Here is a 121,896-nt window from a genome sequence, read left to right as displayed (position 1 = left end):
ATAGGGGTCTTTCTTGTTCTTAGGCACTCTTCTTTGGCCTCTGGGTAACACTGAAATGTGTTTGTGTGTGTGACAAGACTTTCATTGGGGAGACACAACACACACGTCTCCTCACCCCAAATAGCCAACTGACAACAGACCACAGTATAGAAAACCACTGAAGTCCAACTTGATAAACCAATGATTTTATTAGGGTTACATACAGGGATATTGGTGAGGAGTTACTTGGAGGAACAGAAACGACTCAAAATCAGAAAGCTGCGTCACCAAAGCTCATTCCAGCATGGATGACGGTAACCTGGATCACACTCCACAGCCTACCGGCAGCACAAATGAGGCTGCCATTTCCAGGTGCCTCACTCAATTGCTCTCCCAGGTCTGCTCTCCCAGGCAGCTAGGCTGGTCTTCTTGCATCTCGGCTTCTCTGAACATAACTGGACTTTGTTTATTCTGGCAGGGAGGAGCTTAGTAATCTTTCCCATTTCAGAGATGGTGGCTTCAAATGTTTTCTGGATGAGACTCTTTAGTCACGCTTACAAACACAGGTGTATTTTATTCACTTTTCAGGGAGAAGGGCTGTTGGGGAACATTATTTTCAGGTGTGTTACTTTTGTTTACGTTGCATTTGTTTAACGCTTGCTGGGCCTCTCTGAAGCATCTGATGGTCCTAATAAAGAGCTGGATGGCCAATAGCAAGGCAGGAGCAAGGATGGGCAGGGCTGGCAGGCAGAGAAGTATAAAGAAGAGGACAGAGGAAGGAGCAAACTGGAGAAGGAGGAGAGGAAGGCATCAGGGGGTCAGCCACCCAGCTACACACAGCAAGCCATGGAGGAAGAAGTAAAGAAAGGTATACGGAAATGGAGAAAGATAAAAGCCCAAAGGCAAAAGGTAGTCAGGATAACATAAGATAAGAAAAGCTGGCTAGAAATAAGCCAAGTGGAGGCTAGGCATCCATAACTAGGAATAAGCCAAAAAGCATTGAGTAAAAAAAGAAAATCACACAGCAAAGGACCCTGGCATCTCAGAGACATGCAAGTTGACATTGCTAGCGGGGACCAGCAATGCAGCTGGTGTTGGGTGATTCGTACTTTCTTTCATGTGGTTCTTTTATTCTAGTTATTGTTTTACAATTTCTCATATGTAATTCATACTATAAACATACATGTTTTTAATCAAAATGGCCCATTATTCTCTCATCTCATCACCCCCCCACTAAATCTCTTCTTCCAAAGTCTGCCCCCTACTTTAATTGTGCGTGTGTATGTGTGTGTGGTGGTGGTGGTGGGGTGTCCAGTTGCATCAGCTCGGAAAAGCGCAAATGTCCAAGGGGTTGGTTTTTAATAGGTTTCTTTTTCTCCAAAGATCTTTCTAGGTCAGGTGGACAGAGGGTCCTCTAGGACGTGGCGCCTTCTTTCCGACCAGCCAGGACACAGGAGAACTTGGCAGAAACACAATGCTAAGCAAACATAGGATGAAGCCACTCCCCTCAGAGGCTTGAGTGGGCAGCCAAGCCGGAGCAGAGTCCCTTTATATGGTGGGTGGCCAAATCTAGAAAACTAATCAAGATTCACATCTCAGAAGTTAAAGACTGCAAAGAACGCACCCAACTGTGCACATCCCGCTTCCTCAGCTGAGAAAGGAAAAATGGTCAGGTTGTAAAACTATTTATTTTCCCATTTCCTAAGGGGAATCTATCATGAAAGGTGTAAACTTGTCTATGGGAGGCCTGTGTGGCAAACAGCTTTTCCCAGCAAAGCCTGGCAGTGCCCTGATCCCATGACTTCAGCTCAGCCATGCTGGGTAACTTGTAGACCCCTATGCACTATGATGTAGTCCCCCTGGGGTGTCCTGCTTAACAAAGTTAGGGGTTCAGAAAAAAACTGTCTAAGACGAAGAAAACAAAGGCTTAGAAAGTGGATGTGACCCATTTGGGGTCTTCCGTTTCATCTGAAATGGCTTCATTATAATCCTCCCTCCTTAAGAAATGCAGCAGGTCCGGGGGTTTATTTGTCTTTATAGGGCTAAATTCTTACTCTTAGTTATCTGCTCCACATAGACGTGTGTGAAGAGAGAAATCTCCCATTCTCAAGGCCCAGATTTGATGAAAAAGCACTCCAGTCTCTCTATGCATCTTATAGTTCTGAGGACGTTCAGCGTCCTGAAGAGTAGCAGCCTTGGACTCGGGAGGGCACCTGAGGAGAGGCCTGGGTATTTATGGTAGATCCCACAGCATGCTGCTGAATGCCTGATTTCATCTTTGCCACTTCAGCTGCAGAACGAGAGCCCTTGGAGCTGCGGCAGTCACACTGGCGGTGATAGGAGCTGGAATTTTCTTCCCTTTCATCCTGAGAAGCAGAGAAGTCTTGTGGGGTAAGCAACAAATAAGATATGATCTTTTAGCCTTGCAAAGTTGTTTCTCACACTCAACAAATGGAGCGTGCTGCGCCAGTTGTTGAGAACTGGTTAAGATCCTTTTGTGCTTGTCAAGGAGAAAATGGAAGTCTTCAGTTTAGAGGGATGAAACTGTAATTCGTTCTTTAAAAGAACTGATTTTTTTTTCATGATTTCATGATTGCAGGATAAATCATTTCTATTTTACCTATACATATATCTGGAAGAAAAGTTCTGAGTATTTTGTTTCCTTTGTTATAAAATCATCGTTCATTAAATGTCTCTGGTACAGTTTCTGAAATTAGTCAGTTGTATGGGAAATTTCGATAAGAAAGCTACTGAGATGCCATGATTAACATAATGACTCTTTGATCTAAAGAAGGAAGGAAGTGAGGAGGGAAGGGAGGGAAGAGAGGAAGAGCAGGACATGGGGGAGGAAGGACATCCATCAGTCACCCTGGAGGAAGTTTCCTGGTGACGGAATGTTGACGATTCACTCCCACCCACCACCAACCCCCGCCCCGTGCCCAGTCTCTCAGACACTGCCCATCCCTTGGACTTCAGCATCCTCATTCACACTCAACCCTGCCTCCAGTTAGGAGCCATGCTCTGCCTGTTGCTTTCTGAATGTCTGGACATCATGTCTGTACTGAAGTCACCCTGCTGCCTTCCCAGGCTAGGGAACTCCTGAGAAAAGCCTCCCTCCTCCCTTCCTTCTGGGTCTCCACACTGGTTACACTGGGAACCACAAAGCTCTCCTTCTGGTGGCCAAGCCTTTCCCCTCCCAAGTCTGGGTCTTCAACTGCCCACCACAGGCATTCCTGGTCAGCCTTAACTGAGGAAGTATGTTGGCATCGGCAGCTAGGGAAAACAAAAGAAATACTCATTTTTAATCTTACTCCTCCATACCAACCCTTCCAACTTCTGGAACAAAGTGGGTTTTCAGCGTGCAGGCAGGGAGTAGACCACTTCATCCTTCTGCTTCGCCGTTTTCAAGGCGCTAGAGCACTAAAGCAAGACTGGGAAGGTGGAGGGCAAGAGGAAGCCAGGAATAGCTGCCACCCCCATGAGCTGTCCATAAAAACATCTGCGCGCCATGGCTTTAAATTTTGGAAATTATTTTATTTTCAGAAATCAGCATGTGTGTGTGTGGGGGGGGTTATCTATAACTCCACACACATATTGTTTGTCTTGTTTCTTGAGGATAAGGTCTCAGTATGTAGCCCCCATCAGCCCAAAACTCACTATGTAGAACACATACAGAGATCTGCCTGCCTCTGCTTCTGCCTCCAGAATGCTGGGATGAAAAGCATGATTTACGAATCGACGAATCTAATATATTTAACTCTTTTGCCTACATTTTAAATAACATAATAACGTACAAAGCAACTTTTATCATCGTCGTGCACTTTAAAGTGCATTTTACCATTCTTTCTGATGCTTTGAAGCTGGCTTATTATCTATCCTATAAATTTCTCATTTAGAAGATATGCCAGCAGTGGTGCCAAGTGTCAATAGGCCAGCACTAAAGACGATGAGGGGAGACTCACGAGGTTACGGATCACTTTGGCTATGCCTTTGGTCTGGTATAGGTATAAGAGCTAGTTCCAGGACAGGAACCAAAGGCTACTGAGAAACCCTGTCTCAAAAAAAAAAAAAAAAAAGAAAAAGAAAAGAAAGAAAAAAAGAATTCAAGGCTAGCATTGGATATATAGCAAGTTTAAGTGAACCCAGCCTGGACTTCATGGTGAAACCCTGTAGCAGACAAACAGAAAAGCAAAGCAAGAGTGCATGCTTCACAGTGGTTGATCTCACATCCTTTAACGTCTGAACATTATTCAGTCAGCTGGAAGGAAAAGAGCAGCGCCTTTGAAACAATAAATATTCACTGGTAAAACGTAACTGAAACATAGCTTTCATTTGCTGTATCTCACCACAGCCAGAATTAAATGCATGTGGAAGATGACAGCGCAGAGATGGGTTTGTGCATTTGGGTGACATCAGTGGCACTTTGGGAAGCAAAGCTATAGGGCACACAAACACACACACGCATACACACACACACGCATACACATATCCATACCCATTCACACATACACACACATACATACACACACACATATCCATACCCATTCACACACATACACATACCATTCACACATACACACAAATACACACACCCATACACAAATACATACACATACATGTACACACACGTATACACACGCATACACACACGCGCGATACACACATGCACACACATACACACTTGCACATACACGTATGCACACATGTTGGGAGCAGTGAGACCCCAGATCCTGAATTTCTTGTAATCCCCTGATCTGAGTGCCTACAGCTGCTCTGAGCACGAGATCCTCAGGAATTCCTGATGGCAGGAGAGTGGTTTCTGGTGGGTTTGGCTGGGGCGTGGCTATCTCTATATAATCTGCCCCTGAACACAATAAAGGGGGCATTCTTGGGGAATTCAAGGATGACCCGTGTCGCTGTCTGCTGTCTCGCTGTCTGTGTGTGTCTGTGTATTTTAACCTCCAGCTTGCTTTCCCGAAGCTCGCGAACTGGGTGCCAGCGCACAGAGTGCAGGCACAGGGGCACAGTGTGCGTCAATTGGAGGTCTCCACCGAGATTTCGGCACATACCCATATGCACATGTACATACGCACACACACCCACAATACAGACACCACTGTGTAGAGCCAGATGGCTCAAAACACAGAGAAAAAACCCTCAACACCTGGAAATTCAGTAATAAAGTTCTGAAAATGAAAACAGGTTTCATCTTCCCCTAAGGTATATCCACGGCCACTCTCCTCAGAGCATGTCTTGACAACCAAGGTAGCACACGCTTCATGAAGACCTGTGTATTGCTCTCCACAGACTGGGACAGGCTTCCAGTGTTGGCGCCAAATTGAGATCCATGCGTAATAATCTTTATGGTGAACTCAGAGCTCCCTGCAACTGTGAAAAGAAAATAGGATGCAAATGAACAGCGCGAGCAGGAAAAGCTGCCTGCGAATCCTGAGATTGGGAAGCCAGCCCAGTGGGGAGTTTGTTTAAAAGGGGAGCTGCTGAGCTCTGTTCCAGTTCTCCAGATGTCTGAAAACAGAGATCGTCAAAACAGGATCCACACGTGGCTCTGAGCAAAAGCCAAGGGATCTGAGTTAGCCAGAGACAGCACCTGGAAGCCGAGAGGGCATCTGTGGCTTTAGAGAGGGAGACGTTAGTTCTCTTTGCTGTTTCGTTTCATACCGTTTTGCTTTGTGTTAGTGAACATGTTTGGAGCTAAGGAGCCTGTTTCTTTGTCTTGACACACAGGACCTTTCTTGTATAATGGCTTCTTGCATCCCTGTTATAAATAAGCAAATGGTGGGATTCTAGAGGCCAGTGTGCCTCCCAGAGCAGATGGCACTTTCAGGAGGTACACATGGAAAACCAGGTGACAAATGATATTTCCCAGACAGGGAATGAGTCAAGTTATTCTCTAGAATTTGGATTTCTCTTCTAGAAAAACAGAAGAAGCCGAATTGAAATTTTCAGGGTCATTGGCCTAGCCTCAACCACAAGTAGGAGGTAGTTGTGCAGGTACCTGATGGGTGGATCTTGAGATGCTACAAATGACTTGGGTCGTAGAGAAGCACTCTGTCTCCCCCTGCTGGCCAGAAAATCCATCTGCAAAGTGTCTCCAGGTCTCCAGCCAGGCACAGACATCCAGGAACACACATCACAAACCCAGCTGCCAGCTGCCTTAGCAGCCTTCTCCACTTATCTTCCTCCTCACAGCTTGTTCCCTAACCACCTGCTCCCTCCTCCCTCCTTCCCTTTCTTTTTCCTTTTTTCTTTTCTTCCTTTCCCTGAGAATGCCATCTAGCCAGCTTTCCAGCTCGGCTTTGTCAGTTAGCTCTAGCAGCTCTCACGGGATGTCGGTACACAGACCAAGACTTGCATCTGCCAATTTTTTCACTTGTTTATCCTTTCTTTGTCTAATTTATGCGGCCCCAGAAAGTTAACCTAAGATGGGCAGAGGGGAAGATTCTCTCCTCTGTTGTAGATAAATGAGACATCTCTGTTCATCCAAAACATAATTAATTCAAAATCCGTCCAGTTCCATGGAGATTTTTAGATGATCATAGATGAGAGGTGTTCCTGCAGCAAAATTTGAAATAATAAATCTTTCTTTAAATTTTGGTAAAATATTTTATAGTATAGCAAATTAAGTATAAGCAATACATAACCAGTTTTATTTAAATATCATCTTAATAGGGGTAAATAACAAGAAATTCTGTCATTGGCAGCTACTATTCCCCCAAAATAGCAAACACACACACACACACCAATTTTTTTTTCATAGTTAATTCTTCTATTCAATCACTTAGGTCATACACACGACAAGCCTCTAACCTGGTAGAGGCCATGCGTTCTAGTCCGGTTACAGTGCACAGGAAACACAGTGAGGAAGTGATCATTTTCTTCTACTGCATCCACTCAGAGGGTCATGACTTTGTTAAGGAAGAGAAAATGAGTTGTATATTTTAAGTAATGACTTTGGAGGGGGGCTATATACAGAGGTATGTAACGGGGTTGGTGCCCATGTGTATGTGTATAGAGACCAGCAGAGGGCATCAGGAGTCTATCACTCTCTACTACCCAAAGACAGGTTCTCTCACTGAACCTGCAGCTGGACTGGCAACCAGCAAGCCTCAGCAACCCTCCTAAGCCTGCTTTGGGCAGTGTTTCAGTAAAAGGTGCATGAAGGCATGCCAAGCTTTTCACAGATATTGGAATCTGAACTGAGGTCCTAATGCTAGGAAGCAAATGTTCTCATTCACTATGCCATTTCTGTGGTACCAGAGGCTGATACTTTTTAAAGTGAGGAGGAAATCAAGCTACCATACCCAGAGCTATGAAATATCAAACCTTGTCCCTTTCAATTGTTGGGTCTTGAAGTTTTTAGAGAGGAGCCTGGATTACTCTGTGGGCAGTGGGGTCTTTGTGTTGGGAGGGGAGGTGCAGTCCAGCAGTTCTGTGTTTTCAAAGGCACCTGACTTGACAGCAGGAAGGAGGGAAAAGAGAGATGTCTCTGCTGTGACTGTCTCCTCTCAGTGATGGGGAGTCAGTTTGGGGCACAGAGCTTCCCTTACAAGGCATTGATGAACTGAGAAGAGACTCATTTTCAAGCCTCTGCAACTGCACTTGACCCCAGACAAACCGTCAGATGCTGCCTTATCGTTCTATTGCTGTGAGGAGACACCATCAACAAGGGAATGCTCATAAAAAAGAAAGCGTTAAGTTGGGGGCTTGCTGACAGGTTTTAGGGGGTTAGTCCAGGATCATCACGGTGAGAAGCAGACAGGTGTGGCACTGTCTTGAGGATGAGTGCTTTCCCCAGCTAGGAAATTCCGTGCCATAGCTGACTTCAGGAATGGAAATGAGAACTGGGGATAGCCGGCTAGCTTTTGAAGGAAAGTGAGTAAACACTGTGCCCCACCTGAGGGCTGGTGTGCTCTGGGGGACTTGGAATCACAAGCATCTGAGACTCTCCAACAGCTTCCCATCACACTGCTGCCTCTTACATCAGATGTCAAAGCAGATGCTGCCAGGTGCTGATGCTACAAGGTACTCCCACTGATATAGTGTCTGAAATGCTCACTTAGTTTACCTTTTCACAATTTGTTTCATTTTGATGTAAATGTTAATGCCCAAGAACAGTTCAGTAATCCATTCATCTCTAGAGACCGTGGCACCATCGCTGTGTCTGTCTGCACTTGAGGGAGGACATCAAACCTGGGAGAGTCGCTGCACTATGCGTGTTTTATATCCTAGGGAAGACGATGCAGTCCCATGTTATCAGTGTCGTGGAAGCAAGCCAGCTCATGGTGGACAATGCAGTCTACAACACCATCAAAAGGTAAGGGACAATGTTCCCGATTACCCCCTTGCAAATGACGCACTGAAGCTCAGGTGAGAGGATTCATGGTTCCAACTTTGGGGACAGCAATGATTAAACAATGCTCTCCCCAATGCTTCTCTCAGAGAAACACGGATCAAAAGCCTGGTCTACTTGTAGATCAAGGTGCCGTGATGACAAAGTCTGACTCCTGGTCAGAAATAACATTAAGGCATAATAAGGAAGAAGGGTGCTGTATGCCTCAGGCTTGGTGGCTAGCCACCATTGTACCACCTCAGGCATAGAACCAAAGCTGACCGTCATTTTTTTCCTGACATCATATACTCATTTTTAATTTTTTAAGCAAAATTTTATAATCTTACCGTATGTTTGTACATGTTTATTCACATGCATATCTCTGTTCCATGTGCATGCCTTATGCCTGCAGTGGCCAGATGTGGGCATCAGGTCTACTGGAACTGGATTTACAGACAATTGTGAACCACAGTGTGGGTGATAGGAATCTACCGTGGGCCCTCTAGAAAAGAAGTCAGTGCCCTGAACTCTGAGCTGTCTCTCCGGGCCCTGACATCATGCTTTTAAATATGTGGCAGACACCAGTGCTAATGGTATCATGGTGCCTCTTTAGATATTCAGAAAGCATCAAAAAACATGCTAGGTTTTGTCTTCACAAGCTTAGAGTTTTATTGAAAATTGGTAGAAAGTTATGTCTCTTAAGGCCAGATTATTACCTGACATATTCTGATTTTACTTCAAATTTCTATTATTCCAGGTAGGAAATGGTTTCAATATTTTACATTGGTTACAGACATATTGTTACTTGACTGTTAAAAAAGATTGAAGTTGAAAAAGAGAGGGAACACTGGCAGATGAACTGATAGGAATCATGAGGGAAGACAGAGAGGTTTTCAGTAGTACAGCATGCCCCTGGGAATCTTAGAGCTGGATAGCTCCCACTGGAGGCGGGAGACGTGGGAGAGAGTTCATAAACCTGAAAGGGTTTCATGGTGGCGACCTTGGTGTGGGAACTGCAGCTGATGGCATAGGGGGACCCCATGACTGCACCGTTTGGGACAGAAGGAGCATGAGGTTGTATTGGCTGTATGGCCGCTTCAGCTGTGATTGGCAGCCTATGCTTCTGCAGCAGGGAGTAGAGCCAGGTCTAAAAGCTGGTAAGGGTGGGTAGGGCCTGCTGCCGGTCCTGGCTGAGCCTCCTAGGTCAGATATGCTGTAGGAAATAGCTCCAAGGATACCTGTATGGGGGACCAGGCATGCTCAGCAGCCCTTTCTGAATGTAGGAGTAAAGCTACCAACCCCTCCATTCTCTTGGACCAAGAGTCCTCATCAGACCAAGCAGATAAACTTTCCTGGCTCAGACTTGCACATCTGTAGAACAAAATCTATACCTGTATATTCACCAGATGGTCCTCTCTCTCCCTCTCTCTCTTTTTCCATTCCCTTCTCCCTCTCCCCCTTACCCTTCCTACCTCCCATCTTCTCTCCCACCCAGAACGTGGATAAGATTACTTTTCCTTTTTTTTCTCTTCTGAGAGATAGTGGGTCTGAGGAAACAGAAAGCTCTAGACAGCACAAAGTGCCAGGATCGCATCCTTACCCACGAGGCCCACTCCTGGGGCAAAAAATAGGTTCCCTTTCAGTGCTCAGAGTGAGTTCTGGTTCACAGATGCCCACAGGCTCCAAGCTGGACTCAGCTACATTATCAATGCTCAGACCTGTGACATCATCTTAGTCTGCTGACACAGAAATGTTCCAGGTTCTGTCTGGCAGCAGATTGAGAAGCAAAGGGCACAAGATGGCTTTAATGAGGATGATGTGCTGGGCAGTGGTCTCCACTTCTCAAACACCCAGGGGACTGAAGAGAACATACATCTGACACATGACTTTTCCTCGGCGTTTTACATAAGGAACCCTGAGCCAACTAAATACAGAGTTCCCACAATGCAAGTGTAAAATCAATATACTCCTGCAAATATGAGGACACACACCCGTCATTTAACACAATCCCAGCCTCTGCCATGTCGTGTTAGCCCTGCACAATGGCTGGAGACCTGCACTGTGATTGGAGGGCTAACACGCGAAACTGCCTCGTCTGCCCCTCCCCGGGGCGCAGCAGATAGACAGCTGACTAGGCAATTGATACAAACACTTCATCTAGTCCCTAAGATCTGAGCACAGAGCAGGCTGATTATGGGAGAGAGGTCATCCGCCAGGGAGGACCAGTTCTTTTGAAGGACCATGTGATAGCTAAGGGGACAAGCCAGGAGAATATATAGGCACTGGTCCTTGGTAATGGCCACTATTGTCAGCAAGCTGTGAGGACTAGAATGCCCAGCCTAGGGGTCAAGATACCAGGGAAGACTGTTCCAGTGGCTGTCCACCTCGGAACAGGACAGGGTACCGGCATCACCAACCAGTCATCCGGAAATTCTTTTGCTCTGCCCAGATGGGAATCCTGGACAAGCAAGGAGAAGCTCTTCCAATGCTCCTCTCCAGTGGCTTTCCTTTCTCTGTGTGGCAGCAGTGAGCAACAGCAGTAGGCATGAAGAGGCATCAGCAAGTGGCACCCTGCAGTGCCAGTCCCTGCCAGTCTCCGGTATAAGGGCCCTTAGCCATACAAATGTAACAGGACTTACCAGGCCTGGGGTTTTAGAAATTTAGCCCTTGGCAGTGACTAGTATCATAGCTCTTGGAACTAGGGTCTAAGAGCCTTGACTCTAAGGAACGGACAGCTCTCTGAGAATACTCCATCAACCATGGTCTGCACGTTCTCTTCTCTGGCTTCTTATGTTTCTGTCCTTCCTTTGTCTCTGCCCTCCACTCCCTCATCATCTTTCCTTCTGCTTCATTCTTCCTGCCCTAGCTGCTCTCAACCTGATCAGCTGCTTCCTCGGCAGTCAGGTAGCTGGATGTTAACCCCTCCCTCCATCCTGCCTCCTAGCACCGATCACAGCCATCAAGGCTTCTGTTTTGGACCCGCTGTGGTCTTGCCCAGCTCCAGTCTCACCAGTTCTTCTGCTAGAACCTCAGAGAGCTCCTCTAAGGAGGCAAAAATGGTTCATTAAGGATCATGATGGCCAAAGACCTGGGGCTGACCGCTGGGGTCTTTGGTAAGATGTCCATGGTGTATTCAATGGTTAGTTCTGGCATAGCGATAGTCAGCTGTTAGATGAGCAGGGTTTTTTTTTTTTTTTTTTTTTTTTTTTTGCCTCAAAGCAGCTAGAGCAGTAAGGGAAAGTTCATCAACCACTAAACAGAAAGACACAACACCCAAAATATTTGCCTGTTTACAAAGGCAAACATCAGAAGGGTATTCAAAATACAAACATTAAAACATACCATTTTCCCTCTTAGCAATGTTTTTTGCTCAAATAAGCTTCAGGGAAATGTCTCTGTCTTTAGGGGCCTTGCTTCTGTCTACCATTAACATCTCAGGAAGGTAAAGCCCTGCTAGTGGTGAGTGACAATGGCCTCCACCTATGAACTGAGGCCTCCTGACCTCTGTCCATTCCCTTGGAGCTTTGGTCAATTCGTGTTCTAGATTGCAAATTAAATAACCTGTCTTCTCAAGACTCACAACTTCATTAGATCGTTTACAAATATGTGAACATGTAAAAAATGTAAGTATTTAATATGTCATATTTTATACCATGGACATTGGCAGTCACTCATTGCCAGTGTATTGAGGTATGTGTATGTATGTATGTGTGTGTATGTGTGTGTATGTGTGTATCTCAACACTGCTACTGTCACACATATCTACCTTGCAAAAGCTACTCACCTTAAATGAGTTTAAATTCCTCACCTACAAAACTGTCATAATCATAGTATTTATGCCCTGAGGTTTTAAGTCTTATTTGTATTGCATATTTTGGGATCTGCAGCATGCTGTTTTTGGATATATACAGAGATGTGGAAATTATTACAAAAGACACTGTCATCTGAAGTCACTGGTCTTGTTCTGTGATAAGAACAGGTGCGCTAAAGTAGTCCCACACTAGCTCAGCAGGGAATATAATGAAGGGTTCTTTATTTAGGGGTAGACTCACAGCTCAACAGTCCTCTGCACTAGAGGGGAACAGGAACTATATCCAGCATCTGAGACAGACAGAGAGAGAGAGAGAGAGAGAGAGAGAGAGAGAGAGAGAACACATTTCTACATCTGTTTTTATAGTATTCAAGAGTACACCCAAAGTGGTCCAACATCTCAAAGGAATTCCCCCAGTACCTCCTGCTTTTTTCTAAATACGAAATATAAAACTAAATACAACAAGAACAGATATCAAGTATAAAAAAAAATTACAACCAGCATAAATAATATTAAGCAAGAAACATATGCTAAATGTTTCAATAATTATCCTATCATAAGGAGTCTAAGTCTTGTGTTAGAAATGACTTGCCTAAGTAACTATGACTATTGAGTCTTCAACCCCATCAAAGACCTGAGTAGGGAAATAACATTACTTGAGTAAATAGGAAGTACAATCAAACAACTTCCAAAATGTGCAATAAATGACAGAAACAACTGACTACCTGGGCAATCACCCAAAGTCTCACTTGCAACGTTGGAGAACCAAATTTGGCAAAGTCCTAGAGTAACTGACAGACCACTTTCAGAGGCAGGAAAAATTTCAAAACCATCTTACTCTGTCTTAGTAAGGTTTGGCAGTCTTTTTTTCTTGTATCCTACTTGTCCAGTTCGGACACCATGCATTTTGTCAGTGGTAGAAACATGGGCAGTTCTTTGCTCAAAGGCCAGTTTTGCCAAGAAGAAAACAAGCTCCAAGTAGAGTGTCTTCGATGCCCAACATTCTCTCAGGAATAGATTGGTGCTGCCAGGAACAATTGTGTCTCACATCAACAGAACCCTAAGATATTTAAATGCCACATTCTACAGTTCTTTGAAGTGGCTCACGACTGCCTGCAAGCTTTGGGTTCCTTGATATTCTGGCCAACTCAATTCTCCATATATGAACATGTTGCTCTTAATTAACTAAATTTAGAATTAAGTCCCAGACAATTCAGGACTCTCCCAACAAAGTTTGTCCTCAGGGTTAGGGACATCAATTAGGGGTTGATTATAATTGGTATAGGGTTGGGGGTTGGGATGGAAATTTTGTAGACTCAGGGATCTCCTTTTTAAAAAAGGAGAGAAAATTGAATGAGATAATAAATTAGTGTGAGCTTACTCTAATAATAATAGTAATAGAGTGAATACTTATGAGCTATTGTTTATAGACAATATACATTGGTATAGAGCCTTGTATATTGATACAAATTCAAATTATATTTGTTATGTTTAATATGCTCCTATTTCTGTTTACAGTATTTGTACACCTATGCAAAATTATTTTGTCGTATTGTATGCATGCATGTTTCTACCTCTGCTTAAGACATTTTGTATATTGATACAATTTTAGGATATATTTATCACATTGCACTGTACATTTCTACCTCTGATCAAAATACTTATATATTGTTTACATTTTGAGGTCATTATCCTCACTTGCTACCCAGTTGTTTAAAGATTCTTTAATATTTTAATATTAAATTTTAGTCTTTAAGCTATAATGGTATTAAGAATTTTAGGTCAATAGTCATTCATGTTTGTGATACTTAGAGTTAGACTAATCAGGTTCTTTAGATACATAGTGGTTGTATTTCACATAAATAGATAATCTTCAACCACTTCACAGACCACTATGCTCAGATTTTTCTATAGGTTCTGGAGATCAAATTTTAGTACTTATATGCTTGTTCATCAAGTACTCTTGCCAGCTGAACTGCCTTTCCAGCTCCAACCAACTTATGTCTCCATATGCTCTAGAAACCTCAAGAAAAGAGAGGTCCTTTCCCCCGCCCAGCTTCTCTCTCTCTCCAAGCTGCCAGAGTTCACCAGCAGAGCCATTTCCCGAGCAGCAGAGATCATGGAAACATCAATACAAACCTTGAAACAGGAACCATCACAGTTCTTCACAGGTAAGTGGCCAGGTTCCTCTACACACAATCACAGTTCTTCACAGGTAAGCAGCCACGTGTCTCTGCCTCTGCTTCAACCTATACACAACCTCTCATTTGTATTATCCTGAGAAATACAGTTTCTCTGGTATTTGAATCCTATTTAGAAAAACATGCCTTTTAGGGTCTAAAATAAATTGGAGGCGTTCTTATAATCTTCCCACCTAGTGGAACTTGGTGAACACCTTCCCTCATAGGAGTTCTTTGAGGAAACATTCATCCAGGGTGTGTCTTGTCACGGCAAGCCGGGGGCTGCAGATGCAGCTTCCCAGTTTGTAGCCAGGGCCTCTGACTTAGTCAGTTACTCAAGGAATGTGACAGCCGCATAGGCTTTCCCAAGAATGAGGTGAGTCTGCGGTCTCTGGGCTCACGTGGTGGCTGCCTGGAGCACATTGGAAGAAAATATAAACCGCCTCGGATCAAAACTTCTGTGGAGCTGAGATGCTGAAGCCAGCATGGGCACCACCTAGAGAGCATCATCATTTCTGTGGTGACATGCTTGAAAATGAGCTTTCTTTAACAAACTCCGTGAGATCTATTTCCAATGCAGTGTTGTGAGCTGCTTGAGCGTTAGTGCTGCCTTGCCTGATTAGGTGAATGTGTTTTAAACCAGGATTAACCACAATTCTCAGACTCAGATCCTACACTGAACAGTTAAATTATTTTTTTGTTTGTTTGTTTTTAGAGACAGTGTTTCTGTATAGTTTTGGAACCTGTCCTGGAAGTTGCTTTGTATATCAGGCTGGCCTCAGACTCACAGAGATCCACCTGCCTCTGCCTCCTGAATGCTGGGATTAAAGGCATAAGCCACCACCGCCCAGCAAGTTTAATTGACTTTTATAGCAATCAAAATGTCATTCCTAAAAGAGGTTTGCTTCAGACCACATGGTTGAAAGACCTTCCTAGGATCTTTGGTCCCTATCTAGTAATGACATCAGCTCAGACAGTAGTAGAAGTGATGTGGGGTGAGGTGACCTGCCCCAAGGATGAGAGCCTCCTTTCATTTTACAAGGCTCTCAGCCAGGGCCCTAGGGAGAGCACACTGGGAAGGCAGGCCATACTATGAAACTGGAGAATTCTACCCTAAAGAATGTTGTAAAGTTATTTGGCTATAGACTCTGCCACTCCAGAACATTTAAGATATCATAAGGGAGGTGACAGAATTGGCAAGAAAAAACAGTAAACATAAACAAAAGAGACTTCATTCACAGGCTCTAATCTAGAAAAGTTTATAAGAGAAACGAATCAATAGGAGAAAAGAATAAAGGCTTTTGTAGATGAAGGAATGAATGCTATTAGCCAGCTAAACCAAATCAGGTTCCTACAGGAAGATACATATTCTGTTTTAGGGCTCCCCTGAAGCACTAGATAATTGTGAGATGGGAACGTCTTGTTGCACAGATGTAATGAGTTGGCCCCAGCGATGTGTCCTGTGAGATGAGTGACATCTCTAAGAAGTGGACACTGGCCTGTCCTCCTGGATCCTCGTGGTTCTTAGGTTGTTTTCCTGAATCTTCATGAAGCAAAAGGATAGACAAAACCCCCACACTCCTATCAAGGAAGATGCTTGAGGGGGTTAAATGAAGGTGTGTATGACTGGGAAGGAGATGACAGGTTTTCTCAGAATGGTGGCGGAGACTACACAGGAAGCCCCAGTGCAGATGTTGAGGCTATGGCTGATACATTGTTGGCAAGGGACTTTATCTGGTACTGGTGTTATCTGGTACTGACGTTGTCACACACATTCTGGTCTATCTTATGTAGATGCCCTGTCAGCAGACCTTCTGGGCACCATCGCCAACCTGTCAGGATGCTTGCCTTTCATGCTGCCACCGAGATGTCCTGATACCTGCCTGGCAAATAAGTACCGGCCAATCACCGGGGCGTGCAACAACAGGTACTGTGTGCAGACCCTCTGCCAGTCGTGGGCCTCTCATGACTTAATCTGGATTACAAGCCATTGTGAAGTAGCCTCTAGATCCATGAACTGACCGTCTACCCTCTGTGCCACATTCTCCCATACTCTAGCTCCTTGGCCTTGCCACCCTCAGGCTGCCCTGCACTACAGATACAGACAGCAGAGGGGAGCTTTCTTGCTCTGTCTCACCCCTAGCTTCTAAAATCACAGATAGAGTATCCTCACCTAATGTCTCAAGTCCAGAACTTAGGCAACATCCTTGACTTCTCCATATCTCCTGCCTGTCTCTAGTGTGTTACCAGGACTTTCCACTTCTCCTGCCAAATGTAACTGAAAGATGAGTCTGGCCATCTGCCACAAGGTATCAGCTCCTGTGGCGTGTAGCTCCTGATTTCTTCCACGTGTGTGCCCAATGTCAGAAACATTGGCCCCCTCACAATGTCCCCCCTCTTCTTGACCTCATTTGGCTTCAGAACAAGAGCCCAGCTCAGTATTTTCTGGGGCACCCCACCTAGTCCAGCCAGCCACTAATTCACATCAAAACTTTGCTTGCTTTCTTCATGTGTATCCAATAAGTGTGTGTAGTTAATATGGGTTAACTATCTGCAGGAAACCCCTTGAGGGGGCATTCTAATAAATCTTTGGGGTTATTTCTGCTCAGCTGCGAGTAGATGTCAGGCCTTGATTGGGCACTGCCAACCCTCATATGTGCTGATGTTAGGTAGTTTCGCCTGGTATTAGAGATGGTGTTACTTCCCCAACTTGAGTTACAACAGCCAAGGTATTAATGTGACCACACCCCCCACACTATTGCTTAACTCTTCAGCTGGGCAGGCTCCTCTCACCAGGATTCTAGCCACCTCTGTCAGACTCTGTTTCTGCAGACACCGTGAAGTTTCATATCGAGTTGGTTCTGTCTCGACTGTGGAACACCTACCCCAAGTTCAGCAGTGGACTTCTTAGTGCCCAGATGACCACTTGCCCAGGAAATAGCAGGATGTTTCCCTCTTGAACTGCTCCCTTAGATTTCCAGCGAATCTCTGCTTTGGGCACACTTTAGCCTCTGTCTCCAGAGCCTGCGCTGGTCTTGGGTCTCTCTGTTGTGCATTCAGCCCTGGTCACATGTCTACAGCCTGTCCTTTTTCCAGCTCAGAGTTCTGCCATGTAACCACAGGGTCCCTTGGGAAATTATCCCTAGCCTTGGCCCAAACTTCATGGTCCAGCCTCATTTTTCAGCTCCTGTTAGAATAGCCGCTACTGCTTACTATCCTGTATCTTACAGTGGGTCCCACTGAGGATATCTTAGTTTTCTGCTTCTGTTGATATGATAAAGCACCCAGACAAATACAGTTGAAGGAGGGAATGGTTTATTCTGATTTACTGTTCTGGGATACATCATTGTGGGGAAAGAAAATGTGTCATCTTGAAGCGCTCACACCATAACCACAGTTGTGAAAGGAACCCTGAATGTCTGCTGCTTGGCCGGCGTCCTCTACTCTATTTACTCCAGGCTCCTAAGTAATGGCCACACACACAGTTAATATGGGTCTTCTCATATCAATATAGTCTCCCACAGGCTTGCTCAGAGAATTTACCAGATGATGCTAAATTCTGTCAGGTTGATGATCAATACTAACCATCAGAGGGGGCTTCTAATCCATCATCTTACCTGTAAGTTCCTCATTTGGTACATTATGTGATATGTGTAGTAGGGACTGAGGAAGGTTTTGTGTGTATCTGCTTTGTGTATAAATGACGTTCGCTGTATTACAAACATTATTGCTTACATGCTGAATTCCATTCATGCTTTATCATGAACCAAGCAACCTCAGATATGTGCGAGCTTATTGCTGGCCTCCGGTAATTAGGGGAAGGAGGGTGCACAATTGATCTCAGAGGCCTTACCCCTCTTAGAAAAACAGCCAGTATCAAACAGAAACAAAGACCTCAGTTGCATGCAAGAAGCCAGTAAGCCTCTTTCCACAAAGAATAGCCAATGGTTGCTTTTCAGAGTTGTTTCTCAGACCTGGGTGTGTCCTGCCTCACGGGTAGGCTCTTCTTTTCTCCCTCCCTTGCTGTCATCTTATTCTTGAGCCTTTTCCTCTGCGGGGTGTATTAGCAGGAGCCTTCAGCTTTATTCATGAAGCCCTAAGGAACTGGTGACTATTCTTGACCCCTAGGACTCAGAGAACCATATCTGCTTCCTATCCTCAACCTCGTACTGCTCAGAACCCCCAGAAACACGGGTGGTTTATTTTTTTCTTTTTAAAGCAGTCTCTAAGAGAGAATCTAGAAAAAGGAAAGCAAGCTTCCTAAAATGCAGCCACATACAGAAGCCTTTGCTATGCTTCAGTAGGCAAAGAGATCTCCATGAAGGGTAGAGAGAAGGGAGCATCCTTCCAGACAGTAGTAGACCTGGAAGATAAAGTTGCTGAGCAGCCATTATTAAACATACCCTGTTCATACATGCTGGATGCTGTTCGCTGCTGAGGGATCGCAAGAATGATCTAGTTCAGAACCATGCCTCTGTCCTCAAGACCTAAACATACAGTTCTGATGAAACAGATACCATGTTACAAGTTTTGTTTTAAGCAAGTGCCTCCTGGGACATAGAGGAGCCCCCCAGAGAGTTGAAGGGAGGCCAGCCCTTCCAGCAGAAATAGATCACACAACAATCCATGTTCATGAGAGCTTGCTGCTGTTTGGATGGCTGTTTGGATTATCTGCTTTGATAATCCATGTTACCCTACCTAGAGAATGGTAGTTCCTCCTGAGTAGTTCCTGGGAATAGAGATGTCTACCTACCTCGGGAAGCAGCCTTCTCCTTAAACTAACTTGGAAAGAAGAGGCAATGTGGAACTCTAATAGAAGCGAAGGAAACGCCAAGAGTCCTCTCCTGAAGGGGGATGCAGATATATGTAGCCCTTTTTAGAGCACAGCCTGAGCTGCAAAGCTTGGCCCTTGAGGTAGTTGGACCTATCCAAAAAGGATGGTAGCAGATGAGGACAGGACAGGGGCAGAGCGTGAATCCCACCCTGTGATATCAAGCCCAAGACTTGACCTCTGGAACAGAGCGCAGATAAGAATTGCCCCAATCTGCCAATCATACACGTCCTCTGGAACCCAGTAATAACTATGAGTGCCACCATGAAGTGAGTTCTTTAGCATCTACCTTCCTCGTGCTCTCCCCAGACTCGAGCCTCAAGAATTCTCCATTGTAACTCAGCATGCTTTACCAAGGAGAGCTGTCCTGAAGAGCAGGAAGCATAAGTGGCGGCCATCACTGATCTCAGGGTGCCACGGCATCTCAGGATCAAAACAGGCCTTTCAACCTCTGGAAAGCATGTGGTGAGCCCTGATGGCCTGGCCCCTCATGGTCTTATCCATCTCTCACCAGAGTTGACTTGAGGGAGCCTAACCTTTGCCTGCTAATCAAGATTGCCAACTGTGCTTCCTATACAACGACAGTCACATGCCATGGTCAGAAGAACCCTACTCAGGGCCAGCTTGTCCGTTTCCCTACAGTGCTGATCCATGCTCCTCTTTGTGAGGGACATTTTCGTTTGATACAGTCTAAAGACTCAGAAATAATTCCTAGGGAAAATGACAAACTCAAAAGAAAATCTGATGGGTGTGTCTGCTACCAGAAGAACTCCCACATCATCTGTGTGCAGAACATAATTTGCTGTACAGCTTTCTATAGTCGTTCCCTAACAGTTAAACTTTGAGTTTGTCTTCCAAGCACATTGTGAAATAACTTAATTCCTGGTAGCTGACAGTTTCAATTAGGGCCATTCCAGAAGCACGAGCTAGCAGCAGGTGTGATGCTCTAAGGAGGCCTGCTGACTTCTGTGTGTCTGCATGCATGGGGAGTGCTTATCCTAGACGTGTGTCTGTGGGCACACATTCACAGGCACCTTTCATGCCCCCTTTCCATCTGTGTTTTAATGTAACTCATGGAATTGTGATATTTTGGAGTTTCCCTCTGGGGAAAGTCTGTGTATTGATAGTTAAGCTACTTTAAACAACAGTTGTTACAAACATGAGCCCGTGCAGAGTCTAAATCATACTTTAAAATTAAAAAGGAAGTTATCACTTAATAATGTGGAACTAGATATTATAAATCAAAACAACTCCTCTTGAGGAGGTGGGTGATGCGGGTGTCCTGAGGCCTCTCAGACCATCACATGGGTACAGTGACTCCAGAAGATAGGTGTCCAAAACTCTTGAAAAAGTCCACATCATACCAGTTACAGAAAAGCACATTCCTCGACAAGTCAACCTCTTAGATGGTTTAATTTTCTTCGGGAGAGCAGCTCTTGCCAAAGATCCCCCTAATCGGGATCAGAGCACCCTCCCTCCCTCCCCCAGACAAGCTTTCGAAGTGTAGTGAACTCCTTGGATCACTGTATGGCTGTTCAGACATGCTGAGTTCTCTGTGTGCCTACCCCATGCAAAGCGGCCATCATCCTCATTCACTCCAATTCCACTTCCTGCTGAGAACGAAGCATGTTTGTATAAGTGAAAAGAAAGCTAATCTCATCCATGACCCAGGGCCATTCTGCTTTTCCCTGCATGTTTGGGCTGGGGAGACATCCAGAAAACCAAACCGAATGGCATTTCCCAGCATGCTCCCTTCTCAGCTGGAGATCTAGGGCTTCTTTCTTGTTAGAATGTGGAACATTGAGATCTTGGTCCTGGTGCCTGTGCCTAAGTCCTGGTCACTAGAGCTATGAAGGAAATGAGGTACCACTCTCCTGAAAAACACGCTGAGAAATGTTTCTGCTCACTGCTGCTGTCAATAAGTTTGCATGGCCATCACGAATCCAAGCCTAATAAAAGAACTACAGAGATATGCAGAATGAGACATCGAAGCCACTGGGGATGGAGGCTCTTTCAGCACCTGCTCACAGGTGTCTCTGTGCCCCCCCTCTCCCAGCCCAAGGGCTCCAGGGCAGTGAAAGGCACTCAGAACTGCCCATCTGGGGTCCTTGTAAACAGCTGACCCTAACTATATGGATCCAGTGATGGACTGTGTGTCCACAGCAGCACCCCGGTGTTCCTGAGCACCGCAGGCCTCCTAGTGAACTGTTGAAATAGGAAAGCCAACCAGGAAAGAAAGAAAGCACAGTGAGGCTCTGTAAACATAATGTTAGTTTTGTCTGCGTGCAATAGGGCCTCTCTGGGAGCTGTATTTTATGGTGCACCAGAAAGAAGCAGCTGACTGTAACAAATCTGTGTGGAAGGCTGACTGGCTTCCTGTTACTAATTAAAAGCACTACTCCAATGCCTACCTTTGCAAATTGAGCTAGCTAGTTGGGCGAGATGTCAATGAAGTATTAATAATAGAATTGTTTGCTACTCGCTGTCTCTCGAGACACACAAGTCATCAAGCCTCCTTGGAGTATCATGGCTGGTTGCTAACTAGTCCTTCTGGAACGCTGTAGGGAAAGCAACAGACATGTAAAGGATGAAGGCTTTCCCCTCTGGGGACATTTCAGGCAGTTCTTTGTAACTGCTAGCCCCTCTGCAGCAAATCTTAGTCACACAGAAAATGGGTTGCAATGGTAACAATGTCTAGGTAAATAAGGAAAATGAATATGGAAGACTTGAAAAGATCTTAAAAATCACTTTTGCCTGGGTTAGGGATAAGGCTCAGCTTGTACGTTGCTTGCCACTCAGGATGAAGACTTGAATCCCTTGAGTCCTTGTAAATGCCAAATAAGTATGTCAGCTTGTCTGTAACCCCAAACTCAAGGGGGCAGAGACAAAGGAATATCTAGAGGAGACTGGCAAACTGAGTAATTTGCCACACTACCTGAAATGGTGGGGCATTGGTTCAACAAGAGACCCTGCTCAACATGGAAGATGGAGAGGAATGGAACTGGATACGTGACATAAACCTCTGTCTACACAGGCAACTGCATAAGCATGTGCATGCACACACATGAATACATACACACATGCAAAAAAGTCACTTACCTCACTACAATTCTGTATTCTGAGGGTGTGTGTGTGTGTGTGTGTGTATATATATATATATATATATATATATATATATATATATATATAATCTCCAGATAGCAATTTTCCTTTGATCCCCATTTATTGAAAATAGATTCTTTTCTCATATGATTACAGTTACAGTTTCCCCTCTGCCTGCTCCTCCAAGTTCCTCTCCACCTCCCATCCCATCTGGATCCACCCCCTTTCTGTCTCTCATTGGAAAAAGAACTGGCCTCTAAGAGATAACAACAAAACATAACAAAATGTAATAAGATAAAACAAAAACCACCACATCAAAGTTAGACAAGGCAAATCAACAAAAATAAAAGAGTACCAAGAGAAGGTACTAGAATCCAGAGACCTACATTTTCACACACTCTAAATCCAATAAAATGCTAAACTGAAAGCTATAAAACAGAGAGAGAGAGAGAGAGAGAGAGAGAGAGAGAGAGAAAACCTGGTACACACCCATGCAGGCCCTGTATTGCTGTGTCTGCCTTCGTGAGCTCATTTTCTCTTTGCTCAGATGATTTAGAGGGCCTTGTTCTCCTGGTGCCTTCCATCCCTTCTGGTTCTTGCATGCACACTTTCCCTTTCCTCTTCTGTGGGGTTCCCTGAGCTCTGATGGGAGTGATGTGGTGGAGACATCCCAGTTAGTGTTCCAAGGTCTCTTTCTCTCTGCATTGTGTCTGACTGTGGGTCTCTGTATTTGTTCCCATCTATTGCAGGAGGAAAGCTCTCTGGTGATGGCTCAGTAAGGAATTGATCTATGAGTATAGCAGAATATCATTAGGAGTCCTTTGCAGCTACTTTTTTCTGTAAGACCGGTACTATTTGGTTTTACCCTAAGGCTCTGGGCTATTTAGCCTCTGGTTCTTGGTTACTCAAACAGTGTCAGGTAGGGGTTCCCTCTCTTGGAGCAGGCCTTAAGTCAAATCAAACATTGGTTCGTTCCTCTCAAAAGCTTTGTGCCACCGTTGTCCTGGTATATTTTGCAGACAGGACAGATTGTAGACCAAGGGATTTGTGTCTTGGTTGGTGTTTACTTTTCTCCTTTGATAGCCTTACAGAGTGCCTTTCCACAGGAAAGACACAAGAATGTTGGGGTGAAGGTTCTAAATAGTCACCAGTTTGACCTCTCCATGTTCAATGAGTTGTGTGTTGTCTTCAGCAATAGGGTCTTGCTCTCAGTTTGTGGAGATGAACCTATTGTTTTGGCAACAGCATGGGTGTTTGGGGATTTCCATGGAACCCCTTTGGCGAACAACTCAATTGGATGTAACCTAGCCACTATACTGGAAACTTTGTTTGAAGACCAGAGATAGCCAGTGAAATTCCATCCTCCTGATCATGTATCTTAGGAAGTTTCCATTCCACTATGCTTCCATACCACCCCTCAAACGACCCTCAATCATAGCTGTGTCTGCCTGCATTTCCTCCCTCAACCCAATCTCGCCTCTCTTTCCCTGTCTGATTCTTCTGTTCCCATCCTCCTCACTCTCATTCCATCTACAAAACTCTTTTCATTTCCCCCTCCCAGGAAGAAACAAATATCCCCCCAAGTCCCTTTCTTGTACCTAACCTCTGTGAGTCTACAGATTTTAGCTTATTTATCATTTATTTAATAACTAATACCCACTTAAAAGTGAATAGATATAATTATCTTTTTGGGTCCAGATTACCTCACTCAAGATGACATTTTTCTAGTTCCATCCATTTGCCTGCACATTGCATGATTTAATTTTTAACAGCTGACTAATACTCCATTGCATAAATGTACCACATTTTCTTTATCCATTCTTCTGTTGGTTGACATTTAGATAGTTACCAATTTCTGGCTATTGTAAATAGAGCAGCAATGAACAGGACTGAACAAGCATCATTTGGGCAGAGAGGTTATAGCTGTATCTTGAAATAGATTCCCGTCTTTCTGAAGAACTGCCATACAGTGTATTTCCATCAGCAATGAGTGAGTGTTCCCCTTGCTCTACATCCTTGCTAGGATAAGCTGTTATTTGTGTTATTTTAGACATTCTGACAGGTGTAAGATGGAATCTCAAAGCAGTTTTTATTTGTATCTCCCTGATGCCTAAGGATGTTTTTCTCAGCAATTTGAGTTTCCTCTATTAAGAATTCTCTGTTTAGGTATATTTTTACTTGGATTATGCAGGGCTTTTGTATAGCATTTTCATTTTTTATTTTCTTTTATAAAAAGAAAACAGACTATCTTTTTTCATTTTACATACCAATCCAAGTTCCCACTCCCCCCCCATTCCCTCCCCCTCTCCCCCATCCACTCCTCAGACAGGATAAGGCACATTGCTTTGGGGAAGATCCAAGGCCCTCCCTACTATATCTAGGCTGATCAAGGTATCCATCCAAAGACAATAGGTTCCCCAAACGCCAGAACAAGCAGTAGGGATAAATCCTGGTGCCACTGCCAGTGGCCTGCAGTCTGCCCCCAGCCACACAACTCTCACCCACATTCAGAGGACCTAGTTTGGTTCTATGCTGGTTCCTTCCCAGTCCAGCTGGTGTTGGTGAGCTCCCATTAGCTCAGGCAGACTGTTTCAGTGGGTGTTCCCATCATGGTCTTGACTTCTTGGTCGTATTTTCACTAGTTTGGTTCTATGCTGGTTCCTTCCCAGTCCAGCTGGAGTTGGTTAGCTCCCATTAGCTCAGGTAGACTGTTTCAGTGGGTGTCCCCATCATGGTCTTGACCTCTTGGTCGTATTCTCACTCCTTCCACTCTTCAACTGGACTTTGGGAGATCAACCAAGTGCTTCACTGCGGGTTTCTGCCTCTGTTCCCATAAGGTGACATTTAAGATATTCATTAATCTGACTTCAGGGGAAGGCCAGTTCAGGTGCTCTCTCCTCTGTTGCTTGGGGTCTAATCTGGGGTTATCCCAGGATTGCTTGGAATTTCTGTAGTGTCAGGTTTCTTGCTAGCCCCATAATGGTTCCCTCAATCAAAATATCTCTTTCCTTGCTCTCTATCTCTGTCCTTCCTCCATCTCAACTATCCTATTCCCTCAAGTTCTCCTCACCCGTCCCTTCTTCTTCTCCTTCCACCCTAATTTTGCCCCCCACCCCTATGCTCCCAATCTTGTCAGGCAATCTTGGATATTTCTGCTTTCCAGGTGGATCTATATATGTTTTTCTTAGGGTTCACCTTGCTACGTAGCTTCTCTAGGGTCATAAACTATAAACTTGTTATCCTTTGCTTTACAGCTAGTATTTATGAATGAGTGAATACATACCATGTTCATCTTTCTGGGTCTGGGTTACCTCACTCAGGATGGGCTTTTATAGTTCCATCCATTTGCATGCAAATTCCAAGATGTCATTGTTTTTTAGTGCTGAGTAGTACTTCACTGTGTAAATATACCACATTTTCTTTATCCATTCTTCAGTTGAGGGGCGTCTAGGTTGTTTCCAGGTTCAGGCTATTACAAATAATGCTGCTACGAACATATTTGAACAAATGTCCTTGTAGCATGATTGAGCCTCCTTAGGGTATATGCTCAATAGTGGTATTTCTGGGTCCTGAGGCAGGTTGATTTCCAATTTTCTGAGAAACCATCATACTCATTTCCAGAGTGGCTGTACAAGTTTACATTCCCACCATCAATGGAAGAGTGTTCCCCTTATTGCACATCCTCTCCAGTATAAGTTATCATTGGTGTTTTTTATCTTAGCCATTCTGACTAGTGTAAGATGGTATCTCAGAGTCATTCTTCTATATGTTGACATCCAGTTGTTGAAGATGCTTTCTTTTCTCCATTGTATAATTTTAGCTTCTTTATCAAAAATCAGGATTAATTTCTGGGTCTTCAATTCCATTCCATTGATCAATCTCTCTGTTTTTATACCAGTACCAAGCTGTTTTCATTACTGTAGTTCTGTAATAGAGTTTGATGTCAGGGATCATGGTGATACCTCCAGAAGTTCCTTTATTGTACAGGATTGTTTTGGCTGTCCTGGGATTTTTGTTTTTCCATATAAAGTTGACCATTTTTTCTTTCAAGATCTTTGAAGAATTGTTGGTGTTTTCATGGGGATTGTATTGAATCTATAGATTGATTTTGGTAGGATTGCCATTTTTATTATGTTGACACTATCTATCCAAGAGCTTTTGAGATCTTTCCATTTTCTGGTATCTTCTTCATTTTCTTTCTTCAAAGATGTAAAGTTCTTATTCAACAGGTCTTTCACTTCTTTGGTTAGTTCTACTCCAAGATATTTTATGTTATTTGTGACTATTGAGTTTCTCTCCATTTAATTTGTTGTTGTCTGTCAGCTTGCTTTTACTATGTTTAGATATATTGCTTGTATCCCTGATCTCTCTAAGACCTTTATTATGAAAGGGTTTTGGATTTTGTCAAATGCTTTTGCAGCATCTAATGAGATTATCATATGTTTTTTTATTTCAGTTTATTTGTGTGGTGGATCACATTGATAAATTTTTGTATGTTGAACCATCCCTGCATCTCTGGGATGAAGTCAACTTGATCATGAAAGATGATTCCTTTGATGTGTTGTATTTGGTTTGCCAGTATTTTATTGAGTACTTTTGCATCTATGATCATGAGTGAAATTGGTCTGTAATTCTCTTTCTTGAGTCTTTATGTGGTTTTAGTTTCAGGGTAATTGTAGCCTCATAAAAAGAGTTTGAAGATGTTCATTCTGTTTCTATTATGTTGAACACTTTGAGGAGTATAGGTATTAGCTCTTCTTTGAAGTTCTGGTAGGATTCTGCATTGAAACCATTCAGCCCTACACCTTTTTGGTCGGGAGACTTTTGATGACTGCTTCTATTTCTTTGCAGATTATAGCTCTATTTTAATTGTCCCTTTCCTTTAAGTTTTCCAATTTTCTGAAATACAGTTTTTTGTAGTATAACATAATGATTCTCTAGATTACCTCGGTGTCTGTTGTTCTGTCCCCCTTTCCATTTCTGATTCTGTTAATTTGCACATTCTCTCTCGGTCCTTTGATTAGTTTGAATAAGGGTTTGTCTATCTTGTTGATTTTCTCAAAGAGACAGCTCTTTGTTTCATTGATTCTTTGTATTATTTTCTTTGTTTATTTTTACTGATTTCAGCCTTCAATTTGATTATTTCCTGTTGTCTACTTCTCCTGGGTAAGTCTGCTTCTTTTTGTTCAAGAGCTTTCAGGTGTGCTATTAAATCACTAGTGTAAGATTTTCCACTTTTTTTTTTATGTAGGCAGTTAGTGCTGTGAACTTTCCTCTTAGCCACACTGCTTTTATAGTGACCCATAGTTTTGGGACGCTTTGTTTTTATTGAATTCTAGGAAGTCTTTTTTAATTTCTTTATTTTTTTCTTGACTCAAGGGTGGCTTGATTGTGCACTGTTCAATTTTCATGAGTTTGTAGGCTTTCTGCAATTAGTGTTGTTGAATTCTAACTTTAAACCACAGTGATCTAGGGGGTTACTTTCTGTTGTCTGAGTTTCTGTTCTGCCCAGTTCCCACAGTCTTTAAGTCCCAAAGAAATCACACAGAGAGTCTACATGATAAACTGATTGACCTATTAGTTTAGGCTTCTTATTAACTCTTATAACTTATATTAACCCATTATTCTTATCTATGTTAGCCACATAGCTCGGTACCTATTTCAGCGGGGCAGGTCATATCTTCCTTCTCCTGTCTCTGGGCAGGACTGCAGAAGGACCTTCCTGCTTCCCAGAGTTCTCCTGTTCTCATTGCCCTGCCTCTACTTCCTGTCTGGTTGTCCCACCTATACTTCTTGCCTGGCTACTGGCCAATCAGCGTTTATTTGAAACATAATTTACAGAATACAGAATTACCCCATACCACTTCCCCCTCTTTTTTAAAAAAAAAAAAGGAAAAATATCTATAGTTCATTTTTTGGGAAAGTTGGCATAGTATTTCAGGCTACTTTCTGCTGGTTGGGGGCACTGTAATTTTATGGGGACCTAAAGAAAATTTTAAATTATTATCAAGTCCTGATATTATCAAGTATCCTCTGAGTCTTGATCATCTCAGGCAGAAGTCTTGAAGCTGTTCTGGATGTAGAACTCTGAAATCTGGGCCATCTGTTCCTACTAGAGATTTCTCAGGTGGTCTTCCTTGATCAAACCTGATTTTTCTTCACTCAGAATGAATCCACAACTTCTCATTTCCTGTGGAAACAAAAGCAAAATCTCTTCTCCAAAGTACATACCTTTTGACTTCAATTTTGAAGTTAAGGTGTTTTCAATATACCCATGTTGGATTAATTTAGCAGCATTTATAAACAAATATCTTTTAGCAGCTCTTGCTCCCTCCTCAGCATTCAAACAATTCAAAGAGAACATAATAACATACAGTATCTAGATTTTCTGTGTATTTCCCATCTTTATGTGACTTTACTTTAACTTCTATTTCTTTTATTTTTACTTTTAACTTTTGGCTTTTTGAGACAGGTTCTCTGTGTATCTTTGTCCTGCAACTCCCTCAGTAGACCAGGCTCTCCTTGAACTCACAGAGGTCCATCTGCCTCTGTCTTCCAAATGTTGGGATTAAAGATGTGTACCATCACACCACACCCAACTACTCTCTTTCTTTACTTTTTCTTTTAAGGAGTTTAACCTTTACCCTGAACATATTTTTTAGCACAATGTAAACCACTTAAAGGCTTTCTTCATCTTTGAATCTCTATTTATTGTATATATCTCTTTTTCTGACTACATGAGTCTTTAATTTGCTAAGCAATATGGAGAGGGTTAAAGCTGTGGCTTTGACGGCTAGATCCAGCCCATTCCTTAGTTTTCTGAGATCCCAGGCTCATGGCAGAGGTACCGGCTGTAGCCACATTTACTGCCACAACTCTATGGCATTTCAAGGTCCCTGCCAGCAAGCAAACTGCAACAATGTGCTCACAAACCACACTCAAATGCTCTGCAGTCAGACCACCTACCTGAAAGAGTCAGAGTTTGCCCTGGCAGGACGGCCCAGAAGGCCAGCATTTTAAAACAGTGTGGCGTTTTTCCTGCTATGGCTTAAAACAAAAAAGCATGTGGTCTGCTTTTATCAACACCATTTTAATGTCTTGTGATAAGACCTCTTTAAGAACTGCAAGGTTTTGCAACTAAAGCTGAGTCATGAAGCCTCTCTTAAATGAGAGTGCTTGCTTGCCTCTAGCAAGCAGAGCAGACCCAAGAAATTGCTGCTACCAAGAACCCATGCTTTATTCTTTTCTGTCTCGAATTACTTCTCTAGCTCTCTTCAGGCTTTAAGTGGATGCAGTTGTCCACACGGGTACCATTCTGTTGTCTGAGTTTTCTGTCCTGCCTGGATTCTGTCCTCCCACCAGGTCCCACAGCCAGTTAGCCCCAAAGAAAATCACACAGAGTGTCTGCATTAGTTAAGAACTGATTGGCTCATTAGCACAGGCTTCTTATTAACTCTTATAACTTATATTAGCCCATTATTCTAGAATATGTTAGCCATATGGCTTGGTACCTTTTTCAGGGTGGCAGGTCACATCTTCCTTCTTCCGTGTCTGGAAAGGACTCAGGAGGAATGGGCTTCCTTCTTCCCAGACTTATCCTGTTCTCATTGCCCTGCCTCTACTTCCTGTCTGGTTGTCCCACCTATACTTCTGGCCTGGCTACTGGCCAATCAGCATTTATTTAAAACATAATTGACAGAATACAGAATTGTTTCACACCAGTTACTCCTATTTTTTGTATCTGTTGAGGTTTGCTTTGTTACTGAGTATGTGGTTAATTTTAGAGAAGGTTCCCTGAGGTGCTGAGAAGTTATATTCTTTTGTGTTTGAGTAGAATCTTCTGTAGATGTCTGTTAAGTTCATTTGAGTCATGATATCTGTTAGTTCTCTTATTTCTCTGTTAAGCTTCTGTCTGGTTGACCTGTCCAGTGGTGAGAGTGAGATGTTGAAATCCTCTACTATCAGTGTGTGGAGTTTGATGTGTGATTTAAACTTTAGTAATGTTTCTTTTACATATGTGGGTGCTTTTGTATTTGAAGCATAGATGATCAGGATTTAGACTTCAACCTGATGGATTATTCCTCTTTTTTTTTCCAGCAGTACATTTACTTTATTTCTTTTTAAAATTTCTATTTATTTTTTTCACACAATATATCCCAATCACATTTTCCCCTTCCTCCACTGCTCCCAGAACTCCCCTTCATCAAGGCTGGGCAAGGCAACCCAGTAGGAGGAAAAGGATTTCAAGAGAAGCTCTTCAGTTTCATGAGGTCCCATTTATTAATTGTTGGTCTTAATGTCTGTACTATTGGTGTTCAGGAAGTTGTTCCCTGTGCCAATGCTTTTAACTCTATTTCCCACTCTTTCTTCTGTCATATTCAAGTGTGTCTGGTTTTATGTTGAGGCTTTTGATCCAGCTGGACTTGAGTTTTGTGCAGGGTGATAGATATGGATCTGTTTGCATTCTTCTACATGCAAATAGGTGTAGAAGATCAGTTAGACCAGTTGAAGGTGTTTTCTTTTTTCCATTGTATAATTCTGGCTACTTTATTAAAAATTGGGTGTCCATAGGTCTGTGAGTTTATATCTGGCTCTTCAGTTCTATCCCATTGATCAACTTGTTTGTTTTTTATGGCAATACCATGCAGTTTTTATTAATACCACTCTGGAGCACAGCTTGAAATCAGAGATGGTGATACCTTTGGGTATTCTACTATTGTTCGGGATTGTTTTAGCTATCCTTGGTTTTTTGTTTTCCTATATGAAGTCTAATATTGTCATTTCAATGTCTGTAAAGAATTGTGTTGGAATTTTGATGAGGATTGCATTGAATCTTTAGACTGCTTTTGGTATGATGGCCATTTTTACTAAGTTAAATCTACTGATCCGTGAACATGAGAGATCTTCCCATTTTTTGATGTCTTTTTCAATTTCTTTCTTTAAATTATTGATTTTTTGCCATATAAATTTTTCACTTAGCAATACATTTTCTATGCACACATTTTCCAGGAAAATCTCCGTTGAGCTTTGGTCCCTTCTTTACACAGTATTGACAGTCGGTACTTTCTTTTAAACACCCTAACGTCTCTAACATATATCTCACCCTGCTTCACAATAGGAAAGTTGGTTTCAGCTTCTTGTTGAGATGACCAAAAATTTCCCAGAAGCTAGGTTTCTTTCTTCAGAATATCCATAGTCATCCTTTGGGATTATTCCTCTTATGTAAATAAAGTGTCCTTCTTCATACCTTCTGATTGATTTTAGTTTGGATATTAGGATAGCTTACAGCTACTTGGTTTTTGGGTTCATTTGCTTGAAAATTTGTTTCCTTACCCTTTATTCTGAGGTAGTAACTGTCTTTGAGGTTGAGGTGTGTTTCTTTTATACAGCAGAATGATGGATCCTGCTTACGTATCCATTCTCTTAGTTTGTGTGTTTTTATAGGTGAGTTGAGTTCATTGATTTTTAAGAGATATTAATGATTGTTAATTCCTGTGATTTTTCACTGGTAGTGTTTGTGTGTTTCCCTTATTTGGGGTTTGTTGGTATGAGGTTATCTGTTGTCTGTGTTTTTGTGGGTACAGTTAGCTTCCTTTGGGTTAGAGTTTTCCTTTCTGTAGGGATGATTTGTGGATAGGTCTTCTTTAAATCTGGTTTTGTCATGAACTATCTTGTTTTCTCCATCGATGGCAATTGAAAGCTTTGCTGGGTAGAGTAGTCTGGGCTTCCATCTGTGGTCTCTTAGTGTCTATAGCACATCTGTCCAGCACCTTCTGGCTTTCATGGTTTCCATTGAGAAGTCAGGTGTAACTCTGATAGGTCTGCCTTTATATGTTACTTGACCTTTTTCCTTTGCAGCTCTTAATATTCTTTCTTTCTTCTTATGTTTTGTGTTTTGATTATTTTATGGTGAGGGGAATTTTTTTGGCCAGTATATTTGGTGTTCCGTGGGCTTCTTGTACCTTCATAGGGATATCCTTCTTTAGGTTGGGAAAGTTTTCTTCTATGATTTTGTTGAATATATTTTCTCAGCCTTTGAGCTGGAGCTCTCCCTCTTCTACCCCTATTATTCTTAGGTTTGGTCTTTTCATGGTGTCCCAGATTTCCTAGGGTTTTTGTTAAGAATTTGTTGGATTTGATTTTTCTTTAACCGATGAATCTATTTATTCTATAGTATCTTGAACACCTGAGATTATTTCTTCCACCTCTTGTATTCTGTTGATTATGCTTGCCTCTGTAGTTCCTGTTCATTTACTCAGATTTTCCATATCCAAAATTACCTTGGTTTGTGTTTTCTTTATTTTCTCTATTTCAGTCTTCAAGTCTTGAACTGTTTGAACTGTCTGATTCACCTGTTTGGTTGTTTTTTCTTGGTTTTCTTTGAGAGATTTATTGATTTCTCCAATTTTTTTTGTCTTTTTCTTTATTTCTTTAAGGGAGTTTTTCATTTCCTCTTTAAAGGTTTCCATTATCCTCATGAAGTTACATTTAAATCATTTTCTTCTACTTCTTCTTGGCTAGGATGTTCAAGTCTTCGTGTTGTATGACCACTGGGTTTTGATGTTTCCATGTTGCTTTTTAGGTTGTTAAGTGAATTCTTGGCATTGATGCCTACCAATCTCTTCCTTTACTTGGTTCTGGCAGTATCTTTGCCACTTTATCCAATTCCTGCAGTGGCTATCTGTGTCTTTGGGAGCTGTTCTTGGTCTGCTGTGTACTGTTGCTGTCTGTGTCTCAGGGAGCCACTGGACTCTCTCTTGGTTCACTCTGCTGTCACAACCTGTGCTTCAGAGTTTTACCCTGTGTAGTTGCAGCATCTTGGTCCTCTTGTGTACTAGCAGGCTATGTTTCAGAGTTCCACTGAGGTTGTGGGGGATAGGAGAGTTGGGGGCAGAGTGGGACTTGTAGCTTGCAGGGTCTGATCAGTGGGGTCAGGGTGTTGGAGCAGCCTACCTGCAGCTGTATATCATTTTCTTATGTTCTTTATATGTTTTGGATATTAGTCCCACATTGGTTGTGAAGTTGGTAAAAGACCTTCCCCATTCTGTATGCTTATGCTTTGTCTCACAGAAGTTTTTCAGTTTCATGAGTTTCTATTTATTTACCTGTTTCCTTTGAGGTCTTTAATCTTTTTGGAGTTGAGTCTCATGCAGGGTGATAAGTACAGATCTATTTGCATTTTCCCACATGTAGACATCCAGTTTGACCAACACCATTTATTTATTCTGTTGGTGAAGCTTGCCACTCGAATTCCTATTCAAATTCTTCATTTTTTTATTTCCAGAATTCCCCCAATTTGGGGAATTTTCTGTTTACTTACACTGATTTTATTTCCTTTTTCACATTTTGAACAGTTTCATTCTTTTTCTTCCACTATATATCTGTGTTTTCCTGGATTTCTTTAAAGGATCTATTCATTTCCTCTTTAAGACTGTCTATCATCTTTATACAGGCTGTGTAAGTCCCTCCTATCTTGTGTTTCAGCCATGTTGGAATTTTCAGGGCCTGTTGTAGTATGGTTTCTGGGCTCTAGAAAAGATGCATTGTCTTGCCTGTTATTGATTGTGTTTTTAAACCCTGGTGTGTAGACACCTGAGACTAAAATGATTATAGATCTAGGTACTGGTATCTGATTTTCAGGGGTTTTTTCATTTTGTTTTCTTAGGTTGGTGTTCCTTGTTTTATGTTTCCTCTCTGGGTTTTAGGAGAGTGTGGCAGTTATGTGCTGCCTGGTAGAAAATTTTCTGCAGACCTACAGATGTGGCCACTGGGGCTCCAGATGAAATGTGTTGCTGAGTATTGGGAGCTGACACTTAGGAGTGGGGATAAGGCATGAGCCTGAGAAGGTTCACAAGAGGGAGGAAAGCAGAGTGTTCAGCCAGAATCTGCTTAGTCTCCTTGGAATAAAGTCAGAGAGTGAAGAGAGGTTACCCCAGAAGGTCTGCTGCAGAGCTAGGCCTGAGACGGGAGGGAATGTACCTGAGGAAATGAAAAGAGAGGAGACCTGCAGTCAACATGCCTGCTTCTCTAACTGCTCAGCTGGTGTGTGTAGTCATAATTAATGAGGTTGGGGGTCAAAATGTAGTCATAATCAATGAGAGGTCCATGATAGCCTTGGATAAAGGATAACAAGTATTTATTTGGGGGAAAACTCACATTAAGATTAGAGGGCTGCTGTTATCTGTGGGCATTGGAAGCTGCTAACAGAACTCAAACCACGCACGCAAACGAGCATCCTTCCTGTCTGTGCTTATCAGTCCACATGGAGTACCTCAGACCATGCTCTAATGGGCCAGTACCCAGAAGTCTACTGGTTGAATGAATTCCCACAACAGGTGTGTTCCCAGGGAATGCCTGCTAGTGTTAGATGCTGGGGTGATGGAATGAACGGGATAAAAGAACATTGGAAGAGAAGATCTTCCTGAGCTATTGGGTCAGGGGTCAGAGAGTAAAGGAAGATTGCATCTGGTGTTTGGCTACAGAGCTGGAGAGGGGCGGGATGGTGAGACTAGGGGACTGAATCTGGGGGACCAAAAGGAAAGGTGAAGTTCTGTAGTCAGCCTCCCCGCTTCCCTGGAAGAAGTGCACATAACAATTTTCAAAGTCAAAAATCTCAGGCATTTTTATTTCAAATTCCATTCTCCATGACCTCCCAGGCCCTGAACAATAGTTACCCACCCATCTCTAATGGTGAAACTTGCCTCTTCCACACCTTTCTATGCCTCCCTCCCCAAATGACTCTGATTGAGTCACTAATCACAGTCCCCTCTTATGGGGCATGAGATTGGCACACAGTGACCACCTTTCCCCTCTTCAGTAAAGAGAACTGGAGAACCTTGTACATGTGATGTGAACTTGTAGTCACCAACAGAAGTTTATCATGAAAATTGAGTCTGGGTGTCAAAATTCTTTCTGAGATATACAAGAAAACAAACATGCCAATGAACTCTCGTTAAAATCACTTCTTGAGCCTGGAGAAGTCGAACAGTTTACAGAGAGCTTGCCTGGCATGCAGATGTCCTCACTCCAGTACCAACACCACATACGTTGCACACTGACATGGTAATACATGTTTGTAATCCTAGCACTGGAGAAGTAGAGTAAAGAGGATCAGAAGTTCAAAGTCAGCAAAGCCACTCTGGGCCACGTGAGACCATCTCAAAACAAAAATACAACAAAGTATATATTGCTCTATCATAAATCAACAAAAACCAGCTTGTTGTTCTACTTAAACAAACTTGGAAGACATCTGCTTTTCAGTAGGGTTAGTAACCAATCATTAATAGTTCCGTTTCTTAACTTCTGAAGAAGGCACCAAAAGTGTCAGTGTTTAATTCTGCCCTTTCCCCTTTGGATTTGAGGCACTGTCCCTGACATACTCAGAAGCAGCTTGGGAAATCAGTAAAGTATTGGTCAACACACCTTTGCCTTAACATGGACCTTAAATATGTTTTCTTCTAAGTTATGCCTTAACCAAAGAATAAAATCACAGATTAGTTTGGGTGTAGAAAACATCCCCCTTTAGCCTGGCTGATGGGGTTCATTCTTATGTCAAAGCAATTAATTCAGAAAAGTGCTGAATTTAATTTTTTAATCCAAATGTGAATTTTAACATGGGTTCCTTTGGCAGTCCTCTCATTTCTGAATTTAGAACCCTTTGGTAATTTCCTAAATACTTATTTCTATTTGAAATATCATCCCGGTCAGCACAAGGATCTTGTATGGATCTTGTATGTGTCTTTTTTTTTCCTTTTTTTTTTATTGAGAAAAGGAAAAAAAAAGTATCCGCCTCCTCCCAGCCTCCCATTTCCCCCACTCCTCCCACCCTTCTCCCCCTCCCCCAAACTCCTCTCCCCCTCCCTCTCCAGTCCATAGAGCAGTCAGGGTTCCCTGCCCTGTGGAAAGTCCAAGGTCCGCCCCCTTCCGTCCATGTCTAGGAAGGTGAACATCCAAACTGGCTAGGCTCCCACAAAGCCAGAACATGAAGTAGGATCAAAACCCCGTGCCATTGTCCTTGGCTTCTCATCAGCCCTCATTGTTCACCATGTTCAGAGAGTCCGGTTTTATCCCATGCTTTTTCAGTCACAGTCCAGCTGGCCTTGGTGAACTCCCAATAGATCAGCTCCACTGTCTTAGTGGGTGGGTGCACCCCTCGTGGTCCTGACTTCCTTGCTCATCTTCTCCCTCCTTCTGCTCCTCATTGGGACCTTGGGAGATCAGACCAGTGCTCCAGTGTGGGTCTCTGTCTCTATCTCCATCCATCACCAGATGAATGTTCTATGGTGGTATGCAAGATATTCGTCAGTATTGCTATAGGATAGGGTCATTTCAGGTTCCCTATCCTCAGCTGCCCAAGGGACTAACAAGGGACATCACCATGGGCTCCTGGGTGCCACTCTAGGGTCAAGTCTCTTGCCAACCCTAAAGTGGCTCCCTTAACTAAGATTTGTGCTTCCGTGCTCCCCTGTCCAACCTTCCTTTATCCCAATCCTCCTGTTTCCCAAAGTTCCCCCCCTCCTTCCCTTCTAACCTTTCTGTCCCCATCTCTCCTTACCCCCATCCCACCCCACTCCCAAGATCCCAACTTTCTCCCCGGCAATTTTGTCTACTTCCCATAGCCAAGAGGATAACTATATGTATTTCCTTGAGTACACCTTCTTATTTAGTTTCTTTAGGTTCACCAATTGTAGTCTCCGCAACCCTTATTTATGGCTAGAAACCAATTATGAGTGAGTACATCCCATGTTCATCTTTTTGGGTCTGGGATACCTCACTCAGGATAGTGTTTTCTATTTCCATCCATTTGCATGCAAAATTCGAGAAGTCATTGTTTTTTACCGCAGCATAGTACTCTAATGTGTATATATTCCATACTTTCTTCATCCATTCTTCCATTGAAGGGCATCTAGGTTGTTTCCAGGTTCTGGCTATTACAAATAAAACTGCTGTGAACATAGTTGAACAAATGCTTCTGTCATATGATAGGGCATCTCTTGGGTATATTCCCAAGAGTGGTATTGCTGGGTCCAGGGGTAGGTTGATCCCGAATTTCCTGAGAAACCGAAACACTGATTTCCACAGTGGTTGCACAAGATTGCATTCCCACCAGCAATGGATGAGGGTACCCCTTCCTCCACAGCCTCTCCAGCACAGGATATCATTGGTGTTTTTGACTTTAGCCATTCTGACAGGTGTAAGATATCTCAAAGTGGTTTTGATTTGCATTTCCCTGATTGCTAAGGAAGTTGAGCATGACCTTAAGTGTCTTTTGGCCATTTGAACTTCTTCTGTTGAGAATTCTCTGTTCAGTTCAGTGCCCCATTTTTTAATTGGGTTAATTAGCCTTTTAAAGTCTAGTTTCTTGAGTTCTCTATATATTTTGGAGATCAGACCTTTGTTGCGGGGTTGGTGAAGATCTTCTCCCAGTCAGTAGGTTGCCTTTTTGTCTTGGTGACAGTGTCCTTTGCTTTACAGAAGCTTCTCAGTTTTAGTAGGTCCCATTTATTCAATGTTGCCCTTAATATCTGTGCTGCTAGGGTTATACATAGGAAGCGATCTCCTGTGCGAGTCTGTTTTAGGGTACTTCCCACTTTCTCTTCTATCAGGTTCAGTGTGTTCGGGCTGATATTGAGGTCTTCAATCCATTTGGACTTGAGTTTTGTGCATGGTGATAGATATGGGTCAATTTTCATTCTTCTACAGGTTGACATCCAGTTGTGCCAGCACCATTTGTTGAAGATGCTTTCTTTCTTCCATTGTATACTTTTAGCTCCTTTATCAAAAATGAGGTGTTAATAGGTTTGTGGGTTAAAATCCGGGTCTTCTATTCAATTCCATTGGTCGACTTCTCTGTTTTTATGCTAGTACCACACTGTTTTCATTACTGTAGCTCTATAATAGAGTTTGAAGTCAGGGATGGTAATGCCTCCAGAAGATCCTTTATTGTATAGGATTGTTTTGGCTATCCTGGGTTTTTTGTTTTTCCATATAAAGTTGATTATTGTCCTCTCCAGATCTGTGAAGAATTTTGATGGGATCTTGATGGGGATTGCATTGAATCTATAAATTGCCTTAGGTAGAATTGCCATTTTTACTATGTTGATCCTCCCAATCCAAGAGCAAGGGAGGTTCATCCATTTTCTGGTATCTTCTTCAATTTCTTTCTTCAATGCCTTAAAGTTCTTGTCAAATAGATCTTTCACTTCCTTGGTTAGATTTACCCCAAGATATTTTATGCTGTTTGTGGCTATCGTGAATGGTGAAGCTTCTCTGATTTCCCTCTCTGCTTCCATATCCTTTGTGTATAAGAGGGCGACTGATTTTTTGGAGTTGATCTTGTATCCTGCCACATTACTAAAGCTGTTTATCAGCTGTAAAAGTTCTTTGGTGGAGTTTTGGGGGTCGCTTAAGTACACTATCATATCATCTGCAAATAACGAAAGTTTAACTTCTTCCTTTCCAATTCGAATCCCCTTGATCCCATTATGTTGTCTTATTGCTATTGCTAGAACTTCAAGCACTATATTGAAGAGGTATGGCGAGAGTGGACAGCTTTGTCGTGTTCCTGAGTTTAGTGGGATGTCTTTGAGTTTCTCTCCGTTTAATTTGATGTTAGCTGTTGGCTTGCTGTATATAGATTTTATTATATTTAGGTATCCCTAATCTCTCCAATACTTTTATTATAAATGGATGTTGAATTTTATCAAATGCCTTTTCAGCATCTAATGAGATGATCATATGGTTTTTTTCTTTCAGTTTATTTATATGCTGAATTACATTGATAGATTTTCGTATGTTGAACCATCCCTGCATCTCTGGAATGAAGCCTACTTGATCATAATAGATAATTTTTCTAATGTGTTCTTGGATTCGATTTGCCAGTATTTTGTTGAGGATTTTTGCGTCGATGTTCATGAGTGAGATTGGCCTGTAGTTCTCTTTCCTGGTTGGGTCTTTGTGTGGTTTTGGTATCAGAGTAACTGTAGCTTCATAAAAGGTATTAGGTAATGACCCTTCTGTTTCTATATTGTGGAATACATTAAGGAGTATAGGTATTAGGTCTTCTTGGAAGTTCTGGTAGAATTCTGCATTGAAACCATCTGGTCCTGGGCCTTTTTTGGTAGGGAGGTTTTTGATAACAGCTTCTAATTCTTCGCGACTAACAGGTCTGTTTAGATTGTTCACCTGGTCCTGGTTTAACTTTGGTATATGGTATTTATCTAAAAAAGTGTCCATTTCTTTTACATTTTCCAGTTTTGTGGCATACAGGCTTTTGTAGTAAGATCTAATGACTCTCTGAATTTCCTCTGTGTCTGTGGTTATGTCCCACTTTTCATTTCTGACCTTATTAATTTGCGTATTCTCTCTCTGCCATTTGATTAGTTTGGATAGGGGTTTTATCAATCTTGTTGATTTTCTCCAGGAACCAGCTTTTTGTTTCATTGATTCTTTGGATTGTTTTCTGTGTTTCTATTTTGTTGATTTCAGCTCTCAGTTTGATTATTTCCAGTCTCCTACTCCTCCTAGGTGAGTCTGCTTCTTTTTTTTTCAAGAGCTTTCAGGTGGGCTGTTAAGTCTCCAATATGTGCTTTCTCTGTTTTCTTTAAGTGGGCACTTAGTGCTATGAACTTTCCTCTTAGGACTGCTTTCATAGTGTCCCATAAGTTCGAGTATGTTGTTTCTTTATTTTCATTGAATTCAAGGAAGACTTTAATTTCTTTCTTTATTTCTTCCTTAATCCAGGTATGGTTCAGTAGTTGACTGTTCAGTTTCCATGAGTTTGTAGACTTTCTGAGGGTAGCATTGTTGTTGAATTCTAACTTTAATCCATGGTGATCTGATAAGACACAGGTGCTTACTAATATTTTTTTGTAACTGTGTAAGTTAGCTCTGCTACCGAGTATGTGGTCAATTTTCGAGAAGGTTCCATGAGCTGCAGAGAAGAAGGTATATTCTTTCCTCTTTGGGTGGAATAATCTATTGATGTCTGTTAAGTCCATTTGTTTCATTACCTCCATTAATTCTCTTATTTCTCTGTTAGGTTTCTGATTGATTGACCTGTCCATTGGTGAGAGAGGAGTGTTGAAGTCTCCTACTATTAGTGTGTGTGGTTTGATGGCTGCCTTCAGTTTTAGTAATGTTTCTTTTACGTACGTGGGTGCTTTTATATTAGGGGCGTAGATATTCAGGATTGAGACTTCATCCTGATGAATTGTTCCTGTTATGAGTATAAAATGTTCCTCTCCATCTCTTCTGATTGATTTAAGTTTGAAGTCAACTTTGTTAGAAATTAGTGTGGCCACACCTGCTTGTTTCTTAGGTCCATTTGCTTGATAAGCCTTTTTCCCAGCCCTTTACTCTGAGTAGGTGCCTGTCTTTGTGGTTGAGGTGTGTTTCTTGTAAACAGCAGAATGTTGGATCCTGTTTTCTTATCCAATCTCTTAGCCTGTGCCTTTTTATAGGTGAGTTGAGCCCATTGACATTAAGTGATATTAATGACCAGTGGTTGTTAACTCCGGTCACTTTTTTAGTCATAGGGTTTGTGTGTTTCCCTTCTTTGAGTTGCGCTGGTGAAGGGTCTCTAGATGTCTGAGTTATTGTGGTCATCGTTGGACTCCTTGGTTAGTGATTTTCCCTCTATTATTTTCTGTAAGGCGGGATTTGTGGCTACGTATTGTTTAAATTTGTTTTTATCCTGGAAAACTTTGTTTTCTCCATTTATAGTGAACGAAAGCATGGCTGGGTACAGTAGTCTGGGCTTGCATCCATGGTCTCTTAGTTTTTGCAGTACATCCATCCAGGACCTTCTGGCTTTCATGGTTTCCATAGAGAAGTCAGGTGTAAGTCTGATAGGTTTACCTTTATAAGTAACTTGGCCTTTTTCCTTTGCGGCTCTTAATATTCTTTCTTTATTCTGTATGCTTTGTGTTTGATTATTATATGGCGAGGGGATGTTTTTCTTTGATCCAGCCTATTCGGTGTTCTGTATGCTTCTTGAACCTTCATAGTTACATCTTTCTTCAGGTTGGGAAAGTTTTCTTCTATAATTTTATTAAGTATATTTTCCGGACCGTTGAGCTGCACTTCTTCTCCTCCTTCTACTCCAATTATTCTTAGGTTTGGTCTTTTTATTGTGTCCCATATTTCCTGAATGTTTTGTGATAAGAGTTTGTTGGACTTGCTGTTTTCTTTGATCAGTGCGTTTATTTTCTCTATGTTATCTTCAGAATCTGAAATTCTTTTTCTATCTCTTATATTCTGCTGGTTATGCTTGTTTCTGTAGTCTCTATTCGTTTACCTAGTTTTCCATGTCCAGCCGGCCCTCTGTTTGTGTTTTCTTCTTTGCCTCCATTTCAGTTTTCAAGTCATGAATTGTTTCCATTATCTGCTTGATTGTTTTTCCTTGGTTTCCTAGGGTATCATTCACTGATTTACTCAATTCCTCAAACTTTCTGTTATACTTCTCATCCATTTCTATAAGGGCGTTTTTTTGTATGCTGTTTAAGGGCCTCTATCACTTTCATAAAGTCAGTTTTTTCTACTTCTTCTTGATTAAGGTGTTCATGTCCTCCTGTTGTGAGGTCGCTGGGTTCTGGTGGTTTCATGTTGTTTTTCAGATTGTTGGGTGAATTCTTGCATTGTCGCCTGCCCATCTTTTCCTCCGAATGCTCCCCTATGGATCTTCTCTTACAGGATCAGTTCTTCTTGCCCACTGATGTACCTTCCCACTGATGTCACTCCCCAGTGATGTTTCTCCTGGTGTCCAGATTGGATCTCTGTGCTGCTTGGGTAGCTCGCAAACAAAGGGCCCATCCTGCTTGCTGCAGGCAGGCTATGGAGACAAAGGAACTACCGCCCTCCCCTTTGCCCTCCCGATTCGGGTTCGGTCCCAGCGCCCAAGCAGGCTGAGCTGGGAGGTGCTATGCTGCCAAAGAGGGGAGGGAGGAAGGGAGACAGGGGGTGGGGGGAATCTGGATGTAAGCTGGATGGGATAGGAAGAAAGAGGAGGTATTGGGCAGTATAGCCCCTGCAGGATGACCAGAAGGTGTAGGAGGGAAGAGGAACATCTGAATTCCCTGTTCCCGGCTGCTGCCACACTCACTCACCCCAATGATGTCTCTCCCGGTGCCCAGATCGAAACTCCGTGCTGCTTGGGTAGCTCGCAAACAAAGGGCTTGTATGTGTCTTGATTAAAGGTGCTTAAATATGACAATATTTTCAGAAAGTAACCTTGAATACCCCAAATTCCTGTCCTCTGGGTGGGAACCCATAGTAATTTCTAGAAAGATGAGTGTCCTGCTTTGGAGAGAAGCCTCAGGATGGCACCTGGGAAGGGGCACCGTAAGGAGGCTACCAGCAGAAAGACGTCCTCAAGGAAGGGGTACCACTCAAGAAGGTTATAGACTGAGGTCCTAGGAATCAGTTCCCTCCACAAACCCCAGGGAAGCCCATCCAGAGGATCAGCTGAGAGGACCAACCTGGAGCCTTAGAGCCAGAGTGCATCATCTTGAGTGAGCTATGCTGTATTGAGATCCTGAGGTTTCCTTATTCTCTTCTGTCTCAGACACATCCCCTCATTTGTTTCCACAGAGATCACCCCAGATGGGGCGCCTCCAACACAGCCCTAGCAAGATGGCTGCCTCCTGCCTACGAAGATGGCTTCAGTCAGCCCAGAGGCTGGAACCCTGACTTCTTATACCATGGCTTCCCACTACCCCCAGTTGGTACTCATTTAGAACTTATCAGTGGGACAGGGACAGATTTTCCATGATGCTGACATACTCCCTACAGCCTTGGAAAGCAAGGGCAACTACTGGGATGATTTTGCATCCTTAGGAACTCATATAACACCTTGTGTTCCCAAACTTTCTCAGAAGCTGGAACCCTGAGGTGTAAGACCTATTTGTGCAGCTGAAGGTTAGCCACAGCCAGCTAGCAAGGAGAGCAACTGAGATTTAACGTTACTGTCATCTAATTTGACACCTTCCCCTGGATAAGCACTTTAATATTCTCAAATCAATTCTTCTACTCATTGGTAGAAGACAAGATGCAGCCAGAGACGCATTCACTAATGAATTCACTCCTGTACACTACATATATACAGATGCTGGCTACCATTTTACTATCAGAGGCATATTTATTTGGGACACACATTTATTTCCTACTGGTCCTTTGGTCCAACATGGACCACTGGATCCATTGTTCTACTTCATCAAAGCATGGTTCATTTTGTCTCTAGTTTGACTCCTCATGTCAATGGATAGGTCAACATTTGTTTTTAAGCTACATTCCACAACAGAATTATGGGAGTCCCCTCTGTATGCAGTGATTACCATTAATGAATAAAGAAACTGCTTTGGGCCTATAGCAGAGCTATAGAGGAATAGAGCTAGGCAGGAAAAACTAAGCTGAATGCTGGGAGGAAGGAGGCAGAGTCAGGGAGAAGCTATGTAGCCCCACAGGAGCCAGATGGAACTTTACCAGGTAAGCCACAGCCACGTGGCAATACACAGATTAATAGAAATGGGTTAAATTAATATGTAAGAGTCAGCCAATAAGAAGCAAGAGCTAATGGGCCAAGCAGTGATTTAATTAATATGGTTTCTGTGTGATTATTTTGGTTTTGGGCAGCTGGGACGAACAAGTGGCCTCCTCCTACAAGAGAATTCTCAAAATGTATTCCATCTGGTACTCAGCTCAGCATAGAGAAAATCAGGACCAGGAGGGAGAGGCTGACCCAGTTAGCTGTGGGCTGACACCTTTACCATCACAAAGCTCTCCAGTAGTTTTTCAGTTTTTTTTCAGGTGTCTTTTTATTGAGAGGACCAAGTTTTCCTAGCAGTTAGTGGGGGCCATCAGATGGAGTTGGGTACCAAGGTTCACTGAGAAAGCATGCTATTCCTGTCTACGCGTAAACAAGATGTTTCTCTTGCCTCTCATGTGTTTGCCATTGGACCAGTTCAAATCCTAAAGTCTCCTGAGTCCTGTGCTGATACTAAGATTCTACAAATTCTTGTCTGTTTACATATAATATTATTTATAAGAATCAGCACCCAAGTATGTTTATGTGTAGCCTGTTCATTTGTTAAGCTTATTCTAACAGTAATCCAAGTTTACAGGCTCATAGTAATAAAAATTTTTTAACTCCAGTTCTGTAAGCCAAAAGCAAGGCCTCTCAGAACCATGCCCTTTTAAAGGTCCTTGGGGGGAAAACCCATCTCTTTGACTTTTCTGGATCCTTTGTGGATGGGATACTGAGGGCCAAAGCCCAGTGCTTTGCACATGCAAGGCAGGTGCTTTTACCACAGAAACATCTCTTGAGCCTCATCTTTTCTAAGTACTAAAGGCTGCTCACACTCTTGCTTTTATGGCTCTCCGGCCACATAGCAATGTGGTATCTCTCCAAGTCTTCCACCCCAAGCCCCAACTCTTGACCACAGTCAAGAAGGCTCTCAAAACATAAAGACTCATGTGGTGAGGATATTCTTGAAAACCTGTAACAATCTCTGTATCCCAAGGTCTTTGATCTAACCACACATGCAGGTTATATATTTTAAAGCAGACATATTTGGAGGTGTTCTTTTACCCATCACAATCTACTTTCTGATCCCCAGAGGCTCACATCTATCCATCCATGGGTGCCCACACCATAGGTCCCACTTCTGTCCCAGCACTCAAGGTCTAGTGTCCAACCCAGATCTTACCATTGGAGGTCACTGAAGTCACACAGGGGGAGGTTCTGGGTGGGACTCACCTAGGAACAAATTCTCTTCCATACCTGTGGCTGGCAAAATGGCTCACCTGGTAAAAGTGCTTGTCATGCAAGTTTGAGTTTAGCTCCCAGGACCCCATAGTGGAAAGAGAGAATCGACCTATGAATTAAGCAAAGCTTCTTCCTGTTCCCAAAATCCATCTTCCTTACAGTCCTGGTAATAGTCAGCACTGTCCTGGGGCAGGGAGGAAGGAAAGGAACAGAAAAGAATGGCTGCTCCTCAATGGTGGGGAGATCAGGGACTAAGACCTTGGTCAGAACCCTGTAGTTGAGGGCTGAGTCATGGGCTATCTGTGCTCTTCACACACCTTCCCACAAAGGCCTGGGAACTGATGGCTTTCTGTCTACTTACATATTTTATATGTACTTCCTAAGGCTCTGAGAACTGGCCTAACAGGCCTCAGACATCACAAATCAGGGCAGGTTTCCAAGTCCAGATGTGTCTATCTTCCATCTTGGCTCTTCCCATCATGTCTACAATGACAGGTCTTCCCGGGGGCTCTCTGGAGCTGTGAACAAGACCCTTCCTGTGCATTTAAAACCCCAAGGTCTCCATTATTGACTACAGTGCAATCTGTCTACGTCATTGCTATCTGTTCTCTCCCTCCAGGTACGGGAGGTGACAAGGCACCTCATCCAAGTTTCAAATGAGGCTGTGACGGAAGATGACCAGTACTCTGATTTCCTGACAGCCTGGGGACAGTACATCGATCATGACATTGCCCTCACACCACAGAGCACCAGCACAGCAGCCTTCTGGGGAGGTGCCGACTGCCAGCTGACCTGTGAGAACCAAAATCCCTGCTTCCCCATACAGGTAATTCCCCTACACTCTTCCTTGATTATGAAACAATGTGTCTTTCTAAAAATTACACACACACACACACAAAAAAAAACAAAAAAACTTGAAATGAAATACAAAGTCTCCTTCTCTTGTCCTGTCCCCAGAAGCTTCCTTGGATATTCAATGCACTCCTGTGTAAAACATTATTTTGTATGTGAAAACTACCCTACAATTCCCAGGCATGCAGCGTGCATACTCTGAATCAGCAATAATTATTACCCCGCACTCCATATCATAATCAACACACATTTATTTTATGATTTAAGATTATAAAAGGGCCCAAGATTCCGAGGTGATATCTAGTCTCCCTTTTGCTACAGCTTCTCTCAAACTCCTCGGGGACCACGGCATGCTTGCCTTTCTACCGTTCCTCAGCAGCCTGCGGCACTGGGGACCAGGGAGCTCTCTTCGGCAACTTGTCTGCGGCCAATCCCAGGCAGCAGATGAATGGTTTGACCTCCTTTCTCGATGCATCCACTGTATACGGCAGCTCCCCTGGCACCGAGAAGCAGCTGCGCAACTGGAGCAGCTCCGCGGGCCTGTTGCGTGTCAACACACGCCACCTAGACTCAGGCCGCACCTACCTGCCCTTCGCATCTGTTGCCTGTGCCTCAGAGCCCGGTGCCCCACGTACCACCCGTACTCCCTGCTTCCTGGCTGGCGACGGCCGCGCAAGCGAGGTCCCTGCCCTGGCAGCAGTGCATACCCTGTGGCTGCGTGAGCACAACCGCTTGGCTGCTACATTCAAGGCCATCAACGCACACTGGAGTGCTGAGACCTCCTATCAGGAGGCTCGCAAGGTGGTGGGCGCGCTGCACCAGGTGCGTACCGTGCATGGCATGGGGGTAGGAGGCAGTACAGACAGGAACTAGTGCATACCCCTAAGGCGTGTCTGTGAGGCCACTGTGAGAGCCCTAAGGGTGTTGAGCAGGGTCACTGCTGGCTTACCAGTGGCTTCCAGTAGGACTAGCATGGTCTCTCTGAGTTTCTGGCAGAATCACCTTGGGATAGTCAAGTGGGGACATTTAAGGCACAAGTGTTTGTGAGCAAAATACTCCTGGTACCAGGGGCCTCCTCTTGGCTCCGTCCTCCCAGCACTGGATCACCCAGAGTAACCACAGAGCCACAGACCTTCTGCAGCCACAACTGTGTCTAGCAGCAACAGGTCCGTTCACTGGCTGCTACCTGGCAACCATAACTCTCGGAGCCTCATAGAGGCAGCTTGCATACTCCTTGGAGCAGCCCTATGAAGTGGGCACAGAGCTGGATTCTGGCATATTTGTGTGTTGGTAATAATGGAGATCCTAATTCTGTCAAGTTAAATTAAGAGTCAGTTTTTCTTTATTTCTATTAGAAACTGGTATTTTATTAAGCTAGCCAAATGATCATTTATGGCGCCCTTAAGATGTTACTTGTAGCTCTTTCATGAATGATAGATACTGATGTCCTCTTAGACCATCCTTGCCTACTTTATATACAAATGATGTATTGGGAGCTTTTCAGTTTAAGAACATGGTTCTTCTTTAGAAAGAACTACTGCATAATCATATCTATGAAACTGTAAGTTATTATTAGTCAACAAGCAGTCATAAATCCAAAAACTCAGGTTAAAAAAAAATAAAAATGATTAGAGCTGACAGAAAGTTCTGGCAACACAGCCCTGATTAACTACATGCTAATTTTTTCATTGTTAGATAATAACTATCATGTGCTTATTCTTTAAATCTTGACAGTTTTTAGGGTGAAAATAAATCTTCGTTGTGCATTTGCTACCCTGTAATTACTTAGAGTAAGGATAAGAAAGCTTTGGTGTGACTGAGGAGCTGCCCATGGCCAAGAACTGATTTCTGGGCTCCTTATCTGTGTGTGGTCTGATTTACCCTCTGGCCCTGTGTATGCTCCAGGGCTGTCTTCAGGAAACGCTGCTGGTCCTGTCTGTGGTTTACTGGAGTTTGACTCCATAGCCGTCCTCTATGGGCAGTGGCAGGTGACTCATTCCCGGAGGTCTGGTCCACAGAGGAGACCATCTTCCCTTCTCTTGTTAGCCGAGCTCACCAGCTGTCTGGAAACACGCAGCGACAACAGGATACTGAGTTGCGTTACTTCTCCCAGGCAAAGGTTGTCAGCTCAACACCTTGGGATCTTAAGCAGGGAAGCAGATGGTGGGTGGGTTTCTCCCTTTAAGCAAAAATGAGCCAGGAGCATGGAAATGTCATACAAAGCATTATGCAGACTGTTACCCACTGTGACTGAGTTATCAGCTCCTTGGGGTCGGGTTGTTCTTCAGTTTAGGAGGTTTGCTGTGGCTCCATCTTAGAAGATGATGTCTTTTTGTTTGTAGAGAGCTCAGGCACCGGGCAAGCAGAGCCATGACTGCTTACCTCAAATAACGTCTTAAGGTTTGGCAACTGAGACTAGGCGAACTCATTCAGATTAAGGAAAGGCATTTAAGAATCCTTAACATCTTGATTTCCACGCTTGCCAGAATTGTAGCAACAGCATCAGCAACATAGCTAAGCAAGCACTGGGCACTTGCTTAATACTAGGACAAGGTCGTGTTTAATTCTGTCAATAACAGAGTAAAAAGTCGCTATGCTTCATGTCCGAGACATGCAGTTTCTAAGAAGCGTTTTTCCCAAGGTTCCCAGCTACTGCGGAGCAGAGTTGCCCAGACACCCAAGACTGCAGTAAAAGAACCAGGTTGTCAGGGACGACACCCATCTATCCATCCATGCTCAGACTTGTTTTAAGATTTTTCTAGTTAACATTTATACTCCCTATTTACTTATATGTGAAATACTGACACACTTTGCAATCAATGGCATCTCAAGCGTTTTCTCAAAATGGATTATGGGAATAATTGAATGCATAGCTACATTAGAAGGTGGGTTTTTTAAAACTGAGTCTATAAGGTAGAAGGTTTAATTTTATGGTGGCTAAATATATAATCTGCAAAGTATAAATCTGGTTGGGACTTCCTTTGTGGCCCATTAATTACAATATTTGTAAATAGTTCCATATGTCACTGAAAATAATGTGGCTCTTTGATTTGGTTTTATTTGTTTGGATTTCTTTGTGAGCATAACATTTCACCTCCTTCTTAAAATAGGTTTTTTTTTTACTATAGAAATTCAAATCTGAAGTCATAACTCCTTCAACTTAACTTTCTGAATAAAAAGTATTAGATTTCTCAAAAAAAAAAACTGAGTCTATATAGCCCAGGCTTGCCTTGATCTCCTCATTGTCTGCTTTCTTTTTTTTATTTGATTGTTTTTATTGAGCTGTATGTTTTTCTCCACTCCCCTGCCTTCCTCCCCTCTCCCCTTCTACCCTCTCCAGTGACCCCCATACTCCCAGTTTACTCAGGAGCTCTTGTCTCTTTCTCCTTCCTATGTAGATCCCTGTGTGTCTCTTTCTCCTTCCTATGGAGATCCCTGTGTGTCTCTTTCTCCTTCCTATGTAGATCCCTGTGTGTCTCTTTCTCCTTCCTATGGAGATCCCTGTACGTCTCTTTCTCCTTCCTATGTAGATCCCTGTGTGTCTCTTTCTCCTTCCTATGTAGATCCCTGTACGTCTCTTTCTCCTTCCTATGTAGATCCCTGTGTGTCTCTTTCTCCTTCCTATGTAGATCCCTGTGTATCTCTTTCTCCTTCCTATGTAGATCCCTGTGTCTCTTTCTCCTCCCTATGTAGATCCCTGTGTGTCTCTTTCTCCTTCCTATGTAGATCCCTGTGTGTCTCTTTCTCCTCCCTATGTAGATCACTGTGTGTCTCTTTCTCCTTCCTATGTAGATCCCTGTACGTCTTTTTCTCCTTCCTATGTAGATCCCTGTGTGTCTCTTTCTCCTCCCTATGTAGATCCCGGTGTGTCTCTTTCTTCTTCCTATGTAGATCCCTGTACGTCTTTTTCTCCTTCCTATGTAGATCCCTGTGTGTATCTTTCTCCTTCCTATGTAGATCCCTGTGTGTCTCTTTCTCCTCCCTATGTAGATCCCTGTGTGTCTCTTTCTCCTTCCTATGTAGATCCCTGTGTGTCTCTTTCTCCTTCCTATGGAGATCCCTGTGTGTCTCTTTCTCCTCCCTATGTAGATCCCTGTGTGTCTCTTTCTCCTCCCTATGTAGATCCCTGTGTGTCTCTCTGAGGGCACCCTTTGTTGTCTAGGTTAAGAGCCAGTTTTAGAAACTCTATTTTAGGATTCTTTTTAAAAAACCAGAGGATCTTAAATAAAGATTCCTGTGAGTCATTTCTATGTCATTTGTGACATAGAAAACCATACAAGAAAGGAAGGAAGGCAGGGGAGGGGAGGGAAGTGAAGGAAGGCAGGCAGGCAGGCAGGCAGGCAGGCAGGCAGACAGACACAGCATTTACTCCACAGTCTCACTGGGTTGTTATGGAGAGATGAGTTATTTTACTCTATTCCAGTGGTTCTCAACCTGTGGGTCTCAGGGGCTGTTTATCAGCTATTAATATTATTATTCATAACAAAATTACAGCTATAAAGCAGCAATGAAATAATTTTAGTGGCTGGGGTCCCCACAACATGAGGAATTGTATTAAAGGGTCACAGCATCGGGCATGTTGAGAACCACTGCTCTATATTAACCTTCCTTCATTGTCAGGTTAGAACAAGCTCTGTGTTGGGCACTTGGCATAGCCCCTGTGTTGTCATAGAAACACCATGGGGAAGTATACTAGGTGGTTTGTGTGTCAACTTGACACAAGTTAAAATCACGGGAGGAAGGAGCCTCAGCTGAGGAAATGCCTCCTTGAGATCCAACTGTGTTGGGGGAGGCTGCTTGTTTGTTCCCAGATGCCCAGAGCTGAATCAACAGAAATTATATTAATTGCAATACTGTTTGACCAAAAGCTTAAGCGTATTTCTGGCTAACTTATATCCTAAGCTAACCCATCTCCGTTAATCTGTGTATCACCACATGGCTGCGTCTTACCGGGTAAAGTTTGTTCCCTGTGTCTACCTTCAGCAGGACAAATGACATCTCCCTGACTCCACCTCCCTCCCTCCCTCCCTCCCTCCCTCCCTCCCTCCCTCCCTCCCTATCTATCTATCTATATATCTTCCAGCCTGGCTATATTCTGTTAAGCCATTGGCCAAAAGCAGCTTCTTTATTAACCAATGGCAATAAAACCTATTCACAGCATACATCACCTCCCATATCACAGTTGTAGGATATTTTCTCCTTTAGTGATCAATGGGGGAGGGCACAGCCCATATTGGAAGGTGCCTGAGCTGCTAGCACTGGGTTCTATAAAAAGGTACGCTGAGCAAACCATAGGAAGTGAGCCACTAAGCAACACCCTTCCAAGGCCTCTGTGCTAACTTTTGCTCCAGGATCCTTCCCTGTCCGGACTTCTTCAGTGATGAACAGCAATGCTGAAATGTAAGCCTAATAAATTATTTCATCCCCAGCTTCCTTTTTGGTCATGGTGTTTCACCACAGAAACAGAAACCCTAAATCAGACAGGAAGATGACCTCAGTCTCATCTAACAAATAAGGAAGGAAGTTTGTTCTCCTGTGCATAGTTGTAAGGGGCAGCCCAGGAGTGCCTGCCCTACCATGGCCTCAGGCACCTAAAGACCAGGCATTAGCCAATGGGTTGCTGGGAGTAAGGAGGACATGAAGACAGGGAACATCAGGGGCTAAAAATCTTTACCAGCCCCATAGAAATGTCCAAATATCCCAGAACCTGTGTGTACACAGAGGTACACATTGGGTGTCTATCAGCTCTGGTTAGGAAATCATGTGCACTGTGTATACTGTATCTGGGCTCAGTATTTTGTGTGTTGTATGTCTGAGTGTTTGTCTCTGAGTTTGAACTGTGTTGTGCACCTGTTCTGTGTGTATGTTTCTGTAGTGGATTGTGTTTTATGTGTCTATTTCTAGTCATAGGTCTGTGCCTATGTTAAACTGGGTTAGATAAGAGAGTGGACATGAGAGAAGTTGGTCCATGAGTTGCACTGTGGGCTCTGCTGTCTGGGGAGTTTGGGCAAGTGTGGCAGCCGCACTGTGAATGCAGTGACCTATGATGATGTTTGTATCGACTTCCCTTGGAAAGAGTGGGCTTTGGTGGATCCTTTTCAGAAGAATCTCTGCAAAGATGTGATGCTGGAAACCTTCAGGAACCTCACTGCTATAGGCTACACCTGGGAAGAGCATATGGAAGAACACTGTAAAAGTTATAGAAGATGTGGAAGGTATTCCAGATGTCACAATGGATAGAGGTCTTGTGAGAACAGGAGTGTGTAAAGAAGCAGTGTACTTCTCTTTCCTTGAAAAATGAGAAGATATATCGCATCCCCCACTTTAAGTAGACTTGATTAATATGATACAACCTTGCAGTTAATTGGTTTTCCAACTTCATTGAGAATACATCAAAAACTCACGGATGAAGAGTCTTTTGAGCCCGAGGAATGTGGAAATTCTTCTGTTTGTCCTGACTCAGCAAGCAAATGTAGTATGACTCACAGTCTAGAAAAATAATTCATGACTGAAAGCAGTGGTAAAACTCTGAGTTTTTCCAGTTCTCTTCAAGCATGTGAAAAACTCACATGAAAAGAAGGTACTGCACATGTGAGTCATGGAATAAAGGCTCTTCCCATCACAGGTATCTTCAAAGACAAAAAGGAACCCACAACAAAGAAGAATATGGATATAAAGAAAGCCATCAAACCTTGAGGTCTGATGCCGCTTTACAATCAGACAAAGTCAAAAAATAATTCATCCCAGTGAAAAGATTCATCAGTGTAATGAATGTGATAGATCTTTCACATGAGCCAATTTATCTTCATGAATGTGTGAGATGTCATACCGGAAAGAAACCCTGTGAATATATTCAATATGGTAAAGCCTTTGCATGCCACAGTCATCTTCCAAGTCATGAAATAAGTCATACTAGGGAGAAACCTGTAAACGTAAGCAATGTGTTAAATCCTTCATGTGGTCTCCAAAGGCATAAAATACACACACTGGAGAGAAACCCTACAAATGTAATGAATGTGATAAAACCTTCTCTACACAGTGTACTCTACAAATACATAGAGGAACACATACTGGAGAGAAATCTATGAATGTAGTCAGTGTGGTACTTTTCATGTCATAGACATCTTCGAATACATACAAGAATACATACTGGAGAAACCCTAAAAATGCAATGAACGTGGGAAAGACTTTGTATAGCCCAGTCATCTTCATCCTCAAAGTCATGAAAGAATTCATACTGGAGAGAAACCCTAGGAACGAAATGTATGTGGTGAAGTCTGCATTTCTCTAGTCTCTGAATACATGTATGTATGCTGGTTCCCAAGAAGGTTAGACCATGTGATCTTGTAGCAAGTGTTACAAGTTGTCAAAATCCTGACCTTGGTTTTAGGAATGAGCTTGTCTTAACTGCTTGGCCATGTGTCTATCCCTGTAAACATTTTAAAGCATTAATATATAAACTTGACATCAGGAAAGAGATGAGAACTCATAGAAAGAAAAAGTCCTGTTTATGTAAACAATTCAATAAAGACTTTGGACATGACAGTTATCTTCAGTTTCAAGGAGACAAAAAGCTTGTTTCATCTCTTTTTTCATCACGTTCTTGAAGTAAGTAAATTAATACCAAGTTCACTAAGCACCAATGGTGAGATCACAGCATTGCAGCTTCCATTTTGCAACATATGAGTTATATATTAAAGTGTGTCGCGTGGCAAATCTACTTAACCAAGTTCATTTTGTGTTCCTTATAGTCCTTCAGTGACTTTAGTGTATATTTGATTGTACTTTTACTTACTGGCATATATATTTTTTGCTGCTATCTATAGAATTGGATGCCCATCATCTAAGTGGTCCATTGTTTAATTAAATATGGGCCAATGTGTGATCATACTTTTCAAGTCAAGGTGTCTGTGAGAGAGGGGTAGTCAGTTGTCTACTGGTTTTATGTTCATGTATTCACAAATCCCCTTGAAATGTTGTTATCCAGCCTGGCTTGTTTGTCAGTGATTAATCAAGACTCCATTTGAACTCATAATTCTCATGTGTCGGCCTCCTGAGTACAAGTACTTGGGAAGACGAGTACCCCCGGCATGTCTCACTTTGTGAACATGTTTTAATGATGCTAATGTTAAAATACTTGATAGAAGAGACTATAAGAAACATTAAGCACCTCGTGTGAGTATCCAAAGCAGCATTTCCATCTAAATGGAAGAGATGTAATAAAGTAGGAAAATCAGCCATCAACTGTGTATCTCATAACAAACCTTGATGTGTGTGGTGGTTTTAAAGAAAAAGGCCCTCAAAGGGAGTGGTACTATTAGTAGGCGTGGCCTTGTCAGAGTAGGTGTGGTCTTGTTTGAGGAAGTTTGTCAATGTATAAGTGAGCTTCGAGTTCTCACATATGCTCAAGTCATGCCCAGAGACAGACAGCATCCTGCTGCCTTTGGATCATGATGTAAGGACTCTCAGCTCCAGCGCCGTATCTGCCTGCATGGTGCCTCCCTTTCTTCCATGATTATGAAGGACTAAACTGAACTGTAAGTGAGCCACGCCATTAAATGTTTTCCTTTATATGATTTGCCATGGTCATGGTGTCTCTCCACTCCAATAGAAACTCTAAGACAATGTGCTATGGAAATATGTATATACTTTTGACATTCCATGCTGCTTCTTGTCTCCATTACTTATAGTTGGTATTTCTTCTTGAAGAGCCATTGCCTTCTCGGAGAATTATCTAGAGATGACAAATAAAATGTATTGATGATGTAATTTATTTTTTTAATTTTTCTGTATTGATATCTATTTTTAGCTCATGGCAGATATATGAAAACTAGAAGACAAATTCATAGGGTATACTTTTGGCCATCTTTATATGGTGATGAAGGTCACCAGCCTTGCCCTCCACAAACAAGCCCCACTGAGCCATCTCCCTAATGCTCAGATAAGATTAGCTGATGCATTACATTAGTGAGCTATTGTGTTTTCAGAGGATAAACATGTTGTCAACTAAAGACAGAACAAAATTGCACCATTTGAATAATAAATCCTATTTGCAAATGAAAAAAAAGTAGAAATAGGATATACAAAACTTTGAAACTGGAGCTTATAATTAACACTGAGTGAAAGTACTTCACCGAGTAGCTCTAACCTTGCCTGATGGGCGTGTGTAAACAGACGGTTTGCTGTTAATCGCTGTGTGCTCCCACAAAGAACCTCACATCAGTACCTGTGAGGGCAGAGCCAAAGCGATTTTGGATAGTTTTAGGACAAGACCAGGAGCCCCAAAGTCCTGCTGTTTTCAAGGAGGTGGCCCAAAGTTAGGATTTATTTGTACTGGTGGGGGGGCATTAAATGGCAGTAAGAGCTCCCACTCCCAGAGCTGGCTGCATTCTCCTTGTCCTAGGAGAAGAATCTATGATGATTCTGTCCCTGGCTGACTTCCAGGCCTGGCCAATGGTGGATATCAGTTTGTCAGCTCCATAGGGAGAGGGGTGTAGGCCTAGTACTTTTCGTTCTTCTTTCCAAGCAGCTAGAATGTCCTGGCAAGTGTAGGTATCTTGTGAATATGTACGGAGTTTCTACAGAGGTTAAAGTCCCAGGAATAATCCCAGGAGGAGTCTCTTTCCCTACTGCTTCTTCCAGAGTCTAGACTAAGTGAGAGTTGGCCAGTCACCCAAGGAAGGCACAGGGAACCACAAGTGACCATTCACGTGATACAAAAGTAATGTGATGAGTGAGGGCCATGGTTGCATGTTTCTTCTGAGTAAATCTCTGCAATATTGGTGGTGAGGCTCCTCTGGGATGCCCTGACACAAGCCCAATAATTGTAAAATAGAGGGTGTGGTTCTGCATATCTGAGGATCTCTGCTGACCTGAACATTAATCATCCAGCGGCCTATTTTTGATAGGAAAGTGATAACTGTCTCAATGAACAGGAAAGATGCTCTCAGATTTCTGTATTCTTTGCTACTTGTATTTATTTTAATGTTCCTATGGGTTGTGCCTTACCTGATGGGCATGTCCCCCCACACCTCTGCCTGCATCTGTGGACTGTGTCCTTCTCTTGGAAGCTCACCAATCCTATGATGTTCTATCACAAGAATGCCCAGGCAGACTTTCTCCCTATTGCTTTATCTTTGATCTCCAATTGGCCTGCAGGCATCCTTGAGCTTTGCTGAAAACCTTCCCTGCTCAGAGAACACCTGTCTCCTTCTCTATAGATCATCACCATGAGGGATTATATCCCCAAGATCCTGGGTCCCGATGCCTTCAGGCAGTACGTGGGCCCCTATGAAGGCTACGACCCCACTGTGAACCCTACCGTTTCCAATGTCTTCTCTACTGCTGCTTTCCGCTTTGGCCACGCCGCAGTCCATCCACTGGTGAGACGGCTAGATACTGACTTCCAGGACCACACAGACCTCCCCAGGCTGCAGCTGCATGATGTCTTCTTCAGGCCCTGGAGGCTGATCCAGGAAGGTATGCCCGTACTCCTGACATGAGCCTATAGCTAAGCACACCCAGGGTGGCCCTGCATGAGACTTTACCTTCTATGCTGGCTGGTTAAGCTAATGCTATCTACTTTTTCAGTGTTATTTAGAGGGCATAAATATATTCAAAGCCTTTTTCACATATGTACCTATGTGGCATGTTTTTTTGTGCTCTGGGGCATGTGTGTGCAAATACAGGCTGGAGGACAGTCTCCCGTGTCATCCTTAGAAAAGCAATCTACTTCCTTTGAGAAAGGTCTCTCATTGACCGGAAGTTCACCAATTAATCTAGACTGACCGAACAGCAAGCCACAAGAATCGCTGACTCTGCCTCCACAAGATCAGAATTACAAGCTCTCACCATTACACCCTACAATTATTGCCCTGGGTTCTGAGGAGCAAATTCAGATTTTTGGGCCTGCTTTGCATTGTACTTTACTGATTGAACCATTCCCCAGGGCAGTGCTCAAAGGTTTTTAGAAGGTGAAGTTTCCTGAGAAATGCCTTGACTCACATCTGGAGCTCTTCAGTACTCAGAATAAATGATCTAGATATAGAGTGCGCGCTCTCTCCCTTTCTCTCTCACCTCTTTCAGACTCTTCTTCTCCTTCTCCCTCTTTTCTTCCTCTCTCACCTCTCTTACACTCTTTTCTCCCGCTATCTCTTCTCTCTTTCTCTCTCTTTCCTTTTCCCTCTCTCTCCTTCTCCCCTCTCTCCCTCCCTCTCCTCCTCCCCTACCTCCTCCCCCCTCCCCATTCCCTCTCAGCAGACAGACAGGTAGTAGTGTCCTGGTAGTCATGCCTTATAGAGGGGTGCTGTCAATTTCTTCATCACCAAGAACTATACCTGTTCTCTGATGAGACCAGCACTGTGAGCTGCAGGATGCATGCATTTTGTAAAAATGAAAGAAAAAAAACCCTGTAGTTCTCTGGGGGATTGTTTTCATGCTACTCCACAGTTTTACTTTCTATTCTTATTCCCATGTTCTTTCTCTCCCTCTGATAATTTCTAAACGGTCTCAAGAGTACGTTCGGGGATGGTGGAGGATAGAGATGATGGCAGCTGACAGTATGTTCTCTCACCACTGATAATAAAATTGCTACCATGCAGAACATGAGGAGAGATGCTTGGGATCTTCCAAGTCACCTTACCCAATTCAAAATACATTGTACATTTGCCTTTGGTGTGCACCTAAGGTAACTGGCCTCTCTTAGTTGATGCTATTGCATGTAATTCTGAATTCAGACAGCTAAGGGTAGGCAAGACCTGGGAGCTTGGTGGTTTGCTTCCTTTGAGGCCTTCTATGAGGTGACCCAGACTTCAGTTGGTAACAGAGCAAGGTCCGTGAGAAACAGTTTACCAGAACCAGGCCGCATCTTACTGTTCCACACAGTGGAGTCCAGAGAATATTTCTCTGGGCTCTAAACCAGCAGTTCTCAATCTGTAAACTGATGCCGCCTTTGGGGGTCAAAAGACCATTTCCCTGGGGTCTCACCTGAAACCACTGTTATGATTCATAACAGTAGCAAAATCACAATTTTGAAGTAATGTTAAAAATAAATTATGGTTGGGGGTCACCACAACTTGAGGAACTGTATTATTAAAGGATTGCAGCATTAGGAATGTTGAGAACTACTTCTCTAAACATTTTGCTGCTGAAAAATAAATGATGAATCTCAGTAATGTGGCCCTGCCTGTGTCTAGGCCCCAAGGTGTTGAAGGTGCATCCTCAGCACTAAGTTGCCAATAACCACAGTGTCCTAAAGAACCTGGAACACTTTCAAAACTGTGAAAGGTGATTTGGTGAAGCTGCACAGACAATGGTTAAGAATAAACCTGCTTTATAACTGAGAATCTATCCATTGTCCCCAAAACTCAGCAGGGACCTAGGGACCTCACTGACCTGTGTATTATTTTTTCAGGTGGCTTGGACCCAATCGTGAGAGGCCTCCTGGCAAGACCAGCCAAGCTGCAGGTACAGGAGCAGCTGATGAATGAGGAGCTGACTGAGAAGCTCTTCGTGTTGTCTAATGCTGGCACCTTGGATCTGGCATCGCTTAACTTGCAGAGGGGCCGTGACCATGGCTTACCAGGTCTGTCTGGTCTCTAGACTGTATGCCTCAGTATGTTTTGGGGGAAGGACTCTCTGGTTCATTGTCTGGGGTAAAGTGAAACACACCCACAAGTCTATTGCACTGCCAGCTTCAGAGGAATAGATTGGTGTTTTATTGTTCAGTTGCTTGGCTGGCTTTTGTGTTTTTATATGAGTTTTTACTACGTTGCTCAGGCTAGATTCAAACTCATGATCCTTCTGCTTCAGCCTTCCTGGTAACTTGGATAAGAGGTATGTGCCAGGCCTATAACTATATATCTACCTGTAAACCGACTGCCCTGCACCCTGTGAGAACCACACAAGAGTCTGTGTGCCTTTCTATGATTTGTGTCCAAGATGCCTCTTCTGGTGTGTTTCCTTGTATGGCCTGGGGACAAATCCCAGTCTTAGAAGGGCATCCAACTACAGAACTCACCCAGGACCCTGTTGGAGTCCCTACCACAGAAGTCTGTGGAGTCCCTGGGTTCCCTAGGAAATGCTACACTGATGCTTTGTCTAACCCAGTGGCCCACTCAGAGGACCAGTGGCCAGTATCCTAAATACATGCAGCAGAAAAAGCCCCCAAGTTCAGCGGCTATTACTATGATTGTAGGGTGTAGTTGGTGCTGTCCTGTGTCATTCTTCCCTCACCACAGCCACCAAAAAGATGAGAGTAACTTGGGTTTGAAGAGCAAATCCATACAGGAAAGATACAGAAAAGGGACCCTTTGCTTGTATTGGAAGACCACACACCTTCTGTACACCACCCTGAACTCTAGGTGCACCTGCTTATCTGAGCTGTGGAAGTATACAGCTGCTACATGTGGCCCTTGAAAAATCTCTCTCCCAATTTTTGAGTGTAATTCAATTGCTTTTCATTCTTCAATGATCCTGAAAGATATTTAATGAAGTAACTGAAATATTCTCCAACCTCTGTGGCAAGCAGTGGGAATATATGTTTCTGGATAAATCAAATCCACCGATTTTATTTTGCTTGTCATAAGATTGTGGGATCTGGGAGGTCTGCCCTAAAACAGACTGTGATGAAGTAGAAATGCTATGGAATTCATCAAAACTAGGTAGACAGGAAAGGAGGAGCCTGTTACCTTGCTATATAGCTCCTGAGAAAGATAACTGAGGTGACCCATCTGGAATGAGAGAAAAAATAGGGGGATGACCAGAGAGTTGTCCCTCACCAGGTCCAGCATGTACAACAGACCTTGAGTTGAGATAGAACAGACTCGTTGGCCAGGAAGTTCAGGAGCTATGACTCTGAAAAAGGTGGTACGGTGATTAGCTGTATCAAATATAAATATACACTCTCTCTCTCTCTCTCTCTCTCTCTCTCTCTCTCTTTCACACACACACACACACACACACACACACACACACACCCCACCACCACCACCATCATTAAATAGATACCAGCTTCTCCTAAATCAGAATGGAGGGAGCTGCTATCATTGAGGATTGACTCAATACCTTCGGATGGCAGCATTCACAAACCAGTTTTTAAATTCCCACTGCTGATTTTTCTTCACTTTGTGTGTATAAGAGAGTGCCTATGCTTGTGAATGTGTGTGTGTGCGCGCGCGTGTGTGCTCTTGTTCTCCATAAGCTCTCAGTGTCCTCCTGGAGCATCAACAGGTCTGAAGAGGGTGGGGCTGTCACCACAGTTCAGTAGGAGAAGACTGGTCCAATTATAGTATGAACTCACTAAAGTATCTTGACTTGGCACCCTTTCTATCCTAACTCACCCCCAAAATACACTCTTTATAAGACCCCTAAGTCTGTGCTGCATGGCCTGTTTTGTTAAACCCCATAGGTTTGAAAGTCATACCACAATAACACAATGGTCACTCTGCATCAGGGAATGGCAGACAGGGCTATGTCTCTGCAACTCTAGCTTCCAGGGATCAACCCTGGGTAGACTAGTGAACTCTAAGTCCCTGTAAAAACAAACTAGCCCCTCTTTCTTGTACAGGCTACAACGAATGGAGAGAGTTCTGTGGCTTGTCACGCCTGAAAACACCAGCTGAGCTGAGCAGGGCCATTACCAACCAAACTGTGGTCAACAAGATCATGGAGCTGTACAAGCACACAGACAACATCGACGTCTGGATGGGAGGCCTGGCTGAAACCTTCCCGCCGGGGGCCCGCACTGGCCCTCTGTTTGCATGTATCATTGGGAAACAGATGAAAGCCCTGAGGGATGGAGACAGGTGATTACCTGTGGAAAGCCTCTCCATTCGGGGCAAAGCATGCTGGATATAACAGAGTGTTCTACATAAGGCTCATGTAAAGCAGCTAGATCTGGGATCAAGCGCTTATATGTGACCTTGGGAAGGTTTTCTCTCAAACAAACCATTCCCAACCCTAAAACAATGTTGACACCAAACAAAAGGACCACAAGACGTATAGAATATCCTGTTCACTTAGAAATATTGCTGTTGTAGCCGGGCGGTGGTGGTGCACGCCTTTAATCCCAGCAGTCTGGAGGCAGAGGCAGGCGGATCTTTGTGAGTTAGAGGCCAGTCTGGTCTATACGAGCTTGTCCCAGGATAGGCTCCGAAGCTACAGAAAAAAAAACCTATCTCGGAAAAAAAGAAAAGAAAAAGAAATATTACTGTTGTTTTCCCATATTACTAGTCATGTGTATGAGAAGGCACATAACAAAATTCAAACTGTGACAATCTATCGTGTCCATCTTGGCCATTCGCTGGCACTGCTGACACTGGACAGGTAGCCCTGCCTTAATGTAGATGTGGATCCCAGCTGGTACCCAGGAGCAGAATGTGGCTGAAAAGAGTCCGGCCCACTCCCCACCACGCCTCCCGCTCCATCCCCACACAGCTGGCTGAGGCTCCTGCCTGTCTTGCACTTGCTTCTTCCTCCATTTCAGTCTAGAATTTTGAGCTCCCCCAGAGGGGGCGAGAGAAAGCAGGTGTGTTACACCTGTGCACCTCATGAGCTGACACCAGATGGTGATTAAGGGTATGCGGTGAAACATTAGAATCATAGAAGCACGAGGGAAGAACAAAGGAAGCATTTCTTTCTTTCTTTTAGATAGTTACCCCTATACTAGATTCTGTCTTCTTGCCTGCCTGCCTCCATCCATCCCTCTCTCCCTATAAGACTGCTTTTCATAAGTGTCTCAGCTTTTAGACACAGCCTTAGGATTCTTTCCTTACCTTTGCTATGAATGTTGCCGTAAATTTCTGGGACACAGCATCTCACAGAGATGAGACACCTGGAAGAAATCCTGGGGGAGTTTATCTCCTTTGAAACTATATCTTTAGAAAAATCATATAGCTTGACATAATTAGGGAATGAGAAGACACAAACTTTGGAGGCAGGTCATTTCCTGGACTCCCTTGAGTATGACATGGTCTTTGGGTCAAGTCCAGTGGCAAAGTCCAAGAGGCTCTGGTAGCTGCTGTGGTGATATGGTGATTCCTAACTCTTGTGTTTATGACTGAGTGTCCCCAAAAGGCAACTCTTCCATCAGGCAACTGATAGAAGATTCCTTCCCATGCTGTCCAAGCCCTTTTGCAGATTTCAGTTCCTTCCCACAAGCCAAGAATGTGTTCCCAACTAGGAATGGAGATGGTCTTTATACAGTAAACAGCTATGGGAAACTGGAGCTTTGTCCATGCTATTCACATTCATAGGAAGAACTGACATTATTGCCTTTCTTTGTCAGTCCTGGCCTGGAGGGAAGGACAAGAACAACACTTGGACCTTGGGCTGAATGGCCGGCACCTCTTCCTGTGGCTGACTTTTCTGTTATCCCACTTGTTTCTGAGGCAGGGATGCACCCAAACAGGCACAGTGGAGCTGGTCAGCTTATGCTGCCCTGCAGACAGCCCCCACTCCACAGACTGGCCCATACCCTTCTTTTCTCCACTCTCTAATGCCCAATTCTCACAGCCCCTGGATGCTGTGCTCACCCCCTGACCATCTTCTCCATGGGAATAGTGAGTGCAGGAAGAAACAGAGGTAGCACTATATCCTACTGCCCACCCACGTGCCCTCTCCTGTGCAGGTTTTGGTGGGAGAACAGCCATGTTTTCACAGACACTCAGAGGCAGGAACTGGAGAAGCATTCTCTATCGCGGGTTATCTGTGACAACACCGGCCTCACCAGGGTACCTGTGGATGCCTTCCGGACTGGAAAATTCCCCCAGGACTTTGAGTCCTGTGAAGACATCCCTAGGATGAACCTTGAAGCATGGAGGGAGACCTTTCCACAAGGTGACTCTGGACTACTTGTTACTTCATGGTGCCGCTATAGTCAGTGTAACCTCTCGAAGAGAGGCTCCTAAGAAAGTACTGGTGAGACCGAGCCTTGCCTTCTCCTGTGGTATGGGAGTACCCAGTGAGAACTCGGAATCAGACCAGAAGTTTGCAACAGTTGATGGATCTGTACCCTGTCCAGGTTCACACACTACTTGATAGCTGCCAAGCGTTGGCTCTGGCAATCCCAGATTCTCCTTATCTGTCATGGGCTCTGTACCCATGAGATTCCAACAGCACTAGGGAGCTCTGGCCACAGAGTCTCCTGGGATTCTGCTGGCTCAGTCCTCCCAGCTGAGAAGCAGTGGATGAGCTCTTATTGACAAGCCAGCAGTAGTTGACACTTGGCTATAGAAAAGATGGAAGATTGAGCAGGGACCTACAGATTCCTGAGACTATTAGCAAAGTCAATGTTCTCACCTTGATTTTAGTTCTATCCTTAGGACAGACTAAATTATATCTCATGAATTACCACTGTCACAAAACATTTGTTCCTTTTGCATGTGTGTGCATGGTATATTATGCTGTGCGTATTCACATGTGTATGGATTTGGGCACACATTTGTACACATTTGTGTCTGGAGGCCTGACGTTGACATTGAGTGTCCTTGATCTCTTTGTCTTATATTACCTCCCGCTGACTCTAGAACTAGTTGGTCTGCTTAGCCAGCTTGCTCTAGGAACTCCTTGTCTTTGCCTCTGTGTGCTGGGATTGTGGTCAGAGCACCATGGCGCCAGGCCCGTCCAGCTGTTTGTTATGTGGGTTCTGGGTATCTAAATTCTGATCCTCACAAATGCACAACAAGCACTTGAGCAACCGAGGAATTTTCTCAACCACACCAAATGCTAACTCTTTTGTTAACTATATGACCTCAGTTCTGTACCATGTCAGTCTTGAATTCAAGCAAGAGCTAAAGAATTAGCTATGTGGCAGGCACTTCTCCATGGCTTGGAACCCATTTCCCAACAGAGACACAGAGAGGCGTGCTGTATATGCCCATAGAGAGACATGCATACAAACATACTAACCACTTCCATTCCAGACCAAGAGCCAAGGAAACCTCCTCTCTGCAGCCTCTATCTCCCAACCTAATGCTTTGTAGATACAAGGCATTGGGAAATAAAGCTTAATTGAGGGCTGCAGCTCAACACACAGCAGGGCTGGCAGTCAAGAATCTTTCTTGTGGTTTCACTGAATTCTAACCTTCAACATCCCATAGATGACAAGTGCATCTTCCCAGACAAGGTGGACAATGGGAACTTTGTGCACTGTGAAGAGTCTGGGAAGCTGGTCCTGGTTTATTCCTGTCTCCATGGATACAAGCTGCAAGGCCAGGAGCAGGTCACATGCACCCAGAATGGCTGGGACTCGGAGCCTCCTGTCTGTAAAGGTCAGTGGAGTCACACGGTGTGGAGTTTAACAGCAATTACAGAACAACAGTCTGTGTTTCCCCAGAGGAGAGCATCAGATCGTTCACCAGGACATTTTCTGAGCACAGGTGTATCCCTAGAGTTTTTCTGACACTGGAAGAGAAGACTCTCCCTCTATTCGTCACACTCCATTGCTTTCTTTAGATGGCAAAACATGCAGACAGTCACTTCGAATCTGGACTTGTGGTGATTTAGGCAGAGAGAGACGAAAAAGAGCCAGTTAGTTCTTGACAAGGCTGTGGAAAGAACTGAGGGTGTACATTCCCCAAATTAAATAACAGAGAAGATTCTCACTCCAGGCACCCATAGAAAGATCTAGAACTATCTCCCCCTTTTGAGCATCGCCTTCCCAGCTATATTCTTGGACTCCTCATGCTCAGGCAGTCACTTCCCAGTCCTTCTCACAGCCAGTAATAGGAGAGCAGAAAGAAACGGGCACTTCCGGGCCCTTCTGGCTTCCACCATCCACTTTCCTGTAATGAGTTTGCAAAGTAGGGACTGCCCCAAGATAACTGGGAAGTTGGCAAGAGTGTCAACCTCTGTTGGAAGAGCCTGGGTCCTGGGTTCGACATGTAAAGAGACAAGTTTGTAAAGAGAGAGAGAATAAGTTTTTTCCAGAAAGCACCCACCTGGCCTGGAAACTTGGATATGAACATGCAGTCCCATTCTCCCCGTCTTGCACCAAACGAAAGTGAGCTGTGAAGGCTCGGAATGGACAGACTCCCCAATTCTCTTTTGAGTCTAATCATGAGCAACAGTGGGCCAGGGGACAAGGTAAAGGACTTTATCACTGAGAACACCATCAGAGATCCTCTGCCAGAAGACAGAATGCCCACAGAACGAGTGACAGAAGCCCAGCTGTTCTATGAAGTGCCAACATCTGTGTGCAGGTGTTGTTTTTGACAACCGCTACTTAGATCGCTCGCTCTGAATTATCACCTTCTGTAGTTAATCTTCATTATGACAATCCTGAATGCCTCCGTGTTGTTTCGGCTTAGCAACCAAACAAACAAGAACTGCTCACTTGGCCAGGATTCCTTGTTCTTCCCAGTGGCAGTGTCTTGTTAGGGTGTGACCCTTAGGGTTTGGCACAGTGATGCTTTATGAATAACCATGCTCTCTTATATACCTCATTTCATTTAGTCTAAAAATCTGAATTTCTGTAAGCTCACTGGGTCGATTTGTTTTAGGATTTTCAACTGCAAAGGAAAGCTTAGCTGAGGGAAATTCTCCGTCCTCAGACTACTTGAGCTGACCACTGACTGTACTGGATGTGAGCGGATGTGACAGTTCACAGGGCTCCCCTCTGCTGAGCTCTTAAGAGAAGCACACCCCTTCTGCTTCCACTAGACAGTTTTCTGTCCTAGAAATCATTTTTCTGTCCCCAGCCCACACCCTTTGGCTGTTTTTTATCCTGATTTTTCACTTTAGCAGTCTCTGGCTCCCCAAAGTTAGGGAAGTGTGGGTACCATGGTCAGCAGGTCCCAAGGACTTAGTAGACATCGACTTAATTTCTGAGCTGCCCAGGTGTTCCTGTTGGTAGAAAACTCCAGTGGCATGGCCTCCACGTGCAACAAGTGAGCTCACAATGTAGACCCTGTGACAAGAAGAAATGACATCCTCTTTTCAGACCAGCAGCCTTTCAGGGCCAAGCACTCTGAGATCAGATTGGCATGGTTTATACGTCACTGCAAAGGCCCAGCATGTGAAGGGTGAGACACCCATTGAGCACCACTGACCATGGCCTCATTCCTCCGCAGAGCAACAGGATAGCTTTCAGAAACTAATTACTCTGCCCTTTGAGGTCACTCAGCTTGTGCCTGCCTCCAACCCTACCAGTGGACAGTGAGAATGGTCACGGAGTCCAACTCCTGTGTTGCCTATTTAAATGAATTGATGTACCACATTAAACACAAGGCCTAGTGCCCCCACAATGTATGCACACATGAAATACCATGCTGAACATATGAAGGAGGGTCGACTAGGACTGTAGAGCCAAGCTCACCTAAGATACACCACTGAACAAAAACACAGCCGTCAGAGTGGCATGTTGGATGAGAATCCATTCTGATCCATCTGGAAGGAAGGGCACCTGTTTGCGTGTGTTGAACAGAGAAAGGTCTTTGTGAGCTTGCAAAGAGCATTGCATGGCTGAGACCTTAGAACTAGAGGTGTGTGTCTGCAGAGCAAGATGGGAAGAAGGGAGGGAGTCCTCGTTTTATGAGCCGTGTTTTCTGGCTTATTGGTTTTTTTTAGAATGTTCTTATATGCAATTGATGAAGGTGCATTGAGGAAACATTCTAAGTGCAGACGTGTTTACATGTACAGGAGTTCTCACTAAATCTTACCTCTAACTACATGGACCCAAAGAAGGACTCACAAGGAAACAAAACATATCTTTAAAAAGAAAGACTAAATATTTTTGTTGTACATTGACATGAAGATGTATCTCACTGATCTCCAGTGTGCCTAGCCATGTGACTCACTAGAGAAGGGAGAGCAGCAAGCTGAATACTGACCATAGGAAATCCGGAGGGATTATTTTATCTTCTCTGCTCAAATCCCATCTAGGCACTAAAATGCAGCCATGATGCTCAGAATGAGTTAAACCTAGAGTCTGGGGCATTTGAATGCTTGGTCCCCAGCTGGTTGTATTGTTTGGGGAGAGTTAGGATGATGTGGCTTTGGTGGAGGATGTGTATCACTATGGACAAACTCGCAGTTTTCTCTCTGTTTGGTGCTTAAGGCTCAAGATGTGAGCTCTCAGCTGTTCCAGCTGCCACGCCTACCTGTGGCTATGCTTCCCTACATGATGGAGTATTAACCCTCTAGAATCAGTCCAAACAGACCCTTCTGTAGCTGCGTTGATTATAATGTTTTATTACAATAGCATAAAGTAGTGAATACATATGCTAGAACTAGAGAGTGGGCTATTGCTGTGTCGGACATAATCACACTGGTGTTGGGAGAAATGTGGAAGGTTTTGGAGCTGTGAACTAGAAAAGTGGTGGACACTGCAGTGGAGCTTTAATGATGTCCCTGGTGGGAGCTTGGGAGGCAGTAGTGGTGGAAGCTATGTGGATCAGGGCCCGTCTCAATAGATGCTAGGTGACAATGATACTATTGTGAGATTTTGGCAACATCCTGACTGTGTTCTGCCTTTGTCTTAAAACTTGCCTGGGGCTGAATTGAAAAGCAATGGCATTTGTTGAAGATTTTAGGAAAGCCTGATATTGATGCTATTAAATGGTGATGAGTAATCACCGTTAGGTATGTCCTCAATGAAAATGAGAAAGTAAGACAAAAGTTTGAAGAGATTAATACTTTGCAAAATAGTTTGGAGAGATAAAGAGAATCAGGAAACTTAATACTGCAATCCAGGCTTGTCACGGAAGGGACGGAAAGATGAGGCGAGGCCTTGTCTGCATTAGAACAAAGGGAAGGCTTGTGGAAGTGAGAGGCCGAGGAAGGAATAACCACAAAAACTGCTCCGTATGTGGCTCAAGAGTTCGAGGGTTTATCCCAGACTGCTGGCTGAACGTGGCGATACCACCTACATGATGCTGGCTTCAGAGTAATGTAAGATATGGGGAGTAAATAGGCCATGGGCTCTTCCTCCACAGTCTCTGAGGGCTGCTGAGGTCAGGCAGTTTGTGGCAGGGGAATCCCTGCACAAAGGTCCTTGAGAAAGCAAGATTCCCTGAGAGACCATTGCATGAAACTGTAAAAATAAAGCATGTGTTTCAGTAAAGACACCGAGATATTTCAGATGTCAGAGCCATGAGTGTCTGCCAAAGAGAACTGCACACAGGGCATGGAAATAGCCTGAGATTGGGCAGATCTTGTGGGCAGCAAAGTTGCAAGGGCCTTTTGACATCAAACACGGAGCTATGGGATTTGGTATTTTCCATGTTGGGTTTTAGTCTCACTCTGGTCTATTATTTTCTCACTCCACTGCCATTCCTCCCTTTTGGAAGGACAATGTATGTTCTGTGTCATCACATGTTGGAAGCATGCAATTTGTGTTTGAGTTTACAGTGGCTACAGTCTCTTACAGGTAAGAGATTGCCTTGAGTCTCAGAAGAGACACAGACTTTTGACTTCTAAATCATGTTAAGACTCAAAGACTGTGGAGACTTTTGGAGCTAGATGAAACACAATCTGCATTAAGATTTGGCCGTGACCCTATGGCAGCCAGGGAGTGGAATGTAGTAGTTTGAATGAGATGCCTCCCATAGTCTTAGGCTTTTGAGAATTTGGTCCCCAGTCATAGTTTGGGGAGGTTCATGAGGTGTGGTCTTGTTGGAATGTGTTACTGTGGGTGAGCTTTGAGAGTTCAAAGCTCTACACCATTCCAAGTTGTCCTCTGGTGGCTTGTTACAGCCCCCATGACTGCCTACTGGCAGGCTTCCCTGCCATGATGGTGATAGACTGTTATCCCTCTAGAATGATAACCAGCCCCAAACCTTCCTTCTGTAAGTTACCTTGGTTACAGTGTTTCATCATAGTATTAAAAAAGTAACTAATACACCACCCATGTAAAACTGAGAGGAAAATCCATTTGGTGTGTATAATGAGGCCTGTTCAAGCTGTGGGTTCCAGTAGATAGAAGCTGCTTGTCTATAGCTTTTGATAGTTGTTACACAACATGTGTGGAAGAGATGGGTGCAGATATTTCTGTCTGCTTCCAGGGTCAAACAGATCAGTGGAGATATCTCCATGGTGACCTGAGAGCCCAACCTGCTGCCCTTGAGAAATATCACCATCTTATCAGACACACAACAACACCTTGGTCCTCCACGCAGGTGGCACTAGAGTTCTAATAATGTGGTCCACCTCCACATGTTTTCTCTTCTCCTTTGTGGAGAATACCAGTCTCCTCTCAGGGTAGATTTGCAGCACACTTCTCGGAGTTAACCCTTTGCAAGGAAGCTCAGAGTGTGCATGGTCCCAAACTCAGTGGAGTGACTTTTGCTTAGAACCAATTGACCATGTTGAGTCTGAGGTTGACTGTTGTCCCAAAGAAAGCTAAGTTCAAGTCCTAAGCCTCAGTATCTCTGAATGTGGCCCTGTTTGAAAATAGAATCTTTACAGATGCTCCTGGCTGGTCCTCACCCAGGGTCCTGGGTCCTTACAAGGAAAGACACCGAGGCAGGAAAGTGAGGAGAGACTTGGGGACTAAAATGAGTCTAAAAGACATGACACCTGGAGATGTTCGGGGAGAGGCAAAGGAAGAGCTGTAGAGGGCTCCACTCATTAAGCTTCTGGTTTGCAGAACAGAAAGGAAACCAGATTCTATTCTTAGACTATCAGCTTGTGGTGATTCCTGTGGCAGCCACGAAAAAAACTGCATATGGGAAAAGTAAGAATAAGATCCCCCAATTCATTGAGAAATAGAGAAGGGCATAAGGTCTGTCATCCATTACCTTCCACAAGCACAGTTTGCCCTGCACATTGTGTCAGAGTAACAGTCACAGTCTTCACACAGCAAGACACGAAAGGCAAGTTTAGCTCTGACAGTCGGTGGCTCATGCTCGTGTGGAAAAGGCAGTAGAGGCATAAATGACAGAATCGTCAGGGACATAGACTAAGAGCCAAAGGGACACAGCTGGACCACAAGCAACAGGAACTGGTGAGACAGGCCTGGTCACAGACCCAGTCTGAAGGTGCTTTGCAGCAGACTCACAAGCATAGGGAGCATGGCTGTAACACTGACATTCTTGATGCCAAGGATGAACCTAGGTGGTAAGTGCCTGGAAAGGAAGGGTCTGCCACATGGGGCTAGGGGCATTGGGTCTTCCCCCCACACACACACTAGTGCCTGTGCTTTATTCCTGTAGATGTGAATGAGTGCGCAGATTTGACACACCCACCTTGCCACCCCTCTGCAAAGTGCAAGAACACCAAGGGAAGCTTCCAGTGTGTGTGCACAGACCCCTACGTGCTGGGTGAAGATGAGAAGACCTGCATAGGTGAGTGGCTTCCTTGCAATGTCTCTTGGCCAGTTTCTTTGAAATAAGAAAAATACTGTGTTTGAGCTCATCAAATGCCAAGCTGATGTTCACCCTGCCTAGCAGAGAGTAGACAAGGAGAACCTGGAGGAATTCAGGGAATGGCACCCCGTCAGCTTTCAGTAGTATATATGAAACACCGTTTAGATGCAAATTGAGCTGCGAGATACGTACAGCAGAATCTGAGGCGGCTTCTGCCTGCATTTACAAGATAGCTAATTCAGAAAGAAACCTCCCAAAGTGAAGCGTGAGACCCTGAAGTTGGCATCCCAATTCCCTATAGGCCCAGAAACATGCTAACCTTGTTTACCCCATGAGATACCTTCAAGGGCCCAGAATAAAATTCCTGATGCTGTCAGTCAGCTAAAGGGCACCTGTCTGCAATGTAGATGTTTGGCTCAGGATGTCTTCAGCATTCCCTTCTGAATGCTTAGCACTCAAGCCAGAAAACTGTTGAGGATGGAATTTTTTCATTTAATGTCTTATCACCAAAAAGCACATGTTCCAGAAACATGCACTATGGACAATGGCCCTTGCAAGGGTGGCACCGAGGTCCTAACCAGGCCTCAAATTGATCTTCAAGTCATTCTGAGTGGAAAACATGTGGAGGGTTTCCCACCCTGCACCATGGATTCATAGAGCTGAGCAGGGTGCACAAGCCAAAGCCCGGAGACTCTACAGTCATGCACGGGCAGAGGCACAGTAAGAGGCCAGTTCCATGTTGGGAGAGGATAGTGAGGTCTTCATACGGCAATTCCTAGGGAAGAGACACAGGGGCCATCTGAAGAATTTTTACATGACAGATTGCCAAATGTTAACCTCAGGGGTCAGCTGTAAGAAATATCAATGTCCCCAGGTTTCAAGGAGGTCAGACCCTGAGAGATTTTCACATTCTCCATAGAGAGAGCAGCTGAAAAGCCGGTCTAATCACACCAGGCTGCCAAGGCCTCAGTGCTTCCTCTCTCGCTCAGCACCATTCCTAGCCAGCACTGACCCAGTCCCCTTGTAGCCTCTTGCTGGGACTAGTCCTCCTAGATTTAGGGGCGTGACACCTTTTCCAGTGATGGAGATAGTGTAGTATGTGACATTGTGGCATTTAAAAACCAGTTCTCTGCCGGAGGAGTTCTAACAAATTCAGGGAGCTAGCGATGAACAGTGGGCAGAGGAGTCAATAACAAGGTTGTGATAGCAGGGACTTTGAGCAAAGGTCACTGGCCACAGACTGACAGCCTTTTGCAGAAGTTAGTGGGCTCAGAACTTGGTAGGAACACAGAAGGCGTGAGAACAGCACCTGCTCAGACTCCAGTGTTTCAGGGTCCTGGCTAAACTGGCCCTTTGCTTTCTAATTCTCAGTGAGTGGCTCAGTTTATCTGTTGGAAAGATCACTGGGAAATTAGCCATTTGTCCCTAGATCTCCCTAAAGTTGTAACTGCACAGGGGCTTCAGGCTGCCTTCCTGGACCCCAGCTGAATCTCACAGTCTTTGCAAATTCCAAGTGCAAATGACTAGTTCCAGGGCTGTGTCATGGTCTTCATACAGCTGCTGGGTGCCCACTGTCTGTCCCATTTGATTCCTTTAGCTTACATAGCTTCCTCAGCAAACTCACTGTCTGCCCTCCAAGATGAGAAAGGAAGGGCATCCTCATCCCCATCCCAGCCTGACTGTGGCAGTCACTAGACCTGATCCTCTCTCTCAGTTAAAGGGCCAGACCCTCTGCCTATACCCAATTCACTCAGGGAAGAACACAGTATCTAAAAGTCTTTTCCTCCACGAGTTCTGCTAAGAGCCAGTCAAGTGAAAACCTGTAGCCATGCTGGCTGGATCTGCTGACTCATGTCCTCTTGTACAGATTCTGGCAGGCTCTCTCGGGCATCCTGGGTCTCCATTGCACTGGGTGCACTCCTCGTGGGTGGTTTGGCCAGTCTCACTTGGACTGTGATTTGCAGGTGGTAAGTTCCTTCTTCTGCTTATTTCCTATACAGGGCATTTCCTTTCTTCTGGGTATGGCTCTTCCCAAAGATTCTTTATTACTAGGGCGGTTGAAACCCCAATTCTACTTATCACAGACCACTGTACAGCAGACAAGACTGCCAGATGTAAATTAGATAATAAAGGTGGGGCGGGTGATGATGGCCAGAAAAGAGCTGGCCTGATTTAGTGGGAAGGACCCAGGCCACACACATAATGGTGTGTGAAGAGACGGCCAGCTAAGCAGTTACTACCCACCAACCATTGTGGTAGAGCCCTACAGAGTGCCATGGGAACCAGTCAGGATGCAGTTGTGGTGTCTGAGTAAGCAACATTAGTCCCCCCCCGACACACACACACTCAAATAATGGCACAAGGTGAGGGTCAGGAACACATCTATACTGTGTAGAGCATCATGTAGGTGTTCCCAGGAAACTTAGGCATTATGGGAGGATCTTTGACTAAGCAGCTCATAAGTATCCCAAGTCTCTGGCCATGGTGACTTCAAGGTCCACCCTTCATTAGGTCGAGTGTCAAGTTTTCTCCTCCCCTCTCCCAATCCCCACTCTCCTCCTCCCCTACTCTCTACCCCACAGTCATCTTTCCCTTTTTCTCCCCTTCCCTCCCATATCTTGTCTCTAGAAGAAGACTTCCCTTCCATATTCATAGCACACACACAGTTAACCACAGTTTACACACCCTTCTTACCTCAGGGAAAGATATTTACATATTAAGTGGTACTTGATAGCCTGTTTGAAAGCCCCAGAGTCCATAACTACTTCCCACTTTATTTTCATGGAAAGGCATTTCTTTCAACCACAGTCCCCAGTCTCACAGAAACCTGTTATTGTGTTGTAAGAGAGCTAGAGGGATTGTGCCCATGACAAAATCTCCACTGGAGAGAAATGTATGGACAGAGGCAGCCCACGGTCCGTGGGTAGAAGAAAACATGACTCTCCTTCAAGTATCACATGACCACTTGCATGCACATGGGAGAGGATAGGCTGTGCGATGTGACAGTAATGTAATTTTGTGTGTCTGCAGGACAGCTTAGAAGCCTGCACCTGCAGCAAACCTGGCAGGCCCTTAAAAAGAATGAGCAGTGAGTAGCAAATGTCTGCTTTACAATTCGATTCCTCCTTATAGACACTGCAATTTGATTAACACTGTTTGTAATAATTAAAAAACCATGAATCAGGCAGTGGTGGAGCATGACTTCCAGCCCAGTCTGGTTACAAAGTCAATTCTAGGACAATCGGAGCTACATGGTGAAATCCTGCCTTAAAAAAACAAAAACCATGATAAAGAGGCAGGGTCAGGCTTCGATGCAGATTTGACGGGATATGAAGAATGGCTTTTCTAGCCACTGTGCCCTGGGGCTCCTCCTGACAGTGCAAAAACCACAGGCCCCTCTCCACTCCTCTGGAGTCATAGGCTACCAATTAGTGACCTGCAAGAGGCCATAGAGGAAGACATTCTTTGTGGTCCCTTGAGTGACTATCCTGACTTTAAATCCAGAGAGGTGGTGACTGTTTCCATGACTGTGCAGCTACCATGGAGCAGGATGGATACAGGCCCTGGAGTGGTCTTCTAAGTTCTGATAACAATGACTGGATATGTATTTATCCACAGGACATATTCTGATAGGAAATCCACATTGCTGATCACAGAGGGAAATGCAAGAGTGGCCACCCAGTCAGGATTAAAGAACAGTCAGGAGAGAGGAATTTTGCCCCACAAGGCTGCAACTCAAGACACCGGACAGGTAGTGTATGTCTCCCCAGTCCCAGAAATGTAACTCTGACTATCAGCTGTTTCTGTGCACTGCACAGGTACCCTCCATAAAGCTATTTAATATGGACCTCTGTTCTATTCTGCACTTCCCTCATGCTGGGTCTCTTTCTCACAGTAATTATAAAAGACTGATAATTTGTCAGAAGCAGAACCTACTTTTTAAAAAGTACATGTGAGTTACAATTAGTAACTACCAGATCCAAAAGAAACTCCGAGATAAAGGGCTAACTATGTTGCCTTTTAGCACATTAAAGTGCCTGCAGGCTCTCTCAGTGTAGCGAGTACCCTCTACAGAGTCCCTGCTTGCATCCTAGCTCTTCTCACTCCATCCCCTAAACTCCTTCCAGTTTCTCATTCCTATATAACCCTGCCATTGCAGCCAGGTGTTCTCTTGGTTCTGTCTTCCTTCTTGGTCCTCCTCTTTCTCCATTCATACCACAGTTTAGTCTACTAACCGTGTTCAGTCCACAACTTTCTATGTTCTGGACTCTCCCAGACACCTCTGTCTGTCCTCTCCCTCAACTACACTTTGGCATGGCCATGTCCTCACTTTATACATCTGGTGCTGAAACCCAGGAGGGACAAGCATGAGCCCCCTTCCAAGTGGCGCAGCCACTCCTAACCAAACCAAGATCCTGAATATACGTGGATCATTTGTTTCTGCTGGTTTCTATCACACACCATATTTGACTCCAAATTCTAGAGTCTGCCTCTTCAGCTGTTTCTTCCTTCCATCTGCTCTAACCATTGTCTCTACTTGCCCATTCAATAAGTGTCTTCTCATTCCCTCTGGCTCCTGGAGACTTCCATGCCCTCCTAAGTTCCCACCATGTTGGCATCTCTCTACTAAGACAATTTACCCTTCTTTATCTATTGCAATGGTTCTCAACCTTCCTAATGCTGTGACCCTTTAATACAGTCCCACAGATGTAGTGACCCCCAACCATAAAATTATTTCATTGCTACTTCATGGCTGTAATTTTGCTACTGTTATGAGTTGTAAATATCTGATATATGACCTCCAAAGGGTCACAATCCATAGGTTGAGAATGGCTGCTCTCCTAGAATCCTCACTTTTCCTAATCACACATCTCCCTTCTGCTGGATAAGCACCACTCCAGAGCTGCCTGCGTTGTCTACTATGACTGTAAAAGTCACACTGATGTGCCAGGATGCTCCTCTCGCCTCACACTGCAAAGGACAAACTTACAAATCAGGTTTCCATGTAACTTTTTATCATTTCTTTATGTAAAGAAACTAACTTTGCAGTGACAGTTCTTAGCAACCAACCACCTGTGTCTCATGGTAAATGATTGGATGGGAAGAACGAGGTTTGAAATTTGTGTAAGTCGTGCAGGTCTAGGAAGGTGATCTAATTGGAAAGGTACCAGGCTTTGAAAGCTTAAGTAAGGTGTACAGGTTTAAGAAAGTGATTTTAGGGTACGTGAAAAATGAGAGTGTTTCAAATCCCACTCCCTCACACTATGCTATTGTTATGTGGAGACTTTTTCAGAGTTAAAACATTAATCGATTTAGTTCTAATAACCTCTTAATCTAGCTCTGGTAAGGCACTGACTACTATTATCAGAGTTATAGCTCAAAATTTAAATTTCCTTTGGTTATAAAGACTTGAAAATGCTTCTTACCGTGCTGAAAACACCTTTTTTCCATCCATATGTCCAGCCCTCTTGACAGAGGAAAGTGTTCATTCTTCAAACCAAGATGGTCTATTCCAGCTGTTTACAGTGTGGATTTCTGTGTAGATTACAAACAATGGTAATGATAATGTATCTAAAATTGTCACTCCTTTTGTAAAGTTAAAATTCACGTAAGCTTCAGGGAGTTATGTCTTGGTCTAGTTTCGGTAGAGAATGTGGAGGTGACCACTGTACCCCTAAAACCCTCCAGACTGACTGACTTTAGAAATGAATGCTAGGCCATTAATTATCTGATTGTATGGATCTAGTAAGTCCAATTATGGCTAAGGTACCATTTATGAGGTGGGAACCACTTCTACGGTCTCAGATATAGTAGGGAAAGCTTCGACCCCCTCCTGAGAAACTGTCTACTATAATAAGATATTTGTGTGTTTTTGAGTCTTCCAATCCTCCCCAAGAAGACTGCCCCTCACCCCCGTGGTTGGGTTGAAAGGAAAGGGTTGGGAGATTTGAGTGCAGGTGGAGCATCCTGGGGTGGTAGCCTTAAGAAGGGGTAGAAGAAGAGTTGGAGGAATCAGAAGTGGAGACCCAGTGTGAAAAGAGTTAATATCTGTCAGAAAGGACTTTGCTTGAGGTTCAGAAAACAGAACCTGTCCTGTAGAAGAAGCCAATCCTGAGGACTCATGACTACTTCATAACTTGGGGGGGGGGGGGTGCTGTCATTGGGACTCACAGTAGGTAGAAAATAAGTTTGAGAAAATAGGAATGTTGGCTGGCCTCTTTAGCAGTCTTGTTAGCAAAGCATTTCCCAAGGCTATATCATTAGAAGGGACCTTGTGCCCCCAGCAGGGAATAACTGCTGTCTTCTTGGAAAAATAAGATGCTTCTGGCAGTTTTAGGATTAATGTCCCATTGGCAATATATGTGCCTCTTTGTTGTGAGATAACCTTTTTCCTCCGGAATGGAAGCATAGGAATGTAGAATAAGGAAATCATTCTTAGAATCTCTATATATATTGATGGTTTTGTCTTGTGCAAGTTGAGGTCTCTAGTGATGACTCTGTCTTCTGAGAAGTAATGCCTGGGGTAAAGAGGAAGGTACTACAAACCAGGTCAGAGGAGACTATGGCCTAACCTGCTTGGTAGAAAACAGTGGAGCTGAGAGATGAGCTTCTGTCTATAAACCAAGTACAGTCAGGATGTGACAGAGGGGAAACAGGAAGTTGTGAATTTCTTTAAGTAAGGGTATCAAGTGGCTCTAGGCAGGAATGGGTGAGGGTAGGAACCAAATGAAGTATTAGGACTTTCTAGGAAGGTGACATGAAAAGTCTGAAGCTTAGAAGGGGACAGAGTGGAGCGACCCCTGTGTGACAGGAGATCCTTGAGCTGGTGTGGGAAGAGACAGAGAGGGCAGCCAAAGGTGAGCTTAGAAGCCTCCTGGTCCAGTAGGGAAGCTGCTGCTAGTGCCTGCAAGCAAGGCAGCCATCCACTAACTGTTGTATCCAGCTCTTTAGAAAAGCAGATAATAGGGCCAAAGCTGGGTCCTCTGATTTGTTCCAAAACTCACAGGCCATTCCCTATTTCAGTAGAACATAGGATAAAGGGTTTGCCAAGGTCAGGGAGAGGCATGAGAGGTTTAACAGGATCCAGAGACTCTGTTGATGTCCCTAGCTGCTTCATTGAGGGGAGAACAAGAAGAGCAAAGTTAGGAATCAGGTTCTAATGTTCCTGTCAGGCCAAAGGATCTCTCAAAGCTCCTCCTCGTTGGTTGGAGTGTCTGCAGGTACTGTCTGGGATCAAGAGTAAGTTCATGCCTGTTAGGGGATAGTGAAAAGCCTAGATGCTTGACCTGAGAGACAGAAAGTTGAGCGTTAGAGGGGAGACTCCGTATCCTTTTTTCCTAGAACATTAAAAAGATGGACAAAATGTGACACGTGAGAGTGAGGGGCTGCATAGTAAAAGGTCATCAACATACTGAACCTATTAGGTGGCTTGGGCAGGTCTAGGGAGAGATTAGTGGCTAGAGCCTGGTTGAAACCATATGGTCTGTCTTAGAACTCCTAGGAAAGGACTGTCCAAGAAATCTGGAATGCTGTACTGGTGTCAGGATCCTACCAGGTAAAAGCAAAGAGATTGTGGAAATCTGGGGTCGGCAGGGGGGAGGGGGGAATGGTGAAGAAAGCGTCCTCAAGGTCTTGAACTATAATATGGGAGATAGAGGAGGGAATCTGAGAGAGTAGGATATAAGAGTTATAGAAACCATTACTATATTAATAATCCTGAGATCCTGGACTAAGTGGTAGTTGAAAGAACCATTAGGTTTTAGTATAAGCAGGATGGGGTGCGTGGGTGTTCTTTGAGAACATCTTTATCAAGAAAGAGCTGTATGATATGTTTTAAGCCCTAAAACCTGTCTATGTTTGAGAGAACTATGGTACTAAGAGTGATGGGGTAGGAAGTAGGGTCCAGGAGGAGGATGGGAGGCCATTGAGGAAGAGGAAGATTCCCATACTCTTGGGTGAATGAGTCTGATAAGGAGTAGGGAGAAGTATCAGTGTCAGTCAGTGAATAAGGGGGCTGGAAGGAGGGGGAAATTCCAGAGAGAGTTGTTTGTAAAGGGAAAGTATGACTGAACCATGATATCTCTGCCCAATAATGTGATGAGGAAGGAGTGAGCTATCAGGTGGCCCCAGAAAGGACCCGTAGCTCTAGGCATGTAGGGATGAGTATCAACATCCACCACGGAGATCTGAGAAGAATAGGTGTCACCAGAGTAACAAGAAGTATAGACCAACTAGCTCCTGAATTGATTAAGAATGGCACAGACTTACCTACTACCTGGACAATTATCCTAGGCTCCTCCATGGTCATCTTGATGATTTTGCTGGAATGGAGGTCCCAGGGCAGTGTTAGTCTTCAGCCATTAGGTCCAGAAGATCCAAGGTATGTTCCTCTGTAGAAGAAACTTGGGAGACTGGCCTACCTTAATGAGGCAAATAGGTGCAGTCAACTCTCCAGTGTCCAAAGTTTAGGCAGGGTCCTTGAGACAAGTGAAGTGCAGTTTTTTACCCAGGGGTCAACTTGGCTTCTTTAAAGCAAGCTCCAGGTGGAGTTCATTAGTCCCTTCATCTGCTGTGGGATAATAGCTCTTATACACTATAAAGATTTGTCGCTGATATTGGTTTAATAAAATACTGATTGGACAGTAGCCAGGCAGGTTCTATAGATGGGGTGACCAGACTAGGAGAATTCTGGAGGGAGGAAAGGCAGAGATGCAGTCACTGGTCAGATGCAGAGGAATCAGGATGAGAATGCCTCACTGAGAAAAGGTACCAAGCCACATGGCTAAACATAGGACTTAAATTAACCCATAATACTTGTCTAAGAGCTAGTTAATAATAAGCCTGAGTTAACAGGACAAGCAGTTTATAATTAATATAAGCCTCTGTGTTTGGGACTGAACAGCAGGAGAACAGAAACTTCTATCTACACCCATCCTCTTCTTTGGAGGAGACCTGAGGGCTGCCTCTAGAAGCTGGTACTTCTATCACAGGAAGTTTTTCTGTCTTTTCCTGCTCCCCACATCTATTAAACATCCTAAATGTTATATTCAACAGATCTCTGTAGAGGGTTGAAGGACAATATCCAGCTTTTTAACTTTTTTTCTAATATCAGGAGCTAACTAGGAGATGAAGTCAAGCATGCCCTCTTGAGAATTAGGATCTAGCTTTGTGTGCTATGAGCAGGGTGAGGATTTTCAACCAGCCTCTGGCTGCCCTCTCTCTGTTTATCAAAATGAATTACCTCATGGGAGACCATCCAGGAAGCAAATAATCATTTCATCTCAAGCTATCCTGCTAGGGGTCTCATTCTCAGCATTAACCTGGTGATCCCAGTGTGAGTCCATCCGGGGAACTACCTCTGCCCCAACTAGATATGGATCATCTGTGTGATGGACATCACCTTAGAGAAGCAACAGGAAAAACTCTTCAGGGATATAAAGGAATGGATATCTGAGGGAAAGGGAACCAATAAGGCTTGAACAAGTACTTGTGAGCAGGGACTGAGGCAGCCTGGAGGTTAGCAAGGATGAAGATATACTGATAGGCACTGTAGGTATATGTTAATGGAGAGCCATATGTCCCTTTTGCCAGGGATAAAAAGTGGGAACTAGCTCCTCAAGTTCCTGAGAGAATGCTGGCTTTTGTCTAAATGCCAGACTTTGGGAAAAGGAATTTCTTGGGACCTGACACTTCCACACCGACTATCAGGACCATAGGCCTAGAAGTTTTCAGTGCACACCCAAGATAAAGATTTCCCCCTAAGATCCTTAACTTTACCTTCTGTCTGTCCCTAATCTATATCTGTCCCAGCAGATTTCCAGTCAACTGAAGATTGCACACTCCTCCATATCGGAACCAGCAAACTCCAGACTTGCTGAAAGCAATATAAACTAGATGCATCTGAGGAATTCTAAATCAGCACTTTGCTAGCCTCAGGGGGTCCTACAGAACCTGGGTAGCTAGCAAAATAGATGTCCCCCAGCCTGTACTCTCCTCTTCCTTCCTGATCTTTGAGCCTTCCTGGGCCCTTAATTTGAGCTAAGAAGCACTTACAGAAGAGATTACCTCACTCTTTATCATCAACAAAAAAAGCTAGAATGTCAAGTCCAACAGAAACCCCAGGACAAATGGCTCACTGTGGTGCCTATTAGCAAACCTAAGTGTGTGCTGGCCTCCAGGTTTTCTCAGCATAGCAAATACCTATTACAGCATCCATGCTGGAGTCCTAGCTCTTCTTTTCCCACCTCTCCTAAACTTCTCCAGCTCCTATACAACCCTGCCATTAGTGCCCTCTTGGTCATCCTCTTTCACCCCAACCCCATGGCCTGGTTCCTTCTACTGCCCATGTTAGTCTACTACGTTCTCTTCCTGCTCTGGACTCTTCCAGATGTCCCTGGCTGTGCTCTCCCTCATATCTACAATAAAAACCTCCTCTCAACCATACCTTGGAGCAGCTAGGTCCTCGCTTTATACATCTGGTGTTAAAACCCCTAATTTATACAGAAACCCAGAGGAAAAGACTACAGAAAGACATTTTAGCATCTGCTTCAATATTGCCTGAGTTAGGACTTGGAAGAAATAAAGAAAAAAAAAACAACTTTTAAAATAAAATGGCTGCTGGGCTGGAGAGGCAGCTTGGTGGCTAAGAGTACTTGCTCTCCCAGAGCAGCGAGTGCAATCCCACTCGTGTATGTGAAGCTGCTCACAAACGCCTGCCACTCTAGCTCCAGGAGATCTGATGCTTTCTTACAGCCTCTGCAGCCACCCAGACATAGACACACTGGAATAAAAAGGAATCAAAGTAAGGTTGTAACCAGCATGGGAAAGTCCGTATAAATTTGGTTTCTTACCTTAGGTGCACCCCAGGTGATGTATTTAATGTTCATGTATGACATAGGTTTGACTTGAGTTCCTAGACACAGAGCAAATGATGGGACCCAGCATCTGAGATGGGTGGATCTCAGGAGATGCAGGATGGAAGGGTAAAGCTTCTGTTGAACAGGAGGGCTGCTCCCCAGATTGTGACTACAGCACTGTTTGTCTCAGAGTTGTTGAAAAACTGGTGTACACAATGTTCTTACTACGAGAAAACTTATAGTATGGAGTGGCGGGTTAGTTAATTGACATACTTATTCCACAATTCTAGCACATATGAAAGGCACATCAAAGCTTACACACACAAATATACTGTGTTATCCTCCAATTAAAAGTAAAATGTAGGGCCAGAGACATGGCTCAACAGGTAAAGGTACTTGCTACCATGTCGAAAGACCCAGGTTTGATGGCCAGGACTCACACAGTAGCAGGCAAGAGCCAGCTCCCACGTTTTAATTGAAAGTCACCTATCACGTGAGGGGCCTGCCAGGAATGACCATATTCACCCTAATCACTACTGGGTGGAGCCACAACACCCCATCCCTTAAGGTGAGTAGGGTCACTGCAAACCTGAATGTGGCTGAGCCTGCCTCCTGGGGCTCACCCTGCTTGAAATGAGGACTTTGCTTAGCTAAATGCAATGGTACCTTTGAGTTTAAATTCACAAGTCCGTGGCTTGATTGGCACCTGAAATGTCAGAGGCAATGGTAATGGGGACATTACTCACCACGCCTTCTCTCCAGCAGGAACCTGCCTATGGATCCCAGGTCCTCCTGTGTGAGTAGAAGTCCTCACCACTTTGGAGCCAGGCACCGGCAAATGTGGGTCTCGAGCTGATTGGAAAAGACATGACACATGTTGGAGTCATAGGCTTGAGGAAGAGGATGGTTAATCTCATGGACAGCCCTAGGCTGTGATAACTTCTAGCTCACATTTTTTCCATGGAAGCAGGCCAGGCCTTGCTAATGACTCTTAGGCATGGGGGCTAAAGGATGAGTCGGGGAAAGGCTGAGAGTATCACGCTTGGCTGAAAGGCTGGACTGGGAGAAGCTGGCACAGTCTCCAGATCCTTCAAGGCAGTTTTATGTTCATTCAGAACCACCAAGACTCTCCTCCAAATACACTCAGTTTTCTGGTTACGTTCTAGTCAACACAAAGCACAAATAAATAAATGCCACAACCTTATCCTGGTCTGGCCAAATATCTTTCCCCTCTAGGCTTGCATGAGAAACATTTCCATATTCCATGTAATACTATGTTTATACGCCATGGAAACATGCTTTCACTGTAAGCACCTTAGCTTTCTCATTACCACCATTCTCCATCGTTAATTCCTCCTTGTCCTCTTGCTCTCTGTTACTCCCTCTGCACTACTGTTACAGATATGTGGCCTGGTAAAGTTATAGAGAAAAAAGCTTCATTTTTGCTCCTGATTCTGGAGGTTTTGGTCCATGACTGCTGGGTCACATAGCTTTGGCCATGGTAAGACAGAACATGGTGGGTGGTGGGGTCGCATAGTGCAGCAAAGCTGCTCATCTCAAGACTGAAACACAAAATGTAAAAACAAGGGGAAAGGCAGGAGACCCACAGTCTGCTTTCGGGGCCTGTGTCCGATGTCCTTCCCATTAGGCCTAGCTTGTAAGAGTTCCACCACTTAACTGTAAAGTGGGTACAGCCACTGTTGATGATACTGGGGCGGGTTCTCAGAAAACCACAACTAGAATTACCTTGTGACACAACCATACACTCCTGAGCATGTATATGAAGGATGTTAAGTCGGTAGACCACAAGGTTACCTGCACAGCTATATTTATCATTGTCCCATTCACAAGAGCCCAGAAATGCAACCGGCCTAAGTATCCATTAGCAGACAAAGACTTGATCCAGCCTTAAAGAAAACTGACATCCTGATCTCTGTATAGGAAAAGAGACAGAAATTATTACGTTAACCAAAATAAGTCAGATCTGAGGCAGCACATTTTTTTCTCTTATAACTGTGTGTGTATGTGGAAAGGGTTTAGGTCCTGAAACTAGAAAGGGGGTCATGAGAGGGAAAAAAAAAATTCTAGAAGAAGAAAAAAGAGGGGACAGGAAGGCAGTAGAGAGATCAGAAAACCTATGAAGCAAGCTGGTGAAGCCATTTAATATCTAATGAAATAGACTTCAAACAAAAACTAATCAGAAGAGTCAGGGAACAATACTATATCTACATACTCAAAGGAAAAAATCCACCAAGATGGCATTTCAATTGTTAACACCTTTGTCCCAAACACAGGGGCGTGCAATTTCACAAAAGAAACACTCTTTCTGCTTAAATCATATATTGTCCCTCACACACTGATAATGAGGGCCTTCAGTACTCCAATCTCATAAATAGATAGGTCACCCAGACAAAAACTAGACAAGTGCTTGAGCTAACTGGCGTTCTAGACCAAATGGATCTAATGGAAATTTACACAACATTCCACCCACACTTGAAATAACTTATCTTCCTCTCTGATCATATGCTCATATGCAAGAAAATTGAAATAACTCCTACATCCTACCAGACAAGCACAAATTAAAGCTGGAGATCAACAACAGAAAGCTTACAAACTCATGCGAACTGAACACCTCTCTTCCGAGTGGGAAAAATAGGTCAAGAGAGAAATTAAGAAATTAAAACCTTTTTAAAATTGAAGAAAATAAATATACATCATATATAAACTTCTGGGATACCCTGAAAGCTGTTCCAAGAGGCAAGCTCACAGCACTAAATGCCAACATAAAATCTGGAGAGAGTCACTAGCAACTTTACAGCACGTCTAAAAAGCTCTAGAACAAAAAGAAATCGCACCCCAGAGGAATAGATGGCCATAAATAAACTCAGGGCTGAAATCAATAAAATAGAAACAAAGAACAATTTGAAGAGCCAATGAAACAAAAAGTTGATTCTTTGAGAAAATCAACAAGATAGGCAAACCCTTATCCAAACTTACCAAAAGACACAGAGAATATCCAAATTAACAAAATCAGAAATAAAAAGGAACATAACAGACACAGAGGAAATAAAGAGAATTGTAAGGATATACTTTAAAAATATGTACTCCATCAAACTGGAAAATCTAAAATGGATAATTATCTTGATAGTTAAATCAAGATCAGATAAGCAATTTAAACACACTTATAACCCCTAGTACATAGAAGCCATTAAAATTCTCCTATCCAAAAAGGTCCAGGGCCAGATGGTTTTAGCATACAATTCTATCGGACTTTCAAAGAAAAGTTAATACCAATATTCCTCAAATTATCCCACAAGAGGGGGAAAAATGCCTCCTTACCCCTTTCCCCTTATTGCCTGCAACAGATGAGAGCTGGCCACCCTCTTACAAGCTGCAGTACTCAGGAAGGCTCTGCCCTTAGCCTAGGCAGCACAGCAGAGCTGGCCTGGTGGTCGGAGGTGAGGGTGACCCGATGTAAGCAAGCGAGAGCTGTCCCTATCTGACATGTGGAGGAGAGATGCCCTTCCCCCCACCCCCTGCCCATCACTGCCTGAGACAGGTGGAGGAGCCAGCTCCAGGGTCATTAGATCCGAAGGGCTGTTTCTGCCCCTCACTAGCTGCAGCACGCTGGAGAGTGGTCCCTGTACCTCACCTGGGCAACACAGCAGAACTGGCCCTGATGGTGCAGGTATGGGGGCGTCGACCCTAAGGACACTAAAGCATGCGAACTAGTCCCAGCCCTTGTTCAGTTCTGCAGGAGGTGTAGGAGGCAGCAAGGCTGGGGAGTTCACCCTGATGGTGATGACAGGGAGAACTGGCAGGGACCAACCTTGCAACTGCCCAGGCCCAGAACCAGGGTTGTGATTTGGCCTGCCCCTAGCATTCACCCCATTTATGAGCTGCTGACCACAACACAGGGCAACAACAGGATATCCAAGGAGAGGCCCAGTGAGGGCCCAGTATTGATTGTGTAGTAGAAACCAGAGGCCTCCAACCAAACCAATGACTTTTCAACAAGCATTCACAAAACCCATATATGGACAAGAGGGTTTACTGCGGGGCTCACTGTGTCATGTTTCACATTGCAGCTTCTAATATGAGAGTTTTAATTTTTTTCCCCTTTTTTCTCAAATTTTGTTTTATTTTGGGAGGGAATGCAAGGGTAGAGGGTGGATGCTAAGAAAAGGGAAACAAATGGGATCAAGATACAAGACGTAAAAGGCGCATAGGAAAAATAAAGTGGAAAAAGTTATCCCATAAAATAGAAGCAGAAGGAACATTGCCCAACTCATTTTACGAGACCAAAGTTGCATTGATACCCAAACTACACAAAGATTTAACAAAGAAAATTACAATTTCCCTCATTGACATTGACACAAAAACACACAATAAAACTCTTGAAAACTGAATCCAAAACATGTCAGAAAGTCATCCACTAAGATCAAGTAGGCTTCATCCCAGAGAAACAACGATGATTCAATATACAAAAATCAATAAATGTAATCCACTATATAAACAAACCAAAAGGAAAGAAACCCACATAATCATCTCATTAGATACAGAAAAGACCTTTGACAAAAATCCAACACTTCTCCAGATAAAAGTCCTGGAGAGCTTAGGGATACAAGGGACGTACTTCAGTATAATAAAAGCTGTTTACAGCAAGCCCATAGCCAACATTGACTTAGAGAGAAAATAATAATTCCACTAAAATCAGGAACAAGGCAAGGTGTTCACTCTCTCCATGCCTGTTCAATATACTTCTTGAGGTCTTAGCTAGAGCAATAAGACAGCTGAAGGGGGGGGGGGCACATGTATTTCCCTGGGAGGGGGAATAGAATAGATTGGACTAGACTAATGCAGCGAGCACAGGCTTGACACGGGTCTGCGGTGAGTCCTCCATCTGTATATTACAGTTTCCAATGTAGTACGCTTAAGGGACTCATGGGTGTGTGAACAAGTGGGTCCCTAATTCTGATGCCTTCTCTTGGGGCTCTTTGCCTTCTGTTAACTTGCCTTCTCTAACTTTGAGATAATGGCTTTTGTTTTATTTTGTTGTGTTTTGTTTTTATCTCTCAGAAGCCTGTTCTTTTCTAATGAGACAGGGAAAGGGAGTTGATCAGGATGGGAGGGGAGGTGGGTATGAACTGGGGGGACAAGGAGGGGAAACTATAATCAGGACATATAGTGTATGAGAAAATAATCTATTTTTAATAAGAGGGGAGGAAAAGAATTGGGAATGCACTTACTTTGTAAGCTAATTTTAAAAAGCTAAGATGAAGCCCCATCTCTCGCAACCAGGCACTGCCTCCATTTAACCTGGTCTTTGGACACACCTACATTTCAACCTCTAACACCAGTAGTCCCAAGGTGGCAGGTGGCTTTTAATCCCATCACTTCAAAGCAATGACACAGCTGGGCACCCACCTGGTTGCTCCTATCCCCTGAAGTGGGAATAGAACTCCCAGTGTCCTGCAGGGCTGATTCTGGGGGAAAGGAACAAAGGGCAAAGAGACCCCATCAACCAGGGTTTCTGTGAAGTGGCTTTTGCTCTGTCCATTGTCCCACAGTGCCACCTGCTGGCACATATAGGGAACTCCACGGTTGCTGAATTTCCTAGTCATTTTATTTACTTGGTCTGTTAAATTGGAAGGTGTTGTTGGAGATTCACATGCAGAAGCCTTTCCATTTCATCTGCTGTGGTGTGTGTGTGTGTGTGTGTGTGTGTGCGTGCGTGCGTGCGTGCGTGCGTGTGTGTGTGTGTGTGTGTGTGGTGTTCTTAGAGTTATATACACATGGGCACTTTGAGAAACTGAAGACGTTGGTTATCAGCTGACTCTTGAGTGTGGTATGCGCAGCCTACTCTTACCTGTCCTGGTGGCTTCCCCAGAGCCATATCATTGATGCTGAGAGCACACACCTGCTCATTCCTTCTTACTACATCACCTGCAATCCTGTAGGGGCAGACAGGCTGTAGGAATGACAGAGACGTCCTCCTGTCATGGATGACAGCTTCTGCCTCGCACTCCAGAAATATCCTAAAGTGTTTCAAGCCTGACACTAAACTGAGCTTCCTTCCCTTGATTCCAGCAGGGATTTCCCATCTCATTGTCCAAAGCACAGAACTCAGTGGTGACCTCAGGACTCCAAACAGGCCTCATGCCTTAGAATAGGTGAAGCCATTGATAAATGCATTGCCTTCCCGTGCATGGTAGAGGCTCAGGAACACTGAGTGGGTTTCTACTGTCCAATCAGATGGATGGGAATGAACTACCAAGAACTACAGGAAGGAAACTCTGCATGGAGTCAGAAGCGCATCGGCGTGGTTCAGGAAAATACAAAGAAATTACATGATAGCAGGAAGAGCCACGTGGACTTTGTGACCAAGAGGAAGGGAGGAAGTATCATAATGAGGCCCAAGAACCCAACAGTAAAGCCATTCTAATACACAGGAAGTAGGAAGCAGCCACCTCAAAAGCATTGTCATTGCCATCTGTTCCTGTGGGCTCTGTGCAGACCTCCAGTGTGCCGCCTTCGGCCGATGAGTGCCGTGAGCTGCAGGGGCCCAAGAGCACAGCTCCTCCCTCTTGTTACTCTCAGAGAAACTTGGGGCAGTCATAGTAACTTGAATCCTCAGTCCAACCCATCTTCAGTCCTAGGAAAATTGGCACTAACCCCCTCCCTTAAGACTGCCCTGATGGGGAAACTCTATCAACCAATCACATTGTAGTTAGGGTGTGGCCACCTGGAGCCCAGGTAGAAAAACCTGAGGATGCAGGTGCACACCAGACCTATCGGATTTCGGAACTCCCATTCTTATAAGTTTCCCTCTTTAACCATTAAAGTATTCCTGTTACTCTTGAGCTAGCCTGATTACTTATCATATCGACCTAATTCACTACATTGCCCTGTGACAAGCATGCCCTCCCTGTGTCTAATCCACCAGTCTGGCCCATGCAGGTTCATCGCCAGGGGTGTGCCATGGGCCTTCAGTCCTGCTTCTCCACAGCAATTCGTCTCCTTTCTCAGGCTCAGCACAAAAGCACAACACTCCTGAATCCTCTTTGCTCATGTTTAACCATCTCATCTCTCCTCCCCCACCTTTCCCACCTAAATGATTATACTATGCTTTTCTTTTACTAACAAGTCTCTAAGGATAAAAGTGGCAGTCATGAGCCTGGCACCGTGGGAGTGAGAGGAAGAGACAAACTCCTGCTTCCCACATGTCCAAACCTGGGGTAGAGGAGGTTTCTTCTCCCTCTATGGGCATCCCTCGCCCCTTTGTCCTTCCTCTCTTCCCCACAGATGCAGCACAGGACTCAAAAGAGGTTGAACTGGAGATGACCCCACTCCTCCCCCTCCTGGTACCAACACCAGTAGCCAGTGCTGCCTTTGCTCCGGAACTAGAGCCTACAAGTGCCATTAGACTCAGTTCAGTTAGGCCAGGTAGAGTAAATCTTCCCTTAGGAGCTGGAGGGTATCCCACACTGGAGCATAAAGGAACTAAGAAAGAAGTTTGATCTGAGGGGCAGTGCTTGATCTGTCCCTTCTGGAAAACACTAGCCACAGGTCCTTGGTCAGGAGTGGGACTGGGTAGGCAAACCTAGGCAGAGTGGGATCCCTGACATTTCCAGGAGTGGGATTCTCAAGAAGGGACAGGGATGTCTTAGTCCCAGATGCCTTGTTTTCCTAAATGGTAATTCCAGTCAGGACAGGGTTGTCACATCAACCTTGAGGTCTACAGAGAAGGGAGGACAAAGAGGTGCTACACCTTCCTTTGGATGACCCAGCAGAGGAGGACACACCCTTCTCAGACCTCAGAAGTCCTTAGATGTTTGACTCCTGCAAGCTTAGCTCAGCAACCCAAAGAAGAGCTGTAGCCTCATAGGGTAGAAAGGAAGCTCAGTGCCCAGGTGGGTGGGACAGTCAAGGCGCCAAAGGCTGCCATTCATCCCAAGATACTGCAGAAGGCTCACCGTGTGACACAGGATGACCGCCCTTCCTAGATGGAAAGCTGAGGCCAAGAGCCAGCAGCGTTTCCATCAGGCAAGCTCAGAGCAACCTTGGAATAGGCAATCCCTTACCTAGAAAGAACAAATCCTGGGTAATTGATGGGCTGGCTGGGGCTGAGTAGCCATCCATGAGGAAGGAGGATCCTTCCTGCACAAGCAGCTCCAATCAACAAGACATTTTAGCACTAGGAAAACAGAAAAGTCTCTGCTGTTTCTTAGCTTTAGGAAATTGTTGCAATGTCTTACTTGCTCTATAAATTTTTTTGAGATGTCACTTAGACACTAGCTGTTGGGCATTGCCATAAATATTTAATTATATTTCCTAGTGCAAAGTCTAATTGGTCTTAACAATAAAAACCCGGATTCAGATATATCAGGGTAAATGCTAAAAGATCAGAGAAGCAGACCAGCCAGCCACTGGTTCTTACCTCTACTGAATCCTCAGACCGAACAGTCAATCCTGTCTCCACGGATCCTCATACTGAAAGCTGTATCTGTGAAACCTCAGGCTGAATCTGGAGGAGACAGAAGTGCAGAGCATTCAGCCTGAGGATTCACAGGGACGGATCGCCCCTCGGGTCTGAGGATTCAGTAGAGGTAAGAACTAACGGCCGGCTCCTTTAGCTCTCTGATATTTCAGCACTTACCCCGATGTCTGACTCTGGGTTTTTATTAACAAGACTGACTAGAATTTGTGCTACGTCATTTAAATATTTTTGCTTTTAACTTAGAGAAAGAATATTCTGTATCTGTCTACACAGTGACAAAAATATCAAAAACAAGGCCTCTATTAAAGTAATTGTATAATTTATCATAACTGAATATATCTGAGTATTTTCTGTAAAGCATGGGAAAGAGAAAAAAGCACACACTTCTGAGATGACAGAGATGCGTCTCTATAGGGCAAGTGTTTCAACTGATTGTTGTTGGAGTTATGCAAATGTCAGGGAAAACCATTTAGGTGGATCCTGTGTCCATTTAGGTGCCACCTGAGCAGACGTCATGTAAGAAACAACAGGCAATACCGCCCCTCCTCTGACTAGCATCCTGCAAAATACAAGCTCCCTGCCCACCTAGCCCTTAAACATATCAAAATCAAATCTGAAACATTGCCAGATGCCTGTGTGACTCAGGAATCTCAGGATATGACTGTTCTGTCCCTGCCACCAGGATGAGGAGGCCTAGGGCCAGGAAGGGGCTGCGGTTCAGATGGGGGCTGACGGCACATGACTAAATAAAGAGCACGGAACAGCTAGAAGCTATAAACAGGAAGCGGTAAAACTCAGAATTCAATTCTCACCTGTATGATTGATGCCTGTGGGAGAAACTAAACGCTGCGGCCAACGGGAGAGTGACACACGGGCCGGGAAGCATTTATCCGCTTACAGTCAGTGATTGTGCTGGGTGACCTGGGCTGCCACATGGGCCACGGGGACATCCAGGCCCGGGCTGCAGCTGAGGTCATGTCTCGGTCCATGGCCCTACCACAGCCAGGGTCTGTGTGGATCCTGGCACAATCAGAGAGCATCCTCCCAGAGTCGGGCCACTTCAACAGTGACTTGCTCTCTTGGTCCTTACAGATTTATCTGTTTGCTGAGGGAGCAAAGCCCTAAGGGACATCTTACATTCAAAGTCAGAACTCTGTGGTTCTAGAGTAAGCCTGGGGGCTCAACTCTTCAGTGTCGTCATCCTTACCAACCGCTCCACTCCTAGCAATGTCATAAACATTAACAATGCTGCAAATATTTGGAGAGAGCCTTTCCCTGCCACCTCATCCATCTGTGCCCCTAGTTCCCATGGGGCCAGTGCAGGCATCTGTTAAGGATCCCTAAATGCCCGTGGTTGGGCCTGAAGGGCTCAAACCCAGCAGCTATCGGGCTCCCTTGCCACCATCCGCGGAGTCATTAGCTTGCACGAATGAACACATCTGCTCTGGGAGTTTCAGAGACACTAACTCTTGTTAACAGGGGAGTCCAGTGGTCCCCACTGTAAGAGGAATGGACTTTGGATGTGGTCATGGTCTGATCTGACCTTTCATGATAAACAAGTTTTACTTGTGAATGGGGTGTTTTCAGGATTAGCTATGATTCTGCATTTCTTTTTCTTTTATTGATTTTTTTGCGACAGTGTTAACTGTCCTAGCTATCCTGGAACTAGCTCTTGCAGACCAGGCTGGCCTTGAACTCACAGAGATCCACCTACCTCTGCCTCCCAAGTTCTGGGACTAAAGGCATGCACTACCATACCTCTGCATTTCTCTAGTGCCTCTGTGAAAACATTTTCTGCCTGGTCTTTTCCGCTTGATCCTATTTAGCATTTCTTCTCCTCTCCAAAGTTGCCTTCTGCCCCTCCATCTTTCCTCCCTGCCATACCCCTTTTGCTTTAATTACTGACACAGGATCTGTCACTTACTAACTGTGAGGGGCTGAGCACAGGCCTCTGACCATATACTGTGGTGAGTGGAGAAAACGGCATCTGCCTGAAGTCACCCAACTCGTGGGTCTTGTGCAGAGTGAAGCCTGACAGGACAGAGGCGAGGCTGCTTGTTCCTGCCGTCTGCAGCAGGGCCCCGGGACATGAGGCACAGCAAGGTGCATAAAGTGAAGGACTTGCAATGGCACTGGGGGCTCTGTAAGCAGGGCATCCTTCAGGTGTGCAAGAGGAAATGTGGTTCTCCAGAGGACAGCAAGGTGGTGATGGGTCAGAGCATAACTCAACACCGTGCCTTAGTCTGACCTGCTACCCCTCCTCAAGTGATTTCTTCCCAGCTCAGAAAGTCAGCTCTTCCCCAAGGAATAGGAAAAGGTGATTTGCTGAGTAACCACCACATGTGACAACTGCCCTTGCAAGTGACACCTCACTGAACTTCCCTGATCTGTGACATTCAAGAAACACCTTGAATTAACTCAAAAAATCAGTAGCCCTCCAGTACACAGATGATAAAGGGGCTGAGAAAGAAATAAGAGAACTATCACCCTTTACAATATCCACAAATAGCATGAGATATCTTAGAGCAACTCTAACCAAACAAGCGGAAGACTTGTATGACAAAAACTTTAAATCTTTGAAGAGAAAAATTGAAGAAGACACCAGAAAGTGGAAAGATCTCCCATGCTCTTGGGTTGGTAGAATTAACATAGTAAAAATGACAATCTTACCAAAAGCAATCTATAGATTCAATGCAATGCCCATCAAAATCCCAGCAAAATTCTTCACAGACCTTGAGAAAATGGTACTCAAATTCATATTGAAAAGCAAAAAATCCAGGATAGCCAAAACAATCCGGTATAATAATAGAACTTCTGGAGGCATCACAATCTCTGACTTCAAACTCTACCACAGAGCTACAGTACTGAAAACAGCCTGGTATTGGCATAAAAACAGACTGGAGGACCAATGGAACCGAATAGAAGACCTGGATATTAATCCACACACCTTCGAACACCTAATTTTTGACAGAGAAGCCAAGAATATCAAATGGAAAAAAGAAAGCATATTTAACAAATGGTGCTAGCAAAACTGGATATCAACATGTAGAAGAATGAAAATAGGCCCATATCTATCACCATGCACAAAACTCTAGTCCAAATGGATCAAAGACCTCAACATAAAGCCAACCACACTGAACCTTATAGAAGAGAAAGTGGGAAGTACACTTGAACATATTGGCACTGGAGACCACTTCCTAAATATAACCCAGCAGCACAGACACTGAGAGAAACAATTAATAAATGGGACCTCCTGAAACTGAAAAGCTTCTGTAAAGCAAAGGACACGGTCAACAAGACAAAATGGCAGCCTACAGAATGGGAAAAGATCTTCACTAACTTCACATAAGGCAGAGGTCTGATCTTCAAAATATACAAAGAACTCAAGAAATTGGTCATCAAAAGAACAAATAATCCAATAAAAAAAAAAACAGAGTACTGACCTAACCAGAGAATTCTCAACAGAGGAACCTAAAATGGCTGAAAGACACTTAAGGAAATGTTCAACATCCTTCAACATCAGAGAAATTCAAATCAAAACAACTCTGTGATTCCATCTTACACCTATAAGAATGGCAAAGATCAAAATCACTGATGACAACTTATGCTGGAGAGGTTGTAGGGAAAAGGGAATACTTCTGCATTGCTGGTAAGAATGCACGCTGGTATAGCCCCTTTGTATGAGAGTATGGCAATTTCTCATAAAATTAGAAAACAACCTTCCTCAAGACCCAGTAATACCACTTTTGGGTATATATCCAAAGGATGCTCAATCATCCCACAAGGACATGTGTTCAACTATGCTCATAGCAACTTTGTTTATCACAGCCAGAACCTGGGAACAACCTAAATACCCCTTGATCAAAGAATGAATAGGGAAAATGTGGTACATTTACAAAATGGAGTACTACACACCAAAAAAAAAATGACATCTTGAATTTTGCAGGCAAATGAATGGAGCTAGGAAACATTATTTTGAGTGAGGTAACCTAGACACAGAAAGAAAATTATCATATGTGCTCACTCATAAGTGGTTTTTAAACATAAAGCAAAGAAAACCAGCCTACAAATCACAATCCCAGAGAACCTAGAAAACAATGAGGACCCTAAGAGAGACATACATAGATCTAATCTACATGGGAAATAGAAAAAGACACGATCTCCTGAGCAAACTGGGAGCATTGGGGATCTTGGGAGAGGGTTGAAGGGGTGGGGGGAGCAGAGAAAATGTTGAGCTCAATAAAAATCAATTAAAAAAAAGAAAAGAAAAAAGAAAGCCCTTGAGCTGTAGCTTCAATCTGCCGAGTCTTCAGGTACGACATGGACACACACGCACACATGCATGCACATCAGGCTTGTATCATGATGAGCAAGTAAGGATCCATGATCATACAGCTGTGAGCGCGAAAGAAATAGCTTTCTGGGGGACAGTTTCAGTGTCCTGGTCAGCTTAATTCTAGAGTGAGGAGAAATATACAGGATGGAGACAGCGGCTGGAGCATTGCCTCATTTGTGTTTGGCAGCACAGTCCTACCATACAGCTGGAGCACAATGCCTATCAGGTGGGCAGCGGCAGGGAGAGCAGCGGCAGGAATCTGTGTCAAAGGCCACACTTAAGATAGGCCAGGCATCCACGCTCAGAGGCAGCTTCCACATAAAGTCAGGCAGAGAGCCGGAGGCCCTGCTTGGGGGAGAGAGTCCTCCATCTTGCCCCCAGTGCTGGACAGATGTGACGGACTACACAGCCTTAAGCAATGGGCCCTTCCAACAGAGGGAGAAGGGTCGCTGGTTTAGGGGCTTTCCCCCAGACAAGACATGGAAGGCTGGGTGGGTTTGTTCTTCAGAGGTCCCATGACCAGGTGCAGTGATTTTCACTGCCTCCCCCTGAACCCCAAGTCTGCTTTGCAAATGGCCATTGTGAGACTCTGGTCCATGGATGAAGAGACCTTGTTTCTTGAAAGTGTAAAGGAACCCTCCTATTTTCTCACTTTTGTATGATCTAAATCTTCTAAGATTTAGTTTGATTTTCAAAGAAGGGACATTGTCTCAGTTATCCAGATAACCCTCTTCAATGGCTGATGGAATCAGGTCTTCTATCTTCAGAGTCTGAGATGTAAGATTCTGGGCTTTCTTCAGCCAGGGTTACTAAATACCACTATGTAGTGTCACCCACTGGCCCCCTACCTCTTCTCAGAGGATCTCAGTCTACAACCACACAGCATGAGCTGTGGTCAGCTTGGAGCGAGCAAGGCAGGGCTTCCATGACAGTGATGCTACCCAGAAAATGCTGAGAACTCCTGGGGCTGCCAGTGGCAGGTGATGATGTGCACAGGACAGGCAAGTCTCCCAGGACAAGAGAGCATTTATGGAAAGAACCCATCTTCTGGAGAGGCTTAAGCAATTCAATGGCAGAAATATTTCCTGGAACCTCCAGAGTCAGGTAGAAAGTTGGGCCAGCACCCTGGATACAGACTCCTGGATTCCAAAGAACAACATAGGCCTCACTGGTTGGACTCATCCGGGGCCTGATCATTTCTGTAAGGCCTTTTCAGTCCCTTCTTCTAGATGAGGGCTCCGACATCCCAGGGTGACCCCTACCTCTGCAAGGCTGGGCAGGGATGGTCACAGACAGGCATCTGGTCAGTTGTCTGAGTAGCTACTGCACCAGTCTTGGAAGTTGAGTGACCCAACCCAAAGAGCTGGGTCCATTTCTAAAGCAAAGGAAGGTTGGGTAGAGCCCTTGAAGTCAGGTCTAGAAAAGGGGACCCTCAGCCTCCTAGAGACATCATGGGAACAGCTCATATCTGCTCTATCATAGTAAATACTCTGCTGGACTCTCTGGGGGCGAGAGTGAGGGATATTGGAAAGTCTAAGACCTTCCCAGGGCCCCAGCTCCCTCTAAGTGCAATTTCATCCTTGTGTTGACTGGGCTTCCCTAGCACAATAGATGGTCTGCATAAACCAGGCAGAAGCCGTCCTGCCACATGGTTTGATTTAGAAGTTGGGTCAATGACCCTCTGAGATCCGGAGTTCATTAGAGATGTTTTGTCCTTTTGGGACTCAGTACTAGGAAAGCTGTTTGGTGGAGGAGATGGGACCATACTGCCTCTGTGTGAATTGGAGACCCACCACACACAGGGGTGACTCAAACCAGTTTTCCCAGCATGAGATCCAGAGGGTGAAACACATCACACAGAATGTAGCTCAGCCTGACAGGTATATGCCCAAGTAAGCTACAGCTGGCACAGCCATCATTGCCACAGAAGCACCACCGAGAAGGCTGGTGGATGAGAGATCTTTCTAGAAATTCAGCTGTGATGTTCAAACAAGCATATGCTAGAGCCATTTTTCCTTGAGGATGGAGAAAATACCACAGTATTTTCCAATAAGCTCAAGGAAATCCATTCCTTCCCATGTCTGGAAGTCATCCCAGGGCACGCCAGAGAGCAGTTAGGTTTTGCTCAGCAGCTCACTCTCTGGAGATACAATCTGGATCATCTCAAGATGTGGTTGTGGGTAGCCGCCATTCCAGAGGAAAAGGCTGGATGCCGCATCCAGGCTGGATAGCAGGGAAGGGCTGCCTCACATTGGGGAAGCTAGTCAGAGCCAATGGGCTACTCTACTTCAAACCCAGCTGAGTCACAGAGAAGTGAGGAACTCTCCAATCACTGGGGACAAGAGCCCTCCAAACTCCACCTGAGGCAGGCAAGGGGCTTTGGGAATCACTGTCCCTGCCTGTGAAGTCCTCCAGACCGGTTCCTTCTGAACCCCACAGGGGGCCACCTTCCTATCACAAGCCAGGAGCTCACAGGGGCTCTATCATAAACCTACCTCCATGTTGTTCCTTCCTGCCTTCAGCCATCTTCTCCCACAGCAGCTTTTCCTTCTCTATGTTAGCCCATCTTGGGAGTGAGGTGGCACCTCCTTCCACAGGTGGTCTTGGCTAGGCAGCATGCTCAAGTCATGAGTAGATGAGTAGCCAATCATCAGGAAAATAACTGTGGAGGGAAAATGTCTCTTAAAGTCAGTTTCTAGTGCAGAAATCAAGAGGGAGAGCATGACTAAGTTGTACGTGGACAGCCAAACTACAACAACAAACCGTTCGGGTAAACTCTAGGGGACAACATTGTTTATTGACAGTTCATGACTGTGACAGGCACAAGAAAAGCAACTGACGAAAAGGTTTCCTCGTATGTTCCAGCCAGAATGCATTTTAACATCTTCCGAAATGACCTTTGTCTTGTTTTATACATGCATTAGGGTTGAGTGGGTCACTTAAATTTTTTCAGCTTTGTTACTGAATTTTATAAGAACGACTCTGAATTACAGAGTTCTAGAATACTTCCCTGGACACCACTGTTCAACAAACTCTCTTTAATTAGCTGGGGACCTGCGCTGCCCCACAGACACAGCCACCTGGTGCCCGCAAGTGTCATTGGAGCACCTGGGGTGTGCTGTCCTGTTACATATGCTCTGTGGGTCTAGTTGGCAGTGATGCAAAAGGAAGGGACTCAGAGAACTCTAAGTCACTCAGGGTGATATATGACCCTGTGTAGCTCCAAGAGGGTGCTTCAAACCCGCACTATGCCAGGAGAGGCCCTGTGATTCTGTTGTCTAAGTTTCCTGAGTCTGTGTGTTGGTGTCCTGCTCCTATTGTCTTGGATTCGATAATCCACAGGTTCTGTAAGAACACCTACAAACAGAGGTCCCCGTCTGTGACCCACAACTAGCCCCAGTTGGTTTCTCAAGAGCTTCCTCTAGTTCTCTTCCACAACGCCCCCTCCCTGATCCCTAGGTGCCACACCAAAGAAGGCATGTCAGTAAGAACCTGGTTACAAACACACCAAAGAAACCCATCATCTTCCACAGCCTTTTCCTCCGAGTGAAAACACAAGGGGGCAGGAGCAGGGGGAAGGAGGGGGAGGCAGCTACCGAGATCCTGAGACAGGTAGCATCCTCAGTGCCGACATGGTTCTGTGGCTTCCTCCCTCCAACCTAAATGGATCTGTAAGACAATCCTTGAACTCTTCAGGGTGACAGCTGTAAGCCATGCTTTCCTTCTGACGCAATAATAGGTGTGTCCTCTGGTTGAGTGATTATGTGGCGTTATAATAGGTGCATTCTCTGTTTAAACGAGGATGTGATTTCATGGTAGGTACCCCCTCTGTTAAAGTGAGTATGACATCATGATAGGTATCATAACATATGGATGATATGATAGGCATATCTGCTCGCTAATGGGGTATGTGACATTATGATATGATGACAGACACACCCACTGGTTAATGGAGTATGTGGCATTATGATAGATACACCCTCTGGTTAAGTGAGTATGCACAGTACAACACATTTTTCTCATCACTGTGGGCTAAAGGGGACCCCATTTCATGCCAAGGCCATGTGATATAGGCTAGCAGCTCCCCAACTCATATATCCTCCCACATCTCTTCTACAGGGGTCACATAAGTCCACATGTTCTGGTTGGGCATAACATGTGCTAACACCAGAATCAGTTCCCTCCATGGGACCTGGAAGGGGTCACGGTTTCAGACATATTGCAATGGTAAAGAAAAAAATCTAAAATTTCAGGTAAAGGGATAGAAGTAAAAGAGATTATATTGAGTGGATTAACCCAGACCCAGAAAGACAAACCTAACTTTCTCATTCATGGTTCCTGCTTCACGTCTTTAGTTATGAATGCATAACCTGGAGTAACTGCAGAGACCAGGAGAGTAGAGGGGAATAGTAGTGGTGGAGAGGAGGAATTGAGAGTGGACTAGCAGGGTACAGTGATTTGAAGGAGGAAGTAGAAAATCGGGTGATTTTCTCTAATTCGGGGGGGGAACAGATAAATGCAGAAAGAGGAAGGAGGATAAAATGACAGTAAAGATGTCTATAAAACTGTTTACAATACAATTATGAATTATTATTAGTAGTAGTTATCATTATCATCCACATCTGGGTTGACAATTTTCCCTGCAAAGAGCCCCAGACTATGAAACACTAGGCATCTTTGGGACAATCCTTGTCTAATGCTCTGCAGGGTCACAGCTGTAAACCCTGCCTTCATTCTGGAACTGCTCAAGGTTTTTCCATAGTTAATTCATCCAACAAACAAGAACACTTTTATTGGCTAAAAAAAAAAAAGTGTATGGGGGGAGTAAAACACAAAATTAAAACCAGCCCACGTGTCTTCAGAAAGTCTAGTTTTGGCCCAGAGTGTGGCCAGCTGTTCACAGAGTCTGTGATGAGACTGTCTTGTTTCCATTCCACTGTTCCGTTCTGTTCTGACTTCTCAGTGGAAAACAGTGACCACAGCTGGAACTGCAGCAAAGAGTGTGTCTCCTGTGTGAAGAACAGGTTTGGAGGTGAGACTTTAAGAGGACAAGCTGTGGCTCTGAGGGCCGCCTTCCTGCCTCCGGGCTAGTCTGAGAGCTCTCGCCTCAGACAAATGGAAGATTTGGAAAGAGACTGGGCTTCTCAGCTTCACGGTCAGGAGCTACTCCATCAGCTTTCTTGAGACACCATCCAGGTATTGTCTCCATGCTGAGGCTCCTCCCTCCTTCCGATATAACACCCTTGTCCCAAAGCTGAGTGTCTCAGCTTGTGTGTAAGTTGACAGGGGTGTCAACTTGACATGAGCACGTAAGAGTATTCCCAACAAAAACACCCCTCTTCATACTGTCCTCCTCTGGGCCTCGATATAAAGAAGCAAATTCCAGCACAATGTCGGTGGTCCCTCATAAGGACCAGGTATGGCCAGGCAGGAAGTCTGACATTGTGGCATTAAGTCACTCAATAAAGAAGAGCCTCTGCCCAGCAGGAACAGTCAGATAGCTTCCTCGGTCCCTTGTGGCACAGCATAAGATGCTCTGCTTGCAAAGGGCTCCTTGCTTTCGACCAGCTATCTGCTCTATTCACTATTGTGTACCCATCTGGCAAAAAAAACCAGGTACTCACTTAGGGTCTGCAAACAGCCCAGGTCCTTTTCCCCAGAATTTAGCGGCTCAGGTCCAAGGGACCAAATAGCCAACTGGAGGGAAAGGGGAACCCTGGCATCTACAATGGAACCTGTAGACATCTGGTGCTTAGTATGGTACTGACCTGAGCCATGAACAATAGATAACGTCCCATACATAACTATACACATATCTTATACATACCTATACACACATACATATACAATCTATACTTGCTTGGATATTTTTGCATGTATGTATGTCTGTGCACCATGTGCATGCCTGTTCAAAAGAGAGAGTCGGATTCCCTAGGACAGGAGTGACAGATGGTTGTGAGTCCTCATGTAAGTGCTGAGAATAGAACCTGGGACCTCAGCAAGAGCAGCCAGTGCTTTTAAGCACCAAGTCATCTAGCCAGCTCCCCAAAATGGATGCAACTGGAAACGATAATATTAAATGAATTAAGTCAGTCTCCAAAAGACAAATATTACACCTATTCTCTCATTTGTAGGCTTTAGGCTTTATAAATTCATAAAATCATATATACACAGATAATGTTAAAAAATATAGGGGATCAGAGAGAATGAGGTAGGCTGATAAAATGGGGATAGAAGAGGATCAGGTGGATTTGCTCAAAGTTCATTATATCTTTGTATGAAAATAGCCTTCTGTAACCCAGCAACATAATAAAAATTAAGGGAACTATTAGCAACTACGTAGGGTATGCTCGGCATCTAACATACCCTCTTCCTTGCAATGCCCTCCCACAAAGCCAAGAGCTCAGAGCCAATCACAGGGAGCCAGGCTCCTAGCGGATCACACTGGTATATCCAAGAGGAGCTCCCACGTCCCTGCTGCAGGCCACAAGCGGGCTCCAGAGGCCTTCATGCTGCGTTGAAGGCAAATTGTTTTATAAATTGGATTTGTCACAAGAAGATTCCCCTGACATGTGAGAGGGGCAGGGCTCCCCCTCTGCTTTACAGGAACTAATTTGGGGAGGCCATGCCCTCCAGGGGTCCTGCCTGCAACACTAAACTAGCTTGAGATACTATGGAAACCTCAAAGGCTCACAAGAGGCAAATTATATCAAAGACCACCTGTATCCAAGAGACCCTTATTTTCTTCCATCCGTAACCTTAAGAGAGGGGTAGAATACTATACTAAACCCACACCAGGTGGCCTCACCCCGGTGATGTGAATGACACTCCTACCTGGCTTGTTCGTTTCTCATTTGTCTGCAAAGAAAGAGAGACAACAGTCTGAGTCCTTGTAGGACATTGCCAGCTCCAGACTCTGACCACAGCCACCTAGTCCTACTGTGTGCTGAGCATGCCTGTGTTGGATTCTTCAGGAGTTTTGTCAAAGACCCAGTGAGATCCCTAGAGGGGTTCTGAACCAGTTGTGGACTTAGGTACATCAGACATACAGAAGCAAAGACATGGTTGTGTTTAACCTGGCCTCTCCAAATGCCCAGTTTATATGCTTAGCTGCTTCTCAAGTCCCAATTTCTTCAATCTGACCCTTCTACTTCGTATCTCTCGTTAAAAACAAAAAAACAAAACGCAAGTTCTCCCAAGTCAATCTGAGTTCCCAGTAAGTGGGATAGGATAGCCCTACCACTTCCCAAGGGACCACTCCCCGGCTTAGCCTTATTCAAATGCTATAAATCAAAAAGTCCATTTCTTTAGCCAAAATGTTTTGCAGCTCATTGGGACCCATTGAAAGACCAGTAGTCCTACAAACTCAGCTCTTCTGTTAAATGGGCCCTGGCCTGCTGCCCCAGTTTGGTGGATCCAGATTTTTCTAAAGAGTCGTATATTCTTCTATTCCTGTTTACAAGGCTAGGCAGAACAGAATGCCTTCTGTCACAGGATGCTCAGTTCTGGTAGACTTTCTCTCACTTTTAAGAGAATGTTGGCCTACACATCAGAAATTTCATGCAGAGGACGGCTTTTGTGAGACTTCAACTCTCCAGACACAGGAAGCATCACATTCCGGCCCAGTTTTCAGTTCAGCTTCCCTCCCAGGCCTGACTGCTGAAACACAGCTGTAAAGGATCAGGGTTTCCTCCCACTGGTAGTGAGAATGCCAGGATCCCCTTCATCAGGGGCCAGTCTTCTGAGTCCCTTCTGCAAAGACAAAGCATGCTAAGACAGCAGGTAGGACCCTGGGCATACTCTGCCATCTTGTGGAAGACCAAAGGTAGAGCAGGCTCCATTCCCAGTATCCAAGAAGCAGGGCTACCCTGCAGTCTGTCTGGGATGGAAAGGATCTGCCTCCCATATGACCACAGCCAAGGTTTTCTCCAGCCTGGAGTCACCATGTTGTTGGATACCCTAGATCTGTATCCTGTTCCTCTCCATCCTGAGAGCCAGAGATAGATAATGTGTCTGGGGCTCCTGCCTCCTGTCAAGGGCTGTCTTACTGTTTGAGCAGCAAGGGCTGGTCAGGAAAGGGCGGAACTTCTTACATCCTGATGGGAACATCATCCAAGATGCTTCCTGCCACCCTATCCCTGCTGGCACCCTTCTCAGAACATCTACAGTTTCTTTAGCTCATGGAGCTTTGCCCACACAACTTCCTTCAGAACCCAGGTAGCACAGGGGTGTCCCTGGCTCTACTCTGCTGCCCTTCCACCCCTGTGTCTGCCTCACAGAACAGCTATGAGAAGAAACCATTATCGTCTTTCTGTCTCTTTTGAAAGCGTCCTCTTTCCCTGTGCTCTCTGCTTCCCTTTCCTCAGGTGTCTCTATGTGTAACCTCTGGCGCAGGTGTGGAGAACAGACGAATGCTCAGAAAGCATGGACCCTCACACTTCCAGGCCTCTTCCCACACAAAGCCTTTCCTAGGCCTTCTTCACATCCAGCGAGAAAACACTTCAATAATCTCTTAGTGACAGTCTACTACTGTCTATACATCTCTGGCTGAGCTCTATTCTTTCCTTGTCAACGTCCAAAGATATCCACTTTGGATACCACATCCCGGGGCCTGCCCTAGCACCTGGGAGAGGCCCAAGTAGCAAAGACATTGAGGAAACTGAGGCCCAGGGCACTTGCTTCTGACAAATCGCAGCCCAGGCTGAAGAAAAAATATTCTCCAAATAGATTTCCATGTTAGCCAGCCTCTGTCTTTGTGAGGGTTACTATCATTGTGATGAAACACGGTGGCCAAGGTGACGTGGACTGGAAAGCATTTATTCAGTTTACACTTCCATATCACAGTTCATCATCAAAGGAAGTCAGGACAGGGACTCAAGCAGGAAAGGAATCTGGAGCCCGGAGCTGATGCAGAGGCCATGGAGGGTTGCTGCTTACTGACTTAGTCACTCTACTTCTTATAGAACCCAGGATCACCAGCTCAGGGATGGCACCGTCCACAATAGGCTGGGCCTCCCCACATCATTCACTTACTAAGAAAGGCTTTCCTACAGCCCCGTCCAAAGGAGGTACTTTCTGAATTGAGGCTTCCTCCGCTTTGATGAACTTAGGTCAACTTGTGTCCCTCTGTGGATGTGCTAGCCCCACATTCCTTGTGATCCTGTGGATTTGGGTAAACAGTAGGAAATGTTTCTGTTCTGGACCCTGGCCCTTGCTCTGCAAAGCTCCTGGTACCCTTGGCTTCAGCAGGCCTCTGATTGTCTAGCCATGACCACCCTACTAGTAGGAGCCCCAGTGTCAACAGAACGGTGCCAGTTGGTTCAGCTTTGCAATAGCAAGTCTAGTGGAGAGAACCATGAGTCTGCCAGCCTGAGGGTTTCCATGCTTGATCGGTATGCTATGCCCAGTCCAAAGCTATGACTAAGAAGCTATTTAGTGTTCAGTTATGGCCAGGGGAGCTTTTTTCATGAACATAGGTTCAATAAGACACCACTGGGAACCATGTCCCAAACCTTCAGGTAAATACACACCTCACACAAGAAGTACATATTTTGACTCAATCTAAAAGTGAGTTTTCAAACATCTTTGGCTAAGCACAGATGGGCAGCATACCTCCCAGGACCAAGTATCAGGAGGACATTTTATCTAAATGTGATGGAAAGACAGCTCATCATGACATCTCTCCTATCTCCCAGAATCTCAACCACAGTGAGGTCTGTAGAAAAGCTGTGCTTTGGGGGCCAGGCTGAGAGGTCTCTAGTCATCAAAACATTCAGGTAACGATCATAATGATAAGCACCACAGTGAGAAACCCGTTCCTCTCAGTAAAACCAGCACAGTCTTCAAGGGTTGAAGCAGTACTCAAGCCAAGGCTGTTTGCTTCTGGTGGACCTGCACTTTGGAGTTTCTGTGTCTCTTTTGAATCTTCAAGAGACTATTTCTTAGGAAGAACCCATGCCAGGCTCTGTTGATGCAGAGACATGAAACACAGCCATCCCTCCCTGGACATAGGCCCTGCTTAGTGGGCAGATAAAGTGCCAGGGGCTCCTGATCGAGTAACCCTAGCTCCACCAGCAAACCTAGTGTATGGAATCCCCTGGAAAGGGAAGGCAGACTATGACATGGGTGAGGGGCTTGTTCCTGCCTCACTGTCTTCAGTGGGGAGCTAAGTGCCCCACTTAACTACACCGGCAAGTTCTTGAAGGATGCTAGGTCCTCCCAAATTAGCTGGGAGTCTCACTAATGCTCACCTCCATGCTTGCCTCCCCATTATTGTTCAGGTGGACCAACTGGATGCTTCCGTGGGACATCTGTGACCACAGTGACCCAGCCTTCTTTGGCTCCCCTCCCTGAAAAGTACCACAGCTGAGACTTTGCCCTCTAGCCCCACATGGCTCACAGGGGCTTGATGAGGAAAACAAGAACCTTTTGTTGGAAGGAGACTTTGGGAAAGCAGGGCCTCTCTGGCTCTGTTTTCTGGCTGCCCTGCCAGGCCACCCTGAGCTGCCTGGCCACACACTTCCCACGCCCCATGGCCTCTGTGGACACTTCACTGGGAAGAAGGGTGTTGAGGTTACCCCAAATCACTGAGTCATTCTCTAAAGAGGCATTTTTTTGTCCAAACAGTGCTGCCCTCATTGTGTATAGGCACAGAGAGACACTCACGTACACATGCATGCACGCACATATAAACACACAGACAGACACACATCATACATATACACAAATTCAAACACAAGACATCCACAGCCTATACATATACTTGCACACTCACATACAAACACACCACATATACAGAGGCACATTACTCTGCCCTTAGGTCGTAAAGGCTAGGTCGCTGTGCACATGGAGTTTCTCACAGGGATGTCCATTTCGACACAATAGGAGGTTCAACTCCAAGTCTGGGTCCGAGCAAAATTCCATCTACCCAGAGATAATCTGGTCTTTTTCTGAGCCTCAGAGGCTCTAGCTCATCCCAGGATGAATCAGGGAGCCATGTGTTCCTGGGACCCATGAGTCCCTGGGAAATACACTCTCTCACTAACCTGGCTGAAGTCCCTAGAGTATGCTTTTGTACCCAGAGTCACTGGGATTCATTCATATGGCCATCTAGACCTCCTTGTTCATACTCTAAAATACAGGTGGGGAAGGCAAAGTCTAAGAGTCTGGTTTAATCCCTTCTGTGAAGACTATAAAGCCAGCTGGAGCCGGGTGTCAGCATGGAAGCCAGCTGGGTAAGAATGAAGCGAAGCCAGCAAGAGGCTAGTCAAGGGCATAGCTAAGTCGGGGAAGCATGGCTGAGCCATAGTGGGTGGCTGGGATGGGGAGGGTAGCTGGGACCAGAGGAAGGCTGGGCTGGTGAGCAGCTAGGCAAAGAGGTAGCTGGGCAAAACTGTCAGAACTCAGTTTTATAAAGAACACTCCTCTCTTGTTCCAGGTGTAGGCAGCAAACTCAGCTCATGGCTGGAAGCCTCAACTCCAGCCTTGTCCATTGTTAAGGTGTGTACTGTGTCCCTAAATGTCTAAGTTGGGATCTCAGACCCAGGACCCAAGAGTGTAACTGTCCTTGTATGAGTTTTTAGATCTGGTTATGTTGAAGTGAGATCACTATGGCATCCAGGCCCCAGGAAACTGGGGTTCTAAGAGATCAGAACACAGACACGCAGAGAGGGACAACCATGTGAGAACACAGGTACAGGATGCCCTGCTCAGGACAGTGAGGGAGCCTAAGGAGACCAGAAGTTTCCAACATCTTCAAAGCATCTGTGTTGTCTGAGCTGCTTGTCCGTGCTGCTTGGCTATGACAGCTTGTGTTGAGTTGGATGGAGTTGGATGGGTCCCTCAAGTCTTCCTGTGTTGAAATTAACTCCTCTGTGGGATGTGAAGATGCAGAACATCAAACCAATTGTGGGATTTAACAATTGGGCATGGGGGAAGTGTTTGCGGTTTGAGAAGGTCACCGGGATAGAGCTATCATTGAGCCATGATTGCTTCATAGGAAGAGGGAGCATCCAGGACACCACACACACACACATTTACACACCTGCTTGTACACTGCTCCCCAGCACATGACACCCTGTGGCTTCTCTTAATTGCCAGCAAGAAATCATCACCAGATGCAGCCTCTCATTCTTGAGCCTTCAAGACCATGGGCTTTTTCTTGATAACTCACCCATCTGTGGCTTTGTGTGGATGGAAATGGAAATCAGGATACCGCCCAGCCCAGGCGTATGAACACAAATGTCTTATAAAATGCCAATATGCTGTGAAGCCCTGGGCAGAACCACACTTTGGTGAGAGATCTGGGAAAGTCTGGACTCTGCAGTTTTCCCTCCAGAACTCTCAGTGGCTGACTGATCCCCACCTAGGTTGGAGGAAAACCCTTCCCACCACCTGCAAGCACCAATACCAATACTAGTCAGTCCCCATCATCCAGAGAGCAAAGGGGCCACTCCTGTGTCTCCCGCTGATGCTTCAGCATGAATAACTGGAACTCGGTGCCCCTTGTCTGCCCTGTACACAGAAGATAATGAGACCAGATCTGGATCCTGAATGAGGAAAAGCACAGAGGTGGACCAGAAATGAGACCCTAACAAAGGTTTACAGAGACTCAGGACATAGGGCTCGGGGTAAAAGGTTCAGAAGAGAACAAACTCAGACTTTCTTGTGAAAGCATCCATTCAGACGAAAATACAGACAGATCCATGGCAGCTTTCCCTTTTCTTCCTGACACAAACTGAGTCTTCAGTCTCACAGGCAGCCTCTGCAGACTTGTATTTCTCAGAAACAGCATAGATCTCTGCCTCAGCTCATGACAGAGGTGAGGAGCAGTGTAGGGTGGGATGATGGATGGAGATGGGTCCATTGAAGTAACTCCATCTTGCAGCAAGCCACCACCTAACTGTTTTAGCTTCTGGACCGCAGAAAAGAACACACGGTCCTTCTGTGATAGCTAATCTTATCAACCCGACTACACCCAAAATCATCTAAAACCCAAGCAGTTGGACACACTTGTGAGGGGGCTTTTCTTGATTGGATCACTTGAGGTATGAAGGCCCATCCTAAGTCTGGGCAACATGTTCTAATGGCAGGTTGTATGAAAGGGCATAGAAGGAAGCTTTTTTCCTGCTTGCCCTCACTCTTGCTGACGAGAGCATCTATCCTGCTGCTGAGGCATGCCTTCAATGGTATTAGAACCTACTTCTTTGGGACTCCAATACATACTGAAGACCAGCTGAGTCATCCAGCCTCATAGACTGAACAAATATTGGATTCTTGAACTTTCTGTAAAACTTGAATTACAATCAGTTGTGAGCTGCCATGTGGGTGCTGGGAATTAAACCCAGATACTCTGGAAGAGCAATCAGTGCTCTTAACCTCTGAGCCATCTCTGCAGTCGCTTGGACTCTTGATACTTCTATTAGGAGACAGCCAATGTTTAACTAGCCAGACCACAGCATATAAGCCATTCTAATAAATTCCCGCTTAATATATATAAATTAATGTTACTCTAACTATTACTAAGGAAGAGCCAGTGAATGGCACTGTGGTGGTCCAGGTGAGAGGCAGGGCCAGCTATATTCAAGCAGTAAATACCATAACCGGACCCATGTTATATATTCTGAATAATAACCTCCCAGAACTGAATGGCTTACGAATTGTAGAGGGTGGAGAGGAGCAAGGAAACAGAAGCTGGGGTTATTGGTTCTACTAGTTCACACTCCCTGTACTCATAGACCACATTTGTGAAAGTTACTTCTGTGCACTAAGGAATATGGAAGTGATGCCATGGAGGGGACCCAGGACTCCTAGCACAGTGTGGGAGAAAGTTTCTGTGAGAACTGCTGATTGACTCCAGGAGAGAACAGGATGACAACCCTGGAAACCACAGAGCTGATGGCAGCAGCTGGGCTTGCTGTATAACAGGGAGCATAGCTCACTATCCTGCTGAAGATCTGATAACTGAAGAAAAAACAGATGGCTGAGATGTGGGGAGGTGAGGAAGGGGCAAGGTGAGGAGGATCCAGACGGTCGTCCTGGATATAGTGAGCCTGGCATTCGAGTGGAGGTAGCATCTGGACCACAGTGGACGGGATGCTCACAGGAGGCTGAAATTGGGCTGGGAAACACTTGAAAAGGTCTCTATGCTGCTGCTGCTGCCAGGCACAGTGATACATACTTCCTAACTCTCTTGAGTTAGGTAAGCACAACCTGGCAGCATAGGGGCAAGAACTCCCATCAAAGACGCCCATGTTTCCTGAGCTGCACACCACCACAGAATGGGCATGTAATGTACTGGTACATGTAATGTGTGACGTCTTGCTCATGGGTAGTTCATAGGTGGGTCTCAGTTTTCAGAGGTAGAAGTTCCTAGTGCCTTGTGGGAGAGCCATATCAACCACAACCTTACCAGGGAATGGGGAATCCCTCTGGGTGAGAAGCAGAAGCATTTGGAGGAAACAGGCCCAAGTAGTTCCCAGGGGTTTAACTTAATTTAGGTACAAATTGCTCCCACTGCTAAGAACTCAGGCTTCAGGGCATGGTAGGCCCTTTGAGAGAATAGTGGGGTGTCTCTTTTTCTCCTATGTTAATTGTACTCTTGATTGAACCCAGAACTTCACCCATGCTAAGTAAAAACACTACCACTGTGCTCCACACACTTCTAACCCTTTTTCCTACTTTTTGATACAAGACCTGCCTAAGTTGCTCAGGATGGCCTTAAACTTGTGATCTGTCTGCCTCATCCTCTTTTCAGTAGCTGGGATGACAAGTCAAAAGCACTGGGCCCAGCTTTTATTCTTATTTGAAGGGAATTATCACCAGTCGATGCATTTAGTGCCCCTCAAACCCCATTAACCACTAGAGTCACACACACATCCATAGCCCATACCCAGGGTTTCTTTCTAGAGGTCAGAGTGACCTGGACCCTACAGCTCAGACAAATGCCCAGGAGGCACTGCTAGTCTTGGAACCAGCCTGGGAATCCCTAGCCTAAACAGAGGCCTGTCCCAGTTACAAGTAACCATTTCTAATGGGGACAATTAGCAAAGTTTGTTGGTCAAACAATTGGGGGAAGAAAGGTCTTTTGAGGGGATGGGATTATGCCCAGATGTGCAGGGTTACCAGATGTGCAGGGTGATCTCAGAGCATTCATGTCCCAGAGCCAGGCAACATTAATCACATCAAGCCTCAAACCATAGCTGATTCAATATGCTCCTTCCTTTCCACTTTTGGGGAGGCATTGTGAACACACACAAGAGCCAGTGGTACAAGAAACAGGCTCAGACATTTGTTTACCAGGATCTAAACACAGCACGAGGGAAACCAGTCAGGAATACAAGCACACTGTCCTCCCACCCATCACCCTTCTGTTGACAGAGGTTTCTGTTCCACCTGGCCGCACAGTTGTTCAGTCCCAAAGAAAACACACAGAGGTCTGCACTAATCATAAACTGGTTAGCCTATTAGCTCGGGCTTCTTATTAACTCTTTCTTACATCTTAAATTAGCCCATAATTCTTGTCTGTGTCAGCCATGTGTATTGGTACCATTATCAGTGAGGCATTCTCATCTTGCTTCCTCTGTGTCTGGGTGATGGCTGCAATCTGACCTTTTGTCTTCCCAGAATTCTCCTGTTCTTGTTGCCCTGCCTCTACTTCCTGCCTGGTCATCCCTTCCTGCTTGGCTACTGGCCAATCAGCATTTTATTAAAATACATGTGACAAATCTTTACAGGGTACAAGACCATTGTCTCACAGCATCCTTTCTTCCTGATTAACCATGCATTCAAATGTTGCTCAAGAATCCTTAGCCACTGCACATAGCACAGTTCCCACTCAGGAACCTTCCATTACCAGTGGTGTATGTCCACCCACCTCTTACTTACTTCTGCCTTACTGCAGTTTGGACATGACACATGGACAAAAAACACAAAATCTATCAGCAGAGATGACTATGGCACCTGAATCAGCACCTAAAGACATACTATATACCATTAGGGTTTATTGCACCACTGTCTGTTCCTGTGTTAGTACCTCAGTCTCGACAACCATGTTCACCACTAATGAATGGATCAAGGTCTTTTTTAAAAGATCTATTTATTAATTATGTATACAGTACTCTGCCTATATGCCAGAAGAGGGCACAGGATCTTATTATAGATGGTTGCGAGCCACCACGTGGTTGCTGGGAATTGAACGCAAGACCTCTGGAAGAACAGCCAGTGCTCTTAACCTCCGAGCCATCTCCCCAGCCTGGATCAAGGCTTTATGGAGGAATACGTCTGCTGTTTCAAGGGATTTGTCAGACAAAGGAACTGGACTCCCTCTTGCTTTCTCATGCTCTGTTTCTTCTACCATCTGCTGAGATGGTGTAGTGAGAAGGCCCTTCCTAGCTGGAACTCTGGACTTCCTACTCTCCAGAACTATCAGAAACAAATCTCTACAAATAAAAATAGATCTTTGTAGATTTACCCAATCTCAGTCCCTCTGTTATACCTGCACTAAACAAACAGAGATTCTATGTAAACACATGGTTAAGATGATTACCTATGTTGTGTTTATGTATCTAGCCGAAGTTTCAAAATGAGTACCCTCCATGGTGCATAAGCACATCTCGTTCCAACCGTCCAATGATGGGTCTGCGTTGACCTCACAGCGCATGTTTCTACCAGACTGGGAGCAAGGGGCATCCTCAAGTACTTTACCTTGAAACCGGGCTCTGCATGAAGACTAAGACTACATTTTTGTAATAAGCTCCCCCCACCCTCCAGCATTTTCCCTCTTATAATGACAGAACAGTCTGGCTACTTGATTAGCAACTACCAGGCTTCCTGGGTATCTGTTTCTCCATAGCAGCTCCCATGGAGTGAAACTCAACAGTCTCCTGGGGTGTGAAGTCTAGTCAGGCGCAATTGGCATCCTCCCAAAGTTGCCAAGGCGTGGGGCTGTGGAGGAAAATTGCAGGGTTGGAGGTAGCGAAAGCAGCTTCACCTCCACCATTTCCAGAGGCCTGGGGAGCTGTTAATCACAGCGCCACACCAAGTAGTCGAGTAGAGGAGGAGGTAGAAGTGTGCCAGGCAGAGATGGACAAGTAAATCAGAGAGCTGAGTATGGCACCCTGTTTCTGTTACCATCACAGCCCCCCCTCTGATGATAATGAAAGAGCACAGGCAGGCAATAGAACTACTCATTGGAACCTGGGCCTGAGCGTAGGAGCAGTGCAAGGGAGGGAGGTCTCAGACTGCTGCCCAGAGAGGTAGTGGTGCAATGCATACAGTTCGGTATGTGTACCGTCATAGTGGGGGAGGGACTTCTCCCAAAGCAGACTGAGGAATGCTAGGATGAAGTCCAGAGCTGCTGTGCATGGAGTTTTGTGGAAGTGGCTGCAAGTGGGGTCACCTACGGGTCTTTTGGTCTGTTCCAGCAAGGACGAAGCTTCTCAAGGCAAAGTCATGCAGGGACAGTGGCCATGATTCCTGCCCCTAACTTCAATGAACTTCCTTAGAGGTGTCTGTGGCTAGCCTGAAGTCTCCTCCAGGTGTATGTAGCTGGATCAGTTACTTCCTTGGAAGCTAGAAATGTTGAAAGCAGCCAATAGACAGTTTGAAGAACTACGGAGGAGTGACCAAATGGTTGACAGCTGCCCAGGCTTCCTGAAGAGCTGTCGCTGAAGCTACTTTTGCTACCTCCAACTCAGGTAGTCCTGCAATTCCATTCACAGCCTGGCTGACTTGGGAACTTTGGGAGGACCGGCAATTGCTCCTGACCAGCATTCACTTCTGAGAGTTGAGTTTCATTCCCTGGGAGCTAGGCTGGGGGAAGGATACACGGGCATCTGACAGCTGCTGACAGAGGAGCCAAACCACTCTGTCATAGAAGAGGAAAAACACTGAGGGGTGTTTATCGGAACTTCTTACTGTTTTCAGTGATTTCTAAGAACTCCTGACCTCTAACTGGGTGGGTGTGTGGAGAAGCCCCCCTGACCTGCCTGGGGGTCTTGAGGTGGTTGGCTTTGTGCTGTTACCTGCTCCCACCGCTGTGGGCTGCCTTTTACTACAGGTCCAAAGCTACAGGGCAACCAAACAAACCAGAACCTCAAAAACCGGGAGCCAAAATAAACCTTATGTCTTTGTAAGCTGAGCGCCTCGAGCATTTGCTGTCGGAACAGAAAGCTGGCTCACACTCCAGTTTCCTTGTGCTTTGTACTTGGCTTCTGTCTTCTGGTATTTGTTGCCTCCTAAGCTGCTTTTAATATTTAGGCAATTCTTGGGAGAGTTTTTATGAAATCCCAGAACAAACCAACTAGCACCAACAAATAAATCCTGTGGCTTATTTGGTAAAACATTTGCTGTGAGGCCCTGAGTTAGATCTTCAGATTCCACATAGAAAAGGTTGAGCAGAGTGGCACACGTCTGTAATACAAGTACTGAGGGGTAGACAGAGGCAGGAGAATTCCTGGGACATACTGGATTACCTGCCTACCCGATTTGGCAAGTTTTGGTAAAAAATGAGAGACCCTGTCTCAAAAAAGGTAGTGGGGTGCCGAAGAAAATGACTCCCAACATGCCAACACACACCGCTCTTACATGCGCACCCATGTACACATGAACACATACACACACACACACCGCTCCACATGCGCACCCATGTACACATGAACACACACGCGCGCACAAAATATAAGGTTATTAGGTAGTCAGTCACCTACTACACGAATGAACAAGACAGAAATGGAAAAATATGTGCCTGATAAAATAATAACATGGAAGCAAGGATTTACAAGGCCCGAGCTAAACATCTTTTCATTAAGTCCTGAAAATGATCCTCGGCCTAGAGCTGGTTTTCATTATTCTACAGATGCACCCAGATTCACAGATATCACACAACGGCTAAGAGGCAAGTACGGCGCCCACGACTGGCTTTCCTGCCATTGGGAACCATGTGGCTGTGCAGCCTCAAGTGCCCTCCTCTTCTTGCCACCCCCAGTGTCCCTGGTGGGTTTGTCTTTCCAAATTTCCTCACAATGAGCTCACTTCCATTCCAAGGTTCTTCCCGAGGGTAATAATATTGTTGCTACTAAGAATATAAACAAAAGATTGTTTTCAAAATTAGAACCAGAACATAAGGAAAAGAGTGAACCTCTCACACCAAACTCTTGTAGACTCTAACTACATTTCAACGCCTCTTTTCTCTCCAGCCGCTGTGCCGGGGGAACCAGGATTCTCTGAAGAGGTTCTGACCTGGGCTATTGCGCCAGGTGCCCTCGATTTGATGCAAAGACTTCTTCCATCTGGTGCACATTGGGAAATTTTCACGTGCCTGGCTACACGTGCCTGGGGTCCACTAAATAATCAACCAAATCCAAAGTGCAGAACTTGGCCAAAGATGGCACTGTGACAACCTGTGGCTCCTGTACCTGCTGGCCATGCACCCATTCATTCGTTCATTTATCCATCTGTCCATCCATCCATCCATCCATCCATCCATCTACTCTTCAGGCAGGGGAGCTTAACTCAAGTGAGCACTTAATTAAGATCAAGCCCAGCCTGGGCTACATAATAGTTCCAAGCCACCCTGGAATTCAAGCATGAAACATTATCTCAAAAATCAAACCATGAAAAATATGATTCCATTAATGAAGTTGCTGGCCTGTTCTCTTTTCGGCTCCCACATAGACCCGCCTCACAAAGGTCCTACCAACTCTCAGTATAACTGTGACTGAGCTACCCAAACACAGAAGTTCAAGGGAAAAAAAACACATGTATCATTTACCTGCCATAGATTTTGAATCAACTTGGAATAGGGAGGCAATTGGACAACCCCAAGTTCCCCTAGAACTGCACACAGTGAAGCAATGTTCAAAACTGTTTAACAACCAGCTCTCTGGGGAAAGCTCTGGTTTCACCGTGGACCAGTGTCAAGTTCAATTATTGCAACCACAAGGAATCCATGCCATCATGATGTCCCTTATCAGAGCCCTAAAAATGTACAGGGCACCCTCTTGAGGAAAATACCAATTTAGAACCAAAACCATTAGCAGTCAAATATGATTAGAATCCATGGTACTCTTCAGCTGTGGGGTGCCATGACAGAGTTTTACCTCCTTCACACTTCACAAGAGGAAATAGTGCGCGCGCGCGCGCGTGTGTGTGTGTGTGTGTGTGTGTGTGTGTGCGCGCGTGCACACACACACACACACACACAGAGACAGAGAGAGAGAGAGAGAGAGAGAGAGAGAGAGAGGGTGGGAGAGGGAGAGAGAGAGAGATCCTACCTGACCACTCTCAGAGAGGAGCAAAGCAACTCTCTCTGCCTAAAGACTCAGCTCAATCTCAGCTGAATCCCTTTCCAGGTGAAGAGAGTTCATCACATCCCCGCCCGCCCCGCCCCGCCCTCAGGAGGAATTACAATTGTACCTGCTGGGCTCCCATTCTCACATCCCCCTCACCCTCACCCTCAGGAGGAATTACAAATGCACTTGCTCAGCTCTCATCCTCACATCCCCCTCACCCCTGCCCTCAGGAGGAATTACAATTGTACCTGCTCAGCTCCCGTCCTCAGCCTGTCTGTTCTTTCTCCTCCACTGAATGAAACACCAAACCTTGCCAGATGCCCGTGTTCCCTTGAAGGCAAAGCAGACTGAATAGCTGTTGGGTGTGCAATTAGACCATGGGAATTGCTAGTGTTTGGCAGTCGCTATTTTCTTCCTTCCTTCCTTTCTTTTTTTTTTTTTGTTAACTATTCTATTAGTGACAAGAGGTGGGGAGCAGTAAAATCCCGTTTTGTGAGAAGCTTTACTTTCATATTTAACACTCTCCTTTTCCATGCTGCCCGGTGTAAATGTACACTGTTAACTGTAACGATTTCCTGACAAACCTCACCCTGGAAGTAATCATTGCTGTTCAATCTATTTTATCTGGTACTAAAACAGACACTCCCACTATCTATATTCAGTGTTTATCATCTTTGTTCATACATTGACATTTTTTCCCGTGTGGACCTTTAAGATGTAGGTCTGTGAAGTGGCATATAGCTGAAGGCTCTTCCTTGCCTATTCACCCAATCTTCTTTTACTTGGTGAATTTAGACCCTTAATATATAATATCATCATCGCCAACTTAGTTGGGGTTTAAAAGCCGTTTTATTAATTTTTTGTTCCTCTTTTCCTTAGCTTTTAAAACTGTTATTAGCATTACATTTCAAGTCATGTGTTAGCATTTTCTGTACCGGGTGGGGGTCATTTTTCAACAGTTACTCTAATGCTTACAATAGACTATCGATATTTCGTGGTCTGCTTTGAAACAATAGGGTTCTATTCTATTCATTCTCTGTACAATGGCTCCTTGTCCCTCAATACCGTGGGTATGGATATGACTCCCACGCTCAACACAAATACAGTTCCCCAGGAGGAGAAAAGCAGTGTTTGGTGCTTGCCCAATTACTTATCCGCTATACTATGCTTTCCACAATCCTGAAGATCAGAGTCTCCACCAGCACGCTCTTCTGTCCTCAAGAACGACCTTCAATGTTGTAGCTGGCCACCCTGCCAGCGACCCAGGTGGATGTTCTTGCTGAGTTCTTGGTTGGGTTCTTTTCTCTTACCACTTTAAACTGTGCTATATTCGGGGAGTGTTCTAGGGAAACGTCTAATCACTTAGGTATCCAATATGTTTTTTTCCAGCCTGTTTTCAGAGCTCCACGTTGAAGGGCGACTTAAGTGCAGAACATTTTGATACTCACAGGACTCTCACGTTTCCTATTTTCAAGCTGCCCCTCCCTATCCTGCCAGAGGCAAGGCCTCCAGCTTCCGCAGCGTCCTCACCTCACAGCTGAGGACAATGAAACCCACGGGAGACTGGAACTGTTTAGAGCTCTGGCTTAGAAACTGCCTGGAGTAAATAAAAATCATATGTTGTGCTGCGAGAAGGGAGCACAGGGAGGAGTGGCAGTGACTCACCCTAATAGCTGCACGGACCAAGCACGACCTACACAAGGGAGCAGTGGGCAGCGAACCCCTAAGACATCCCTGGAAGCAATAACACAAAGAATAAAGGAGGCTGTGTTTAAAAAGCAACTGTGGCTACAAATACCTCAACAATGCTGGCCCATGCATAGCAGTCTCGGCTCTGTAACCAAGGGAACCTTCTGCAAATGCCCGAACTTGGGACTGAGACCCTCATACCCAGGCAACTTGAACACTCGCCACCCAACAGCTCATTCCAAATAAAAACTGTCCAAAGACACGTTGGCTGTGCACATCAAGCGACTATGTTTTGTTTTGTTATGTTTTGAAAGAAGTGCTTGTCCTCCGTATATTTTTTCTTTAATTTTTGAGATTTTCATATAATCACATGACTTCTCCCTTCTTTTTCCTCCCTCCAGCCCCCTCCATATAGCCCTCCTTACTGTTCTCCTTCAAATTCAAGGCCTCCTTCTCATTATTGATCCATGCATACATGAATATACGTGCATGCATATACATTCCTAACTACAACCTGTCGGACTGTATGATGTTATGTTTATGTGTGTTCTCAGGGCGGACCATTTGGATATTGGCTAACCAGTTCGTGTGCTGTTCCCTAGGGAAGACAATTTCTCAACTCTAAGCATTTCTTCGTTGCTTGTAGTTCTTTTAAAAGCTGAAGACTCATGTCCTTTCATCCATTGAGTATATTTTTACATGTCAAATTTATGCCCATCTTATAACATAGGTCTTTGATAATAAGATTATTAACCTCAGGCAATTTTAATAAAAATATATTTTCTGAAATATGAAAAATATTTAAAAAATATAAAAAGTATTTTTTGATTACTCTAGAGGGAATGGTAAACAAAATAAAGCAAAAGCCTTGTATGTCCCAATTATGGGTGACATCAGTTGAATGGAATTTGAACTTTGGCACAATGTGCCCAGGATTTCAGCCAAGGATTTTACCATGCCTCTCAGCTGCAATTAGTGTTGCCCTGCTGAGGACTGAGAAAAAGAAACAAGGAGGGAAAGAGAGAAACAATTTTAGGGATTAACTCAGCACGGACAATACTATAGGCTTCCCTTGTTCTCCTGAGAGCAGGGCATGGCTGCTCGGAAAAGCACACATTTAATTTCTCAAGAAACTGCACTGCCTTCCGTAAAGGATGCTCACTCTGCAATCCCACCAGCATGAATGAGGTTCTCTTTCCTCTACAAGAGTTTTTGGCATCTATGGTGTCAATAGCTTCCCTTCTGGCCACCAACTCAATTTCCCTTCCCACTGATTAGTGGAGTTAACAATCTGATGATATGATTATTGCCTTCCTTCCAGATAACCCACCAAATGGGCCATAGGTCTGAACAAAAGATGGCTAATAAACACTTCAGAATGTAAATGACTACTTGGAGACTCCCTCTCACCCTGTTGAAGATAGCTGTCATCAAGGAATCAAATGACAAGGAATGTGGGCGGGGATGTAGGGAAAGAATATTTACTGAGGGTGGGATTGCAAACTAGGGCTGCAGCTATGGAATTCAATGTGGAGATTAAAACGAGGAACCAACCAAACACCACCAAACTAGACACGGAACTACTTACAACATACCTTTCTTAAACCCTCCTCGAGAAAGTGTCTGTTAAAACAGCTTGCCTGCTTTAAACTGGGTTGTTTCCTCCTGTTGAGTTTTAAGAGATCTCGTTCTAGTTGAAGTCTCCCATTAAATGTGATTTGTAGACAGTTTCCATCCATTCTGTAGCTTGTCATTTCATTTTTGTGTAGTTTAAAAAGTAATTTTACTATTTTTTTTTTTTTTTTTTTGAGGCAGGTTCTCTCTATATAGCTCTGGCTGTCCTGGAATTCACTATGCAAACCAGGCTGGTCGTGAATTCAGAGACCCACCTTTCTCTTGCACCCAAGTACCCCAAGTGCTGGGATTAAAGGTGTGCACTATTGTGCCTGACCCAGAAGTTTCTTAAACCCTGTTTTCTTCTAAAGTGTCTCAGTTACGTGTTCTACCTATAGATCTGTGGAGATCCATCTATGAACCTCCTATGTACCTGAGAATCTGGCAGCACGTCTGGTCATTGCTCTCCCCAGGTCCTGTGAGAAGACTGTGGTGTGATTCTTCCTTCTCTTGGGTCCAGACACATAATCCCTGCCCTTTCCGTTTGTTTCTTACTGTCAGACGGACGGCAAGGCTGCTGACTCAGTTCAAGCATCTAATGTACTCCCAGGAAGCTGCCCTTCTATTGCGCAAAGCCTAACTGGGTTCCAAATCTTCCTCTCACTGTGCTCAACTCAGAAACAATGACAACGCCACATCACAGGGGAAGAATAAGTCTCTGGGTAATGGGTTCCATAAGGGCTTCCCTTGGGATGTTCTAGTCAAGGTCTCCAAGTTCAGGGGCAAAGGCCCTGGCCAGCTAGCTGGCTGTTTCTCCTTCCCTTTTTTCCACAGACAGAAGCTATAGCATTGACCACTCCAGAAGGACATCTTGCACAGGACCAGAAGTCAATCTGCAGGTCAAGGTAAGCCAGGAAGCATCTCCATGGATGGCCAGTTCCAAAAACTGTATGAGCCTTACCCCAAACACCCTGCCTTTCACCAGCTTGGGTATCTGCTTCCTCACCTGATTTTGGTGCCTTCTCAAAACTCCCTGATGCTCTGTGCTCCATCTGAACACACAGACACCTGCCCCTGCTGAGGCACTCTCTGCCCCATGCCAGAGCACATTGTTAACAGTTCTGCTCCTTGCCGGAATGGTTCAGAGCGATAGCTACCGCACATCTTGTGTGTATGTACATTCTCCCACAGTTTCTCTTGCTGACGGTGTCAGCTTGCCGTCAGTGTGGCCGTAACAACCCTAAACTGAAGACTGTGTCAATGAGAAGCAATAGGGTGAAAGATGGACACTATCTGCTACAGACCTTTATGAGGACACGTACACCAAAAAGAACCCTAGATGCGTACATTTTATAGTAACAATGGGGAGAAGTGTTCTTGAAAAGGTCAGGTAATTAACAGGAAGAATTGGGAGCCACACAAAGAGGAGTTTCCGAGGTATCCTGGGTGATTCCACTTTGGCACTGATAGCACTGAAGGTAGGCACAGCCCTAGCAGCAACACCCCGCTTCCAAACACACTTGAAGCCTGAAGGGCACACGGCTGTAGTGTGCGTGCACCTGCCCGTCACTGTGCGCCATGCTGCTGTGATCTTTCCAGCAAATAAACACGAGGCACCTGGAGGACTTGCAATGGCTGGCTCATCACACAGTCCTGGCAGCAGCTGGAGGGGCTGCTTACCTACTCCAGTGGTGTAGCTGTCCAGCTCAGTTATGTGTCCTTTCCCACTTCCGCTCCTCTGGTTCACACGGGTCTTCTCTCCATCCTCCCTGGGTTCCACCAGACAGCGTCATGTCATCCTGACTGCTTCGTCTTCTTGCCCTCCTGACCACTCCCCCATCTATGGTCAGGGAGGTGGGGGAAATACAGCGCTCCAGCTGTGCATTGTAGAGGATCTAGCTCCTACTTTGACATGAGGCTGCCACTGTGGGCAACACCACACTACTTTTCTAGTACCAGCTTTCTGAGGTGTCCACCAGGGAACTTGAGAATCCTCACCTAAGGATCCAACTCTAAAAAAGCCTCACCTTGCCAACCTGCGGCTTCCCTGCCTTGGTGCTCCCTTGCTTGGAATGGAGATGCCTCCTATATAGATGTATTGCTACCACAGCCCTTCCCTCTGCTCTTCACTAATGGGAAGTTCCTTGACTTCTAAGGTAAACTCCTGGGAGAGCCTGTCCCTTCCACAGCTGGCTCCTCACCATCTTCATCCCATGGCGCTGAGAGGACAAACCAGTCCAGTCTGCAGCTAGTTCATCTGTTCTATATTCAGTCTACACATGGGCTGTTTATAGGGAACCCAGACTGGTAATCCATCTATATCCGACTGTGTGTTCCACCTCTACACACTCTATGTCCAGTGTGTCTCTATAGAGAGAAGTTAATAGCTAGTCCATAGCCTGCCTCTGTCTTTGCTGGGACATCTCTTTATTCTACGTCTATTTTCGGTATACCTGCTCACATCTAGCATCTAGCATGGACCCTTGGCTATGAGAGGTTACTGTTTACTTAGTAAGCAACTAAAGAAGGGCTACCTAGGTGGCCAGTCATTCCTGACTTTGAACACCCTTTTCAGCCCATCCCCAAATGTAGGGAACTCTGCTTCCTGTTCATTTTGACAGTCCAGATCCATGAGGAGCAGTGCACTGGTCCAGGCTTTCGTTTTCTCTACACCAGAACAAGGACACCTTCGTCTAGAGTTCACAGGATGTAGAATTCGTGGGTTTTTTTTATCTGAAGGGCTAGATTTCTAATTAACATTACAGAGAACACCACTTGACTCTCAGAACCCCAAAAGCACAGAGGCTGAGTTCCGTCTCTGCTGTCAGCACACAGAGCACTACAAGACTGTTCAACACTGGCTCTGGCAGTAAACATACCCACACTCCTTTCTTTCTCATCAGATCTACCTTGCTGAATTCAAAAGAAATCTCACAAGTTAGATAATTATAGATGGAGAAATTGAGGTTCTGATGGATTTTATAGTCTGAGCTCCAATAGCAATTAACAGAGGTGGAACTTATCCAAACCTCAAGTCTGTAGACATGACAGAAAGAAAGAGGAAAAAAAAGTCTCTGCTAAGATCAGCCCTCAAGTGAAGGCATTGAGCTTTGAGGTCCAGCGGCTGCAGTTGGTGGAGAGTCTTTTCCCTTTTTAATTCTCTCATACAATACATTCCAACGGCAGCCTCTGCTCCCTCCCCTCTTCCCCACCCCTATCCCCCTCCCACCACCCTTCTCCCTGCTGCTCCTCCACTTCCCTTCAGGAAAGAGCAGGCTTCCCAGTTATATCAACTGAACAAGGAGCATAACTAAGACTAGAGTTTGGGGAGACTCTGGGGGTGTCACACAAGATAGAGGCGGTACTGGCGAAGGAGGCCAGGGCAAGTGAAAATGGCTTGGATTCAGGGTGTAGCCTCATAAGAACAGCGCTGGTCTCTGTGGGACTCGGGCGATGATAAGCTGCTCTGAGTGAGACGGGGGAGAGTTTTGTTTTGTTTCATTTGGCTGACTTCAACGCCCGTTGAGTCCTCAAAGAGAACAGGGATGATCAACATTGCTCAAGATCACAGATTTGTCCTTTTCCACCTGACACATGCCTGGGAAACTCTGCAAGTCTATCCGGACTCACAGTTTGAACAGGGTGCACAATGAACCCGCCTTTCTCAAATATGGATGTGCTGTTTCTCTCAATCTGGTGGAAAGAAGAGAGGATTGGTTTCAGGCCCGCGAGGGAGGCCTGAGGCTCAGTCTGGGTACTCCTGGCTTACAGGAGAGCTCTGCCCCATAAGGCAGAAGTAGAGGAAGCAGAGTCCTGTGACAGCAGCCCTGGGACTTCTGTGGAAATCTAAAGGCCAGGCTGCACAGTGCCCTTGGAGGCCACGGACACCACATCCTATTCCCTCCTCCCCTGGTGAGCTCTGAGGCATCATTACAAGCAATGATGACTAGCAGCTTCATCTGAGATGACTCCTGATGTGGTCATTTTTAAGGAACACAAACATGATGTTTCCCAGGGATCTCTTCTGAAACAGCTGCAGGCATCTCCTCTTCAATGTGTGTATCCTGCCTGGTTTGGTTAAGCACAGACAAAACGATAGAACACTAAGATGCAGATGGTTTAGAAAACATGGAACAATGATGTCAGAGGTTATATTTCTCGGCTGGCGAGGGGGGGGGTCTTGTAAATGTGGGTTAATAAGAATAAATAAAATTGGCTTTATGTAAAATACACTGAAAGATAAAGTTTGCCATGGTACTTGTGCTCAACATTAGAAAGAGTAATAAAATACGATTTTTGTCACTTACCCTCTCCTGACATCTACAAATAAACTTATTGTTAGTTTTTAAACAGCCATAACGGGATGAAGATGCTCAAAACCCACATCTCTCCTCAGCAACACAGCCCCCAGTAACATAGCTGTACCTACCACTTGGCTTTC

General features: G+C 44.7%; 2 protein-coding genes across 2 annotated transcripts; both read left to right on the top strand.

Moving 5' to 3' along the window:
- The first annotated feature begins 283 nt into the window (after window positions 1-283).
- On the top strand, window positions 284-81,976 carry Tpo (thyroid peroxidase). The gene is made up of 17 exons (XM_041630162.1): window positions 284-351; window positions 2,270-2,370; window positions 8,230-8,314; window positions 14,160-14,311; window positions 16,115-16,247; window positions 42,843-42,972; window positions 45,635-45,841; window positions 46,189-46,689; window positions 56,088-56,346; window positions 58,280-58,450; window positions 60,434-60,671; window positions 62,495-62,703; window positions 63,966-64,136; window positions 70,017-70,148; window positions 72,037-72,136; window positions 73,788-73,920; window positions 81,791-81,976. Exons 1-17 carry the CDS (start codon window positions 284-286, stop codon window positions 81,827-81,829), a joined length of 2,829 nt encoding a protein of 942 aa, XP_041486096.1. The 3' UTR covers window positions 81,830-81,976.
- On the top strand, window positions 50,803-56,035 carry LOC121432466 (zinc finger protein 431-like). The gene is made up of 3 exons (XM_041630457.1): window positions 50,803-50,820; window positions 51,880-52,082; window positions 56,026-56,035. The coding sequence occupies exons 1-3, from the start codon at window positions 50,803-50,805 to the stop codon at window positions 56,033-56,035; spliced, it is 231 nt and encodes a 76-aa protein (XP_041486391.1).
- Window positions 81,977-121,896: the final 39,920 nt, after the last annotated feature.

This window comes from Microtus oregoni, unplaced genomic scaffold (genome assembly GCF_018167655.1).
Source record: "Microtus oregoni isolate MIOR12 unplaced genomic scaffold, Mior012 000034F_ref0000314, whole genome shotgun sequence".
In the NCBI taxonomy this organism is placed as follows: domain Eukaryota; kingdom Metazoa; phylum Chordata; class Mammalia; order Rodentia; family Cricetidae; genus Microtus; species Microtus oregoni.
The sequence above is the reverse complement of the archived record's forward strand: the minus strand, read 5'-3'. Positions and strand labels throughout refer to the sequence as shown.

Coding starts and splice junctions, on each gene's coding strand:
- Tpo (XM_041630162.1), top strand. CDS start 284: ATGGATGACGGTAACCTGGATCACACTCCACAGCCTACCGGCAGCACA. Junction 14,312..16,114: donor ACCATCACAGTTCTTCACAG/GTAAGTGGCCAG, acceptor TATCTTATGTAG/ATGCCCTGTCAGCAGACCTT. Junction 58,451..60,433: donor CCGTGACCATGGCTTACCAG/GTCTGTCTGGTC, acceptor TTTCTTGTACAG/GCTACAACGAATGGAGAGAG.